Consider the following 141,578-nt stretch of genomic DNA (forward strand, 5'->3'; position numbering starts at 1 on the left):
TGAATAACAGGGGACTGAGTGGAGGCGCATTCAAGGAAATGGAAACTAGCAATGAATCTGTGGGTAGCGAATGTCTAGCAGGAATTCAAGGGAAAGAACTTCCACTGGGAGACAGAAAGCTGGGGCAGGAAACGGCCCTCATTGTTACTCACAGACTCTGTACTGTAACCGCAGCTTAGTAAGCTTCTGCTATCTGTGTAGCCAGAACTATGTGCTGCCCTTTAACGATTGGTACTCATGGGAATTGTAGTCCCCCCTCCAATATAGAAGTTTATTGTAGGCTTCCTGTGAAGGTGTTAAAGTTTTGTGGTCCTCTTCCCCCCTTTGGTACTGTGCCGCAGAAGCAAGGGAGTTGGAGGCAGAGGAGAAAACTCTACAGAGTATTCGCTGTCCCCTAAATTCAGCTTCTATTTATCAATTAGTTATTGGAACAGAGTGCGTGATTCTCGGGTTCGGAATGAGGAGCAATGCCCCCATCCGTGTGCGTGTGCATGTGCGTGCGTGCGTGCGTGTGTGTGTGCGAGAGAGAGAGAGTGCTTCCAGGAACCCCTTCAAGATCCTAGGGGTACCACAAGAATAATGAGGGTGCTAACTGAGGGACTTGCCACAGGGAGGCCCATCAGATAGACCTTAGGGTTTTTCCCCCCTCTCCCTAAATAGTGTTTGGCTGGTGGGCTCTTTACTCAGCGAAGATCCCCACAGGACTGTTGATTTGTGGTTCCTTTCCCTTTGGCTAAAAATCCCTCTCTCTTAAAGCAGCTGCAACATATCAAATGAACTTGATGATAGCTTTAAAGCCTCCCCCCCCCCATGGGAAATGTGGGTTTGTTTCCTTTCTAAGAAAGATTGATGGCTTCTTTGTGAAAAAAGCATTTCCAGTGCAAAGGTGCATTTTGAGAAGGAATGGGAGCGATGAAAGGTGAAACAAGAGTCACGGCTGGTCCCAAGGTGGGACCTCGAGCGCCCCCATCTCTCTTAGACCACCAGCCCTAGAAGTGTCTCCACAAACCTCTCTCGTCTTCCTCCTCCCCGTCCCCCTGCACAGCGCTGTGTGTGGCCTGTTTCCAGTAGGGGTGGTGCATTCAGACAATAGCAAGTTGTCAAAGTTTGACCCCAACAGGTCAGTGGTAAGGTAAAACCAGATAATTTCTGTACATGAGAAAGAACCTTGGATTCAGGACCGAAGATCTCTCAACATCTTTACTTGCATGCAAAAACACGCTTGGCTGCACCTTTCACCTGGTGCAAATTCCCCTCCCAACGGATGTTAGACCAAACTGCGGTGTGGGGGGGGGGGACAAACTCCACCCCTAGGGAAAGCAGGGTGATGGTAGTTGCTGTTGTCCATTTTTAAACAAAGCCCGAAAAAATGCTGCCTGTCGCATATCTCGCTCTGGTTGTGTGAATGTTTTTCTCCCAGCGAGGCTCCAAAGACAGTTGCACTGGGAGAAAAATATCGAAAGAAACAAAATCCAGAAACTTCAGGGGAGAGAAGCCGTTTCATTTCCTTCACTGGCAGGGTCCATTTTTGTTCAAAACTAGACTCATCTCTCCAGGGCGTTTTTTTGGGGTGGGGGGGAAGAGGTGGTGGAACTCAGTGGGTTGCCCTAGGAGAAAATGGTCACATGCCTGATGGCCCCGCCCCTGCTCTCCAGACAGAGGGGAGTTTAGATTGCCCCCTGCCCCACTTGGCGGCATGGAGGGCACTCTCAACTCCCCTCTGTCTGGAGATCAGGGGGCGGAGCCACCAGCCATGTGACCGTTTTCAAGAGGTGCCGGAACTCCGTTCCGCGGCATTCCAGCTGAAAAAAAGCCCTGCATCTCTCCCTCTGGAAGATCTAGGAAAAGGAGAAAAGTTCACAAAGGGCATCACTACATCACTACACCATACTTTCCCCGGGTGTGTCGCGTCACAGACATGTTCTGGGACTCGGAGTTTGCCGGGTAGGTGGGCACCCAACAGCCATGTGGAAATGTGTCTCCCACTGAAACCAGAGGAAGGGATGAAGAATCCAAACAGGGTTAATGATTAGAATAAAGAAAACAAAAACAACACGTTAAGAGGCAGAACAGCCCCAGTGCAGTCTCTGTGCGCATCCCTTGTTCCCGGCTGAATGCCCAACCCGTGAAGATGGCTGGCAGCCCAGGAAAGCCTTTCGGGTGCCAATCCCAGGCCTCGTTGGCCAGGGTCAAACCACTGGGCTTTATGTTTGATTTCCCCCCTGACTTGCCACTACGATGTCCAAGGTAGGTAATAACAAGAAAACACACACAACCAAAGAGAATATAATAAAGAGCATATAAAATCTTAAATAGTAGCAACCGCACGAATGAAGTCTAGAATAATTTAAAAGAGACTGAAGAATAATGAGTAGCACTGCCGTGGAAGACAACAGCTCCTCCGTAAAGCACAAGAAAACACTTCGCACCTCTGGGGGCTGCCTCTCCGAGCAGCAGAGCCTGTCCCAAGGGCTGTCCATCTTCCTTGGGCTTATGACCTACTTATTTACTAAAATATTTATATCCCACCTCCTTTGTGGCACAAGGCGTTGGGTTCCCAAGCTCCAGGTGGGACCTGGAGATCTCCTGGAATTACGGTGTCTCTCCTATGGAGATAGATCAAGGTGGGTAGCTGTGCTAGTCTGTCTGTAGCTGCAGAAAAGAGCAAGAGTCCAGTAGCACCTGTTAGACTAACAACATTGGTGGTAGGGTCGGAGCCTTCATGAGTCACAGCTGAAGAAGTGAGCTGTGACTCATGAAAGCTCCTACCTTACCACAGATTTTGTTAGTCTAACAGGTGCTACTGGACTCTTGCTCTTTCCAGTGTATCGAGACCAGTTTCCCCGGAAAAAATGGCTGCTTCAGAGACTGGACTCTGGCATTTTACTCCACTAAGGTCCCTGCCTCCCCCAGGCTCCTCTCTAGGGTTGCCAACTCCAGGTTGGGAAATACCTGGGGATTGAGAGTAGAGCCCGAGGAGGGCAGGTATTTGGGGAGGGACCTCAGCCATACAGTCCACCCTCCGAAGCAGCTGTTCTTTTCCAGATGAACTGATCTCTCTAGCCTGGAGATCTGTTATAATTCTGGGAGATCTCCAGGCCCTACCTGGAGGCTGGCAAGCCCAGCTTTCTGTGGCTTTGCCTGGAATCTCCCACTGTTGTGTACACTGAGTTTTTCTATTTTTGTGTATGACATTTTCAGTTTGTCTGCATGTCTGAGCTGGTTTTTCTCTGTGGTTGCAGAATCCCAAACCAGTTATGGGGAAATGGGAAGGTGCCCTTTAACTGGGCATGCTGGCAGACTGAAGTCTGGCCCTCAGTACGCTGAAGCAGGCACTCAGGGCCAAGCTACAAGTGACGAATGACACTTGAACAGCAAGTGGTTTGAGTGGAGAGCAAGTGGAGGGCAAGTGAACAGGGAGGAATCCACTTGCCGTTCAAGTGTCATTCGCCACTTGTAGTTTGGCCCTCAGTCTCTGAGGCCCAGTCCCTCCTCTTAGAGGGTCAAACTCTCCGCAGGCATGGGGGGGTTACAGTCAGACCTGTGAGGCCCCGACGAGTCTTTAAATGACAAGAAATGACACTCTTATGTATCATAGATCCAGAGGAGTTAGCCGTGTTAGTCTGTAGTAGCAAAATAGAAAAGAGTCCAGCAGCACCTTTAAGACTAAGCAACTTTACTGTAGCATCAGCTTTTGAGAATCACAGTTCTCTTGGCATCTGATGAAGAGACCTGTGGTTCTCGAAAGCTTATGCTACAGTAAAGTTGCTTAGTCTTAAAGGTGCTGCTGGACTCTTTTCCGTTTTACTCTGATGTCTGCTCGGCTGTGCTGGGCTCCTGCTCTTGACTGTGGAGTGAGATGTCCCATTCCAGGGCTGCCTTTAGAGAGTAAGGAGAGAATCAAATGGCCAAGCAGAATTAGACCTACTTACAAGACAGGCCACCGCAGTTCCCCTGTAGCTCCCAGACGCAGTCTGCCCCTTTTTTGCCGGCCGGACTACCCAGGGCACGAGTCTCTCTTGTATTGCAATCTGAGGCAGAATGAGGCCAGCGTGAGGCCAATGAAACCAGTGGGCTTAGTCTAGACGTACTCCGCATCAGGTTGCAAAGTTGCGGCCCTCTCGACCCGCGTTCCTGGCGTTAGGCTCAGCGTCCGAGCACCACTAGCCACTAACCAGCAGCATTCGGCTGCACTACGCCTAGAGAGACGCCGGTCACGGCTTCCCTTGGCCCAACACGCAAGCATTCTCACATGACCCCCGAGAAGAGTTTCTGAGGCTGGAGGCTCTGGGCCACTGCCTGGGGCCACGTGTGTCCTTCCTTGGCTCAGTGCCTGGACCAGGAGGAGGAGGAGGAGGCGTTTCCTCACCTCTTTCCCGGGCTATGAGAAAGTGAAAATGAGAGCGAGTGAATGGGGTGATAAAAAGGAGCAGGCAGGCACTGGCTGGCTGCTGTCGGGCTCCTGCTGAAGCATCTGAGACACTGCCGGGCTGCTTCCTCTCACCTCTCGGCCCCTCTGGATTTTGACCCATTGGCATCCAGCATGGCACGCCCCGGATTGCTGCTCTGCCTGGTGGCTCTCTCCAGCTGGAGCATCCTGCAGGGTAAGACGCGATGCCCCCTCTGCCCCGGAACTGGGGCTGGCCCCTCTGCCAGGCAGCCCTGCCCCTCAGCAGGCAACCTTCCCGGCTTCCCGGCTGGACCACCGAACCCAGGGCTGCAGCTGGGAGGAAGGGCTGGCCTGCCTCACCCCACAGAAGGAGCAGCCCTGCCCCAGAGACTTGGGACAGAGCGCGCGACTGCACTCCCCTAATCTGGATATTCTTGGTCAGCCCCCCACCCAGTCTTTTTCTTTCTAAAGCTTGGGGTCGACTGTATGTATTGGGGAAGTATTTCCTAGTGGTTAAGCCTCCCCCCTGTTAAACACTGTCTCTTATTTACTAAGATCTGCCTTTTTGATAATGCAAAAGAAGGAGATTGGTGTTCTGGTGCAGAAGTCCCCATTGCTACCCCCCTCCCCGGATTTCAGTAAAAACTGAACAAGAAGAAGAGACATCCCTTCAGAATTTAGTTATTATTCAAATCCAACTCTTAAATGCAGGCAAAGGCAATTAACACATCGATACTCAGTATGGCTTTGAAGTCTGGATGAATGGTAGTTTAAGCCTTTATTGTTCTTTTCAGTGTGCAGATTTTGATCTAGAGATCTTTTGAGTGGCAGAGGAGCTTATGTATTGCCAGGTGTCCTATCAGTCCCTCAAACCCGAGAGTCTCTCTAGGTGATCAAAGTTCATCTTTGCTATCTTGCAGAGGAGCTGAGGTCTTGCAAGGCTTTATCTGACACACACAAGGTTCAGCAAGATAGTTTCAGACGGGTAGCTGTGTTGGTCTGTCATCAAAGAGCAGGATCCGGGTACAACAGCACCTTAAAGATGAACTAGATTTCCAAGATTGGTCTTTAAGGTGCTATTGGACAAGGTTCACTGACTGGCTTTTTTGTGGAGCTTTGTTATAACACGATCATTTGCTTCTGTTCAGTAAGTTCAGCTCTTGGGAAGTTTGCCTGACTTGCCTGCCAGGAACACTTGGGTTAGTCTGAGGCAGACCAGACAAAAAGTGAAGAGAGGCAGGCAGCGGGACCAGTCTGGAATGGGGAGCCCCAAGAGAGGGTTTGCAGGCTGGCACAGGTTCATGCCCAGGTGCTGATCTTTATCCTGCCCCTCCTTGCTCCATTGCACAACTCTGTGCATGACGGAGAGACGCGCTTACTTGCTCAGGACAGCCCTTCAGCTCCAGGGGCTCGTTCTCCTCCTCCAGCCGCCTCACGCCCTGGGGCAGCCCCCTGGGGCATTGCCCACTCCTCCTCCTCCTCGCCAAGATCTGGAGGGTGTTCCTGCCCTGTAGCCAAGGCCGGCCCCCACTTGTGCCACATCTGGGTCACCCCTTCCGCTGTAGCGTGGCGTCTGCTTTCATGACAACGGGTGACAGCCACAGCCAGGGACCGTGTGGTCAATCCCCTTCCGGAAGGGTCTCTCTGGACCAGGCCGGCCAGAGCCACGCAGGCTCCTTGACTCGTCCCTTCTCTGCACATAGCCTGCGACCACCGCGCCCCCCCCAGCCCCCGCAAGAGCTGTCATCGCCCAAGATCTCCCTAGATCCAGAGGAGTTAGCCATGTTAGGCTGTAGCTGCAAAATAGTAAAGAGTCCAGCAGCACCTTTAAAATGAACCAACTCTATTGCAGCATAAGCTTTTGAGAACTACAGCTCTCTTCGTCAAATGCATGCATGCATGCTTTTGAGAACCACAGCTCTCTTCGTCAGGTGCAGGCAAAGGAACCAGTTGCTGAGCAAGGTCTTTGCCAGCTCTGGCTGCTTTGGCCAGACAAACTGAGCCTGCGCGACAGAAAGTCGCTCTTCTCCTCTGTTACCCACATTGCCAAGCAGAGTGGCAGAGGGGGAAGCTAGGTCGGGGGTGGGGGGAGCCCGCTTCCTTCCTTCCTCCCCTCAATACCATCCCCCCCCTTTTTTGCAGTGACCGGCTATTACCAGGTCATGGACTGCTGCCTGAGCACCAGCTCCCAGCGCATCCCGTCCAGACTGGTCCGCGGTTACCGAGAGCAGCAGATCCAGGAGGGCTGCCCAGTCCGGGCTGTGGTGTGAGTCATGACGAACGGGGCACGGGATTGGTGGTGGCTTCCTCAGCTGAGAGCCAAGCTACAAGTGACGCCTGACACAGGTCGGACACTTGTCAGCTTCCCTCAAGTTTTGAAGGGAAATGTCGGCGTCCTGGTCTTGCAGCTTGGCTCTCCATTACAGCTGCAAGACCAGGATGCCTACATTTCCCATCAAAACTTGAGGGAAGCTGACAAGTGTCCAACCTGTGTCAGGCGTCACTTGTAGCTTAGCTCTGAGACAGTGGCAAACGCACAGAAACTGCTATGCCCTGCTCCAGGGAAATGAGGGGGTACTGCAAGCTGAAGGGGGGGGGACAGAGAAGGGGTGAAAGCAAAGCCCGCTTTCCATGGGATTGCTGTGGCAAGGCAGGGGTGTGGAGAGAGGGAATGAGATGCTGGCGATGATCGAGCTGGTGGAGGAACGCAGCAGCAGTCGCTCCGGGCTCTAGGGGTGCCACGGACCAGCCTCCCAGCAGCTCAGAGACCCCCTGCCTGGAGCTGAGTGCTGCACGGGGAAAACACGGCCCCCGCGTAACTGCAGCCCGGCAGAGGAGGTGAGGCCGAGGGCCTGAGCTGCATCCTTCACTTGGCGAAGGAGCAGATCTTATCCCCTCGCTATGAAATAGTTTTAGGTGACTGGCCGTGTCGGCCTGCAGTAGGACAGCCAGATTTGAGGCCAGTGGCACCGTAGACATCGAGAAGGTTTTCCGAATGTGCGTCGTCGAGAGCCGGAGCCCCTCCCTCTTCAGGCGTCTGAGGAAGGGAGCTCTGGCTCTCACGAGCTGAAACTTTCTGAAAATCTTGTTGTTCTCCACGGTGCCACTGGACTCAAATCCTCGCTACAAAATCCAGAGGAGTTAGCCGTGTTAGTCTGTAGTAGCAAAATCAAAAGAGTCCAGTAGCACCTTTAAGACTAACCAATTTTATTGTAGCATAAGCTTTCGAGAATCAAGTTCTCTTCGTCAGATGCATGATCCGAACTGGTCAAATACAGAAGAGGAGGGGAGAGAGGGGAGAAAGAAGGGGACATATATCACAAGGAGACAGAATGCAATTAGCGTGGAGGCAGTCAAAACATTCCTTTGCTTGGAAATGTAAACATCTCCTTTTGGTGTGCAGTCAGTTTGCCGTATTAGTTTGTAGCAGTGAAAGGTTTTTGGAGACCAGTGGGAGAACACTTCAATCTACCAGGACATTCCACCAAAGACTTAAAGGTCGCTGTGGTTCAACAGAAACCCTTCAAAAACAAAATCCAACGGGAGGCTGCTGAATTGGAATTCATATGCAAATTTGACTCTGCCAAGCTGGGACTGAATAGAGACTATGAATGGTTATCACATTATCACAGGTAACAGATTCCCTTTACAGAGGCGTGGTCTGGGGGAGCCCAGTGACGCCTGGTGTGGGCTTTCGGGGACCACAGTTCTCTTTGTCAGATGCAGCTGGCAGGGAGAGCTGTGGTCATCGAAGGCTTATACTACATAGGAATTGGATACTTACAAATGAATACGGCAGACTGACTGCACACCAAAAGGAGATGTTTACATTTCCAAGCAAAGGAATGTTTTGACTGCCTCCACGCTAATTGCATTCTGTCTCCTTGTGATATATGTCCCCTTCTTTCTCCCCTCTCTCCCCTCCTCTTCTGTATTTGACCAGTTCGGATCATGCATCTGACGAAGAGAACTTGATTCTCGGAAGCTTATGCTACAATAAAATTGGTTAGTCTTAAAGGTGCTACTGGACTCTTTCTGATTTCGCTCCGAAATGTGTGCCTCTGATCTCCATCTCGGCAGCCTCTCCTTCCCTTGTGGGCTGATGCGTCACTTGCGGCCCCCCCGCCCCCCCCCCAGCAATCACCAGGCAGCCTCTTCCCATTTCAGGGCGTGAGGCTGGGGGTGAGCTCCAGTTTCTCCTCTGGGCGATCTGAGCAGCTCTTCCTGCTGCTGTGATTTGAAGAGGCCCCCCAGGAGTGGGGGGGGGGTTTCTTTTGTGCAGAAGACTCTTAGCAGTGCAAATAGCCGGGACCCTCCACGCTTCCCTTGGAGCATGACGCAGCTGTCTCGCCCGAGGGCTCGTCTGGGCTTGCCACAGGTGGAAGAGACGGCAGGCTTGTTTAAGGGGTCAAATATTGGTTTTATATTATCTATTTAAAACATTCGCATGCCAGTCCCATCAGTCCAGGGCTGGTACTCCAGCCCAACTGCCCAAAGGACCGTTGGGGGCAGCACACTGAGGGGCCCACCGAGGGACCTGAGGGGCTCGGTTGGTCTCCAGCCCTCTGCGGCTTGGCAGGGGGTGGGCAGTGCCTTTCTCTTGGGCCCCGCCTGATACTTAATGTGAGTCCAGACTGGGATCTAGGCGGTGATGGCAAGGGTCAAGAAGAGTTAGGTAACCCTCGGCGTGTGCCTTGCTTGGGGGCACAAAATAGCTTGAACTGGACCTGCACAAGCCAGTGTTGGCTGGGCATAAATTCTCCAGTCCAGAGTCCCTTTCTCTCAGCATGACAGGAAAGGAGAGTCCTAGGCGGAGCAAAGAGGGAGGAGGCCAGGTGGTGACGGACGGACACTCCCTGCCTCCTCCCTTGGGGCCCAGTGGCAAGACCTCGGGCAGACCAGGCTTCAGCTTCGTGGACTGCCTGCACATCATGTCTTCGTATCCCAGGCCAAGATGCCTTCGGCAGCGTACAGTGGCTTTTGGATGTGATTTTGCCTGTTTGTCTGTATGTTTGTGCTCTAACGTAATAATTCTTTTTAAAAGTGACTTAAAAACACACAAATGAAACGTAACCCTACACTGTGTGTTGTGTTCAACTGCCCCTTGAAAGGAGTAAAAACTTATGCCCGATGAGGGTGGGGAGGGCGTTTCGCTAGCAGCCTCCAGCGGTGCCCAGGGAAGGTCTGAGACGGGCATGTGGGTGAGAGAGGGGGGCTTCCGGGGGGCCGAGGCGGCACCGGGCTCCTGACCAGCCGTTCCGTTCCTGCTTTTTCCAGGTTCATCACCATAAAAGGGAAGCAACTCTGCGCGCCCCCCCATGCTCTGTGGGTGAAGCAGCTGAAACGGCGGCTGGATCACCACCACCCCAAGGTGAGCGAGGGGGGCAAACGCTCCCGTCTGAGTGTTTGGGCCCCTTCCTTGGGGCTGTTGGGCACTGGCCAGGGTGTGCAGGCGTGGCTGCAGTGGGTCCTGTTCTTCCACCCTCTATGAAGCCCAAAGGCAGGACTCTGGAGGGGGGCAGAACAGGGTGGGCTCTGAGACCTCTCAGGAGAGCCCACCCTAGGGTTGCCAACCTCCAGGTGGGGCCTGCAGTTCCCCTGGAATCACAGCTGATCTCCGGAGCACAGAGATTGGCTTGGAAGGGCAGATTCCATGGCATGACACTTGAGTGCTGATGGCTGCCCAGGCTGCCTCCGTTCCTTCAGCTGGGCTTGCAACCGACTCTCCTGCCTCTTGCCGTGTTCTTCAGGCCCACCTGAAGGGGCCTAATATGCCAAGAGGTTGAATGGAGACAACTGTCCTTTCACCAGCCTTTGTGCCTGCAGCCATCTCTGGATGGGGAAGTGCCTGGAGCTTTGGGGGTGGAGTCTGAAGAAGGAGGGGGTTGGGGAGAGAAGGGACCTCAACAGGGATTGGTTGCGGTGGAGTCCATCTGGCAAAGCAGCCATTTCCTCTGGGGCAATTGATCTCTGAAGCCCGGGAATCAGTCATAATTCTGGGAGGTCTCCAGGCTCTACCCGGAGGTTGGCAACCCTAGGTCCCAAGCAGGAATTTGCCTCCCCACCCATCCGGCCCCTGCCTCGGGCCACCCAGCGCCATGCTTTCACTGCCAGGCATTCAATTGGCCCTGCAGGTTGCCGTGGCAGGAGCCTTCCCCACCTCCCTCCCTGTACACAAGAGGGGTTGGCTTCTCTCCTGGCCCCTCCAGCTTTTGGGAGGGGGGATCCTGGAGAAATCATCACTTCCCCAGCTAACCTCATTCATTCAGGACCCCGAATCTTTGGTAGGACAGCATCCAATTGGGTCAGTAGCCTGCTTTCATTTGCGACACTAACGCATTGCCTTTGTTGATTTTTTAGAGTCCGTCTTTGACTTCTTCCTAAAGTGCCTGGAGGAGACACCTCAGATATCTGTTCAGGACAACGACTGGATTCACTGGCCAGTTTGCCCTCTTGGGAAAACACGACTTTGGCCGCTGCTGCTTGAAACTCTTTCCTGTGCTGCGCTGTCTGCCATTAGTTGCAGATGTACCTCTTGTTGGCTGAGGTAAAAGCCACCCTGAGTGGTGTATCTTAGAAGAATGTTGTGATATAAATTTCCTGAATAAATTACAGAAATAAAAGCTCTCTGGCATTTGATCTGCTAAAACGGTTCCAAACCACAGGAAATCCCTCCCAGCTGGGCTCAGGTACTGTTGGCCACTGTTCTGGAATCCCGTATCAGGCATCTGACGAAGAGAGCTGTGGTTCTCGAAAGCTTATGCTACAATAAAATTGGTTAGTCTTAAAGGTGCTACTGGACTCTTTTTGATTTTGCTACCACAGACTAACACGGCCAGCTCCTCTGCATCTATGACCGTTCTGGAAGGGTCCTTTTCACCTTCTGCCACTCTCGCCCTTTTAATGAGGGTATCTGGGCTGACCCTGGGCCCTTTAGCAAGCTTGGCATGCTCTCTGCACTGGCTCTCGGCAGTGACAGGCAGATTCCCTGGCAGGGGGTGTGTCCCAGAAAATGCAAACACAGAGCATCATTTATCTTTCTAGTGACCCAAGAAAGGGGGGGGGGGGGTTACAGAAGAGGAAAATCCCCCATTAGTAATTTCCTCCTGGTTTCTTGATATGTGAACTACGTTTTCCAGGAAGAATCTACATTTCCTGTTGTGAAAACTTCTTGGCTGGGGAGCATGTGGGGAAAGAGGCTGCAAGTCCTGAGAAGAAAAAAGAAGCCGAGTTGGTGCCTAGAAGGCAGCCGCCTCCTTCCTCACGGCTCTGTGTAGCGCGGAAAGGACTTGCCCAGGACCGGCTGCCAGATGTCCTTGCTCTGGATTGGCTCTTGGCACCTTGCGCATGCAAAGCAGGACTCTGCCCCTGTTTCAGGGCTCTTCTTCAACAACCCTGCCCAGGCTCAGCTGCTCTGGGGGTGCTATCTAGGGATACCAGTTTTTATGGATCAGAGCCAAGCCGTTTACATCTGGAGAATATAATCTGAGCCAGCCGAATGGAAGTCTACCTGACTTTCAGGTACACACACACAGTCGGGTGGCATTTACTACTCTTTTGTGGGTCAGCTGGCCAAAGCCAAGAGGTGAATATCACCAGCCGAGGCCCATTGCACCCAAGCAAACTGTGTGTGTGTGTGGGGGGGGGGGTTACCACTGCAACCAAGTGAAAGCCTTCTTTGGGGCAACGGGGTGCCTTGTGCAAACACATCCTGTGAGAACTTGCATGAATCTGGGGGAGGGAGGGGGGGGGAGGGAGGAGGGGGAAAGATGGGTGCCCGGCAGGGCCAAAGACCGCTCCCTCCTGAACGGCACAGAGAATTCACCAACAGAAAAGAGTCCAGTAGCACCTTTAAGACTAACCAAGTTTACTGTAGCATAAGCTTTCGAGAACCACAGTTCTCTTCTTCAGATGCGTCTGAAGAAGAGAGCCTTGATTCTCGAAAGCTTATGCTACAGTAAAGTCGGTTAGTCTTAAAGGTGCTACCGGACTCTTTTCTATTTTTGCTACTACAGACTAACACAGCTAACTCCTCAGAGAATTCACTGCCACATCAACATGGAGCCCAAGTGGGTTTGTTACTCAAAGGGCCCCCTCAGACACATCCTTGGTGTATCTCGATGGCCAACATTCTCCCGATAGTCTCTGAGTGCTCAAATTCCTGATGAATATCCTCCCGATATGTATTAGACAACAGTGACATTCCCTTTCAGCATTTCATACCGGACTGTTAATACTTGACAGCATACGATCAGCGGGCAGTATCAATGGCCGCTATGTGCAGAGCATCGTGGTGGTTTTCAAATAGTTGACCTTCCTCGAACATTCCCCCCCCCCCCCGCAAGATCCCTTGTGCCTTCTCTATAGGACCTGTGTGCATTCCAGAGGGTTCTGGGAAAGGTTCTGGTGTCGAATTATTTCATGTGCTCCCCGTCTAGAGATCTAAACTGAATTCAGCTCTTGGAGAGTTGAAGCCTCATTTGCCGAATACAGTCCAAAGCACTCCAGTTAGATCTCTCTGTCTGAGACAAATTCTCTGGAAGAGCTTGATCTCTTGCAGTGCAACAAAATATTATCTGTCAGACATCAGATCTTAGGCCAGCAGAACAAACAGAGAACTTCTTTGCGTTCATGAGTTCATTTAAAATAAAACATAACTCTTTTTATATATTGTCGAAGGCTTTCTCCGCACATTGACACTGAGAGATCTCTGTCTTTTGGTGCTGCACCTCTGAAGATGCCAGCCACAGCTGCTGGAGAAACGTCAGGAACTACAATGCCAAGACCACGGCCATACACCCCGGAAAATCCACAACAGCTAACAAATAACTCTTTTTATTAGGCAAGAACTTAACAAATACAAGCAGGTGCAAATTTAACCTACAAATCCAGAGAAAATAACTGCAATCAATTTTTTTCCTGTCATTATAAATTTGAGCTAAATACCGAATGAGAACCTCAGAATCATTTTTCTTTCTGTCATTGTAAACTTGAGATAAAAACTGAATTGGAACACCAGAAGAGCTCTGCTGGACCTGACCAGCGGTCCCTCTTGTCTTGCATAGCGGCCAACCAATCACTACGGAGGGTCGACCACAGAGCATAGATGCCGAGAACTTCCCAGAACGTTTTGTGGCAGAGTAATTAAGTGGTTGGGCTGTGCATCAGCATTCTGCTGGTGTGAATCCCACCACTGCCTTGAGCTCAGCAGGTGGCCTTGGGCGAGCTCCTCTTCTCAGCCCCAGCTCCCCAGCTGTAATGTGAGGATAATAATGATACTGACTTGGTTCACCACTCTGAGCGAGCACTAATCTGTCTACAAGAATGATATATAAGTACACTATTGTTATGTTAAGTTCTCTGTTATTCAGAATTTGCAGCCTCTGTCTGTGGGGGCTTCCTTCAGTCACCATGGCTAGCAGCTACTGACGGACCTATGCTCTATAAACCTCTCTGCCCCCCAACCTTTAAAGCCATCTGTGCCTGTGAGCATCGCTACCATCGCCGGCGCCAGGGTTTCTGGCGCCCACGGCCACCCCCATGTGCACGCGCACACAGTGAGTCCATGCACCCCCTGGACAGCGTGATGATGTCACCATGTGATGACATCACCACACAGCAAAGCCTGGCCCATTGGCTGGCGGGTGGCTGGGGTGGCGCACGGAGGCTGCCTGCGCTCCACACGCCGCTCCAGCTGCCTGCCCTGCCTGGCCCATGGCTGCTGCGCCTGGCTAGGGGTGTGTGGTGGTGGCGGCGGTGTGGGGCTGGCCAGCTGCAGCAGCTGCAGGCAAGGCACGCCAGCTCCGTGGCGCACACCTCCGCCCTCGGCACCCCCTCTGGTGCCCCAGCGCCCGCGGCACCTGCCTCACCGCCTCAATGGTGGCGCCGGCCTTGATCGCTATTTCCTCTGGCAGCGAATTCCACCTTTTAATTCCACATTGAGAAAAGAAGTATTTCCTTGGGGGGGGGGCTGAATCTGCTGCCCATCAACTGAAGTGGATGCCCTCAAGTTCTAGTATTTTGGAAGAGGGAGAAAAAGTTCCCTCTGTCCACCCCTTCTACCTGTGCATGATTTTATGAACCTCTATCATGCCCCCCTCCTTAATCATCTCTTTCTCAGCCGAAAAGTCTCTGCACTGCAGCCAACCCTCATAGGAAAAGTGTTCCAAATCATCTTGGGTGCCTTGTCTGTAGTTTCTCCAGCTCTGAAAATGTCCTTTTGGCAATTTGGTGACCAGAACTGCACAGAATTCGAAACGAGGCTGCACCGTAGGTCTACACAGGGGCATTATGATATCGGCCGTTTCCTTTTCGAGTCTTGCCTAATTATCCCCAGCATAGAGTTTGCCTTTTTCATTGCTGCACGTACTGGGTTAAGCTGTCAGCTATTTCTGCGGCTATGCTAGTGAACTATCGTGCTAAGTATCAGTCCGGAACTTTTGGCGAGCAGTTGAACCTTATGTAGGTTATTATGAAACTACAAGGGCATACATACATTGAGGAGCATACAAGTGATTCTCTGCAACAATTCCAGTCATGAACAAGGGACACCAGGGCTTTGTTGGGAACTGACAGCGTGACCCGGAACACTTGCAACATTCCCTTGCAGTTCCACATTGCAGAAACAGATTGGCTTAATGCCCTTGGAGGGTGTACGGTAGGAATGGCTACTGGACAAGGGGCCGATTCAACGTTCAACAGAGATCAGGTAACACTGTAGCTCACGCCCTGACTGGCTGTGGGCTCCCTGGAGGCGTCTCCACGACCACAATGGAAAACAGGACGTAGGGCTGGAAGGAGCCACTTGGGTGGGTCTAGTCCTCTAGGGATTCTCTTATGTTCTTAGTGTGGGTAGGGTTGCCAACCTCCAGGTGGTGGCTGGAGATCTCCTGGAATTACAACTGATCTCCAGACAACAGAGATCAGTTCCCCTGGAGAAAACGGCTGCTTTGGAAGGTAGAGTCTATGGCATCCTAACCTGATGAGATCCCTCCCCAAATACCTGCCCTCTCCAGGTTCTGACCCCCCCTTTAATTAAGCCCCTCTAGAGCTCTTTTCTGTCCCCCCCCCCCGCCACTGTACAGGAAGAGCCTCCCTTAGGTTCTCTTCTGTGTGTGTGTTGGTTGCCGTCTTCCGGGGTGTTTTTGTGTTATCTCCCAGAAATAACGAGGCCCGTCTCTCCTGACTATTGATCAGGATTGAAGAGTAACCTGATAGATAAGCTTACATGGAAATACACGTTACTTAGTACCTAGGGATGCTCAAGTGTACCTTGTTTCATGTGTTCCCCTCCAACCTTCCATACTCTTGCTTGCACTGTCATGCTTCAAGTTGCTACGTGTGAATACATTCACACGGTTCAATATCAATTCTTCCTCAATTGCTAAAAGTATCCCAGTTTCCCCCACATCCATTCATTGAAATGTAGATCTTGACACTTCCTCACACCTTAAAGAAATGAAAATTGGCACATCCAAGGAGCCGACAGTACCTGTTTTCACAGCAAAATTAGGGCTGAATTGGCGTTCTGCCCTCTGGACACACTTGCAGATGCAATTACACAAAGGCAGCTCCCATGAAAGTGGCATTCACGTGTGCCGAGCAAGAACAGCCTGCACATAAATTGAGGAACACACACAAAATCCTGCACTTGAGCAGCCTCAGGTAATTCGCGACGTGTATTTCCGCTCCACGTCTCAGCGGATTCAACAGAGCTAAGTCCCTAAAGCAGGGAAAGGAACAGACTTCCCCTCGTAGGACTGATAAACGGATGTCGTCGTGTGCGTTTCCGTGTTTGCAGGCCGATTTCCATTGCAAATGGCCCATTAGCCTGCTTTGATCGTCCTGCTGTTGGTGAACATAACTGGGAGGGGGAGCACGGCTCTATCCCCCCCCCCCACGCCATTTCCTCTTGCCTTCAAAATAAGAGCAAAGGGCAGATGCTCAGCACAATTAAGACCAAACTTCCTCCCCGGTTTGGGTGGGTCTTGCCCACTTGGAGGCAGACACTGCCAAAGCCCTGGCGGTGGACTTGTCCACCCTTCGGGTACCCACCTGCTTACTCTGCCTGGCTCCACAAGTGGATTGAGGCTGCAGTTGTCAGCCAGGAAAGAATTTCCACCTGGGGGGCTTCCTGTCCTTCATGATGAGGCCCCATCACACACTCTTCATGGGAGGGTGAATTTTCTGAAATGTGAGAATATGAGACCCTCCCCTGCAAATGCCCCCCTGATGCCAAAGCGAACAGGACCGGCCTCTGCTCTGCTGCCTGTGGTGGTTTGTTCCCCTGTCATGTGAAGTCTTTCATGCATTTCCTCTGGCCAAGGTCCCAGACAGGTTTGTGGAGCTGAGAGAGCAGGGTAACAGTAAAATAGTCAAGAGTCTAGAAGCACCTTTAAGACTAACCAACTTTATTGGAGCATAAGCTTTCAAAAGCCACAGCTTTCTTCATCAGATGCAACCATCAACTTGCATCTGACAAAGAGAGCTGTGGTTGGCTGTTGTGGGTTTTCCGGGCTGTATTGCCGTGGTCTTGGCATTGTAGTTCCTGACGTTTCGCCAGCAGCTGTGGCTGGCATCTTCAGAGGTGTAGCACCAAAAGACAGAGATCTCTCAGTGTCGAGCTGTGGTTCTCGAAAGCTTATCCTACTATATAATTCCCATAGCGTCTTTCTGACAATGCACATTTATGCTGGTGCACCTGCGTGGGCGCACCAGCATAAAAGGGCGCCGTGAAGGCTGCCGCCGGCTTCGTAGCCCAGTTGGCGGTGCGCCAGCAAGCCTTGGGGGAGCCGTGGCGGGGGAGAAGCACTCGCAGCCCGCTGCCCTCTGACCCCCGCTGGAGCCGAGCTGCGCCACTTTTGGCAGGGACAGGGTGACGGGGCGAGGCCAAAGTGCTTGCTGCCGCGTCAGCCCCACCGGAGCCAGGCGCTTCGCCCTCTACGGGGACGCAAGTGGAGCGCTGCCACCCTACGAGGCCCCTGGAGCCGCGCCATGCCGCTCTCCACCTGCCCGCCATCCCTGGCTCCACATCCCGCCTGCCACCCTCCCCAGACCCCCCTTGCCTCCCTACCTGCCATCCCTCCCCAGACCCCTCCTGCCTCTCAGCCCTCCCAACCCCCCATTGCCTCCCTACCTGCCATCCCTCCCCAGACCCCTCTTGCCTCTCCACCGTCCCCAAACCCCCATTGCCAACCTGCCATCACTCCCCAGACCCCTCCTGCTTCTCACCGCTCCCCAGACCCCCCTTGCCCCCCACCTGCCAGCCCTTCCTAGCCACCACCCCCAGCCCTCCCCAGCCCCAGCTTTTTAAAGCCTGTTGTATTTATTTGCACAACGGGCTCTGTTTCTAGTTAAGAATAAAGAGAGCCTTACCAAGGTTAAATTATTTTATGTATTTATTTATAACCCCCTTTTGGGGTGTCTTTCCCCCTTTCCTAATCTCCACTTTGCCATGGAAGTTAGCTGGGTGACCTTGGGCCAGACGTACACGCTCAGCCTAACCCACCTTACAGGGTTGTTGTGAGGATAGACTGGAGCAGAGGAAAATGATGTAAGCCACTTAGGCTGATTCCGCACACATTGGATAATGCACTTTCAATGCACTTTATCAATCGTTTGAGGTGGATTTTTTGTTCCGCCCACAAAAAAATCCATTCCAAATGATCTATAAAGAGGATTGGAAGTGCATTATCCAACGTGTGCGGAATCACTCGTAGTGTCCTCGCTGGGGAGAAAGGCAGGTTATAAATAAAGTAAAATGCATTTCAACGAATAAATCAGAAAGGGGAACCAGTTTCAAACAGCTCAACCACTTGGAGGGTGGCAGGTTAAATAAGATTCCAGGTGAATGGGAAAGACACCTCCCTGGCTGCATAGCTGGGAGGTAACCCGAGGCTGTTCTGTGGTCTACTCATTAGTAACCAAGAGGCTGCTGGCACTTGTTTTCTCTCATTCTGGCCTGCATGTGGTACTCCGGCTTCTTTTGATACAGCCGCTCTGGAAATGTTGACCTTCTTCCTTAAGTGTTTCGTTCCTACCCGAAATCAGCTGGGGGCGTGGGCACTCCACATTTGTCAAGTGGAGTCTTGCCCCAAGTTTTTGCTTATCTTTTGTTTGGGGTTCCAGGAATGTTATCACAAGGAAAGAGGGATTTTCTTTATTTTCCCAGCATTGCCCGTGGTAAAATAGAGCCCATGAATTCTTTCTTTGTTAGCAGCAGGACTGCTGAGATTCCCAGAATGGGAGGGGAGAAGCTTGCCACAGACAGCCCACGGAGCAGTGGTGGAGACCGACATGCAGCCCCTGGTGCTGGGCTGAGTTGCAGTGTGTGACCCTAACGCTGTCGAGGAGCTGGTGTGGCGGTGAGCACTCTCTCCAGCGGACTTTGCACTCACAGACCGTCATGCTTGCGCTGGGCTGTCACCTGGGCAGTGCGCCAGTGTGTCATGAAAATGTTCGGCATGGGTCGCAGACCAGCGTAAGCACAGCCCTGCAGGAATGCAAGATTCCAGGGGATCATCCGGTCTAAATCTGGCCTCCACAGCTACTTCCCACTCATCCCCATGGAGAGGAGGACACTGGCAAGGATGGAGACATTTTTCTCTCTCTCAGGCAGGCAAGAAGACGCATCTGGCTGGAAGAAAGGAAATAAATAAATAAATAAATAACTGCTTATATACTGCTCTTCTAGACAGATTAGTGCCACACCCAGAGCAGTGAACATGCTAGTGTTATTATTATCCCCACAATGCAGCTGAGAGGTGGGCTGAGAGGAGGAGCTGACCCAAGGCCACTTGCAGAGCTCGTGGCAGTTGTGGGAGTCGAACCAGCAGAGAGCTGGTTCACAGCCCAACCACTTAGCCACTGCACTGCAGCAGCTCTCTGTGACAGGTGCTTCTTTGCAGTTGGCCTCAGTCCCCTGGCTGGCCCTAACAGACTGGATTGCGTGTTGTCCAGTCTTTTCCAAAGTGGAGGAGTAGACAGTGGCAGCGGCACCGGACTCAGTGGTTGAAAAAAGGTTGCCAACACTTTCCATAGCCCTTCCACTGTAGTTTTAACAGCAGCCTGAAAAGCAGAAGTTTTGGACCCTGCTGGGCTGTGCTCCAAGGGAACCCAACGCGGCCCCCTTGCTGAAGTCCAGCTGGTCCAGGCCTGGGCAGCGCACAGCAGGGAGACCTCCCCGGGAATCTGTATACACTCTGCCCCCGAGAAAGACCAGCTGTGGCACTGCATCCCCGTGAATAAACATTGTTGCAGTGGACGCTTTTGTTAGCATGGATTGATGCTAAGGACTGAGCTGACGTTGGGAAGCAGGGCTTGATTCCTGTGTGAAGGGCAGGCTGCTCTCTGGAGTGCCGCAACAAGGACAGCAAAAGACTCGACAGCCCTAAGCAACCTGCTTCCACCACCGACCCCAGGTTGCACCTCCATGATGCGCCAAATGCCAGACACGGGGCTTCTCTGAGTGGTAGGCAGTTCCAAGGGCTACTGTTCAGCCAGGCTGGTGCCTTTTGGAGGGGAGCGTGCTGGAGGCTGATGGAGAAGGGAGGAGAACTTCCCTGCTGCACTGAGTTCTGAGCGATCAGATCCCATCAGATGCACCCTGAAGAGGCCAGTGATCACCAACAAGGCAGACTGTGGGCATGGCCAGCTGCAGGGGAGCCCGGCTGGCTTGGATCTGGCCTCTGGAAGGCAGTCCTGTGCCTGGAAGGAACCCAGCGAGGCCACAAGGGGCTTCTGCGTGTGTGGGAAGCACATCAGCACTGGGCTCTGCCCCAGGGCCACAGCCGTCATCCCTCTTCAAGCATGCAACCGGCTTCGTCAGTGCATGAACCCTTGGCGGGGCTGCCAACCTCCAGGCTGGAGGTCTCCCACAGTTACCTCTCATCTCCCGGCCACAGAGATCCGTTCCTCTGGAGCAAAGGGCTCCTTGGGACTAAATGGCGCTATACCCTGCGGAGGCCCCTCCCCTCCCCAAACCCTGCCCTCTTCAGGCTCCGCCCCCCAAATCGCATCTGTCTCCCTCTGTTGGTGAAGCAGGATAGTTGTTTTTGTTTGTTTATTTAATATACCCCCAATAAGTACTATTTGTGTTTGTATTGATAGGTATTTATTGAATTATTTATATACTAGAAACAGAGCCCATTGTGCAAATAAATACAACGGGCTCTAGAAAGCTGGGGCTGGGGAGGGCTGGGGGGGGAGTGGTTAGGAAGGGTTGGCAGGTGGGGGGCAAGGGGGGAGTCTGGGGAGAGGTGAGAAGCAGGAGGGGCCTGGGGAGCGATGGCAGGTGGGGAGGCTATGGGGGTCTTGGGAGGGTGAAGCAGGAGGGGTCTGGGGAGGAATGGCAAGTAGGGAGGCAATGGGGGGTGGGGAGGGTGGAGAAGCAGGAGTGGTCTGCGGAGAGCGGCGTGCCATGGCTCCGGTGGGGTTGACACAGCAGCGAGCGCTTTGCCCTCAGCCTGTCGCCCCGTCCCTGCCAAAAGTGGTGTCGCTCGGCGCTGGCAGGGGTCAGAGGGCAGCAGGCCATGGACGCTTCTCCCCCGCTGCAGCTCCCCTGAGGCTTGCCGGCTCACCGCCCTTCCGGCCCACCGCCAACTGGTCTACGAAGCCAGCGGCAGCAGGCTGGGCCTCCTCGCCCGGCCCTTCGCGCCCTCGAAAGCAGCCTTCCATGGCGCCTTTTTATGCTGGTGCGCCCATGCAGGCGCACCAGCATAAATGTGCATTGTCGGGAAGATGTTAAGGGAATTGTATACTAGGATTATTTTAACTGTTGTTTTAATGTTCAAATGTTCACTACCTTGAAGGCAGTGGGTGGGAAAGCAGCATTAAAATATTTCAAACAAAAAAATAAATAGTTAAGACTGTCTCTAAAATGAGAGGTACCAGAAGCTGTTTCTAACTGGGAACCCTGCATACTCTGTACATGCTCAGAGGTACTGCATGAGTATGTTCACCAATTGTATGGCTCAACCTTACATTGAGAATAAATTTGGGGCCGGTCTCTCTGATCATCCTTTTAAGGAGATAACTTTAACCAATTGCAAGCTGATGGGTTTTTTCTAGCATTCTTGAGATTTTCTGAAAAGGACCACCAGCCTTGATTAGGTTAATTCCCTTCTGTCCTGGCTGATTCCCTCAGTTCCACATTTCTGTCTTCAAAGAAACGTTTGTAGCATTATCAGGGACACAAACAGTTGCGGAAGAGCTCCCCCATAAGAAACAGAATAAGGTATTATTAAGGAGCAGCTTTCTGACAAAGCAAATAACAACAGCAAAATTCAGTTTATATACCGTCCTTCAGGACAACTTACCTCCCACTCAGAGTGGCTGTCGGGCTATAGATGGTAGGATATGGATGACAGGTCTCTGTACCATTGCAACAAGAAATCCAAGCTCTTGGTTAAATGGTTTTATTCAGAAATCCAATCATTTCCATACATATATCCATAGAAGCACTCAGAGGCAAAAAGCATCTAAGCAGTACATGCTTCCTTGATAGGAATAGGAACTTGGAGAAAGCACAGCTCTAAATACTCAATCCCCCCTCCCACTTAGACCTCAAGTTTGCGGGAAACAGTCAGGGAACTTCTTCTGGAGTTTATACAACAACCTAGACAGAACAAAGAGGCATAAGAGAAACGGCAACATTTCAGACAGTGCAAGGTCACTTCTGTGCGCTTCAAAGAAAGAAAAAGATAAGACAGCTGCGTTCTCAGGCTGCTAGAGGGAGAAACAAAAGTGATGGTTAGAGCATTTGCAAAATGAAATCAAGGTACAGCATTAGCAATGGTTCAACACATAGAACAATGGCAGGGATGTAGGGATACAGACATGACAGTGGCTTACAAAGTGCATTGCTATTATCCTCACGACAATCACCCTGTGAAGTGGGTGGGGCTGAGAGAGCTCCGAGAAGCTGTGACTGACCCAGGGTCACCCAGCTGGCTTCAAGCGGAGGAGCGGGGAATCAAACCTGGCTCTCCAGATTAGAGTCCTGCTGCTTTTACTCACTAACTCTTAACTAATAACATTTGATTAATATACTGCCCTTCAAGGCAACTTAATGCCCACTCAGAGCGGTTTACAAAATATGTTGTTATTGTCCCCACAACAAAACACCCTGTGAGGTGGGTGGGGCTGAGAGAGCTCTGGAAGAGCTGAGACTGGCCCAAGGTCACTCAGCTGGCTTCAAGCGGAGGAGCAGGGAAGCAAACCTGGCTCTCCAGATTAGAGTCCTGCTTCTCTTAATTGACTGGCCCAAGGTCACCCAGCTGGCTTCAAGTAGAGGAGCGGGGAAGCAAACCTGGCTCTCCAGATTAGAGTCCTGCTTCTCTTAATTGACTGGCCCAAGGTCACCCAGCTGGCTTCAAGCAGAGGAGCGGGGAAGCAAACCCGGCTCTCCAGATTAGAGTCCTGCTGCTCTTAATTGACTGGCCCAAGGTCACCCAGCTGGCTTCAAGCAGAGGAGCAGGGAAGCAAACCTGGCTCTCCAGATTAGAGTCCTGCTTCTCTTAATTGACTGGCCCAAGGTCACCCAGCTGGCTTCAAGCAGAGGAGCGGGGAAGCAAACCTGGCTCTCCAGATTAGAGTCCTGCTTCTCTTAATTGACTGGCCCAAGGTCACCCAGCTGGTTTCAAGCAGAGGAGTGGGGAAGCAAACCTGGCTCTCCAGATTAGAGTCCTGCTGCTCTTAACCACTACAGCAAACTGGCTCACACAAAAAATGTGTGCTGCCTGGTGCAGCAGAGCCCCCGAGACAGCTTGGCATGGCTGTGCTCCTCACAGGCTGCAGCAATGCTGAAATTCATGCCAGTCACAGCTGCAGTGGGCAGGCGCAACAGGGCAACGCGACCTCACTAGCCCCTGGGGGTTGCTGAGTCGCATCTGCTTCTAAGCAAAGCCAGGTGCAAGCTGACGGCACGGCAGACTCACAGCACAAGCCACCCCATCAGGCCTTGGAGCAGAAGTCCTTCCGCCGACCCTGCTGGGACCTGGAAGCAGTGAGCAGCCGAAAAGCTGTGCCAGAGGTCCTGGTGGGAGAGACGGCAGTACTGCAGAGGATGCCCGTGTGCGTGTGTGTGTGTGTGTGTGTAACTCTTAATGTACAACACCAAAATGCTTCAAGGGCTGATTGCAGATTCTGTGGAGCAGCTATTTGGGAAGAAGACATGGGGCAGCCCCCGGCCTGGCCCAAAGAACTCTCTCTCTTTCTTACGATGCAGAGACCCTGTGCTAGCCTGAAAAGGGACCTAAAATTCTCTCTGCCCATTTGCCAAAAGTGAGCTCCTGATTTTGCATGTGTGTAAGAGCGAGAAAGCCCCTTCTCTGTCCTAGGAGGGAGATCAGGGCAAGATCCTGGAGTCCGACGAGTCTTTCTGCCCCTGGCTTTCCAGTCAGGTGACCTAGGCTGCTGGCTGGCTTGTGGGGGCCGCGTAACACACAAAGCATCTCAGAGGCAACACACAATGTTTAAAAGTTTATTCTAAGCAAACTGATAGACAGATGAAGGAACTGGGAAAAGGAAATACAGAACGGAGGAAGCAAAATAAAAATACAGTTTCTCGCTCATTCAAAATGTGCAATGGATCCCTAGTCTTTACACCTTCCTTGTGAGGAAGGCCAACCACTCCATGGCGCATAGCTGAAAGCTAACAAAGGCTCCCTTTTTGCTAGTCCTTGTTTTAGGGGCTTCAGTTCTGGACAGTCTGAAAGTGGGGGCTCATGCCAATGTTCCTTCCCAGAAAGTCCGTCCTAATAAATGATTTCCCCTCGGTCCATGTGGATTTTGCGTTTTGCACTTGAGGCTGGCGAGCAGAGCTAGAAGCAGAGTGGGCAGAGCGAGATGGAGCTGCCACTGAGGGAGGGGCCAGCCCGGTGTCCAGTAGTTGGGAGGTGTTTTCCCTGGAGAGTCCTCCAAAGTACCGGACTGTCTGGGACAAAACTGGACTTCTCACAACCCTACTGGTGGGTCCTGGAAATCTCCCGAAATTACAACTGATCTCCAGGCAACAGGGATCATTTCCCTGGAGAAAATGGCTGCTTTGGGAGGTGGGCTCTGGCATTATAACCTGCTGAGCTCCAGACCCTCCCCAAACCCCGTCCTCCTCAGACTCCACCTCCAAGCCTCTAGGAATATCCCAGCCCAGAACTGACAACTCTTATGTTGGACTCAGGCCAGCACTGACCCCCACCTTCCTCTGGAGCCGGCCTAGTCTGACAGCCCCCCCCCCAAAGTATTGGCCACTTAGCAACTAGGGGACAACAAAGAGGCCATTTCAATGTGGAGAAGCGTCAACTGCTGGGGCGGGGGGGGGGGGCGTCTGTGGGCGGCACAAGCCGTCATCGGACACAGGATGGTTTCCTCTTGTCCTCCCCTGGAGAGGCAAGAGGCTGGCCCTGAGTGTCAGATCCTTGAGGCTGATGTGAAATGAAGCTCTGGCCACCTCAGGTCACCACCGCTGCAGCCTTGCTTACAGCTGAAGAGCCCTTGGCCGTTTCTTCCTGGGGCAGCCCCACACTGAGCGCAGAGTGGAGTGTAAACTGCAGCCTGCTCTCCGGCATGGCTGGGCAAAACTCCTGCGTTTGAAAAGCCCCCCCTCCCCAGTCGAATATGACCAAGACAGAGAATCCAAGAGGAGGGGGGCAGGGCAGGAGGGCGGGCAGGCAGAGGAAGGAGGGGGCCAGGCCCATGAGATCCGGCCAGGCTCGGAATGGGTGAGAACAGAGGGGGGAGGGCAGGGAGCAGATGGATGCCCCTCCCCGCCCCTGTCCCCGGTCTGCCCCTCCTGACTGTCTCCCGTATTAGAAGCACAGGTCTCTGTCTGCGAATCACGCCCTTGCAAGGAGGGCTAAGCCTCCCCTTCAGTGCTGAGGCTGGCCGGCCCAGGCCTCTCTGGCAGAAATACCCTATGGGTGCCACCTGCCTGTGTGTGCCAGCCAAGGCATCCCTCCACACATGCCCCGCCCATCACCACTGCAGGCGCTTTGCTAGCTCTGCACCAACCAGAAAAACAAGGGAAGGGCAGCGCGGGCCAGGGCGCTGCAGGGCCAGGCAAGCAGGGGGTGAGAAGTGCCAATGCACCACTCCTGGCAGTGACCCCGGGGCCAGGCCTGTTTGGGATCGGCTGCCACACCTGCTGGAGAGGATAAGCAGCCCTTGGAGCATGTGGGCTGCCAAGCCAAGCCATTCCCAGAGACGGCCGGTGGGGCTTTCCAGAGGGAAAAGGCCCTAGTCCTCAGTTCAGGGCTGAGAAGCAGCATTTCTCACCCAGGCAGGTACATTCCCAGGGCTCCGTCTGTGTATTCAGGACAAAAGCAATAAAGATTAGTAGGGCCAAACTGTTCATGTCAGCAAATGTGAGACGAGGAAACGAGAGAAAAGGCTGAGTTGGTTGGCAAGCGTCGCCTTGGAGAGTACCTGCTTCTCACCGGGACCCAACCCCCTGCCTTTCCTCATCTCTTGAGGGCGTGAGTGGGGGAGGGGGACGCGGAGCAGACGGCCCCACTCCCGCCAAGGGGGCATCAGCCATTTTGCCAGCATACCGCAAGCAGGCACGCCTCCCCTACGGGCGTTCTCACTCTCGGGCCTGCAAATATCCTACTAGGGGCTTGGAAGCCACACACGGGGGTGGGGAATAGTCAACTAACCCACTTACGGGAAGGCTGATCACGTGGGCACCAGCCACTGAATGGAACCGGCCATCAGCTAAGAGACGAAGGCTTGCTCTAAAGGAGGGATCTGTTCAAAAGTTACCCCAGCCTAAGTCGTGGGAGAGCTCCTCACGCCTGTGCTCCTAATCGCTGCTTCTATGCAGAAAAAGCTAGTCCAAAGCCTTCAAGGCTAAAGCTACACATGAGGGGGCAGTGGTGTGGAGTGGATAGAGTAGCAGACAAGCTCTAGGAAGATCTAATCCTTATTCGACCATGAAGCTTCTCTAGTGACCTTGGGCCACTCTCTCTCCCTCTCCCTCAGCCTCACCCACCTCACAGGGTTGTTGGGAGGACAAAATGGGGAGGAGAAAAACATGCATGCCCCCCTGAGCTCCTTGGATGAAAATGGATAGACTGAATGAATCCTGCAGCACACTAGTCCAAAGGCCCTGGTGAGGGGTGCAGACTAGCACACGACCACTGCTAGGAAGAACGAAGCGACTCAGCCCAAGTGGCAACGGTGTCAGAAGAGAGGATGGCGACACGCTTGTTGTTGGAGGCTCTTAGAGCCAAACTACAAGTGACGTCTTACACAGGTTGGACACTAGTCGGCTTCCCTCAAGTTTTGATGGGAAATGTAGGCATCCTGGTCTTGCAGCTGTAATGGAGAGCCAAGCTGTAAAACCAGGACGCCTACATTTCCCATCAAAACTTGAGGGAAGCTGTCAAGTGTCCAACCTGTGTCAGGCGTCACTTGTAGTTTGGCTCTTAGGTTTGCAGGCTGTTAGCAGGGAGCTCTCCAATCCCAACGTCTCTGGTTTTCCCACCGTGGCTCCCACCCTCGCAGCTTCGCTGAAGGGGATGGGGAGGCTTGCCAACCTCCAGGTGGGCCCTGGAAATCTCCTGGAATTACAACTCATCTTCAAATTACTGAGAGTGCACTCTCAGTAATTCCCTGCATTATTCCCTGATGAGACCCCCGCACCTGCCTCCCCCTGGCTCCACCCCGAAATCTCTGGGAACTCCCCAACACAGAGTTGGCAACTAGAGTTTGCTAGGGATGGGGCACCCTCTCTAGGAGTGTTCAGGAGGCACTACAAGGCCGCTTTGTTTTCCTGAGGGGAAGGCAGCGGAAGGCGGCAGGAAAAGAGGAAGACCTAAAATGAGATGGCTGGACTCAGTAACAGCAGCCACGTCCTCCAGGTTGCAGGCTCTGAGCCAGTCTGTTAATAGGGTTGCCACATCCCTCTGTCCTCACACCAGGAGGGTTGGGACCCGGTGCTTACCCTTTCTTTTTTTTAAAAAAAAATCTCTCTCTCTCTCTCTCTCTTGCGTGCGCTCTGGCACCGGAGTGATGACACCACTTCCGTAAGTGACGTCACCACACCAGCTGTGCAGCAACACGACTTCTGTAAGTGACGTTGTCGGGCCGGCCATGGGAGCGCTCTCGTGCTCAGCATGGAGCTGATTCAGCGCGTTTGGGGCCCAATTCGGCCCCAAACGAAGTGCAGGGATGCTCCTGTGGCCGGCGCGATGACATCACTTATGGAAGCGTCGTCAACACACATGGTGGGAGCGCGCACACGGCGTGCACTCCTGAGGTGCCTGCCAGTGGTGAAATAGTCAAGAGTCCAGACGAACCAACTTTATTGTAGCAGAAGCTTTCGAGAACCACAGCTCTCTTCGTCAGACTCAAGAGTTGTGATCTGTGGACGAGGGCGCAAATCTCTGGGAGTTTGCCCGCCACTGGTGGGCACCTGGGAAGCCCATCTGTTTATGATAGGACATTTTGGAGGTCTTTCATTCATGGGGTCAGCATAGGCTGGAGGTGACTTGACGGCACATAACACACACACAGGCTGCAGGTGTTTGGGAGAGGAGGGGAGTCATTTGAAAGTTTTACTGTATATTTTGAACTTGTAATCTGCTTTGACTCATAGGAAGAGGTGGGATATAAATATTTGAACAATACATATTTACTATAATAATTATAATTATTATGAATTTAATTTCTCAAATTTATTGTATTAAATTTAAATGTCCATTTTCATAATAATGATGATAATAATAAATAATTGTGGAAAGCGGGTATGATGAAGAGGTTAGACTGTTGGCCTGAGATCTGAAAGACTCCAGTTCAGTTCCCTGCTCTGCCACGGAAACTTGCCAAGCGATCTTGGGTCAGTCACATGCTTTCAGGCTAATCTACCTCACAGGGCTGTTGTTGTGAGGATAAACTGGAGGCAGGGAGGACAAACAAAAAAATAAATGTTTACCCCTCCACCAAATCTTTCCCGAGGTGGGCTCCATGCCCGGGAGGTCATGCCCCGCACCTCTTGAGTGACTTTCTCAGTACACCAGATGGAGACTGGCACGATTCCCAGTTCTTATCTTGCCAACTATTTCCAGGCCCAGCCAATGTCCTGCAGCAATCCCACTGGGAGCCAAGCTACAAGTGAGGAATGACACTTGGAATGGCAAGTGAACAGACTCACGTGTATTCCTCCGTGTTCACTTGCGCTCCACTTGTGCTCCACGTGATCAAGTGGACAGGGAGGAATACCCGTGAGTCTGTTCACTTGCCATTCCAAGTGTCATTCCTCACTTGTAGCTTGGCCCTGGTGCTCCACTGGCATTCCAGGCTCTCTGTCACTTGGCCCTCCTCCTTCTCCCTCAGAAGAGGTCTCTGCCCTTTCAGTGCAGGAGAAATTCCCAGAGGACTGCTCTCCAGTGTCTCCCACCCACCAGGGCAACTCACACGGGCTGCCTGACATGGTCAGCCCCCCCTTATCCCCTCTGCAGGGTGGGTTGGTGGGGGCTCAACCCCTCTTTTGTCTGTGCTCAGACATGCTTCTACTTGTGTGTTCTCTGCTTTAGAAAGTGGCTTTCTCTGCTCCTTGCTCTTGCCCTGGGGATACAGCTGAGACTGGCATTTTGTTTCTCAGCCATGACTTTTGTGGCAGAATACCAAATCGCATCATAGCTTTGGCGCGTTCTCAACAGCCAAAAATATGGATGATACAAATTGCATCCTGAGAACTACACAGGGGCCGTCTGGTTTGTTTCATCGAATACTGGTTACACAAGAACGGCTTTTGTCTTCTACGTTCTACTGGAGCCTTGCCTTAAGATACTTTTAAAACTCTTGTTTCGGAGTGTTTCGTCTCAGTTTGTTCTTGTCCGCTTTGTTTTTTTAACACTATAATACTTCTGCAAAATGTTGACTTGTTTAAAATTGGTTTGGACAAGGATGAGACAACGATCATTACAGTACAATAACAACACCTGCGGCTCTCGATGCTGCATGTTCTGCTGTCTGAAGTGCGTATTGTTTGGTATATTTGGATCCAGAATAGCCACCGTCTCCTTTGTAACAAAGGACGTGGTGATGCCTGCTTGGTGATTCTAAGGCATGCTGAACTGGGCGTGGAATCCCCCTCCATCATCAGGCTTGGTGCTTTGAAGAGTAAAGTGTCTGTTCCCAGGCCACTGATGGGAGCTGCAAAATAGCCCCCCCACCAAGGCAGGGGTCTCCCTAAGTACACAGAACGTATCTAAACCAAAGGGAGAAAAAGGAAGGCCGGAAGAGGGTTGCCGCGGTTTCCACAAAGGGAAGATTCTGTGTTGTTTTCATTACTGTTTTGAATGCAGAGGCCTGCGTGTTGGTGAGGAAGCTTCCGCATGAGGGACACTTCACTGCGGATTTTCCTCTGTCTTTGTTTCCGACCGCTCCCTTCCAGGGCAAAGGTGGATCTGCCATGGATACTTGCCAACTTTTTTTTGGTCTTTTCTTTATGCATGCACTATAGTGGTATAATGATTAAAATGTTAGATATATGGCAATAGACTTACAAAGCTACAAATACTAACTGTCCAGTTGTCTTGCCACCTCCCCTTTTCTTCTCTTTTCAGGACATTTAGACAAAACAGCCTGCATCTTTCCCATTGTATCTCCACAACAGAAAAGACTAAAGACTTTTTTTAAAAAATGAAAACTGGGAATTCAGAGAAACTGTAATATAAAACAGAAATAGGCAGGTGATGATGGATTGTTATAGCACCGTAACAATTACTGTTTTGTAAAAATAAGTATACAGAAAACCTTGTGGTTTCATAGGGAATATGTTGTCAGTGTGGGATAGTGTGTACACCATTCCTTCTACATGACACACTAACCCACTTGGACTGTGTTCTTCCCAAATAGATGACAGTAGAGCAGGTTTGGGAAACAGTATATTGAAGATAGAGAAAACCTGGGAAGAGGACAATCAGAGTATGGCATTTTGCGGATGCTTCAAAAAAGAACTCCAGTCTGGAAATTCAAGGAGAGAAAAGCCTCCGTCTGCGGGGAAGCAGGCTGCGTATGTTCCAGGAGCTGCTAAATCCGGAGAGCACTTGAGAGCCAGTTAAAAGCGGGGTTGGCCGGGGAGTGAGGGGGACAGGTTAGCCTGCTCAAGCCCAGAGAGAGCTTACAGTATCCTGAAGGGATACTGTCGCCCCGTGAGCTCTGTAGCGGAGTGAGCATCCAGGTCTCCCTCCATCCCTGAGCAGGGTCCGCCACAGCCAGATGGGAGACCACCAAGGAAAACTGGGGTCGCTACATGGAAGTAGACAATGGCTAACCGCCTCTGCTCATCTCAGGCCTGGAATGCCCCCTCGGAGCGGTTGCTATGAGTTGGCTGTGACTCGGCCGCAAGTTCTTCTTCTCCTTAAGTCCATCCCCACCACACCACACTGCATCTTGCCAGGGAGCGCACAGTCCAGCTGACAATGAGATAAGAGACTCCAAATATTATGCTCCCCTCCCCTCCAATGCTTCCCTCAGGTGGGGAAGGGAACGGCTGCATAGGACCCCTTCCCATGCTCTGCACACACCCCTCTGCTATCCGCTCTGGGGGCTCCTGTGGCCGTCTCCTCTTGCCTTCTTGCTTGGTACAGCCTCTGTCTCCCCCCTTCCAAAGCCCACCTCTCGAGCAAAGCACAAGGCCTGCCCCTGCTTCTTCACAGCCATTTCTCTCCTGCCCTCGTTACGCACGACTCTCAGCTGGGAGAGCAGGGCTGCACCCATGCGTGGAGGGGCCTTAGGGGGGGCCAGACCGTTGGTCTAGCAAGGTCAGCCTTGTCTAATCAGACCGGCACCCACTCTCCAGGGCCTCGGGCAGAGGTCTTCCACATCACCTTCCGCCTGGTGCTTTTAAATGGAGGCTGCTGGGGTTGAATTCAGCATCTTCTGCATCCAAAATGGAACCTCCATGTTCAGCAGCAGTTTACCAACTGCTGGTGGCCAACAACAACAGGGAAAGGCTTTGGCAAGGGCTGGACCTGATGGACCTCTGCTCAGACCTGGCGAGGCTTTGTTGTGCTCTCCTTTGGCAGCCCAAGACCCTTCTCTCCACTCTCTTATTGGTCTCTGGAGGGCAACCAGGGCTTGTTCTCTGGCCATGGCACTCAAGTGACTGCCTGGGGTGGCACAAGGAAGAGGGTGTTGTGGGAGGGGACTGGCATCCCCCCGGGGCCTGCATTACCACCAGCTGGTTGGGAGCCAAGCCCATGTGGAAATGGAGCCAGGCCTTGGTTTTAGTCTGGTGGTGGTGCAGACCCCAGAGGCCACGGGTGCGCCTTGCATTGGGTGCTGCGCCAATGCCTGGTACCAGCCTGGCTTGGCACTGCTCAGTTCTTTATAAAGGCTAGTTGGCAAGTAGGTATTATTTGTACACTAGCAAATGTCATCACAAAAAGCAGTTGCAGAATAATTGCTGCTTTAAAAGGAGAAATAATAATTAATTCAATTACTGATCATAAAAACAAATTGGATGGTCAATAGGGAAGTAACCACAGAAGCTGAAGGTAAATGTCTTCCAACACAACTAGATTTTGCCAAGTAAATTCACTGTTGTTTGCCATCCAGGCCAATACAGTAGCCTTATAAATGAAACGTCATCTTTTGAGAACAAATGACCCTTTTTTGGTCAAATTTGCCCCAAGGAGAGTACTGAGTCAAATTAGCCAAGACTGATCAGTTGCGAGGGCTTGCGTGCCATGAATATTGCAACACATTCTGAACAACGTCCTCTTGAGAGGACTGGCTATAGGTGCATTAATATTCTGCTGCAGATTCTTGCATCTTTGTCATAGATACATGAGGGGGGTGCATTATCTGGAAATGAAAACAGGGAAAAGCTTGGCATGAAGCAGGAAACATTTAATAATACAAACAAACTCTTCAAATGCTACCAGGCTGAGAAATACGTGAGCTAAACATGCAATGCATATGGACCATGTCTCACCCCCTCCCCACCACCGCCCCATATCCTGTACTTAATAGTTTTTCTAGCTAAGCCCACTGGGGCAGCCATCAATTCATCCGCGATCAAACATTTTAATGTGGTGCTTTCACAACACTTGGCTCAGCTGCTCACAGGGTTGCTTGTATTTTCTCCTTGAAGCTGAGCTGCCTGTCATTGCTCAGCCAATGGGAAAGAAGAGATTCCATAGGCTTTGACTGAGCGTAGCCATGTCTCAGAACAGGCCCTCCAAAATGATGCTGCACGGTTTCAAAGTAGCTCAAATGCCGTACACCAGACTGTGGCGCTGTAAACCAGCTGGTTCACAACCCAGCCAATAAAGCCCCATCTGTTACACTGAACACGTGAAGCTGCCTTCCTCCGAGTCAACTGCCTTCTTTACCAGGCAGCCGCCATCTAAGGTGGTCACTAGAAGAAGGCCTTCCCCAGCTCACCTGAGATCCTGCGACCGGAGTCGGGGCTGATGCTGGGACCCTCTGCAAGCGAAGCAGGAGTTCTTTCACGGAGCCACGGCGCCCGTTCCCTTCCATAGAGGGGTGAAAGCGACGGAATGGGGATGCCACAAATGGAAACACAAGTTTAGGAAGAAATACAAAATGGGCATATGATTGTTTTCAAGGACTGAGGGAAACCCTGAGGATCCCATCATCATTTGCCACTTTTACTGGAAACATAAGAAGGGAGGGGGATCCATCCTGGCCTTATTACAGTTTCTTTACATGAGACATCTTATTTGGGAATGCTCAAGTGTAGAGAGATGCAATGTTAGCCGGGAAGCTTAGTTTTAAAAGACAGAGCTGGCAGAGATCAGTTTTCAGAGAGTCTGTTAATTTCATCTTCCCCTCCTCAAAGGCTCTGTCAATTTCACCTCCCCTTGGGGGAGGTGGAGATGAAATTAACAAACCCTCTGAGAAGTGATCTCTGCCAGCTCTGTCTTTTAAAACTATCCTCATGTAGAGAGGTGAAATTTAAACTATGTTTCCTGGCTAACGTTGCGCCTCCCTACTCTTGAGCATCCCCATGTAAGGTATCTCATGTACGAAAACCCTAGCCATAGTTGGAAAGAGACATCTTCTTGGGCAGGGCTTTTTTTCAGCGGGAACGTGGTGGAAGGGAGTTCTGGCAACGCTTAAAAATGGTCACATGGCCGGTGGCCCCGCCCCCTGATCTCCAGACAGAGGGGAGTTTAGATTGCCCTCTGTGGGGGCAGAGCCACCAGCCATGTGACCATTTTTGCCGAGGACGATTTAAACTTTAAAGAACTCCCCCCTTGTTCCAGCTGACCCAAAGTGACGTCATTGTGCGGTTCTGAGTTCCACCACTGAGTTCCACCACCTCTTTCCCCAGAAAAAAACCCTGCTCTTGGGCCTTCCTTTCAGATGGAAAGCAGGCGTCAGATCAATAATGCCACATAACGCATCTGACCACTGAGGGCCACTGTCACACAGGGAAAGCCCCTCCTCAGTTCCTCAATCAGTGTTTAAAGCAAGTAAACGAAGTAAACAAAGAGCACGAAGCCTGCTGAGCGTCTGCAGATGTCCTCAGGCTGCTTGGGCCCGGACTGTGCCAGGAGGGCTGCCTGGAAACTCCCCCCCTGCCTTTGTCTGTTTACCATTTTACCCGTGACCTCTGTACACTCGCTGGCCCCATGTGCGGAGTTTGCCTTCTGGGAAACAGAGAGAAGCGAGAGGCACATGCTGCATGGGCCCTGGTAGAAAGAGATCTGGGAAGGGGAGGGGGCCAGCGTGGGAGGGGGAGGCACGGAAGGTCCCAACCTTTGTGTCGTTCAGCCTTTGGGAGGTGATGAAAAGAGCAGGAAGGTGCAGGGGGAAGCAGGGATGCAGCGGGCCAACGGGGCGGTTTGGCTGGCGCCAGGAAGGGAATTCAGCCTCGACCTGGAGAGATACGGGGAGGAACTTACGCTGAAGGGGTCAGGATACTTACAGCCAGTGGGCGAGAACAAGCGTGGAAGATGTGGCCGAAGAGATGGCTCCACGGAAAAGTCAGTGATGGGAATGGTGGGAAAGCCTCGCTCAGCAAATATTTTCACGCACAAAACAGTTTGATCCAGTGACACGCTTACAAAAGATGGGAGAAAAGGAAGGGGCAGCAGCCAAGCGCGTCTGGGAGCCTCTACAGTGCCTTCTCCAGGGAGCCCTTTGTCTAGGGATGCTCTTCTAGCTCCTTATAGAGTGGCTCTCTTTCTTATTGTACGTGGACAAGAGAGATGGGACAGTTTTAGCAAGGTTGCTCTGCGTTGATCCAGCTGCCCCTTGCACAAGTCCAGTGCGTCTGACACGTAGGCTGCCTTCTGCTCTGGCTGCCGGTGTGCATCCACAGGGAGGATATTCTCTGCTTTGGCCTCCAAGCTGCAGCAGTTCTGGCCATTCTTGGTTTTTAATGCTTCTTTTGCCACTCGGCCAATCCAATTTAGATAAGACGGTGGGCAGAGCAGATGATGACGCGCGCGGTGTGCAAGAGACAGCCTCCCTACTTTGATCACTCACAATCCCATCTCAGAGGCACGGCAGCTATCTGGTCTGGTCTGTGTTGCTGGTAGACCACCCCACAATTTTGCCACAACTTGGGGCAGATTTTTTCAGATGACCTTTTAAAAATGCCCCAGTGAGTCGCCGCCTTCAGGGCGCATCCCTTCCCCTGGCTTAGAAATCTACGTGGCTTGATCCTGACATGGCAAAAGAACTCTCCCTTTGCATTCGCTCCAGGACTTCAACAAGATGCTGTGCCCGTGCAAAGTCACAAAGGGGAGCTCTTTCCCCCCAGCCTGCACTGTGCTTAAATGAGGCCTCCATTAAACCTTGGGGCGAGAGGCACCTCAACTCCTGAAAACAAGGGACCATGCGAGCCACAGCACCAGCTGAACAAGCCCCTCTTTGCTTTTCAGTAAGGGCAGCTCAGGCACACAACTCAGCACCTGGTCAGCAGGTGGAGAAGAACAGACAAGGAGGCGTCTTCGGGCCATTGGCAGTGGAGGAGAGTGCCCTCAGGTCATAGCTGACTTATGGCGCCCCCTGGCAGGGTTTTCATGGCAAGAGGCTCACAGAGGTGGCTTGCCATTGCCCGCCTCTTCCACTCCGCTCTTCCTTGGAGGTCTCCCATCCAATTACTAACCAAGGCCGACCCTGCTTAGCTTCCAAGTTCTGAGGAGATGGAGCTTGCCTGGGCTACCCAGGTCAAGGCTGTTGGAGCTTTAGGGAGGTGCAAAAGCATCCCTCCTCCTTCCTGTGAAATGGGGTCCTCCCCTTCAAATGCCCACCCAATCCTTTGGAAGAGCTGTTTGGGGTAGTGGCCCTCACAATGACTTCTAGAGGCTGATGGCACCGTGACCCTCAAGTGTTGCACGAAAGATGCCAAAGGCAGGCTAAGGGCACCATTTCCCCAGCAGACAGACTGCACAGGGACTTCATGCCAGCACCTCCCCTCAGCCTCTGATTTATGGCAGAGCTGAACATACCCACACCTTCGTTCTCTAGACCACCTCCCCAAACCTTCTGTTTCAAGGGGCTCTCTGAGGTGAGTCCTAGGGGAAGCCTGCCTGCTTCAAGACGGCCACCAGCCGTGGGGCTCAGGCCACGTGCTTGAATGCTCACCGGCGGGAACCAGTTTGTGCCTCTGAAGTGCCTCCCAGACCAGACCAGGGGGCAGCACATGAATACACCAGAGGAGAGGAGAGGTGTTCAGACCAGGACAGAAGCGTGGGGCTGACTTATCTTTCCGGAGAAAGGTGATTTTCCACTCACAAACGTCACCAGAGCAAGAGCGCTGGAGAGACGGGCTCCTTCTGGGTGAAAGAAGGATTCTGGGATTCCCCCCTCGTGGCTTTGGGGAATCTGGCCCTCCTTATCAAGGGAAAGTGGGGAATATTCTCCAGTAAAAGAAGAGTGACAAGTTCAGAAACAAGCTTATTGCTATCATTGAATGTAGTCATGTTGTAATCTCTCCATGATTTTGTTGATCTTGTGGGAAGCTGCTTCAATTTTCTTTACAAAGAATGTTGTTAATCTAAATGCATAAAATAAACACACACACACACACACTTCTAAGTAACCCTGGCAGGGTCTGTAAAGGGGCCGCCTCCATCTGGCCTGGCTGCTTTCCTTTTGGCCTCCAGCCAAGGGACGCCTCTCTGCCGGAAAGTTCTTTCTCTTGGTTTCTGTTCTGGTTTTTGAATATGTGGACCCTGCTGAGACATTTCTCCTGAAAGGAGAAGTCACAAGTGAACTTGGATGAGTTCACCCAGGGACAGTTCCAGACCCGGCTCCCTGCCCGACTGTAGGAAGTATTTATGTTCGAGAGGTAGAATGCGATTTTCCCAGGAAAACTAAGGAGCTACTGGACTTGCATCTTGATTGGGGGAAAAACAAACTACAGTTTATTAACATGCAAGGCAGACTTTGCAGCAGCCGGGGGCGGGGGGATATAGGCTGGGGCTAAAAGGCTACCCATCTGGTGTAGAGACCCCAATCCAAACCAAGCCCCTGGTGTGGCAACTGAACAAGATAAAACACCTTGAAGATCCATTCATAGATCTTCAGCACCTGGTCTTGGGGGCCTAATGCTTTGCCTGGAACAAAAAGGCCGCAGTTGGGCCACACAGTGCTTTGCCCCTCTTTTACAGGCTGGCGGGAGTCGTGATATCCTTACAGGAGATTCTGTAGAGGCCCAAATCTCTTCATTTTGATAGGGAAACACCCCAATCCTGGACACAGAGAGCAGCGCTTGAGTGGCACAGCTGCAGCCTTTTTAAATTGACAAATTGTCTTTAAAAGCTGTGTGGCAGGCATAAATCAACAGGTGCAGCTTTTACTGGTGCTGATGTTCAGTGAAAGGCTGTACTTGGGGAGGGGGGTTGCTTGTCGTATAAGTGCTAAAGCCACAGAGAGGCTGCAAGACCAGGACGCCTACATTTCCCATCAAAACTTGAGGGAAGCTGACAAGTGTCCAACCTGTGTCAGGCCTCACTTGTAGCTTGGCTCTCAGAGGTGCTGCCAGAGAGGAGAGCAGCCCTTCAAGAAGCCTTAGCTCGGAACGGCGGGGCAGAGGGACACATTCAGCAGGCACACTTTCCCAGGTGTGCTGCGCAATGAGCTATGAACTCATAAAGCTGCCTTATACCTTTGGTCTAATTGGCTGCAGCTCTCCAGGGTCTTGGGCTGAGGTCTTTCCCCTCACCTCTTTCCCCTTGCCGGAGAAACACCCCTGTGTGCAGGTGCAGCCTGCCTAGGCAGGTACTGTTAGCAGCCTCCGTCTGTCTTCAACCACCAGATGTTCCAGCTGAGAAAGAGGGAAAAACGGAGTCGCTGAGCCATCCAAAGGGGCAGGCTGGCCTCTCGCGGAGAATCTGAGTACTGCCAGGGAGGGAGGAGGTGGGCTGGAACTGGGGAGTCCATTTGTTCTTCCAGGAGCACGTCCTTGTGGCAGCTTAAAGATTTATTGTGGTTAACCCATTTATTGTTAATCGGAGCCCTGGAAAACCTGTGCCACAATAAACCGGTTAACGTCTGAGGCGGTGCCAGCCCCTCTGTTCTCCCCCAGCCCCACCATGTATTCTAAAACAACACTCAAGTGCTCCATTGGTTTGTAAAGTAGACGGGTCACTCTCCAAGGTCAATACAAGAAGATTGGCTCTCATGGGGAAAAGGGGCAGTTCTTGGGAGCCTCGTTTTAGAGGAGGAGTTGCTACTGAAAGCAAAACTCCGAGTAAATGTGGAGGGTTCTGCTTAAGGCCAAACAACAGGCTATCGTGGCACCTTAGAGGCCAACCAGATTTTCAGAGAGTAAGCGTGTGAGAGTCAGGGCTCCCCTTTTCAGACACCTGTGTGATCCAGGCTCCTGGCATTTCCTTTGAAAGACAAAGAATGCCAGGTGTGAGAGCCGCCGGGATCCTCTCTGGCTTCTCTCTCACACACACAGCCTCACCTCTTCTAAGCTTCCTAACATTAACCCTTACCAGGACTATGTGCCTGCAGGTCAGCATTTATTTATTTATTTGAACATTCCCAATAACTCACCACGTGGTTTACAGGAACCAGTAAAATCAAACTAGCAAAGAGTCCAGTAGCACTTTTAAAACTAACCAACTTTTTTGTAGCATAAGCTTATGAGAACCACAGCTCTCTTCGTCAGACGCATCGTCAGATCTAAAATCAAACTGGCGCAGCAAAAGAGGCAAACAGTCCTGAAGAGCCATAAATAAACGACAAGACAAAATAACCATCCTGCAAAAGATAAACCAGCACACCAGCTTTTTGGCAAAAGGCTCTTTCAAATCATACCAATTTGCACGTGCACCTAAACGCAGGGAGAGAAGAAGGAGACATCTTTGCCTTTCCATGGGATGGGAAGAATAGCAGAGAAGGCATAACAAAAACGTGAGCCAAAAATAGACACAGAACTCACTGGTTCAGCTCATCAAAGTGGCTTCCTGAACTTTGAACCAAATCTAGGAAACAAGGTTGCATCTGACAAAGAGAGCTGTGGTTCTCGAAAGCCTATGCTACAATCAAGTTGGTTAGCCTTAAAGGTGCTACTGGACTCTTTACGATGATGATAATATTGGTGATAGCAGAAGCTGGGAGGGAGGAATTAGGTCTGGGGCTGTGACAAGGGGAAGACCCTCCTCTATCCTGTCTCACAGCATTTTTGCCATCTCTGTCTCCTTACCCCTCACTGCTCCTATTTACTTCTGAGGATGAAAATCATGCCTGTACGTATATGAGGCCCGTCTGTGCCCCTCCTCCTGCCACAGCGGGTTCATTTTTTGTCCAGCCACACCACAACTGCAGGATGGATCTGCCTCGGCTATTTCGTTTTAAAGAGCAAGGGTGTGCTTTAGTCTTAAGGGCGAGTTCAGACATGGCTGCTCATCGTTTGATTCCTGTCCACTTGACGGCCAGCAGCTGAATGTGCGCATTGGCTCAAGGAGAGGCACTGCCTTTGGGGCCCACGGAGGAAGCCCACTGCCACATGCAAGCCCAAGCGAGAGAACAGGCAGGTGTGTGTCAAGCCTCCGGCCAGCGGCACGGGGGGGGGGGAACCCTCTTGAAACTTGGGTGCGGCCTTCACAACCGTGCCCATCAAAGCCCGCTCAAGCAGCCTCCTGGCTGAGCAGGCCCTTCTCCGGCCACCCGAGCCGTCTCCCAGCAGGGCTCCTGACCAGGCCTCTTTCCCGCTGGCGTTGACCTTCGTCCTCCTGCCACAGAACCACGGAACTCCGGCGCGCATTCTGAAGACGGAGAAACGGACGCTCGCTGGGAGCCATCTTGGCCTCTCTCTTCCCAACCGGGCTGCACCGAGTCCTCCCCAGCCACCAGCCGTGGCACTTCAGTGTCGTCTCCCCCTCAGTGGCCTACTTCCAAGGCATTGTTTTTTGACCAGCCCCCCCTCCCCGAATCCTCTCCCCACAAATCTGGGAAAGAAAAAAAAACCCCAGCCCAGCAGGGGCCTCCAGAAAGAGGCTGCAGCCGAGTTTCGCTCCTCAGACCAGTGAACTAGGAAGGTGAGCTGCCCTGGCGGCGGGGCTGGGGCTGAGCTAATTCCTCGTGGGTCGTTTTGGAAAGGAAATGCCTCATACTGGGGTGGTGCTGAGGAACAGCTGGCCAAGCCTGAGTCTGTGCCCTGCAGGGCAGGAAATGGGACTTTGGGAATATTTGGGGAGAGGGGCCTGTAGTTCAGTGGTCGAGGACAAGGCGACACAGTTTTGAGTGTGGGAAGCCAGTGGGCCCAAAGTGGCTCTCCTGGGTGAAATGAGGGTGAACGCTTCATAGGCTCCATCCCAATTGGTGTCTGTTGCCATGGCTACAGATAGAGCCATGCCGCGGTAACACCTGGCCCTGAGCACCAACAAACCTCTGCTATTATCTCATATTTACAACTACAATCCACTGGATGAGATATGGGCCTGATACAGCTGTAGCAGAGGGGTTAAGTGGCTGGGCTGCAAATCAGCTCTCTGCTGGTTCGACTCTCACTACTGCCACGAACTCTGACAGTGCCTTGGCTGAGCCCCTCCTCTCAGCCCAGCTCCCCGGCTGTATTGTGGGGACAGTAATAACATTGACTTTGTTCACTGCTCTATATGGGGCTCTAATCTGTCTAGAAAAGTGGTCTATACACACAGTTATTATGAGAGCTGCTGTAGTATATTGGTTAAGTGTTTGGACTGCAAATCAGCACTCTGCTGGTTCAAATCCCACCACTGCCCTGAGCTCAGCAGGGGGTCTTGGGTGAGCCCCTCTTCTCAGCCCAGCTCCCCAGCTGCATTGTGGGGATAGTAGTCACACTGACTGCCCACTGCTCTGAGTGGGCACTAATCTGTCCAGAAGAGCAGTAAGTAAGAACACGGTTGTTGTTGTTGTTGTTGTTGTTGTTGTTGTTGTTGTTGTTGTTGTATGGCCTTCTAGCCAGAAGGCTCACAATCTGTGGTAGATGAAGACGACAGATGTGGGAGGGAAGTTCAGAAGTTGTCAAGTGGGGTGGGAAGGAGGAGGGGAGAAGAACCAAAACAGAGAAATGGGTCTTTAGGGGTAGATCGCAAGGGAGAGAAGGAAACCACCCGGGGACAGGGCAGGCTGCTCTGTTCTTCTCCACCAGCTCTGCTTGACCACCACCTCCATCCACGGTTCCTCATACTGCAATCCCTTCCTCCGTAGCTCCAACTCACGACCTCCCAGCTCAATTCCTCAACCCCCACCTCCCTCTCATCCCATGACCCTCAGTTAGTAGGTCTTTGTGGCTCAGTCCTCTCTTTGAGCCACTAAATGTGACGGCGTCCTTGTGTCTGGCTTAAGAATGCCACCACCATTTTCAAGTGGTCTTAAAATACCACGAGGGCCGAAACCCACCGCACAGCACTCTTGGTTTCGTCCCTGCACCTTTTCAAGTCTGTGTGTGGCCGTTTCAGCACTTGATAAAGTACCGGGCTGGGGGTGGGGAGAGGATTGGACCCTCATGACTTTTAAAAATCACTTTAAAATGGCAGCAGCATCTCCTTGGAGGTCATGAAGACACCGTCCCGTCTGGTTGGGCCCTTCAGCACCAAGATGCCAACCGAACGGCAAAGACGTGGGGCAGCAGTTCTTAAGCCTGCGAGTCTTTCCTGTGAGCGCAGGGCGAGTGGGTGGGCGTCCCACCCATTGCTGACCTCAGACCTCTTCTCCTCAGGGATTTCCCTCAGCTCCTGTAATCTGCAATGGAGCCTTTCTTGACTGAGCTGTACAACCTCAGTGGCCAAAAGCGGGCTGCAGACCCCTCGGTATTGGGCGGGGCAGAGATGGAGCCGGGACTGGGCTGGGGAAGAAAAGGCCACTGTGGAGCCCTTCTTGAAGACGCCTCTTGCCAGGTCAGTGTCTCTGCGCGTGGGAGTGGAGATGGCAGGGTCTATGTTTAATGGGGAAGGGGTGTCCTGGTGCCAGTACTGGGGCCTCGAGGTGAAGGGGCCTCATGTATCTTTGCACGAGACCAGAGAGGGGCTGTTGGCAAAGAAACGGAGCCCTCTCTTGCGAAGCATACAGTGGTGGAGTCTCAACGTGAAACGCAGCGGCACCCTCTCCCTTTGCTGTCTGCAGCCCTGGTGCCTGCCTGGTGCGGTGTTGAGGGAGATAATCCACCTGTTTTTCTCTCGCTCGTTTTTGCATTCTGCCCCTCCTGTGGCACAGCTTATCCAGGTTTTGACTTGCCCAAGGCCATCCAACCATCTGGTTTTGAAGATCCGGGTCTCTTCACAGGACTACGCTCTTCATATGCTCCACGCTGGCATTCCTGCCCTTCCCGAAGCTCCCCTGGCTTCACCGAGGCCCCTGCCTTGGCCTGTTTCTCCATCCCGCACATCCTCCACATGCGCTCGCTCCCACCTCCGTCAGTCTCTCTCTCCCCCTCCCTGGGCTCTGAGAGGACTGTGCTTGGGGAACTCCATGCATGACCACGCAGGGGCTGGTGTGAGACGGAGGCTGCCCTGCTAAGCCTTTGGCCTCTTCTGTTCTGCTTCCAGAAGAAGGAGCAGCAGCAGCAGCAGCAGCTCCTGGGGGTGGGCTCCTGTGAGGATCAGCCGGCATGCAGAGAGCGACGTGCAGAACAGGTAGGGCCAAGCCCGTCGGGGGGCTCCCTGTCCTCCAGCCCTGGCTTCCCAGGCACTCGGTAACATCCATCATTTGATCCACAGAGAAGCCTGGAGGTGGGAATGGTTCTGCAGCAGGAAGCCAAAGGACAGCCGCCCCCCCTGCAGGCAAGTTGCAAGGAAGAGCTGGCTGGTGGGGGGGGGGGGCTCCGTGGGCTGGCAGTCACTCAGCGGGATGTGCGGGCACGCCGCGGTTCTTTCTCTTGCTTTGCCGCAAATGCCAACAAGGGGGGGGGGGGCGTGCTTTCTGCGAAGTAATGTCCAGTCCTAAATGGTTTGTGCTGGAAGAGAAAAGGCATTTCCTCCCAGAAGTTCTTCTCTGCAAATTCTGATGCTGAATAATCGCTGGATGGTCTCGGAAACATTGCCTGTTTGTCCAATATTCACACAGCAGTGATCTGGAATATTTGACATTTGACACACTTTTTAGATTGGCCAAAATGTTGGTGTTTACTAGCTCGTGAGAAGTGATAATCTGACACTTGCTAAAATCAGATTAAGAGGTTTTTTTAAATAAAAAGTCTAAAGCAACAGAGTTGTGTCAGGTGCTCCCCGGCACGGAGCACCTGAGAAGTGCCTTAAGCAATTGGCACGTGTTGGCGCACTGAAGGATGCCTCGGGAAAGGTTCTGGTTACAGTGAACGCCTGTCCATCCTGCCTGTAATGTGTGCATATCAGTTTGTAAGAAAGCAACAATGCACGTTCACTCGTAAATACATAAAATGCAGGAAACTCTACCTGGATAAATGTGGGGATTTGTCACATGGTCAGTTGTACGTGCATTGTACATGCACACACACAGGAAAATCAGGCATACATTGTACATGTGAACAGGGCTCCTGTAAGGGACGCAGGGAGATGGGATCAAAAAGAGACACACAAGATCCCCAAATAGCAAAGAGTCCAGTAGACTGACCAACTTTATTGTAGCATCAGCTTTCGAGAGCCACAGCTCCCTTCGTCAGATGCATCACTGTGATTCTCGAAAGCTTATGCTACAGTAAAGTTGGTTAGTCTTAAAGGTGCTACTGGACTCTTTGCTATTTTGCTACTGCAGACTTACACGGCTAACTCTACAAGATCCCAAAACTTTGAAGCAGCCGATAGAAAATGGCAATGGGAGGGGCTAAGGGAAGGTTTCCCAGAAGGCTTTGCAGCCCTGGCCATGGTGGGGTTTGCTGACATGTGAGTTGGCCACGGGCTCGGTGGGTGGTGGCTGCACCTTTGGGCCCCCGAGAAAGGGCTGCGCCAGGGTCCCAGCGGAGCAGAAATGCTGACGCTTTGCCGTCCTTCCAGGGCGGGGAGCTGCTGGGGCAGAAAAAGAGGCTGGATTCAGGCCGCTGGCCCCTGAAGCTTGAATCAGAGTCCGACTGCGAGGAGTGAGTAGAACCCCCCGCCCCACACGCAGCCTCTCGCCAGAACTTGCACATCAGCCGCATGAAGGAAGCCACTTGCAGGCAGGGGCAGCACAGGCTGCTGGGGGCTTTGGACCTCCTCCCTCCGATTTTACGCCCAGAATAGCCATAGGATACGGAGGTGGCCACCAGCACACACGGCCTTTAAAAAGCACAAAGGAAACTCCCTCAGCTCTGAGCCACTGGGAAACCTCCATGCTCAGCTGCAGTCTATCCCTGAGTGTTTCCCACATCCTGGGGACCGACAGCGGCTTCTTCCATGTTCTTCCATGCATTCTTCCCAGGGACGTCTGGCTCTGTCTGGGGCCTTAGCTAGGTGTCCAAGCAATCGCTCTGTAATATCCCCAGAAGGGCAGAGGTTTGCGGGCTAGTCCTTTCGGTTCTCTGGCCTTTGACACTGGCGGAATGACCTTGTCCTCTGGCCCCAAAGAATGCTCCCTCCCCAAAGCGTTACAGTTTTGCACAGCATTTCCACAAAGGCTGCAGCCGGAGCGCCTCCGTTTCCCTACCTGACGCTCTCCTTCCTCCCTCTCTTCCCCAGGATTTACTGGGGCTGCTTCTACTTTTTCCCTTGGCTCCGGATGTGGAAGAGAGAGAGAAGAGTACAGCTGTAGCTGTACGTAGCCTTCATTTGGTGGGCCCTCGCTGGGGCTGCGGGGAGCTCATGGGAGGAAGGGAGGTCTTGGGGGGGGGGGGGGTGAGGGCCGCATAAACTCAAGCTGCTTCCCCAGCTCATGTGTCCGTCCGTCCTGGCCCGGGGTTCTGATAGCACACTTGTACTGGGCAAATGCATTCCTTGAGGCAGGCATAGACGGGAGACGCTGGCCAGCGCTACGAAACCGGGAGGTTTCTGTTGCTGAATGTTGGGGGGGCTGCTGCCACCCACAGGGGCACATTTTGGACCAGAGCGCAAATCATCTCAAATAGGGCCTGGTCGGAAGGGGGCCCAGAGCGGACCCACAGGGGCAGCAAAGCAATGGCACTGGTTCCGGAGGCAGGGGATCTGGCTGCAGCCCTCAAGCTGGGGACGGACCCCTCCTAGCACTCCTCCAGGGGAGTCAGACGCCTCCATGAAAGCAGGCCAGCCGCTCCTCTGCTTGCATTGTGCACTAGGATGTGCAGGAGCCAGCAAATGGCATCTTCCAGGGAGGTGCAGGTTCTCGTTTGCCAGCACCTGCAAATCCAAGGGGCTCTTAAAAGGGCAGCGGCAGCGGCCGGGTGAAAAGTTGGGCACCTGTATGATGGATGAGACCTACAAGGCCACAGTAGGGTCTTTCCCCTCCCTACACTAGTGCTGGGTGATGAGTTCACCACCCCTCAGTAGGATCAGAGGGCCCAGTCCCTATGAACTTGCCTGTTGTTGAGTTGATGCTTGGGAAATTTAGTTAGACCTGTCCATTGCTCTAGGGGAATGCAAGCTGAGGAGGGAGACAGCTCAAGGACGCCCCAGAGACATTCTTGTGGGGGGGTGGAGTACATGTGACATGCTGTCACAACAGCTCCCCTTATAACTCCACAATGAAAAAGTCTAAAGATGTTTTAAACATGAAAGCTGGGGACAAGGACATAATTGCAATGGATCGTTATAATACGATAGCCCTATAGTGAAGTTTTTAAAAAAAGCCCTCGTGTGCGTGTGTGTGTGTGTGTGTGTGTGTGTGTGTGTGTGTGTGTGTGTTGGGGTGGTGGTGGTAGGAGAATGGCAGCGGCAGGGGCTGGCGCCAAAGTCAGCAGGACCTGCAAAAGCGTGCCTCTTCCCCAAGCCACAGCACCCAAAGACCGCTTGGCAGCAAAGTTTCCAGAATGATGGAATGAAGCCAGGCAGGGGAAGGCGTGCTCCAAAGCAGGGGGAAATGTGAACGCGAGGCGAAGCGAGGGCGACGCCACGCCTGACCTTCACCCCCAGTAACGTGCAGCCCAGTCCTATGCATGCTTACTTGGAAGTAAGTCCCATGGAGGGCAAATACTCCCAGGGCAGCGTCTATAAGACTGCAGCCTTGCGTAGGAAAGCCAGTGAAGTAGGAACAGGTTGGAAGCAGGGCAAACCCGGGAAGGTCAGGGAAGGTTTCAGAACAGGAAGGGCCTCTAGCAAAGGGCTGCTGGGAGCGGCCAGGTAGCAGGTAAGCATGGGAGTCAGCGGTGGATTGGGCACCTCAAGCTACCCAGAGCCAAGCTCACTGGCGTGGCCGCAGGGCACAGGCTTGCTTGGCACCTCCGCCTCAGTTGCCCCTGGCTGGTTCTCAAGGCCAGCGGTGGCCGCTGCAGCCTCAGGCAGTTCTGAGGGCGGCTCCGCTGGGCTTGCATCTTTCCACCAGCAGCCTCCCCCCCCGCCAACCCAGGAGGGGAATGGTCCCTCGGGAGCTGTCTTGGTCTGTACGCCACCCGAGTCCAAGAGCCACCCTCCCCGTGCCCTGCTTGCAGTCCCCAGGGGGGCATTTCTAGGATGTGGGTTGGCGTTAACAACAGAGGAATGTAACTTGTCGCTTTGTGTAACGTTCGTGTTTTCTGCTTTTCCCTCCCCAGCGTAGCGTACTCAAGGGCCCCTGCTGCCACACTTCATTCGCTGCCAGTGGCACCACACACTCTCTTCGGTTCCTCCCAGCTCCACACAGATTATAAAGGCTCCACCACAGGCAGACCCCTCTGTCGGCCCCCAGAGCGCTCCCTGTGCTGAGCCACTGTGCCCCAGAAGGACTGAGATTTGTGGCATCCTCCGAATAAAATGTCCCGAGATCTTCTCTGGCTGCCCACCTGCTTTTTCTCTGGGTAGAGCCCTGGGTGAGGCTGGCATGTATTTGCACCTTCTGACACCAGGGGGTGCTGCTTCCCTGAGTCCAGTGTTCCATGTGGGCCAGCCAGGCACCAGTTCTTAGGAATGTAGGAAGGAAGACAGATACGTCCTACACAGCAAGACCGCTGGTGTGCCTTGCTCCATCTGGCCATTGCAGAAGAAGGCCTTTCCCGAGGCTCTTCAACTGAAGGTGTCAGAGACAGAAGCTGGGATCGTTTGCATGCAAAGGAGGTGCTCTGAGCCACGTCCCCTCCCCTCTTCTGTTCGGTATGTGGGCTGGTTGCCTCAGTCAGGAAGAATGTGGAGCCCGTTGTGTGTGGTGGGGGAGCCACACCAACTACCACGAACCTCGAAGCGCTGCCTTCTCCCCTCTGCAGGTTGAGATCTTCTTTGTAACAAAAAAAAGAGCCCAGCAAGATCAGACCCAGGGGCCATATAACCCAGCACTTGGATTTGCATAGTTGCTGGCTAGATGCCCCTCGGTGGCCTCCAAGCAAGGCACCAGGGCCAGGGCCTCCCCTGTCCCCCGCCCCCCGGCTGCCCTACCCAGCCTCTGGCATCTGGAGATATACTGCCTCTGAGCATGTAGGAAGTGGCTTTCTGGTGGGTGGGGCTTTCTCAATGGTGGCACCACAACGATAGAACACTGTCGCTTGGGAAGTCTGCCTTGCAGGGCTTAGTTCTCGTGGCCTTCTTACGTGCCCAGGGTAATGACGGAGGCCACCTTGGGGAGCAGTTAGCAGTTTCCCCAGGCCAGTTTGGCCAGGGATCCTGGAGGTGTTTTGCCATCTTCTGGGCATGGAGCTGGGGTCGCTGGGGCAGTTGAAGGGAGGTATTTGTGAATGTCTGTATTGTGCAGGGGGTTGGACTAGATGACCCTAGAGGTCCCTTCCAACCCTATGATTCTATGATTCTTCCTGCTAAATCTGGTAAGATTATTGGAGGGGGGGGGGGCTGTGTGTGTGTGTGGCATGTTTGGCTTTTACTTTTCAGCTGCAGCAGTACTAGGATCTGGGGATCCTTTTCACTGCTCTGCCCATGATCTTGTTGGCTTTTTTTGTGTGTGTGTTGGTAGTTGTTGAATGTTTGCATTTTGTTTCAGTGGATGTAGCTGGAGGTGGGGGCCGTCTTGGGGATTAGGTAAAAGGCTTTTTTATACAACAGTCCTTTTACATCTGGTTGGGCTGCTCTCAAGTTCGTTTCTGCATGTTTATACTGGAGCCACCAGGGAAGGATCCGGAGGGAGATTTTTCCTGTTGAGCGAAATTTGACAGCTCACAACCGTGTCCTGCCCTTCACACCATTTCAAATCTTGTATGGACCACCCTCCCTCCCAAAGCAGGACTCCTTTCCTTTTGTGATGTTTGTGCAATGGTCAGATCAGTGAGGGAGGAATATTGAGCCTGGAGAAGGGAAGGCTGAAGGGCTCATGTAATTCTGCTGCCCAAATTCCTGAAAGGCCTGTCCCAAGGAGGAAGGTTGAGGCTGCTCCAGCAGGCAGGACGAGATCTAAGGGCACATTTCATTTGAACAGGTGGAGAAATTCCCTAATGGTTACAGCAGTTTGGCCAGGGCAGCAAAAGAGTGGGTGGGCTCTCCCTCACCCCAGGCTTTCAAGGTCGAGCTGGGCACAGAATCGTAGAACCCTCGAGTCGGAAGGGGCCTTACAGACCAGCCGCCTGCCCAGTGCAGGAGCAGCCTCAAGCATCCCCGACAAGGATTCCTCCAGCTGCTCCCTGAAGACTGCCAGTGGGGGGGGGGGGCGACCCACCACACCCCTAAGCAGCCAATTCCACTCTTCAAGCAGCCACCTGCCAGGGAGCTCTGGCACGCCACCAGCAGCCCTGGCTGCGCACAACCCTGTGGTCAGGGGGGGGCAGAGGGAGGTCCCCACTAGAGTTGCCATGTTTTGCTGCCGGTCCTTGCCCCCCCACCCCCCCCCCCCGTGCCTCATCCCCCGAGAGCCAGCGGCAGCCCTCCGCCTCTCCACTGCCCTGCTCTCACAAGAAAGGGTGGGGCGATCCACGCACGTCCCAGGGAGCTTCCTGCACTTCTGCAGTATTAGCGGTTCCCTTTCTCCAGTGTCTGGCTAGCGTTTGGGTCGCCCTGGCAACAGCCAGAGGAGGAGGCAAAACTCTCCCCAGAAGGAATCTCCCCAGAGTTCAGCACACGGCTTGCCCTAAAGCAGTCTGGGAGAGCCGGGTCAAGCGGATCCTCTCCTCTGGCTCCTGGGCAAGGTGACAGGTGGGTGGGAGACGACGGCCTCTTCCCAAATCGGCTGCTTGTAGCAACTGCCTCTGGCCACCCCATTATAAAACTGGCTCAGGCGATCATCACCTGCCTCCCTTCCTTATGGGAAAAAGAAGATAATTAAGAATTTAGACTTTGCCGCACATACATGCATGCAAGAGGATGTATACGGATCGCCTGGGAGCTGACAGGCCTGAAGCAGGGCTTGGAATAAGGTTTGCTCCAAGTTTTGCATGTCAGGAAATGGGGGGAGAAGTGTTTTCCAGTCGGGGAAATTCTTTCTTCCTTGGATTTTACTCACACAGCCTGTGCAATGGGAGGCTGATCGCTCTCAAAGGGGTTCACTTATGCAGTGAAATCCCACAGGCTGCTGTTCCGTCTTTTTAAACTACCCCTCTCGGCTAACGTTGCATCTCCCTTCACTTGAGCAGCCTCGTGTAAGAAGTATCGTGTAGAGAGACTCTGTGTAGCCTGAGATCAAAGGCTTGGATCCAGCCAAGCATTTCCAGGGACTGAATTTCCTTCCACAGCTCATGCCTTTTTTGCGTTCCCCCCTCATCATGCAGTGCACAGCGGCTGCAACAGGAGGGGATGTTCGGCTCCAGTGGTGGCAATCTGTCTGTCTGCAAAAAGGCTCATCTGGATCGAACCCAAAGAGAACGTTTTCATGTGAAACCTGTTTAACCTCTTTGACTAAGCAAACCTTGGCTGGTCTGTGGGATGGTGAATTTCAACTCACATCTTCAAATTCTAAAAAGTGTCAGTATTTGCAGGCTGATTCTGCACACGTTGGATAACGCACTTTATCAATTGTTTGAGGTGGATTTTTTGTTCCGCACACAAAAAAATCTGTTCCAAATGATCTATAAAGAGGATTGGAAGTGCATTATCCAACGTGTGCGGAATCAGCCACAATTTGGCTCTGATGAACACTTTCAGCTCTGGCAGATGAATCTGAGGTGCTGATTCTAACTGCTTGCCCTTGTTAATGTTTTTCCTTTCCCCTTTATATTTACTAGCATATTCAAGACAAAAGTCACACCTAACCAGCATGATACAGCTGGGAAAGAACAAAAATTAAAGTATATTTGTGGCAATTTTAACGGCTTTTAGATTATGGCTGCAAGCGTGAGTCAGCATGCCTCTGACTAGGCAGGCAGCCACTCTCCTCCTAGGAGAAGAGACGGTGGGGCGTTTGCAGGGACCCCTTTATGAATAGCCCCGAGGGTATGCGAGGGATAACCAGGTGTTTACTGTCCCGGTTACCACATTTGCCCTTATTTTCCTGGCAGCCAGGGTGTTGAGGGCCATCCTGTTCGAAATAAAAGGGTCTGTTTCTGAAAGGATAACGTTTAGTTTATCACTAGGGATAACCAGCACAGAACCATTTAGAGACGCAGCACAACCCAGCCGTGCAGGAGGGGCCACAGTCCCGTTTCCATGCCGCACGCCCTCCTCGAGGCGTGGCAAGGAGGGGGTGGTACTGGGGTGAGCTTGGCATCAGTCAGGATGGGTCGGAACGCTCTTCTTGTCCTCTGCAGTCTTCGTCAAAGAGCCACCCTCGAAACAAGTGTCACGGCCACGTGGGGACCCACAAGTCCTGCTTCATCAGCCTGCTGGAACCCACAATATGCCCCAGTGGGGAACTCAGAATATGCCCCGTGGTCGTGCTTTGTGCCCACAGACTTTCTGCAACATTTGAAAGCGTCGGGCGCAGGGCGTTCCAGCCTGTGTATGCTCACATGCCCCCTCCTGCAACAGGGAGGCCATTTAAGCAAAATCAGAAAAAAGCATCCCAGCCAAGCCTCAGGGCATTCATGGAGGAGGACAGGAGCATTTCCTGGCCTGAGGGCCACGTCTGGGCCCCTGCCCACTTTCGGGGCAGGCTTGCTAGCGCAGCCATCCCACTCTTGATAGGGCTGCGTGGGAATCTTTCAGGAGCCTCGGGCCCGCTGGCCAGCACTGCAGCCTGGCACTCCCTACAACTTCAGCCAGAGGCGCTCCTGGGCCATCATTTGCCCACCTCTGCTCTGGCCTCTCATGCCCGGGAAGGGGGAAGAGGCAGCATGGCTGTTGCCCTAGACTGCTTGCTGAGACTAAGGAGGCCTGTGCTTGGCTGGCACACTTTGTGGGACCCTCCTTACGCTGCCTTGGAGTTCTGGCGTGGAAGAAAGGTCAGGCAGAAACGTAGAGGAATGAAATCCAGCCAGCCGTCATTTGGGCTCCGCCTCTGCTCATTGTGAGGGTGGCTGTCCAGGATGCTTCCACGGGAAGGAACCTCCTCTGGGGGGGGGGGGCGTGTTAGGTGAGCAGTCGAGCCAGGGGAGGGTTTGGGGGGTTAATTTCCACCCAGAAAGGAGCAAAGACCACTTTCTGGCCTGAAGAGAGGGGCCGGCTGCCCACTCAGGGCTACTCCAACTGGACAGGTATACCAAGGTGTGACTAGAGGCGGTGCCTGTGCCACAGCTTGTGAGCTGAAAGGAGTCCAACCATCCTGAAGGGCTGAGTTGTGCCACATCTGCTGGGGTTGCCCACCCACAGCCCTGTGGCCTCCCTCCGCCCTGCTCCCTTTCTCCCTCTAATCCTTGTATGGATTAGAGGACTGTTTGATGTTTATGAAATTGAGCACTCTCTGCTCTTTGTAAACAGCTCTGATTGTATACTGCAGGAAAGGTGGTTCTTTGCTAGTATTCCTTAGTTCCTGGAGGAGCCCCTGTTGGTCTTTGGTCCCTTTCTCCCTCGAGGCAAGCCCCTTCCTCAATCTGACTGCAGCCCCCCTTCCTTTAGGAAGATTCTGAGAGGGGTGGGGGAGAGAGAGGAGATGGCATTTGCGTGAGATGTCCACACACCCCCCCCCCCGCATCTGGAAATGGCAGGAACGGGAGCACGGCCTTGCTCAGAAGGAACTTCTGGCCTTCCAGAGGTCATCTTGGTTCCAGCCCACCATCCCATCAACAAATACCATCTCACCTTCCTTCGTCTTTATTTATATACGTGAGCCTGACAAACACAGTCTGGCATAGCTTATGGTCACAGGGTCAAAGGAGTCCAAAGGCTCCCAAAACAGAACGCAGGATGGAGCTGAGCCTGGAGGAGCCAACGGCCAGGAGCAGCAGCCGGAACCTCTCCTCTCCTCCTGGACAGTTGACCTCTTTGGAAATGGGAAGCCCAGTGCACTGTGGGGGGGGGGATGCCAGCAGGGGAGGGCGGAGTCCCCCGGCTGGGTGCCAGGGCAAACAGGTCCCCTCCTCCGCCCACGGAAGTACGCTCCCTTGCACACGCATTCGTCTGAAAGTCACACTTATTCACACACCATACGCTGCAGATATTGGTACCTGTCCAACCACCCTACACACACCTCTGCCACTCCCCGCCCCAGATTTCGAAGCAGAACAAATCGTGCACATGAAGAAGGTTTGCATATATTTGCATAAGTGTGTGCTTTGAATGTTTATTAATTTTCCTTGCATAATGTGGCTTCTGGGCACAATTTATTCTGCTTCCGAGTGGGAATGGACGGAGGTGGCGGAATGCAGAAGTCCCCCCTCCCACCCACTGGGACCCTGCTCAGGCCCCGCTTAGCTTCTGAGAATCCCACATTCATGCATTGCTCACATAAGTTTCAGGCCCCTTCCTATGTTTATAAGAGCTAGAAAGACACTTTTTAAAAAAAATAAGGAAGAAGGGAAGCCTCGACACTGAATTTGGGCACCTATTAATCACCCTGAATAACCCAACATGCCAAGCATTTCACAAGCACCCATTTCAGCCATTAGACAACCCTCTTTTGTAACAACCCTTCTGTTCTGTGATGGGGTGTGTGTGTGTGTGTGTGTCTCGCCTTGCTGCAGTGAGATAACTGTGCCGCGACATCCCTCTCACCTGTCCCAGAATAGCAGCAGCTGGACAAGGTGCTGCAGCCTAAAGGGAAGGGCTAACAGCCCCCTCCCCAAGGACACGCACACAAACTGCACCACCTCGTCTGCTGGCCTCCCCTCCCCCTCTCCAGGCAGCTTCCAAGTCGCAGCCTCACCCCTCCTTCCAGATGAAGTGCTGGATCCAACCAGTTTTTCCACTGATGAAAAAGGGATGGGGTTCTCTTGACGACCCAAAATGTTGGGGAGCTGCACAAACATAAACCATGGGAGATGGAGGCAGACTGGCTGGAGATTGAGATTGACTGGATCCAGCTTCAGGAAAACAGTAGAGTCCAGTAGCACCTTTACGACTAACCAACTTTATTGTAGCATAAGTTTTCTAGAACCACAGCTCTCTTCATCAGATGCATCATCAGGTGATGAAGAGAGCTGTGGTTCTCGAAAACTTATGCTACAATAAAGTTGGTTAGTCTTAAAGGTGCTACTGGACTCTGCTATTTTGCAACTACCGACTAACACGGCTGACTCTTTTGGAGCCTCAGGAAAGGTGGCTTTGACCCCCGTGTTTGGTTCAGCAGTGGCGGCCTCTGGCAGGAGAAAGTGTTCCTGGTTATTTTTAGTCTCCCTCTCCTTGCCTGCCATCTGGCGCCTGCCTTCATCCCGGGAAGTTTCCGTCAAGCTGCCTCTGGGGCTTGGCAGAAGCCAGAGACGCCACACCGCAGATCATGGCCCCGCCCCACTTGCTCGCAGGCCCAGCAGCACTTTGGCACGGCTGGCACGCCTGAGCAATTTCCTGGTGGGGTCCAGAAGGCAGGGGGGGGGGGCGGCAGCACCACACCAGAAGGCCACGGTCCAATGCTTGTGGGAGAGCACACAGGCCAAGCACATACCCCACCCATGAGGGGAGACCCCCTAAGCTCACATCCCCTTTTGGAGCCACAGGTCCACATGAGTCACCCAGAAACTGCTCACGTGGGCTCTGCAACAGCGTAATAGCAGCCCTGCCGGAGCTGGAGGAGGCCCATCTAGACCCATATCCGGTTTCTAACCCTGGTCAGCTATGGTGCCCCTCCACTCAAGACCGAATAATTTTGCACAGACTTTTTTCTCTCTTCCCTCCTTACAATAGGCTTTTGTGTGAAAGATGCTGGAGGCTGAATACCAGAGAGAGAGAGAGGGGGGGGGGAGAGAGAGAGAGGGGGGGGGAGTCTGTGTGTGTGTGTGCATGAGAGAGGGGGGCGGCCTTCAACTGCTTCCAGTTTCCCACCCAGCTGATTTGATCTGGTCGGTCTCTCGGGTGCCACTGGACTCACATCCGGCTGTTCCACTCCAGACCAACGTGGCTACCCACCTAGAATCGCCTCCAGCAGGCCAAGTGCTGTGCAAGGCAGAAGCCCAATGAAACTGTGAATTGGGGAGGATCGCAAATAGGCTGGTGGGGATTTGACGCTTTGAAACGATCGCAATGAAAAGTGTGCCTTCAAGGAGGGCCCACCCTGCAGCTTGTTGGCATCCTGGCACTAGCCAAAGCTCGTTTCTGTGCCAGGCCACCCGCTCAGCTTTCCACCCCCAACCTCCTCGGAAGCCTGCAGAGCACCCCGCCCCCCCTGAGTCTCCACTTCTGAAATCTCACCAGCCCCCAGCCCCCCCCCACACACACTTGCAAACTGCCCCTTGCTCTCTGAAGGGCTGGAAATGTGCTCTTGTGAATAAAACGTTGAGATGCTAATTTGCCCAACAGCTTTTGCAGCAGGCCTGGGGGACTGCTGACTCCTGCCCACGACCCTTGGCTTGCTCGGGGTGGGGGGCCCAAACAGTCTCCCAGGGGACGGACTGGCAGCCTGCCCTCCCCAGCACGAGCCTCCCCCCGCTGGCTCTCGCCCACTGCCTGACCCCACGTTAAGTCACCACGCTCAGCATATCTGGCATCCCGAAGTGGAAGGTCTCCTCCAGCACGCCCCCCCCCCCCATTTTCAAAGCTCTCCCCCTGCTGGGCTCCCAGGTTGCAGCTGTGACTTCACTTCGAGGTGAACTCAAGCCAGCTCCATCTGGTGCCGCTAAGTAATGCTGCTGCTGCTGTCTTGACTGAGACCTGGACAAGGAAGACTGCCGAACACACACAAACCAGGGATTCCATTTCCAAGCTGGAAAAGACCCATCCCAACCAGGTGCGCGCGCACACACACACACACAGAAACACGACACCCTGGTTCTCTCTTTGGCTGACACCTCCCGCCCCGCCAGGCAGAGGCAGGATTCCCACAATGCACTGGGCTCCAGCAAAGGTTGCTTATGAAATGATGCTGCCCTGGACGAGGCCTTCGGGAGCGTCGACAAACCTTTCCACAGCCCCAAGTGTCACGCTGCAGCTGAGGAAGGGGCTGCGGCTGGGCACAGGCCTTGGCAGGCAGGGGCAGCGGCGACCGTCCTTTGGCCCCTGCCTGGGCCAGCTCCTACTGGCACTGGTGCCTTTCGCCAGGCTCAACGGAGACTGAGGCCTCAGCTCTCCCTGCCCCGTGCTGGACAGAGACTGCTGACGAGTCCAAAGGCAGCCCTCTTCCAGAGTTCAGTCTGCTTTGGGGTCCAAAGCAGAAAAGCAGGGCTGGCTCCGGAGCAAGAGTGACGCCCCGGAGGCCGGGCAGTCTTCCCTGCAGCCCCTGTCCTGCCGAGGAGCTCCTTTCCCAATGGGATCCTTCGGCACCGGTGCATGCAGGGGGCTCCAGTCGTGCATCACTCTGGGGGTCCAAAGGCAGCGGCAGATGGCGAGTCAGTGACGGCATGCCCCTCTTGTGGGTGGGGGCTGCCCTGCCAGAGGAGGACCGACTCTGGCTACAAGATCTGGGCTTCTGCACGGAGAGAAAGAGAAGGTCAAGGAACTGGCTCAAGCTTGTCTCTTCCTCACGACTAGGAAACCCCCAAGAGTTCTTCCGGAGGCCAACCCAAGGCAAATCCTTCTATGTGGGGCTGGTGTTTGGCAACCAGGGTTAAAGCCCAGGTTCACTGCAGCTAAAGTTATCTGGAGCAGAAGGCCAAAAGAGCACGGGATGGAGCTGGGGGTTGGCTCAGGCGGGCGGGAACAACTCCCCCTCCCCGGAGTCCTCGTTACAAAGGGCTCGTAACGCAGCAGTTCTGGAACTTGGCAAAGTGGGAGCTACTGATAAACTTGCTCTTCTATTTGGGACCCACAAGCTGCAGCTCCTGTGCCTGCCAGCTGGTCCATTCTGCTTTGCCCTCTGCTGGGACAATAACAACAATAACAACATTCGATTTATATACCACCTTTCAGGACAACTTAACGCCCACCCAGAGTGGTTTATAAAGTGTGTTGTTATTATCCCCACAACAAAACACCCTGTGAGGTGCGTGGGGCTGAGAGAGCTCTGAGAAACTGTGAGTTACTCCAGGTCACCCAGCTGGCTTCAAACGGAAGAGTGGGGAATCAAACCTGGCTCTCCAGATTAGAGTCCTGCCGCTCTTAACCACGACACCAAACAAAGCAGCCAGCTGTCCCTGCTCAGAAGTGTGAACCTCACAAGCCACCTGTGAGACAGACACAACCAGCTTTGGGGCCATGGCTTACAGTCTGGAATCTGAACCGTGTCTCTTCCGTTCTCCTTCCTGGGCAGCAGTTAAAGGCTACATCTTTCACCTTTCACTGCCTGCAAGTCAGGCACGGGCAGCCCACCCACCCCCTGCCCACCCACTCTCCACCCAGCGCCAGGGCGCCACACTCACTGGGCAAGGCCTTCATGTGGATGGTGGCTGAGAGCAGGTCGTGGTTTTTTGTGGCCTCTTTGCTGTGTTTCTTCATCCGGATCCTGGAAACAAAAAGGAGAGAGAATAAGTGATGTTCTCCAGAAGGTCACGGAGCTCTTTGTACCTGACTCGTGAAAGTTTCCCTGCTCCCCGGCCCCCACTCCTACTCTCACAGCTTTTAACACCGGGGGGGGGGGGAGCAGATTAAGAAGCCATCAGCCCACCCTGGTTCTCAACTGGCTTGGGCAAGGGGTTGCATCCCTCTGCTGCTTTGACTGAAGGCCGGACCCTCCAGATGCAGCCGAGTTCATCCCCCACCTTCAGGAATAACTCCCTAGAAGTGGGAAAGCAGAGCACAGCCTGCAAAGGGCCTCACGGGAACTCCTTTCCCCTCCCAAAGTCCTGATTTCCTTTCGATTTTCAGGGAGTTTCTCCAAGGTGACCCGCCCAGCACTCGGAAGCAGCACATGGATTCTGGCCTCTCCTTCCGCTGCCTGTCCAGAAAGAGCGCTCATCGGTCACGAAACGGCGTTTGAGGCTTCTGCGTGAAGGAGTTTTGAAACTGCCTCAAGCACGTTTCTGGAGAGGTGGCATATGCATTTTATAACTCAAGAAACAAACAGGAGGCAAGAGGGGCACAAAGGGAAGGCCCGACGGAGGCCTGGGCAATCACGCCTGGGGTGGAGAAAGAGAGGCACTTCCTTTCTTCTCTCAAAGAGTGCTAGGGCTTGGGACCCTCCGCTGAATTGGATGGGACGGAAGATTCAGGACAGACTTCTTCAGATGACACAGAAGTCGTGAATGGAGTTTGCTCCCACTTGGTGTAAAGACGGCCACTAACTGACTTTAAAAAGAGAACGAGTCTCTCAATGGAGATCAGCCCCGATGGCTAAATGGAACCTCCCCTTTCAAAGGCAGTGTATCTCTGAAGGACAGCTGCTGTTGCCTGCACGCCCTGCTTGCAGGCTTCTCAAAGACATCTTCCTGGCCAGTGCTGGAAATGGGAGACTGGCCTCGCTGCTCCCAGGGCTCGTCCAGACGGCCCCCCCAGCCCGGCTAGGCCAGAAGAGGCCAGGCCCACCTCTCCCGACTTTCCTCCTCCGGAACTGGAAAGCTGCTACTTTTTGTTTCTTTGCTCCAGCACTGGCGACATGACCAATTTCTGTCTTGTTTTCAGTGGACAGTCTCCAGAATCAGGGTGGACCTCAGCCAACAACACGTCACCGGCTGGGCTGGCACTTGGCTGTGGGCAGAGTGAGCGCAGTGGAGGAGAACGGGCTGCGGCGGCAGAGGCGTTTGCCCGGCTTTGAGGCCAGACTTCCTTCCGGCCCTTGCCTGTTCGGCACCGGAGCTCTAAGGCCTTCCAAACGCAACATTTCAGCAAACGCTGCCGAGAGAAAAGGGCAGCTCTTCTCCCAAAGCCGTGTGGCCTTGGAAGGGCAAGGACACCTACCACATCAGAAAGGCAAACACGAGGATCACAGCCAGGACAAAGAAGGCGAAGACGCCAAGCGACACCAGAACTGCCACCTTCTCCAGGGGGTCGCTGTGGCCTGCTAAAGATAGAAACAGACCGCGGTGATTCTGTGCAGACCAACCACCAACCGCTCTGGCACTTGCCTGGAGGGAGAAGCTGGCCCTGACCACCCCAACCACCAAGACATCTTCCCACCCCCGCCCTGATGGCCCGGAGGAGGGCAGGCCAGAGAGAGGACTCCACTGAGGCCGTCCCTTCAGCAGCCGAGGCAAGCAAATGGCCAGCAGTCCTAGGAGGTCTGTTAACTTCTGTGGCACCTAGAAGGGCCAAAGTCTTGAACAGAATCTCCTCGTCTAAAAAATCCCACCACCACAGTCAGAGCGGTCCCTCAGTGGAACGGGCTTCCTCGGGAGGTGGTGGGCTCTCCTTCTCTGGAGGTTTTAAAGCAGAGGCCAGAGGGCCATCTGACAGCAGTGCTGATTCTGTGAACCTGGGCAGATCACGAGGGGGAGGGCAGGAAGGGTTGCATCAGTGCTTTGTTCTTGTGGCCCCTTCTTACGTGCCCAGGGTAATGCCAATCACCACCTTGGGGTCAGGTAGCAATTTCCCCCCGCCCAGTTTGGCCAGGGATCCTGATGGTGATTTGCCACCTTCTGGGCATGGAGAAAGGGCCACTGTGTGTGTGGGGTGGGGTGGGGGTGGGGGTGGGGATTTGGGAATTTCCTGCATTGTGCAGGGGGTTGGACTAGATGACCCTGGAGGTACCTTCCAACCCTCTGATTTTATGATTTTAAGCTCTCTCTCCAGCCTTTTTCCTCGGAAGCTGTTTCAGTCTCCAAATGGCCCTAATAGAAAACAGAAATCTGCAATTTCTCCTTGGGGAGGGGGACCAAGTGTCCTTTCAGCATACACAACACACCTCAAATTTCTCCTCACCAAACCAAGGGCACCCTGTTCAGGCGCCCCTCTCCATATGGATTGCACAGCTTTATTTAACTGGGGCACGCACACGTGTGTCTTCCCTCTCAGTGGAAGCCCTGAGAAAGTTTCTCTTCGAGATACCCCTCATTCACAAACATTCCAACTTCTCGTGGGTAAAGCACCAGCACAAAGTTCCTTGGCCAGGGGACCTCTACCTTGTTGAGCCTGAAATTATGAGAGCATGTGGTGGGTGCCCCCAGCAACTGGGCCCTGCCGCCCAGCTGATTGGCAACAGGCTTAGATGGGAGGAACTTTTCCCTGGCGGAGCCGGCTAGGAAAAGCCCCGCCCCTTCCTGTAGCACATGGGCGGGTGTCAGAAAACCTCTTGCGGTCTCATTTGTGCCCAGGGGCACAGTGTTGGGGATCAATGGCCTAGGGACAGGAAGACCACCAAGAGGCTATGTGGGCAGCGTCAACGGAGCAGGCGCCTTCTCATCCCCACAAGAGGCCTTCTTGGTGGGGGGGGGGGCTCGTCCTCGAGTACTTACCAACAGGTTCGTTGTTGGGGGCCAGAGAGGGCTCCTCGGCTGGACTCTCTGGCTCAATGGCTGCGGTGGCTACTTCGCTGGGTGCCATGGTTTGCCCTGAAAAGAGACAAAGGAGCAAACGAGGCCTGGAATTGTAGGAGAGAATGGAATGTTCCCTGAGGAGGCAGCATTCCCCACTGGATGCTGCCACCGGTCCCGGGCTGTGCCCCTCGAGGCATTTCCTGTGTGCCTCAACTCCCTGCCCCCCCCGACCGCCCCCCTTACCGAGAGTGGGCATGCCCCACGCCTCGTGGCTCCACTCGCTCCAGCTCCCCGCGTCCAGAAAGTCCCTCGCGCTGACCTGGACCACGTGCTCCAGGCCCATGAAGGCGTCTGTTATCAGCTCGGAGACGTTGGCTGTCTCCACCTGCCAATTCAGGACATGCAGTTATCTGTGGCCCGGGAATGCCTTTTTCGGCAAGCAATACGGCAGGGCATGTTCCAGGGCATATTGCCAGTTCAGAGCAGGTGATGGGAGAGCTCTCACCCTACACCAATGCTGCATACTCTCAAAAGCCAGTTTGGTGTAGTGGTTAAGAGCACCGGAGTCTAATCTGGAGAGCCGGGTTTGATTCCCCACGCCTCCACGAAGCCAGCTGGGTGACCTTGGGCGAGTCACAGTTCTCTTGAGCTCTCTCAGCCGCACCCACCTCACAGGGTGATTGTTGTGGGGATAATAATAACATACTTTGTAAACCACTCTGTGTTAAGTCATCCCGAGGGGGGTTTATAAATTGAATGTTGTTGTTGTTATTATTATTATTATTATTAAAAGAGCCCCAAAGTCAGCGGCAGTTGTTTGCTTCCTTGCTACAAAAACACACACGGGGCAGGTTTGTTCACCAATCTTCTTGGAGAGAACGCTGGAAACATTTGTGAGCAAAAATATTTTTGAAGTTCCATTAAACCTGGAAGAGGAGGAGGAGGACGTGTGACAGGATGTCGCCAGAAGCTGCTGTTTGGCCTTTGATCGGACCAGAGGACGTCTAATTCACACGTGCATCTTTTGTATTGGTGAGATATGAATGGCTGCAGTGAAACCTATCAAGGACAGGCCGCAGTATTAAGTGCCCTGAGAAGCACCTGGGAACTGGTACTTGGACTTTCAGTTTCAGAAGAAAGAGGGCATACAGCGTTTAAAATAAATAAACAAGCCAACAACCCAAGTGTGGGCGCAGAGGAGGACAAAATAAACAGTAAGCATTTGAAGAGTACTTTTAGTCTTGAAAGGACTTCCCGCACATTATCTCAATAACCCGTACAGTTGCCCTTTAAGGTAGGGCAGAATCACTATATTGGTATTACAAAGGAGAGGAGGCTGGAACCAAGGGCTCAAACAGACACACTGAAGAATCACACCTCTCCATCAGTCTGTAAAATTCAAACTGTATTTGTGCAGCCTAAATGTGGTGGAGCTGTTTTTGACTCACAAGACCAAAGGATCAAACCTCCTCTTTCTTTCTTACACGTCCCCAGTGCAAACTGAGGCTGCCGGAGACCGCAGTTGAGAGGTGCAATCTCTGTTCTGTCTGTTTGAGCTCTGAGAAAGAGTGACTTGGAAATGTCTTCATACTGAAGTAGGTAAAAGGTAAAGGTAGCCCCCTGTGCAAGCACCGAGTCATTGCTGACCCATGGGGGACGTCGCATCATGACGTTTTCTTGGCAGAGTTTTTACAGGGTGGCTTGCCATTGCCTTCCCCAGTCATCTACACTTTACTCCCAGGAAACTGGGTACTCATTTACCGACCTTGGAAGGATGGAAGGCTGAGTCAACCTTGAGCCGGAAGTACATATACCGAAGTATATATCTCTTTTGTTTTCTGAGAGTAACATTTCAGATTTTCCCATCTGCAGCTGGTTTCTCTTATCTATTCTCTCTTCTGTATACTTATTCTACAGCTACATCCGGCATAATCAGTTCAGAAGGAGCTTTCTCTTATCAGCCTGTAAGTGTGGTATATTGCATAATGATTGCAGGTGCCTCTTACTAGCAGCAAGCTTGCTTGGTTTGCATGTATAGTAACCAGGGTTATCCTTTTTACCCTAAGTACAAACAGCAGGCACTTCACAATGATTGGCCTCAGCATTCACATGTCTTCTGCTCGACTATTTTGCTCCCGTGTATATCCTTTGCATGGTACAATAATAAAAATACTATAATGGCACCTGAGAATAAAGTTGCATAGAGATAGAAAAGGCACATAAAATATTCTAGTCCATTAAATTCACTTCCATCAGAAGGAATGGAGTTTTCTTCCAGCGCACAAATAAGAGTGAGCTGGTTTAAAATGGTACACCAGTGGCACCAAACCCTGAACAGATTATTTAAACTTCTTCTCTCAGCTAGTAATAATAACTTCTCCAAAATAACTCCCAAAGCAAATTACATCCATATGTGGTGGTTACACCCCAGGGGAAACACTACAGAAGACGAGTTTTGAGATATGGGGCTTGGCCTTTAATTTGAAACCTGAAATTGAGCTTAAAGTGTGTCAATATCATAACTGATTCCAGAGACAGACGCGATATGCGTTAACCTCTGCAAGAACGCTATTTGCATCATACTGAACATCATACTGTTGTCTGGCAAATTAGAAGGGTTCTTAAAGATCTGGGAATAACAATCAATAGTCAATCTAACAACAATTAGATGATAAAAATTGGCCATAATTGGCTGCATTTAAAAAAGAACCCTTAAGCCATCAGAGAGGAACAAATCTAACCGTAAATTCTTTTCCTTCACTTGTTTTTAAATTAGTGAATCCGAAGTGCGGTTTGTGCTGAATACTGGTTTTGATTATGAGGTGTTGCATTTTTTTTAAAAAAGAGGAAGAGCAGCTTGCACAAAACGAGATTTAAACCAGCGGCCCTGTGTGTCAAAGCTCCGTTTCTTGACCTCAGTGCTACACCCGTTTCAGACCAGGGTGACACGGACTTGTATATTGTCCCTGAAGTCTTGCCACCTGCCAGAGCTCCCACCTGGCTCCCACCTACTCATCCGGCACTTACCATGGACCACGAGCTGTGCATGACGGGGCGATACTGGAGCCGGAACTTGAGCTGAAAGTGGGGCTCGTTGGGCCACGTGGAGGGGTACTCCCAGCTCACACGCAGCCGCCGGGGGGCTGACGGCACTGGCTCAACCCGCAGGCCTTCTGGGGGATCTGGCTTGACTAGGGAGAACGAGGCAGAGGGAAGACATGAGAGGCATGGAGAAGGGAGACGGAAGGCCTGCTTGTTCCTCCCTCCAGCTGACCCCTCTCTGGGAACGGGTGCTCTTTGAGTGGGGACGCCGGGCGTGTCAAAGGGGGGATGTGTGTGTGTCTGCGGGGAGGGGGGACAGTTTGCAAAATGCTTGACAAACCTCGTTGCGTTTGCCTTCGTAAGTGCCCAGCAAAACGGGAGCAGCAGAGACCTGCTTCCTCACAAGGGGAACAGAGGCCAAGACAGAAGGTGCTGGCTGAGGGGGCGCAGGGAATTTGTGGCACTGCCAGAAGCGGGACTTGAATCCAGACCCCCCCCCCCATTCAGCCCTTCCTGCCTCACTGCCCCCTACTGCTTGGCACACCCTCTGCCTCTGGCTCGGCCAGGACACTTCCCTCCTTCAGCAAGTCTTCCCTAAGCATTTGTCAATGTCTCCCTCCCTCCCTCCCACACACAAAACCAACCATCGGCCAGTGTTTTGCAATTCCCCCTCCCAAACAATTTAATGCAGACTCAAAGGCCTCTGGGGCAGCTCCTCTGCTCTGTACAGCACCTGGCACACGGCTGGCACTCTTAAGCAGCAGTAATGGGGAGGGAGGCTGGCACTTGTCTGATGCACCAGGACAGGACTGTGGCACCATTGGCCTTGCAGCCCCCCCTCCCCCTGCCCAGAGGCAAAGCCTTCCAGGCCCAGTTTAAGATGTTTCTCTTCTAAAATCCAGCCTGGAGCCAGGATGTCGACTATTCTGTACATTTCTCTCTGCTTTTCTCCCATATTGGGTGCCTTCTCCAGTTCAGACTGGCTTCCCCCTCTGTGGGTGCAAGTGACCGCCCAGCCTCCTTGCCTGGAGAGCTAGCCTGGTTACGACCCTCTCTTCCAATGGAGAGTCACCCGGTTCGGAGCCTAACTAGCTTCAGACCTGGCCACAAAATTCCTTCCCACCCAGACGTGAAGCTGGTGGTTCTCAGCCTGCTTTTAGAGTGGCACTTTCAGATCTGTGCTTGTGAGCCTCTTTGTTGTATTCCCCGCCCCCCCCCCCCTCATACGACGGGGAGCCTAGCAGGGTTAACAGTGCAAGGTATCAGTTTTTATGATAAACTGAATAAAGCCTCGGCTCATCCGCTACCAGGTTGAGAAATTAAGCCAGTTCAGGGTTGCCTCTGTTGTGCCCCCTCCCCATCCGGGCCCGACTGTTGGGCTTTCCGGAGGAAGGGAAGGGTCACTCATCTGCCAGCAGGTTCTCAACTGGTGCATTAGTATGTCATAGTTGCCCTTAGGCATTCGGCACAGCGCCTGTTGTGTACCCTATTCATTCAACAGTTTCACGTGTTTTATAACTCTTTTTTGCACAGGGTATAATTCACAGAATTATAGAGCTGGAAGTATCCCCAAAGATCATCTAGTCCAACTCTCTGCAGAAGGAAGCAAATTCACAGCTCTCCCCTCCCCCGCTGTGACCCCTGCTCTGCAGCAGGAAGAGAAAAAGCAGGCGCTGGCCTGTGGCTGCTTGCACGGTAGCCGCTGGGCCTGGAACGACCAGCATTTGCTCACTCCACTTTAGCAGAGAATCCACAGATTGCCTCCCGGTAGGGGCCCCAATGCCCCCCTGCCCAACCTGCCTTCAGACCTGATTGGCAGCTGTGCCTTGTGAACCTAGGCAGGGCCCCCACAAGCTGGACCTTCACCTCCACACGACTTACGGATGGCTTGCACGGTGAAGTCGAGCAGGCGGCAGCTGGAGCCCAGGGGATTCATCTCCGTCACGTTCATGCGGTAGGAGCTCCAGAACTGGGCCTTGCTGACGGTGCAGGAGTGGGGGTGGGCGGGGTCCAGGAGGCAGAGTCCCTCGTCGCTGCTCTGCGACCTGCGGGCACACAAGCAGGGGGGCCTTTCAGCTGCCACCCACTCCCCAGCCCTGCATCCCACCCCTGGGCTGCCCGAGAAATCTGCTGCATCCTGGGACTGGCCTATTCTTGGAAGTTCGTGGGGACTTGGGGGTGCTGCTTGGGGAGGGTGGAGACTGAGGAGGGGAAGAGAAGGTGCTCCCCAGGACGCCCGAGAGTCTGCCCCCCCCCAAGGCTGCCACTCCCTAAAGGAGATCTGATCTCCGTTGTTGGGAGATCGGCTGCAATTCTGGGAGAACGCCAGTCCCACCTGGAGGCTGGCAACCAAATCTACGCAGCCAGACTGCTTAACACCTAGAGCACTTTTCAGGCTGCAGCGCTACGGGCAGGGATGGAGATCTGCAAGCTGCCTTAAGAAAGTGCCGTTCTCTCTTTCAAAGAAGCAAACAGTTACGCTGGACGCAAGAAGACAGGCGGATGCTGAACCTGACAATCGGTCCGTCAAGGCCTCAGACTGGCGGGGGCACCCCAGGGCCTCAGGCAGGGTCTTTCCCACCTCCTGCTGCCTGGTCCTTTTAGCAGGGCCGGCTGGGGACTGGATCGGGGACCTTCCGCATGCACAACAGAGGCTCCGCCACTGAGCCACGGCCCCTCCCCTTTTCTGAGCGGCAAATGCAGAAAGACGGAAATGCAGTTTAGGGCAAACACTGATAAATGGGAGGGCGGCAGGAAAGCACCTGGGAGCAGGAAACGCCGATGGTAAATCCGGGAGTCAAAGTGGGTACCACCCACGTCCACTCGTTTCCACACACACACTCCCCCAAATCATGGCCAAGATCAGAACCCCACAGGGCCTGGAATTCTGCCATAAACAGAAGGCCACGAACACCTACGGTCGGTGGGTGCAGCGTGGCATTCGCCTGTCCTCTGGCATCTCTATAGTGAAAGTTGGAGTGGGGACCCTGTCCGCTTTCAGACGGGAAGCACCAACAAAGAACATGGTGGTGGAGGGGTGATGCTCGCCCTTCTCTGTCATGAAGAAGCCAGAAGGCAGAGGCGGCTTTAATTTCCCCTCCTTCCCTCTGGCCCGAAGCTACATCACTGCTCAGGAATATCATGTCCTCTGCCAGGACCTGCTGCACATGCCACTTGCTGACAGATGAAGCCCCCCCAGAGCTTTCCTGCTCCTGGCTTGGCGCCAGGCTCTTATATTCCTGGAAGGTCGGAGGCAGGCTGCAAATCCCTCTCTCTCACACACACACGCACGCTCCCCTGCTTGTTGTGTGTGAGCGAGGAGAAGAGCTGAGCCAAGGCAGGCAAGCCCCAGGAAGCAGGCCCTCCGCTCCTTTCCTTCCCGGCTGCCCCAGTGAAGCCCCCTTGGCAGTTTCCTGTGAGCAAAGGCTAAAGGGTCTGGCCAGCCCACAGAAGAGGAGCATAAGGTGGGGGAGAGGGCCGCTCTTACTGGCGGGACTGGGCAAATCGGATATGAGCAGAGGCCCACCGCCAAACCTCCCACAGCTCAGGGGCACAGAGGCTTTCAAGGCCGTCTTCCGAGTCTTGATGGAAAGGCAATGAGAGCCAGTTTGGTGAGCCGGGTTTGATTCCGCCCTCCTCCGCTTGAAGCCAGCTGGGGGACCTTGGGTCAGTCACAGCTCTCTCAGAGCTCTCTCAGCCCCACCCACCTCACAGGATGATTGTCATGAGGATAATAATAACACACTTTGTAAAACGCCCTGAGGGTGGTTGTCCTGAAGGGTAGTATATAAATCAAATGGTGTTGTTGTTGTTGTTGTTGTTGTTGTTGTTATTAACTAACATCCACACGAACAGCGTGCAGAGGTTTCCAAGGGGGCCAGAAAGCACAAGCAGGAAACGTCTGTTAAGCTTCTTCTGAACCAAGGGAAGGTTGATTTAGGGTCCGCAGTGGGAGGGGTCCCGGAAGCACAGCAGCAGGTCGGCCAACGGGGAAAGGTGGAGAACGTCCCCTCCCTCCACTGGGGATCTCACAGAAGTTAGACCACCCATCTGCTGGGGACAACGCTGCCAGGACCACGGACTGGGCTACCAGACCTTCCCAAATGCAACAGTCTGTCCTCCCTGCCCCCCCAAGTATACTCCCCACCCCCACAGGACCCCAGGAGCAGAGACCCAACCTCCTTACCTTCGCCGCTCATCGCCTGGCCGGAATTTCTTCCTGGAAAGGGGGAGAGAGAAAGAGAGCGATCAGGAGAGAAGGGGCAGAAGCTCTGGCCGGAGTCTGTCTGGCCGTCCGTCTCAGGAGGGGCAGCAGAAGTCACCCCCTGAACCTTCACTGTGTTGGGTGACGTACAACAGACCGAACGATCGTACCGAGCAACTGCAACGCTGGAAGGGCTGCGCGTACCTCCTCTTTGGAACCACTGCAGCCCCCCTCTAAGACGAGTCACGGCAACTCGCTTTTGTTAAGGTTATGACAAGAAGATCTGCCGTACTTCCCACAAAGGACTGGGAGGTGATTTGCACGGGACTCCCTCCTGTGCCTTGGCCAGAATCAGACCTGCGTAGCTTCGGCAAAGCTTCTCCATCTTGCAAACTCCCTGGGACCCCCTGCCGCAGGGCTCTTTATTATCCTGACCATGAGGCTGGGGAGGGGTGGCTGACTGGTGTGCCTAGAGACACCTGGCGACTCTCTGGTGCTCAGCTCATGTAACCCCTCTGAGGTGATTGGTTTAGCCCAGTAGGGTGGAGTCAGTAGCTAGAAGCTGGCTGCTGAGGAGGAGGCTGGTTGCTGGGAAGATTAATAATAATTAATATGCTCTTATCACCTTGATTAAGGCAATCAAGTGTTGTATGTAAACAATATGACTTACAAGTGGTGTTTGTATATTGTGTTCGGTTGGTGTCACTGGGACTGTATTATTTTTGCAGAGCTGTAATTCCCCAACAAGAAGACAGAAGCCGGGGCTCCAGTGGCTCCGAATTAGTGAAAAAGGACTCACCACTTCATGGAATGTTGAACTGTTTTACCTTTCCAAAGACACAGTTGATTTAAAGTTCCTGTATGGTTGCACTTAGGAGTTTAGTTTAAAAAACAGTTGTATTTTATTAATGGTTAAAAAGTTTAAAAAAGAAAAAAATCTTTCTTAACTTAAACCTGTGTGAGAGTTTGCTTCCTAAGCCCCAGAGAGCCCATAAAAAGAGAAGTTCCACTCACACTTACCCGGCGATGTTCTAGCCTACTGGGGACGCTGGGCACCTGGTGCTCAGAGCCGTGGGGTTAAACTTCCCCCGTTTCCCAAATACTGCACTGTTGCTGCAACAGAATGCCACCCAAAGGGCATCTCCACAACACCCAAGACTCAAGAGCAGCACTAGGGCTGCCGTGGCTGCCACGCCAGGGATATGCCTACGGAGATGGCTTGGCGCAGGATGCCAGCGGCAGCCATGCTCTACACTACAGCCTGCATTGATTGGAGGGTGCAAAGCCCAAGGGAAGTCAGGAGGGCCTCCGCTCCAGGTCTGGGGCACCCTGAGGTGTGGAAAGAGCTGGGAGGGCCACCTGGCCATCTTGAGGGGGGCCCCTGCCGGGGTGGGGTGTGATCCTTCGGTGCTCTCATGCAGGCCCAGGAGGAAGGCCCAGCCAGAAGGGCACTCCCTGCAGTGGGGACTCTCCCTGGAGGGGGCAGCTTAGAAGCCAGGACGGGGCAGCAACCCTGCCCCAGGTGGCCTGCATGCTAAAGCCGCCTGGCCTTGGCACGGGGCCAACGGCAGAGGATGGATGCGTGCCGAGAGGCCAGAGGAGCTCAACCAATCTTCAGCTGTGGAAAGGAAGGAGGGCGGAGCACGCAGGAAGGACGCAGCGCGAGCCAACGTCCTGCACCCTCTGTGTCTGGAACGTTGCCAGGCAAGATCCCGGACTGGGCTTCCTAGTGAGAGGAGCACACGGTGTGCATGCAAAGAAGTCCCAGTGCCAACCCTCAGCATCTCCAGGCCCAGGAACTGCGAATCTGTCTGGGAAGCAGGGAAAGCCACTCCCTGTCCGAAGGAAGAGTGCTAGGCGGGAGGAACGGAGACCTTGACGAGCCCCGCCCCCACTCCCCCCCCCCCCCGGCCGGACACAGCAGCTCTGAAGCTGAGCCCCTCCGAAGCAGGCCTGGGGCTAAGGAGCCAGCGGGCTCGAGTGAGTCAGTCCCCAGGTCCAGCATGCCATCCACGGAAGTGCCGCGGGAAGGCCAAATCAAAGCCGGAGGGCTCAGCGTGGCCCAAGATTCTTCATCTTGGAAAAAAACCACTCCTTCCCTTTCCTCTGAAGCTCACTGATTCATACAACTTGACCAGCAGAAAATACTTTTTGGGATGCAAGGGCTAAAAGGACTGAGACATATTTTGCAATTGCTAAGGTAAATTTAGGATACTTATCACTATGTAAAAGAGCCAGGGTTTCTGGAGTATAAGGGGATGGTTGGTTAAGTAAGGGCTTAATATAGTAAATCCCTTATATTTTCGAAGAACCTACATTCGAGCAGGGCATGAAAGGATTTATCAGCCCTATTAAGGCCACAAGGGCAAATTCTGTTGGAATAAAAATCTCCCCTGTAAAACCATTGTGGGTATAATATTCAGTTTTGCACACAAGAAAGCGCTGCAGTATGATGGGATGGTAAGAGAGTACATATAGGGGGGTATTGATTTTGGGAAAGAAAGATGAAAAGACAGGGGTGAACAAACTCTGTGGGCTCCTGAAATCCAGCTTCTAGGGTCAATTTCTAAGACATGGTTTTCAATCAGAGAAAATGCTTTGGATTTGCCCATCCAAAAATATCATCAACCGACATTCCAACTATCATCATAGCAAAGAGTCCAGTAGCACCTTTAAGACTAACCAACTTTATTGTAGTGTAAGCTTTCGAGAGCCACAGCTCTCTTCGTCAGATACATCTGACAAAGAGAGCTGTGGCTCTCGAAAGCTTACACTACAATAAAGTTGGTTAGTCTTAAAGGTGCTACTGGGCTCTGCTATTTTGCTACTGAAGACTAACACGGCTAACATTCATGGCTTCCCTCCAAGTCGATTGGTCGGTATCTCGATTTAGAGCATCTAACAAACCATCTTCAGCACAGAGCTGTTTTAATCTCAGTCTTAAAAAGCCACACCTTCACCGAAGCACATGATGCAACTCCTGAGGGCGGCCTACTCATGTGAGCTGTGTATCTACTGAGGACATGGGCAGGGATTCCCAGCATGCCCTGTCTCACAGGTGCAGCTGCCGTGTGGTGCTGAGCAGCTCCCCCCGCCTGGCCTTACACCTGACCCCCCCCCCTCCCCGATAACCGTCCTCTTGCAAAGAGGACGGGGCCCTTCGGCTGCATGCTCTCCAGCTCCCCAAGCTGAGCAGTTTGCTCAGGGCTTCTGCAATGGGCGGGTGTGTGATTCAGTATGGGGTGCTCATGGCAGGCAGCATAAGCCGGAGCCTGGGTCAGTCCTCCCTTTGTGTCTGCACCAGAAAGGGCATGGGTCACCGGTGAGTAAATTGCAGGCCGGTAGTGCCTGTCCAGGACTTGCAAGCTCTGGCCCCGTAGAGAAGGCTGCTGGCTCAGGAAGGAAAAAGCGGCCTCTGCCCCACGACCCACAGCGTCCATCGTGCCAAAGGAACCTCCTGACCCAGAGCAGAGGCAGTAGAGAGGAGAAGGGGAGGGGAGGGGACGGCTTGGGACAAGGAAGATGGTCCAAGAGGGGCAGAGAGAGCGGGACCAGGCCAGGAAGCAGCGGGGAGTCCACTCGTCCTCAGAGTTTCTTTTCCCGTGGCAGGGATTTGGTTTTTCAGGGCCTCCCTAACAGCACGGGAGCCTCCCCAGCAGGAAAGAGAGCCTAACTGAGAAGCCACAGAACGGGACATCCTTCTAGTGGTGCATCTGGATCACTAGGCCAAGATGCACAAATGCAGCACTGCAGACCAAGCAGAGTTTTAGCCGCTGCAGGAAGACCGGCTGCAAGAAGACCGGCACACACCCGTACCGGTAAGTGGTGATGTATCTGGTGGGCAGGAAGGTGTCGGTGCTGGGAGTCCAGAAGCAGGAGAAGTTCTCGTAGTTGGAAGCTCTGCAGGAGACGGAGGGGACCCCCGGGAGCCCTGCAGGACAGAAACAGACCGGTTGGGGAAAGACTCCAGGAACAGACCGAAAACGTCAAGGCCACCCTGGCTCACAGCAGGCACGGCTGGAGAAGCTCCTGCCTGGGGGCCCAGCAAAGGGGCGGCTCCAGAAGCCACGCACTTTCTCTTACTTACACACACACACACACACAGTCACAGCAGCAGCAGCAGCAGCAGCACAGAGGCCCTTCAGCAAACCCAACACTTACGGCCCAGGCGCAAAGTGACGGAGCTGAGCAGGAGCCCACGGGCGTCGTGGCAGCTGTAGATGCCTTCAGAGGAGAGCTCGGCCCGGGGCAGGAGGAGCTGGCCTTGCTGGACTGCGGCGTCCTCTGGCAGCACCGGGGCTCCATTCCGCCGCCATTCCAACACTGAGCTGCAAGCCAGAGAGCGGGGTGAGGCGGAGGCAGGGGGATAACATCCCATAGTGCCCCCCCCGCACAACTCTGCTCAGTCCCAAACCCAGTGTAATGTGAGAGGCCCACGAGCTTTGGGGGAGGAATACGAAGGGGTGGGGTGGGGAGAGCAGGGGCTTCAGTGAGAGGGTAATGCAGGCTGCAAAATGCCTGCAAGCAAAGATGGGGGAGACGTACAGTTTTAAAAATTGCAAAATTTGGTTTCGAAACACTCTTTAATTTTTAGAGTTATTGACGCATTTTAATGATATGAAGCATTAACATTTTCATCACATTTCACAGAATCATAGAATCCTAGGGTTGGAAGGGACCTCTAGGGTCATCTAGTCCAACCCCCTGCACAATGCAGGAAATTCACAACTACCTCCCCTTTCCAGGCCTGCAGGTGGGCTTATGGGCAGCAGTAGGGGCATATGGGGGGGGGGAGGGGTGCTCCACTTTCAACCCCAACTGCCCGTGGGACTCCCTGGAATGGTGGTTTCAAAGGCTTAGCACGAGTTTGGTAAGTGTGGCTCCCCCCTCCCACCCACCCCCGGGAGAATGCACGGCCCCTTCCGCTGTCTCACAGCCCCCCCCCCCCCGGCTCGGGCTTTGCTTGCACTTCGGGAAGTGACCAGAGCCATCTGCAGAGACCTACCCGGGGCTCCCTCCAGCACACTGCAGCGTCACATCTTTTCCCAGCTGGCCATACATCACCCCTGGAAGAGAGAGCCAGTGGTATGAGGGCCAGGCAGTTTTCACATTGCGCTTACCTGCCTTGGCTCCAGCAATGCCCAAAAGAAAGGCAGGCATATTTTGAATACATAAAAACTACAATAAATCCTTTGCCCCCAACTTATTTTAATGGCAAGATGTATTTAGTGCCTTGAGCAAAGTCAGGCGGGTTTCACTGTCAGCCGAATAAACTGGGGCACAATGTCCAGATGGATTCAGAAATCCCAGTCTGCTGCACCAGGCTGGGATGCATTTGGGTGGGTGGAAAAGGGGGCAGGAAGATCCTGCTGGCAGGCTGGGCACGAGGTGCCTGCTGCCAGCCCGCTGAAGCTGCCCAAGGCCCTGAGCAGGCAGAGTCTGCGGATCTCTCTAGCCAAGATCCAGGCTCAGGCACCTGCTTGTTGGGCAGCAGGGCAAGGAAGCGCCTCTTGCTTACCGTTAGCCTGGAGAGAATGAAGCTGCCGGTCAGAGCAGACCACCCCGAGGGACCAAGGGTCTCACTCCTGAATCTCCTCACTGCTCTCTCTGGGAACTTCCCCCTCTTCTGTGCACCAGACTCGCCCCCCCTCGATGCCCTCCTCTTTGCCTGGCATTCAGAATAACTGGCCCCTGGCAATGCCTTGGGCCCCCCCCCTGGCCAAGACCTGCAGTGCACAGCCTTACTTCCGGGGCCCCAGTTCTGCAAAGATCCCTTCACACCCCTGCGCTGCAACTGCCCACTGACCTTCCTCTCCCCATTCTCCCGACATGGTGATGGATGTTGTCACCAAGACGGCTGCCGAGAGGACCACCACTCTGCCGATACATGAGACAAGGCTCAGCATCTGGAAGCCAAGGGAAGCAGGGGAGAGAACGGGGAGGATTAGGCAGATTGTCAAAAAGCGGAATACGGTTTTCAAGCCAGTTAACTGGTAAGATGGAAGGACAAAACTCAACCAGGAAGGTTTGGACTGTAGGGCAAACCGTGCTAGGGGACCCTTCGCAGCAGGGAAATTTGCAAAATCCATGCAGACTCCTGCCAAACATGAAACGTTGAGGGGGTCAGGGTAAAAACTGGGAAGGACAAAGCAGATTGTCTGGCCAAGGAGGTGACATGCACAGCTGGCGGCAGAGGTAAAGCCTCGCCGCGGCCCCAATTTATTCGAGACCCGCCTTTCCCCTGAAAAGGAGGGTCAGGATTGTGCTCTGAGGCCTCGGCTCAGCCCAGGGGCCTCCGTATTGCCACTCTACCAGTTTACCATAAGATACGTAAAGGGTGACAACAACATCCTTTCCCTGGCAAGGAGCACATCTAACCCCTTGACGGAAAATCAAACTAATCTCCGCAGGCAAATATTGGCACAGGCAGAAATCAGAGGCAGGAAACAAAGGCTCCATCCGCAGGCCAGGCAGTTCACACATTCCATATGGTGGCCCTTTCAGAAGCGGGGGTCCGTGTCACCGCAAGGGCACGGGTAAAGAGCTCAAAAGGCACGCATCGCCTCCCTGAAGGACCAGACCAGGTGCAGCGCCCGAGTTCTGGGAATGGAACTCCCCGATCCCAGCAGGCTTGTTCTTTTAAAGATTTATCAAACCTGCTGGGAACTCCATTTGCAGAAACCCGGGTACGGCATCTGGTTCGGCCCCACCCCATCCATGGGCCACACTCACATGAGAACACCAAACCTCAGTAAAAAGCGCATTTTGAGAGCTGTTGTCACTCTCATTTCAAGTCTCCGGCCCCTAGCAAACCTCCTTTAAAAGACCTGCCACTTCTGCGATTGGAGCAGTACCAGAAATTCCTCTCCCGCCCCCTCCCCGGCTTTCCCCATGACTCGTACAGACCTTGGAGGAAAATTACTCTCCAGGTCAGAGAGTTCGTTCCAGAGTGCTTAGTGTGTGACTGTACAGTGACAGACAGACTCCTCCCAGAATCTGGTTTTAATAAAGGACCCTTCAGCAAGAGTGATTTCCCGGGACAGAGTCCAACGCCTTCCCCCCCCCCCCACCATCACACACAACCAGGAGGGTGACTAAACTCCGGGGCAGGCTGCCTTTTCAGTGGGTGGCTGTCTTTCTGCCTGGATGCTTCCCTGCCCGAGAGATGGCCTGCCAAAGGAATGGACTCGATGCGAAGTTGGCCACGGGGAATTCCCTGCATGAGGCTAGACCGCGAAGGCAGGCTGGACGACCTCCATGGAACCTTTTGGCCTTATCACCAGCAGGCAACGGGAAGAAGAAGCAGCACACATGACAGGCAACTGCTGCTGCCAAGCGGGCCCTATGGATGCCTTAGCAGTGAGATGATTGTCTGGGAGCGGGTAAACCTGGAATGCATTTCATTTTAGTTTTTAAATTCTGGAGCCACCTTTCCAGCGAAAGCCTTTGAATGTACTTGTGCACAAGTCACACTCACCAGGCACTGGCAGAAGAGGACCTCTCCAAATTGGGTGAGTGGGGTAACCAGGTACCAAACTAAGTTCAGTGTTGGCAAGCATGAGATGAAGCCCACTGGGGCAAGAAATCCTAACTTTTGAAATATACACAGATGGGGTCTCAACTGGCTGAGACTGGCAGGGAAAGAGATCTTGGGGTCAGAGTGGACAGCTCAATGAAAATGCCAACTCAAGGTGTGGCAGAGTGAAAAAGGCACAGTCCCGTGCTGGGCATAACGAGGGAAGCAACTGAGAATAAAATGGCCAGTATTGTAACACACCTGTATAGGTAGGTGTGGGCTCAACTGGAGTACTTACTGTGTGCAGAGCTAGGGAAAGCAGAGAAGAGGGCAACCGAGATTATTATGGGGCTGGACCGCCTTTCCTCTGAGGAAAAGCTGAAGAGTCAGGGACTTTCTAGGTTAAAAACAGATGACTGGCTGGGGACATGATGAACTCATACATTTTTCATGGGGCGGTGAAAGTGGATAGAGGGCGTTTTTCTCCCTCTCTTCTTATACTAGAACTCAGGGCCATCCAATGAAGTTGATGGGCACTAGATTAAGGATAGATAAAAGGAAGTACTTCGTAAATCAACAAGGAATTAAATTGTGGCATTCACTGCCAAACAGCACTGAGCACATATGGGTATAAAAGGGGGTTGGACAGACCCCTGGAGGAGAGACCCAGCCACGGCGACAAAACGGAGCCTCCACACTCAGAGGCATCGGACGTCTGAATACTAGTGGGAGGAAGGCCTGGGCCTCTGTGTGCCCTCCACACAGCCATTGTGTGAAAGAGGACGCTGGACGAGAGGAACGCTCACTGATCCGATCCTGCAGGCTTCCCATGGAGGCGCCAAGGCATGTATCGATATCCTTCTCTGCAATGGAGACAGATCAAGACGGGCAGCCGTGTTCGTCTTTCTGTAACAGTAGAAAAGAGCAAGAGTCCAGCAGCACCTATAAGCCTAACAAAATTTGTGGCAGGGTGTGAGCTTTCATGAGCCACAGCTCCCTTCTTCTGAACATGCTGAAGAACATGCTGAAGAAGTGAGCTGTGACTCAAGAAAGCTCACACCCTACCACAAATAGGTGCTGCTGGACTCTTCTCTGCCGTGAATGGTGCAGCTCCTACTTTCAACCACACGAGGGACCAGCGGCAGTCGAGGGTGCACCAACGGATGCAGGTTTCCTCTGCAAAAGCCATTTCCCCAGCGCAAATTGAATGAAGCAGAAACGGACAAAGTCCAGACCCGTATTTACAATGAACTGAAGCGGCAGCTTTCGGCTTGAAGTTAACTGATGTTCTGTGCAATCCCATGCAGATTTACTCCCATGTAAGCTCACTGAAAGTTATGGGAAATGGGCATATCAGTTTCTTTTTAAGTAAGCATGGGACAAGTCCCTCCTGTTTTATTTATTTATTTATTTACTGTGACTCGAGGTGGATTACATCTTTTAAGTCGATATGATCAACGGCTGGGACATGCAATAAACCATACAATGCGGTGTGGATTGCAGAAATCTGAATATAGAGGTGAAACAATTCTGAAACAAAGCATCAGCAATTTGAGAAGACATAATAAACAGTGTGGAAACTACCCAGTACAAGCAAACTTACAGTAATCGACAGTATGCAGTAGTATAGTCTACAGTCTTTATCCTGAGATATATCCCTGCCAAAGAATTTTGGAATATTCACTTCAAAGTTTTCAGCCCTCTACAGTTAAAAAAAAATCTCTTTTACAACTAGATAACACACATTTTGTAGCAATAGAACAATATTCCGAGTGTCAAAATCCAGAACCCATTGCCAAAGGAGCACAATGGAAACGAAGAGCGGCTCCTGCCAGGAAAGAGCCGGACGTGGACATGACCACAGCACACGCCAGCCACCGGTACATCGGAGGCAGCTCATCCACTAAACAGGATCCAGTGGGGGAATTCAAAGCATACTGAGCAACAGCAGAGATGAGACAGATCTGGAGCTCTCTGGAAATATTTAATTTGTTGATAAGATGAGCTGGAACAGAAGGCACTATTGCTCAGAGCGTGAATTGTGGTACCTTGCAAAGCAGAGCTAATGAATAAGCACTGCTGTGTGCTGCTCTCTGAACCCCCCACCACAAACCACAGCCAGATCGGCCTGTGTGTACTACACGGGGCCCTCCAGTGATCGGACAGTGAGGTTATATCCTTGCTAAGCCACCGCTGCATGCCGGCCGGCCCCTGAAGAGGTGAACCAAGATGCCTGGAATAGTTTCACATGGAAAAAACAATCTCTCTCCAACCTATAATGGAGTGGCATGCTTGTTTATACACGGCAGAGTCGTCCAGGAGAGGAGGGGCTGCAAACAGAGCCGAAACCCCAAACAGGCCCACTGGTGGCTCGGCTTGCTCTTTATTAAGGGCAGGGGGGAGAAGGCCCTGAAACAGCCATGGGATTTGACTGGGCACTCCTTTTCCCGTGTCCAGACAGACCCCTAGGAGACGCTCTGGGCTCACAGGCATCAGAGGCAGAGAACTGGGTTTTAGTCGGCTTATGACCCAAGACAGCATGTTGGACAGCATGTTTTCAAACCCACCTCTGAGACAGCCTCAGCACACACACACACACACACACATGCCCAGGCTGGCTGCCAAAAGACTGCAAGCTGTCTGAAGAAGAGGCCGGGGTGTCAGTTCACAACAGGTCCCTCCTGCCTACAAGCGCATGGGTGCTGCAGCTCAAACGTCTGTTTCTAGACCTTTACACAGTGGTGTGTGTGTGTGTGTGCCAGGGGCCCCTGCAGCAGCCCACAGGCCGCAGCGCTTGGCCTGTGCCTGCCATTGTGCCACAGAGCATTCCCCGTAGCCTGCAGAGCTCAAGGGAGGGGTGATACCTTATGCCCCCCCCTTCTGCTCTTTGATTTGCTTGCCTGGAGGCAAATCGCCACTCCTGGGCAGTCACAAGGAAAGCTGGCCTGTGTTTGTGGGTTGTTGCAGCCACATCTATGCAGATCAATCAAAGTGGAGGTGTTTTTGGAATGAGGGTCACGCAACCACAAGACGGAAGTCGCCCCGAGATCCTGAGGCACAAAGTGGAGTCTACACAGACAAGGCGGCAGGGGCATCGCTCCATGCTCTTAAATTATGCCGATACCTCCACAGCGGCATTTGGTACGGAGGGGGGGGGGTCTCACTGCTCATACTGCCCTCTGTACTGCAAGTTGCTTGAAAGTATCGGGCCAAAACCTCGCCACAAAACCCAGACCTTATAGGGGAGAAGAGCCCATTGGAATGAGGGCACAATGTGGTTTCTATTTGGGTAGCTTTTAAACCTTTCAGGCAACATAAATCATAGGACAGGCTTGTCCGGTTGTTCTCTTATATGTCTAATGCTTGGCAGCTGACAGCGTGTGGGGCTTAGTGCCACATGGTGCAGCTGGGCCGGGGCCAACAGACTGGCAATTTTCCCTGAAGAATTGACATTGTGGTCGACAGGCAAGCTTTTATGGGTTCTGTGCTGAGGACAGTTAATCTTCTTCGGTCTGAACTTAAACCTGCCACCTAAAAGACAAGAAGCGCCCAGGACTTATCTGTATTATAAATTCACGCTGCTTTGAAACTGATTTAAAGATGGCTGGGAAGTGTGGCTTTGTGAAGTCTGTTGAGTAGACTTGAAACTAATTGCAAGGTATTGAGGCAGAAGACAGGGGCCGATCCCAGCAGAGGCTGACTTGCGCTTTCCTTCAAGCACTCTCCCGAGGAACCGGCTAGAGATGTGGAGGCCTCGAGCGGGTGTGTGTGTGTGTGTGTGGTGTGGGATCCAGAAAGCTTGGGGAATTCTGGGGGAACACTGGGGGGAAAGCTATGAAATATTTTAGAGTGAGTTTAATGTATCTCAAGGCAAGGTTTTTCTCACTCAAAATGTATGTCATGATAGTAGAGTCCAGTAGCATCTTTAAGACTAACCAACTTTATTGTAGCATACTGTAAGCTTTTGAGAACCACAGCTCTCTTCGTCAGATGCAACCGTCAGCTTATGCTACAATAAAGTTGCATCTGACGAAGAGAGCTGTGGTTCTCGAAAGCTTATGCTATAATAAAGTTGGTTAGTCTTAAAGGTGCTACTGGACTCTTTACTATTTTGCAACTACAGACTAACTTCTCTGAATGTATGGTATGAAAAATGTCTGAGGACTCTTTCAAATGGGGGGGGACACTGAAAAATCTATTTCCCCCCTGTTTGGAATGAGTGAAATGAAAAAAGTTATACTCGCATTACATAATGCTAATCCCTGATAATTCCTATTCATATTATAGACATATACAACATTTGCCAGAATATATTTCTTTAAATGTAAATAATTTTGGCAACAATTAAAATGCTATAATGTGCTTAATGATAATATATTATCAAATAGTTCAGTGTTTTAAATGTTATAAAATTTAACTCGATACCCAAATATGCTGGTAGTCCTACCAACTGTGATTCTATGTGAGAGTTTCTATCCAAAATAATACATTTTATTTTGCTTACTAAAGAATTTGGTTTCTACTTTTCACTTTTGTTTTTTCTACCTCTCAAAGGGCAAAAATTAAGATACACGTGCTATAGTAGCATACGATACAGCAATTTGCAACTCTTAAGTATTGTATATATTTGTAATTTTTCTTATAATTTCAAATTCCATACTTTATACTTTCAAATTCCATAAAAATGCCAAACAGTACAATTTTGGGTGCTAACAAATTTATAAATGATGCATTTTATGTTGTTCAATCAGTGAAAGCAATTTAGGTTTGATAGGAAAGTAAGTATTGCATATATTTCAATTTTTCCTAACATTTCCGTTTTTTACCCAGTGGCTTCAGCGTTTTTGGAAATGCCACACTTCCAGAGCCGGCTTCTCCCGTGAACCTGCCTTTCTACAATCACCTAATCCTATTCTGCTGCTGTTTCAAACACACTGCTGGCGCTACCCCTCTACAGTCTTGGTGCTTTTTTACATGACAGAACCAGCCAAACCCTTTAATCAGAAGAAATGGCGCAAATTATACCATTTTGTGCCTATTTCCGTCTCTCTGAAACACTGACTCTAGTTGCAAGTGGATTTTCAAAGAACTGGGAGTTTATGTCAGAGTGGGTGGATTAGCCGGGTGGGGAACAGTCAGGACTGGCAAGGCTGGCTGTACCTCCTGCCGCCTTAACCCTTTGCATTTCTGTCTGCAGCCATGAGGTCTAGAACCTTGCAAAAGAAAAAGAAAGCCGGCACCAATTGCACCTGGGAAGAATGTGCTTCATCCAAATGGGGGCAGGAGGGTCAGATTAGGACAGGGAAGCCTGGGATCCGTGCTCTGCCACAAAGCACACTGGGTAGTCTTGGGCCTCTCTCTCGCTCTCTCTCTCTCTGCCTGACCTACCTCAGAGGGTTATTGTGTGGATAAATTCAGGGAGGGGAGAAATGTCTGTAACGTGAGCTAGGGGAACGACAAGCCGATAGGCCCAAAGGGCGATGGAGATACCAAAGGGCAGGAATGAAGACGCGCTGGGGCTGGCAGGAGGGAAGGGCCCTTTGGGGTTGGGGCTTCTGGGCCCTCTGGCTTCCAGGAAATGAAAGGGCGAGACTGGCCAAACACACTGACACACCCACCACCACGCCATGGCATCCAGAACCAGCTGGCAACAAAGCGAGGCGCCACACTTGCCGGCCATTGTTCGGGCGCGCCTGTCTGCTTTGCCGCCTGCTCCCCTCCGGCACATCTGTTGTTCAGGCTCCCCATGAAAGTAAGGGGGCTATAAATCCTCTGCCTGCCACATGCTTTCCCCATTAAAACACATGAAAAAGCCATTATTCTCCAGCACTCGTCCCATAAATGAAAAATTACCTCGTCAGCGGCCACGTTAACTGGCCATATTTTTCTTTTAACTATAACACTGGAAGGAAAATATTTGAATTCTCTAAATCACAACATGGTATCTGTTTTTCAAATCCAAAACAATTATGAGAATCAACGCAGGCAAAGAGCACAACAGGCCCTGGCTGGGCCCCCCTCCAGTGACCCTGGGTCTTGAGCAACAATCCCAATTCTGGCGAGGAACTCCATTGCCTTTCAAATGCTCACGGGAAGGCAAACCAAGCATGGTCTTCAGGGCTGACAGAAAGAGAAAGGATCTTGTGCTTGCCCCCAGAGAACAATCCTGCAAGCTCCCCCCCCCCCCCCGCCCATCTGGATGCTGAACGAGAATGCCAAGGAGACCCCTTCACACCAGAGAGCGAGAGCGAGAGGGGGGGGGGGGCTCTCCAGTCTCAGGGCAAGGAGTGGGGAAAGAGGTCTCCTGTTCATAGAAGAAGGCAACAGAGTCCCTCCTTTGCAGCAGCCACAGGTGTGCTCATCAGGGGAAAGGCCTATCAACCAAAAGGGGGGCGTTTGGCCTAACTGAAAGCTTTTCAATTATTCTGTATTTTAAACGAGGACAGGAATCAAGAGTGGCTTGGGGAGGTCTTGGTAGTAGCCTGGGAGGAAAACCCCCTCTCCAAAGCAAAGATGGGGATGTGGGGAGGAGCCAGGGAATGACGTGCCAGGCCTGGAGGAGGGCAGCGAGGGAACGTGAGCAAGGAGCAGGGCGCTTTGCAGAAGAGGAGACGAGGGAGGGAGGCAGGAAGGTGGTGCCTGGAGATTTCCCATTTTCCTTCCTCAGCCCTGAGGACTAGAAGCATAGCATAAGGGTTAAGTGGCTGGACTACACATCAGCATTCTGCTGGTTTGAATCCCACTACTGCCATGAGCTCAGTAGATGGCCTTGGGGAGCCCCTCCTCTCAGCCCAGCTCCCCAGCTGGATTGTGGGGATAATAACAACAATGACTTTGTTCACCACTCTGAGTGGGCATTTATCAGTTCAGAAGGGCGGTATATAAGCACACTGTTGTTGTTATTGTTATTATTAATAAAGTAAACCAAAGAGCTGAGATTCTCAGAATTCTTCTCTTTAAAAAAACAAAACAAGAGCAACCAACTAGAAGTTATGTGGCCAACAACCTGGGCACTACAAAGCTGATCTGTTTTCACTGCACTGCACAGCACAGCGCTACAGACACACACAACTCCTGTCCTACTGTCACAGAAATATGGAAACATTACACTTAGCAACACGTGTGTATTCTAGTAAACTCTGGAAGAACTTTACTGTGATTCTTTCTAGTATGCTGTATAACTACACAGGTGCTCTTTCATCTTTGACAGCCAATTAAAAATAGTGGACAGTAGCAGATAAATGTTCTTTAATTGTTAGAATGGACCAATGATGATCTGCCCACTTAACTTTTTCTGTCATCTTTACTGATTTATATCTCTTATTTTGCAGCTGGACATAGTGTCAATTTTTGGCTAGGCAGAATGTCACATGATCGTCACTCCCATCCTACAGTTGCTCCACTGGCTACCCATCAATTATCATGCTCAGATCAAGGTATTAGTGATTACATACAAAGCTCTTCACAGCTTTGGTCTGGCATACCTACGGGACCGCCTCCCTCCCTATGTTCCTCCACGGCAGCTTCTCTCATCTCAACAGGGTCTCTTGCAGGTGCCAGGCTGCACATGGGTTAAGTCAACAGCAGCCAGTACACGGGCTTCCTCTGTGGTGGCCCCTATCCTGTGGAGTGACCTGCCTGAGGCAGTCAGAAGAGCCCCCACTCTCCTGGCTTTCCGTAAACGATGCAAAACCAAACTATTCAAAAAGGCTTTTTACTCGAATGGGAGGGCTGTTTTGTAGAGAGAGGGTCTCAGATGCTTCGCTAATGAGTTAGTGACCATAGACTTCATCACGATATTGCCTTACATATTATCTGCTGCTTTAAATATGTACTCCTATGTACCACCAGTGCTCCATGTTGTCTAATGTTAGTCCTAGAATTGATTATGTTCTGCTTCAGTATTTTTTCTACTCTGTAATGGATTCTCGCTAATACTATGTCTTTTAACCTATATCTATTTATCCTATGGCATTGTTTATGGAAATGTCCTCGATACTGTATTGAAATGCACTTGATACGGATTGTACCAACCTCATATTATGTAATCCGCCTGGAGTCTCAGTCAGAAAGGTGGACTACAAATAAATAAATAAATAAATAAATAAATAAATAAATAAATAAATAAATAAATAAATAAATAAATAAATAAATAAATAAATAAATAAATAAATAAAATGATTGAAAATATGAAGAATTAAATCTCAAACCAGCTATAGTTTATCTACGTTACCGCATAAAAAAGATCTTAGATTTCTGCTTAAGATATCATATGAAAGTCCTAACCCAGATAGCAGATCAGGGTTTTGGCTGAAAGAAATCTCACGAAGATCTAGGTGAGAAACTAACTTTTGTAATGTGTGTTATGGGAACTTCAATGCATTTCATAGCAAATCTGATTGATTTAAACTTAGATTTAATTGAGAAATGTTAGGAGACGAACAGTGCAATCCTAAACAGAGTTACCCTGGTCTAAGCCCATTGACTTTTATCTTGCTTTATTAAAAAGACTAGAGTTTATTTTAATAAAAGAAATCATTAAACCCTTAAGGGAAGTCTTTGTGTTTTGGTGGGGAGAGTACTACAAGAAGAACCATTTTGTACTGACAAACAATCTCTTTAAAAGGCACAAAAGCTGTTTGCAAGTCTCACTTCAAGGTCTGAACACTGCTCAGAATAAAAGATAAAACCTTCACGCTGAATGGTTGGAAACCTTAATGAGACGTGGACAGGGCTTTTTTTACCCTGGGAAAAGAGGTGGTGGAACTCAGGACCACACAATGACGTCACTTTGGGTCAGCTGGAACAAGGGGGGAGTTTTTTAAAGTTTAAACTGCCCTCGGCGAAAATGGTCACATGGCCGGTGGCCCCGCCCCCTGATCTCCAGACAGAGGGGAGTTTAGATTGCCCTCCGCATGGTGCATGGTGCGGAGGGCGATCTAAACTCCCCTCTGTCTGGAGATCAGGGGGCGGGGCCACCGGCCATGTGACCATTTTCAAGAGGTGCCAGAACTCCGTTCCACCGCGTTCCCGCTGAAAAAAAGCCCTGGACGTGGATAAGCACTCCGTTACACTACCCCCGTTCCTGTTCTCTGATCATCCTATTCAGTGCTATTCAGAGGAAGCTTTATGCAGACACAGCGAGGAGGGGTTAGTGGGGGGGGGGGCTGGCTCTGTCTCTCCACCGCACAGCAGTGTCTGCAATGGCAAGGGGGGGGTGTCAATTGAAGCAAGCCACCATCTGCCAAATTGCTGTGCACCCCTGACTTCCCCTGGGGTGCGTGGCAGAGTATAGAAGGGCTAAGCCCTCGACTGCCCAGTCCATTTGGAAAGTCATTTCAAGGGGGCATTTGCGGGATCGGAGCCTCTGAAATCATTACTGCATTTCAACACCTCTTGCTAGGTACAAGTTTGGGGTGGGAGAGGCTGCCTGCTGCTCGGAGGAATGTCACATTTCCCCCAACTCTTAACTAATTGATGGTTTCTCTGCCTGCAAGCAGGCAAAGGCGCAGTCTGGCTTTAGTTGGGCTGAGAGTCTGGAATTTGCTCCGTCAGCAAAGAATCCACATTTGGCAACTCTGAACTTGCTTCTCATTTGGGAACATCCGACATGTTTTGGACAGTTTGGAATTCGCAAGAGGGATATTTTAAGCCTCTCGAGATTTCACCCATGTGCTCGGCGCAAGCAGATCAGAGGCCAGCCAAGCAAGCGGTGAAGTTACAAGCAGCAATTTATGAATGGAACAAACATCAAATAATTGTGGGCTATGGATGACAAGGGGAAGACCTCGTCTGAAAATCTATTCACACTCAAAGCCTTTTAAGTCACTGGATGTTCAACGGATGTAAGGATGTTTACAAACAGAGCTAGACTGAAAGGCTGAGAGATTAAGCGGACACATTCCTTTAAAAAACGAAGAAAGGGATTTTAGAGTTCCTTGCCGGGCGGGAAGGCTGAAATTTTTTTGCTTCTGGACTCTACTGGAGGAGGCGCTGCTCAGGGCTGGTTCTGTGCGCCTTGGTGGGCATGCTGACCAGAGATGGCACATCAGGGGCAGCCAGAGGTGCCCGTAAGGACAGGCACATGAATCCATGGAGCTCCCTCATACTGAATCAGACCCTTGGTCCAGCAAGGTCAGTATTGTCTAGTCAGACTGGCTGTGGGTCTCCAGGGTCCCAGGCAAAGAAAGGTCTTTCACATCACCTGCTGCCTGATCTTTTAACTGGAGATGCGGGGATTGAACCGGGGACTTTCTCATGCCAAGCACATGGTTCATCACTGAGCCACGGCCCCTCCCCAGCAGTCGTCTGTGAAACTGCCACACAATGGCTGATGGGGGACCAGACAAGACAAGCCGCCCTCCTAACCCTGAACAGAACGTCTGCGCGGAGCTGGGCATCGTTTACACTCAGAGGCCGCTCACTCAGAGGTGGCACAGAAGGATCATTTCCTCAAAAGTGTCGTTGCCATGGGAACCACACACTCACCTAGGCCTCTGCATGCAGCCAAATCTGGGCCAGGCCCGGCTGCCAATTTGGGGCCTTTTAGGAGGGAAAGAGATTTTCACTCCCTGGATGAGAGGAGGACTGGAAAAGAGGAAATGCCCGGGCTGACTTCTGTCTAAAAGGGAACCCAGCCCATTTCACCTCTGATTTCTCACCTGCCCCATCTCAAGGGTAGGAAACATCCACCCCAAAACCCTCTTTAGATAAAACATCCGGTAAATATAAAGCAGCATGAATTGAAATGAATTAAGGGTGTAGAAAGCTGACCGAAACAAGACAAACCTCTGAGAAAAACTCAGGCTCAGCCGTCACAGGACAGGGCCAGCCCCAGCAGCGCGGTCATCACCCGGGCCAAAGGGGTGCTGAAGGGAGGAGCCAGGCCATCGGGCACGCTGGGGCTGAGCTGCCAGCCCACTGCAATGTGACTGGAAGGCACCAAGAATGACGGTAGGGGGTCTCACGCCCCCTCCTTTCCACCTCCACCAAGTTTGTCACACAATCCCACATTTGATCAGGGGGAAAGTCAAGTACCGCTTTACTCTGCTTTGGTTAGACCTCGTTTGGAGCAGAGTTCAGTTTTGGGCACCATCATTTAAAGAAGGATGTTGACATGCTGGATCTAGGGGTCTTAGTAGACCATACACTGAACATGAGTCAGCTGTGTGATGTGGTAGCTAAAAAGGCAAATGCGGTTTGGGGCTGTATCAACAGAAGCATGGTGTCCAGATCACGAGAAGTGATGGTATCACTCTACTTTGCTCTGGTTAGACCTCAGCTAGAGTATTCACTTTTGGGCACCACAATTTAAGAAGGATGCCGACAAGCTGGAACATGTCCAGAGGAGGGCAATGAAGGTGATGAGGGGTCTGGAGACCAAGTCCTGTGAGGAAAGGCTGAAGGAGCTCGGAATGTTTAGCCTGGAGAGGAGACGACCGAGAGGGGATATGATAACCATCTTCAAGTACTTGAAGGGCCGTCATACAGAGGATGGCGCAGAGTCGTTTTCCACTGCCCCAGAAGGTCGGACCAGAACCAACGGTTTGAAATTAAATCAAAAGAGCTTTCGGCTAAACATTAGGAAGAACTTCCTGACAGTTAGAGCGGTCCCTCAGTGGAACAGGCTTCCTCGGGAGGTGGTGGGCTCTCCTTCTTTGGAGGTATTTAAGCAGAGGCTAGATGGCCACCTGACAGCAATGCTGATTCTGTGACTCAGTATGACCTTAGGCAGATCATGAGAGGGAGGGAGGGCAGGAAGGGATGAGCCCGTGCTGGGCTCCTGTGGGCCTTTCTTATATGCCCAGGGCCAATCGCCTCTTTGGGGTTAAGAAGAAATGTACCTCCAGGCCAGACTGGCCACAGATACTGAAGCTTTTTTGCCTTCCACTGGGCACTGAGTGGAGGTCACTGGGTGAAGGAGGGGGGATGGAAGATAGCTGTGAATTTCCTGCATTGCGCAAGAGGTTGGGCTAGATGACCCTTAGAGTCCCTTCAGCTCTATGATTATGGGAAAGAAAATCCAAGGCATGAGAAGGTGTCAGGGAAAGGAGGGCATGGAAAAAGCAGCCCTATTGCAAACCCAGTTGTTGTTGCTGCTAGCAGAAGCCAAGTTGGCAGGGCTGGAGAGGCACACTCGGGCTCAGGCTGGCACTGGCTGGGTGAAACAGAAACTACCTGGCAACAGAGAGGAAAGCAGAGAAACGCTGGAAAAAATCTCCTCTTTCCTGCCCGCTCAACACCCCAAAGCATCCTCTTTGCTGTGAAACTTGCCAGGCTGTGTTCCCGCTCAGTTTAATCCCTCCATTACAGCCAAAAAAGAGGCCGAGGTGACTAGCAGAGGTGCCCTGGGATCAAGCAACGGTGCCAATGATGGCTTAGCGAGGGCGGCCGAGTTATGAACGCTCGAGGTTCCTGGACGCTTCGCCAAGACGTCTCAGGGCAGCCACCTCCCCTTGGCCCTGCTGCTCCCTCAGCCCCCGTTTAAAACGGCAGCCCTTGGCTAGCAACGAGAGGGCAGCCCCGCACTGGAGGGCACTGCCTCTTTGGACTGGGACGTCCCCAGAGGTCAAAGCCAGGGCTGCAGTGCTTTGGTCACACTGTCAGTCCTCCTGGGCTAGAACCCAATCCCAAGGGCGCTGTGTGGAGGCGATGCTTTTCTCACTTTGCAGATTATGTTGCGCTTTACCTATCTGCGAGATACTGGGTCCCATTTTAGGTTTAAGACAGAAAGAACACGAAAAAGCCAAAGAGGAGTTGGAAGAGAAATGCCAGCCACAAATGCCAGCCACGAAGGTGCTGATGGGACAGAATGGAGCTTCTCAGCAGTGACTGGTGCTTCTGCTGCAACGGGCTACAGGCTCTTGGCATGGAGCGCCACCGGCTCTGCTCCCCTCGGAGCTCAGAATGTTTAGCCTGGAGAGGAGATGACTAAGAGGGGATATGATAACCATCTTCAAGTACTTGAAGGGCCGTCATACAGAGGATGGCGCAGAGTCATTTTCTGCTGCCCCAGAAGGTCGGACCAGAACCAAATGGCTTGGAATTAAATCAAAAGAGTTTTCGGCTAAACATTAGGAAGGACTTCCTGACAGTTAGAGCGGTCCCTCAGTGGAACAGGCTTCCTCGGGAGGTGGTGGGCTCTCCTCCTTTGGAGGTTTTTCAGCAGAGGCTGGATGGCCGTCTGACAGCAGTGCTGATTCTGTGAACCTAAGAGGAACAGTGGGTCCCTCCTTTTTGCGCCTGCCGATTCTGTGAACCTGGGCAGATCATGAGAGGGAGGGCAGGAAGGGTTCCCTCAGGGCTTTGTTCTTATGGCCCCTTCTTATATGCTCAGGGTAATGCCAATCGCCACCTTGGGGTCAGGAAGCTATTTTCCCTAGGCCAGTTCGGCTAGGGATTCTGACAGTGTTTTGCCATCTTCTGGGCATGGAGTAGGGGTCACTCACTGGGTCTGTGTGGGGGAAGGGGAGGTAGTTGTGAATTTCCTGCACTGTGCTGGGGGTTGGACTAGATGACCCTCGAGGTTCCTTTCAGCCCTAGGATTCTATGACCAGGAATACCTGGTTGGCCCAGGCTAGCCTGATTTTATCAGATCTCGGAAGCTAAGCAGGGTCAGCCCCAGTTAGGTCTTGGATGGGAGATCACAAAGAAAGTCCAGGGTCATTACACGGAGTCAGGCAATGGCAAATCAGCTGTTTGTTGCTTGCCTTTAACACCCTGTGTGTGTGTGGGGGGGGCGGGTTTCCACCATAAGTTGGCTGTGACTTGACGGAACTTTACTCACACACAGAGGGAGAAGCTGCAGCAGAAGTTCCAGGGTGGCTGATGGGCTTGCACAAGTGGTGTTTGCCTCAGTTCCCCATCTGTAAAATGGGAGCAAACTCACTGGGTTCTTCTTAGTAAGTAGAATGTGGGCTCGTACCTAATTTCACTCGGAATGACCACCTGGCTGGGTTTTGCTCACAGTCGGTGTAATGTGAATTGACAGCTATATAAGTTCAGAGAAAAATGTCCAAAGGTGAGACTGTCTGATGAGACTGGGCATTTTCCTATTCTCTTTCTTAAGAAGCTTGGCTCACTCACCCGAGCCATCTGGAGCAATTATGGTCTGCAGGCACCTTCATGCAGAGTATATGCTTTGGGGAGCATCCCCTAGTGGAGGCTGCATAGGCTGATCTTGGACTGGGTGGACACTTTTGCCTTTGGCGGAGGGGCTGTAGAACCTTTCTGTTTCCTCCCAGTTTTGTTCTTTATTCATCTTTCGTTCTTTATTCATCTTTCTTGCTAACTAGGGATGTGAAGGCCTGGAAAAACGCTGGGAAAATTCAGATTCCCCCCCCCCCCCGACTTTTTTTCAATTTTTCTCACAGAAAAAATGGAAAGTTTTAAGGAGCGCTGAAAAAAAAAACCCTCCTATGAAACATATTCTTTTTTTGAGTAAGAAAAGTCAAGGTTTTTCTCAATTAAAATGTGTAGCATGAAAAACTCGGAGGACTTTTTTCAATTTTTCTGATGGAAAAATTAGTATATTTTGGAGAATACTGAAAAAAAAAACCTTCAATTTTTATAAAGTTTTGCTCAGAATAGTAGCACGAACATTTTTATGTAAGACATTCTGCAGCATTAGGTAATGACTGTATATTATAGACATACATAATGGTTTCAACTTTTAAAATTTTAAATGCAAATAATTTTGGCAGCAATTAATATGTTATAATGTATTTAATAATACATTATGAAAGAGTTTAGTGTTTTTCAATGTTATAAAATTTAAATATGCTGACTGTATGAGAATGCTTCTGTTCAAATAACACCCTTTCTTTCGTTTACTACAGAATTTATTTTCTTTCAAATTTCATTTTTTTCCCTACCTCTCCCATGGCAAAAATTTAAAGATATATATGCTATGGAAACATAGGATGTAGGGGTTTGCAACTCTTTCTCAAGTACTGGGTATACTTGCCCTTTTCCTCACAGAAAATGAAGACATTTGTACTTTAAATTCCATAAATAGGCCAAATAGTGCGTTTTCATATGCTATATTAGCCATTTTATGTTAAATCAGTAAAATAAGTTTAGGTTTGATAGGAAAGTATTACATATATTTCTATCCCTCTTTCAAATTTTTTTCCAAAAAAAAAATGTTCCCTGTTGGGATTTAGCAAGTGTTTACGTTTCAGTCATGAAAGAGTCAAACTGTTTGCGTTACTTAGTTAGTGAAACTTATTTACATGTAACCACTTAGGCCTCTCCCGCCAGGGAAAGGGGAGTCTCTAAACTTATGAACTAGAATTAGGATTTTCTATTGGGCAACCTGTTTTATTGGGGGGGGGCGCAATTAAGTGAAGCTATATACTGAAATTTAATTGCTCTTTGTTCAGTTTTTCTTAGTCCTCACTCTGGAGTTATTTTTTACTGGCAAGATGTAGTCAGTTCGCAATTTGTTATTTTCTACCAATGTAACCCTATTTTTATCCTTCATGTAGTATTCTTGCAGACCTATACTGGAGTGTGTGTGTCCATTCTCATTAATTCCAATGTACAATTTCTGCTAAACTCTGCTAATTAATTAAGTATTAATCTTCCTACAATCCCTCTCCCAATTTTTTTCCAAATTTCTGGAACTTGAACATCTCTAGACTGATCCTGTGAATTTGAGCCCCTGTAATTTCTAGCCCCCCCCCCCCGAGCAGCCTCTCCTCAAAGCCTGCATCCCCCCGGCCCTTAATGAAGGACCCACAAGTATCTTTAGCCATCAAGAGGCTGAAAGGAAAGAGCAAAGAAGGCCCTTCTTCAGTGTTACCAAGAAGGCCTGATCCTGAGTGGCGAGGGGAGAGCAGAGCCCGGGTGCTGTGCCAGGCGTCAGGAGGCGCCTGTGCCTTTAAAGCAGCCAGAAGCCGTGTTTGTTTGCCGAAGGTGGAGAGGATGGCACAACGGCCCAAGCCGATAGCAACAGGTGTGTGTTTGGCAAAGGCCGTCTATGCAGATGCCAGCTGGAAGCAGCTACGTGAAGCTGGGCACGGCCACACCAAGGAGGATTCAAGGGTGCGGGGAAGGTCTTTAGAAGGGAGAGCTGGATCACCAGGTGAGGAACAGAGACAGCATATCCAAAGAGTCACGTGCTGACAGTCCCGGCTTACACGGTCCTTGAAAGAGCTGGACTTGAGGACCCTTGAGGACGCTCGCACGGACTGCTGAGACACAGCGCCTCGTGTCCAGGCAGGAGCTCCTAAAGGTGACATGGCCAAGTGGCTAAAAAAATGAGCGCGGGGCAGAAGATCCCGAGGGATCCAGGTCCGTATCCGTGAGCAGGGAGAAAGGCCCTGGGTGGCCTTGGCCAAGACGCTGGCGTGTGGCCATAGCCAAATGGGATCAAAGCCATACAAAGAATAAAAAATCATTTGAGGAGCAATGAATTCAGAAGCATTTGAGGGAAGCATTTGACTGCTGACCTTATGGTAACATTCTCGCGTGCCCCTCCTGGCTTGGAAGTAGGCTTGCCAGCCTCCAGGTGACAGCTGGAGATTTCCCAGAATTGCAGCTGATCTCCAGGCAACTGAGATTAGTTCCCCGGGAGAAAATGGCTGCTTTGAAGGGAGAACTCTGTGGAATTATACCCCACTGAGGCCCCTCCACTCCCCAAACCCCACCCTCTTCAGGCTCCATCCCCAAAATCTCCAGGAATTTCCCAACCTGGACCTGGCAACCCTACTTGGGGGTCAGGAGAGGGTGAACAAGGTGTTTGGGGTGCACAAAACCACCCGCCCCCCATCTTAGAAAAGCTCCTCCGCAATTACTTTGGCAGAGTTCAAGCACATCACTGCAACCTCAAGATGGCTGCAGGCATTCCTTCAGAGGGACAGGTGTCAATCATAACTCCCCCACGTCCAAGCCATTCTGCCTGTCCTCTTGATTCTAGACAGAAGGGGCCAGCCCATAAACAGGCCACCCACCCACCCACTTCAAGCAGCAAAGAGGGAGGGCGCTTAGGTCACATTTGTCGCACAACACGCAAGCCCCAGCTTTCCGTTAAATAAAGTAAACTAACACACACACCTCAGGCAAATTAAAACAAACCCATTAAAACACCAGTAAAAAATCTACAAAACCATAAAATCAAATTTCCCAGCAGTCAGAAATAAGACAGTCACATGTTTTATGCACCAGACCCCTAAGCACAAATCCTAAACACACAGAATTCAACGGTACACTTCAGTCACCAACCATGTTTATGCAAAACACATTAGAGTTGCCCCCAGGAGAAGGGCTGTGGGGGGAAGGAATCCCGAAGCTGCAGCGCCACAGCAGAAAAGGTGCCCCCTGCGCTAGACGTGCATGTTAAGGAGTTCTCCCCCCCCCCCCCCCCAGTTTCTCTGGCAAACTCTCCTAGGAGTCCCTGGAGACACAGCATAGGGGACAAAGTGGAACCAAGGTGGGAGACTCCAGAGACCAACAGGCCTCTCTTTGAGCAGCAATTCCTCAGCACCACCTTCTGGTACCAGTCAGCCAGACGGAGCATACGCTCGTCACAAACCATGCCTCTGAGCTACAGACATCTTCTCTTTAATATTTCCTTCTGTGCTTCTGGGGTTCAGATTGGTTCTCTGACTCCAACCAGATGTTTTTCATTGAATGTCCCGACAGCTGATCATCTTGCACGTTTGCTCAATGAACTGTCCTAGCTATTGATTATATTGCATTCACTTGCAGTGTGTCATCTGCCTTGGATCTCAGTGCGAAAGGTGGACTATTAAATAAAATAGAATAAATATCAAAGAATAGCCTGGGAGAAAAGGCAACATGGTATTGCCTGATCTCGTCAGGTCTCGGAAGCTAAGCAGGGCCAGTAATTGGTTGGGGGAAATGCTCCTCACTTGCCTAGAAAGCCACGTCCTGAGATCGCCATAAGTCAGTTGTGGCACACACACACGTGCGCATACACACACACAACCCACACAGAGGAATGACTAGGCCATAAGCCCTCAAGATTCTTAATTTTGCTTGTATTAGGCGAGTGGGCTTGTGAGTCTGCAGAACAAAAGTCCAGTATCACTTTAAAAACCAACCAAATTTCCCAGTGTTTCCAACAAAATGAACTTTGACTCACAAAAGCTTATACCCTAGAAATTTTAGTTCATCATGAAGGTGATACTGGGCTCGAATTTTAGGCTCTCTCCTTCAGTACTAGAGGAATTGGGAGACCTCTTCCTCCAGGGGTGGTGGCTATCCTCTTTACTGCTTGGACCTGAAGAAACTCGGGGCCATCTCCTCCCCTTTCAGAATTTGATGCCTTCCCAGTTGCCCTGATATGTATACAAGGTAAGAGGATAAACCAATGAATGTCGGGGCGGGGGGGGGGGAGGGCTGTAAACCAGAGGTGGTCTCAATTTTCAAAAAATCTACCAGATGTGAGTCCAGCTGCTCCTCACCTGACCAGGGGAAAATTTCCCCATTGGGTCATCCCAACCAAGGAGGGGACTTTCCCTTCACCTTCCAGAGCCCAAGCAATGGCCCCCATGGCCCCATCTAGAATTCAAAAAACAGTCTTTGCCCCCCAAGATCTCAGCTCTCTCGAGCCAGAGAACTTTCCTCTTCACATAGATTTGTGGGTAAGCACTTGAAGTTACAGGGCCAACTGATTTTAAGTGTTTAGACAGTGAGTCACGCAAACTTTTGATTTTCTTTAGCATTTGCCTGTTTTGGAATTCTCCTCTCTCTTAGCTCTGTGCTTTAGAAACTCTCACTATGACGGGCAAACCTGAAAGCAGAAGAAAACTTTTAAATTTAATTTATCGGATTTGTTGCCCGCCCTCAGGACGAGTCACAAGAATAAGACAATAAGTTCAAACAACAATACACAATAAGATAAAATAACAATTTCAACACAAATTTAAAACCACATATCTAAAACACATCATATGGTATTTACGACAGTGCAGCTCCCACTCTGGCAACACTTTCCCGACGCATTCTGAGCTGCACGGGTGTCCCTTCCCGTCTCTTTGTCCTCCACTCACTCCTCCTGGACCTAAATGCAACCAGCGAACCCCCACCCTCCCGCCCCCATCCAGCAACAACCCACTTGCTCTTTCTGCAGAGCACAGAACTGCACACTTGGACGCCTTTTCATGCCTTTTCATGCTGCCACCACAATACAGAAAACGCCCCACCCCCATAAAGAAACTGGACACCCAACAGCCGAACAATTCTGCGCTTCTAATCTAGGAAACAAGCAGCTTTTAAACTTAGAGCAGATCCCGTTAAAGATCAAATGAAAGCATGCTGAATATTTTAAGTTTTGCCAAAGTTTGATCTGCTTTGGGATGAATTTGAAAGGGTGCTGTATCGGAGGGGGGGTGGCTGCCCGTGGGCCAGCAGCGAAATGAAATATCGTTGCAGAGAGACGTCTGATTGCTCAACATTTCAGTATCTTCCATTTTTTCACAAGTTCATTTTCACTTAAAACCTCTCAACCTTTCCCTCTATTTACCCCTTTGGGAAGTCTCAACCTTTTGTTCCGCTTTTGAAATGAGCACTAGCAAAAAGAGAAATTCCAATAAACTGACATGCCGTTTTTCATTAAAAAAATTATTTGCAAACCCGAACATGATTAACCCAGCATGATTAACATGATGCCACGTGATGGTTAATCAAGGACTTCGATCCATCCTTCTCTCTCATTTCAGAAGTTTAAGTTACTGCAACTAACTCTAGCGGGAGCTGCTAGTCAGCCGTCTGTCGTACAACAGCTGCCCAGAGAAAAGGAAGAAAAGAGTATGTGCCTCTTAGCAAACTATGCTAGGGACACCATCCCAGTACACAACACCCATCTCACAAGCAACCTGAAAGAGGAGTTCCTTGCTTCTAGTTAGCGGGACAAGTAAAGGGGGGGGGCCCTCTCTTACCAGCCCCATCTTGAGCAATCCTGTCGTTAAATCCTACCCTGAGCCCTTGCGGCAAGATCTTTGCAAGAGGGGCCACGGAGCAGTGCTGAAGCCTGATCTCTCAGCCTGGCCCGGAAGCACCATCACACGGCTTTGGAGATGGGCACGATCCAAGTATCCTTTTAGTTTCTCATTTGGTTAAGGCAGGCAGGAGCAACGCCAAGTCACGGGGCACAGCCAAGTGCGCTCCTGCCGGACTGCTCTGCAGTGGCTACAGCCGGGAGCTGAACTGAAAGGGTGTGTGTGTGTGTGCTTTGCGCTGCAGCTTTTATCAGCTGTGAAAACAGGGGCAAGATGTTTCAGAGGGGAGGCGGGGAGCGTGGCCCACCTGTGTGCTGGTACTGTGGCCCTGTCACGATCATCCTGTGACCCCTGATCAGCTGCAAGGTGAAAAGGGAGTGCAAAATGGCAGAAGCAGCACCAAAAACACTCTGAAATGTTTCCTTTCTTCTTTTAGACATTTCAGCACACCCCACCCCACTTTTGCCCTGCAAATGCACAGAGGAGACAACTCGGTGCAGCCTTGCTGCGGCCCAAGACTGGCCCCTTGACAGCCCACCAAGCCTGGCATGGGCAGAGAGCGCCTCTTGCCCTGACGGCTCTGTCAATGAACCCTGCCAAGCACAACAAACAGCCTGTTCTTCAGCTTGCTGGCTGTTTCCGTGCTGATGTTTTATAGGGAGTTTTAATTGCACTGACTTATAATTGTGCAGCAGCCGCAGGGCCTGAGCAGCCTTGAAACAGCAAAGCAGAGAAAGTGAGCGGGAAAGAAAAAGAAACCTGCAGCCACAATTCCCAGCAAGCCGTCCCAGGAACCTGCCAAGGGAGACGGGCAGCACTGGATTGCTAAACCCGGGAGGTGCCTGGCACCAGACTGACTCGCGCTATTCTGCCATTACCTTCAACATGGGTAGGAGCTAGCTGTGGATGGAAAATGGGGCAGAAGATGCACTTTGCACATGCTCAGGGGTTCTCTGTTGTGTCTTCTACTTTTTCCAAAAGCCAGCAAGAGTGGGGAAATGGAGGTCATGAGTTCCTGGCCGGAGGCTTCAGACTTGTTCATTCCCAAGTACGGCTGGGTCAGAAGAAGGCCACTAAACCGGGCTGAAAGGAAGTTTTGCATTAACTGGAAACTCAGCCTCATCTCTGAAGGTAGAATCCAGCTCTCCAGTCCAGAGTCGGATGTTTTAATTTTACAAACTGATTTCCACGAGCTCCTTCCCCATGGAACCACATTCCCCGGAAGCTTGGACCGTCTGTTGCCATTTTGCCCTCTGGGATACCTTTGCAATCTCCGTTATGCGCAAGGTGATACACATGCACAGAGAAGCCGGTAGACAGTTGAGTCCTGGCCGTGCCCCCGGACATCTCTGCAACTCACCAAGGCTGTTCCTTGACACCCGGCTCCAGAAATCCAAGGAGGTTCTCCTTTGCCCCAAACGAAGCACCGCTTCTTTCCCGCTGCTCTTAGCACGGATTCCACCCCTCTAGCACGGCACTGGCCTGGCCTGCAGCCCTCCCTGGCCCTGATGACCCATTAATTGGCATTCATCTTTAGCTCAAGCCCGGTTCTCCCGGAGGGCCTCTTTCGCCTCTCTTCTGTCCCTTCCGTGGCTCACAAACAGGTGTGTCTGGGGGAGTGGGTTAAGCTCCCTACGGCTGGAATTCCTCCTTGGGTCCCCCTCAGAAGCAGGTCAGCCTGGCCCAGGTAACCATTTCCTTAAGGAGTTTGGAGCTCAAGGGCTCTGCCTCCCACCCGAGTGCTGCCACGTGTCCAAGAAATCCTGCTTCCCGCTCGCTGCAGCTCGGCTTGCAGGCGGCGCTTGGCTGGCTCCCTCAGCCAGCCCGTGGGAAGGCTCTGGCCCCTCGCGGGTCCCTGCACGGCACAGCGCAGACTCCGGCGTTTGCTTCGGCAGGGGGGCTTGGGGCCGCCGTAGGCCAGGCTGTTCACGACTCCGGCTGCCTCATCCCGCCATGTGCCAACCTGCCCCGGAGCCCCCGCCTTAATTACACGATTAATCTTTCCAACTGCACAATGATTTATATTCCTTCATCTCCCTCCGAACAAGAATGGGAAGGCGGAGGAGGAGGCGGAGGAGGAGGAGTCTGTAAGTGTGGCCTCTGGGGGGTAACTGGAGCCACCAGACAGAGCCGATTTGCAGGCGGTCCAGGACACGCAAAAGCAGGTCTCATTGATAACTTGTGGAACTCACTGCGACAAGGTGCGGTAGCAGTCACTAGCCTGAATAGCTCTTCACAGAGGAAGGACTTTAGGCGGATTCATGGTGGAAAGATTCTGCCCAGTGGGAACTGACTGCCAGTCGCAGAAGACATCAGCTGCCCTCATCCCTTGCGCCGGGACACCCAGTGCTCAGCCAGACGACCCTCTAGTCCAATCCAGGAGGGCGGTTCTTATGCTCCGGGACCTGCAACAAACCTCTCACACCCACACCTCCCCTACATCCTCCTTAGGAGCTAGGAATGAATGGTGGGGCTCGTCATGAACCCCAAGTCTTTCACGCAGGATCAATTCCCTATATTTTCAGTCACTTCCACGTGGCAAACTGGGGACCCAGCTGTATGACAAAAGGCATTTTTTGTCCTTTGCACCTGCCTGCTCCACCCCGTTTCCTGCACAGGGCCATCTTCGGCACGGCAAATCCCCCCTCTGTGAACAGCTCCCTATGGAGCCAGGATGCCAAGGGCTCCGTATCCGTTCAGGGATCACACCTCCGCTCATTAACGAGGTGTGAATGGCTGAGGATTAAGCCCCCCCCCTTACCCCTGAGCAGCTGGGCTCACACTGGCTGCACGGCCAGCGATCTGCTGATGGGGATGCTGGTTCCAAGACGGGAAATTCCTGGGGATTTGGAGGCTGAAGCCTGGAGAAAGAGGGGTTTGGGGAGGCAAAGGACCTTGGCATGGCATAATTCCATAGAGGCCTCCCTCCAAAGCAGCCATTTTCTCTGATCTATGTGGCCTGGAGAGCAGTTGTAACTGCAGGAGATCTCCAGCCACCACCTGGAGGATGGCAACTGCAGGGCCCCTCCCTTACCCTCAGGCCTCTAAGAGTTCAGCCCTCCTGAGACAGAAGCGCCTATGCCGGACACCAAGAACTGGGTTTAAACTGTAGGAGGGAAGGTCCCAGCTGGTACCTTCCCGCCACGGCTTTGAAACTTCTGAAGACCTTCCATCTCTGCCCCCTCCCCCACCTCTGCACAGTATTTATTTATGTATTTTCTTCATTTATAGCCTGCACTGAGAGTCTCTCTACACAAGACATCTACATGAGACACCTCAGTGTGTGTTCGTCAAGTGTAGGGAGGCACAATGTTAGCCGGGAAGCGTAGTTTTAAAAGACAGAGCCGGTGAAGATTGTTCCTCAAAGGGTTTGTTAATTTTATAGAATCATAGAGTTGGAAGGGGCCGTACAGACCATCTAGTCCAACCCCCTGCCCAATGCAGGATGAGCCTAAAGCATCTCTGACAAATATTCATCCAGCCTCTTCTTGAAAACTGCCAGTGAGGGGGAGTTTTCATCTTTGCCTCCCTGAAGGCTCGGTCAATTTAATCTCTCTAGTCTAAAACTGTCTGAGATGGCAACCAGAGGGCAGCGAGGAATGGAAGTGGGCTGGAGCTGCCTTCCAGAGCCGGGCTTGGACCTGGAGAGGTTATCACGGGCTGGAGTTTCCCTTCTGGCATTCACAGCCCCTTCACACAGCTCCAGGGTCTAGCAAAGCCTTTGCCCTGCCACCAGCTCTGTCTTTTTAAACTACCCTCCCCGTGTGTTCTTCATGTGTCAGATGTCTTGTGCAGAGAGACTCTCACACAGGGCTGATCATACAGAATAAAACAACGTAATTAAACAGCATGCTAGATCTAATTAGTTATGCAATAGGGCTAGGATTACAAGAATTAGAAATAGTGCAAAAAAGGATCAGATGTGCTATGCCATGGAGAAAGCCTCCCCCCTCCCCCAAAATGCTAGTGTGCATGATGTGGAAACCCTGCCCCCCTACAGGCTGAAATGATATGGTCTACTCATGGGTTTATCATCTCATCAGCTGTTGGTCTCAGGGAACTATGGAAATGTAGGAGGCGAAAAATAATATCCACTGTGTTGCTGTAGGAAAGCTGCACTGAAATATCTGGAGCCAGAAGCATTCCCGGGGAGCTAGCCAGACCTGTCAGAACTGAGAGGCCGGCACCTGTGCCCATTAACTCCAAATCCTAGATCCACACTTCAGAGCTGCCAACACAACTTTATTGCAAGTTGCACAACGGTGCTTGCTTCAGGAGTGCAGGGCCTTCCAAAAACTAGCCATCAAACCTTGCGCTCCCATGGAGGGACTGTTGGGCACCAGTCCCCATCGCTGGCAAAGTCATTCAGGTTAACTTGTGACCGGGAGACTTCGCTTCTGATATGGAGCAGCCATTTAAACACAGGATGTGAACTGGTCCCAAAGAACACATTCGCCTCCTGAAGCAGCAAAACTCAAAACCACTTGAATGGTGCATGCAATTCCTCACAATGAAGAGGCATATTAAATAACTCATGAACTTGGATTACGGCCATCTGGATTCTGGAGGCCTGGATGGCAAGGCCTGCCCTCGGGGCATGTCCCACTAAAAAAGACTGCTGTGGAGTTGCCAGTCCTTTGAATGAATTCATGGAGTTCAATTCAGGCCACAGTCCATCCAGCCGGCCATCCGGTCACCATTCCTAGCCAAGCACCAGGCCCTCGGCCGGCTCTGCATGGAGTCGAGCTGCACAAAGAAGTGGCCAGCTATAACAGAAGTGCTCCCAAGGCATAAAGCTGGCTGCACCTAGGCTGAGCAGGCACCTCTCTTTCTGCACCATGGGAGTGGTTTCCCTGAGCATAAGGAGGCAGATCACACACACGGGCTGAGATCGTCAAGCAAAGCAGTATTCTGAAGGACATGAGTGCACGTGCACGCACATTTTGTATTGTGAAAAGGAGGGAAGCCCCCCCCCCCACACATCAGCCCCTTTTTAATCCTATAAACGCAGCGGCCTGGGACACCGACCGTCAATTCCAAGCTCGTCATCTTGGCCGTGACCCAAAGTGAACAACTATGGAAGCCACTTTGGATTACCAAATGACTGACTCCATGTCAGCTGCTCTGCTTCTACTCTCTCCTTTCCTTCTTCAAAGGGCCTCCCTGAATTTACTACAGCTGCCTCCCCCCCCCCCCCAACAAGGTCAGTTGTCTGAATTGCAACCACAGGGGGGAAGGGCTGGTGCCAGAGAGCTGAGCAAGCAAAATCACGCTGCTTGCCACTCAGTTGTGGCGCTCAACACACACGTGCCGGTTGCTAAACGTGCCCTGATTCCACGCAGACAGAAACGAAACCCACAGCTTCATTTGCAGCTTCCAAGCCTCTTGCTCTCAGGCCTGCTCGTGTTTCTTATTAAACGGTCTGGCTTCCTTGCAAACACGTTCAGTTTTTTGTTCCTGTCAGATTTTATAAAGGCAAAGGAGCATTTTTTAAAAAAATCCTCCCCAAAATTGGAACAAGATCTCTTCATTCCAGCCTCTGTGCCTTTTTCCAGCACTTTTCAAACTTTGTGGCTTCAGAGAATCCTTTTCCATGCCAATCTCTCTGCCAAGGAACACCTCCTGTACTGCTGCAATGGGAATTCTGCATCGCAAGGGATTCTGGGGTGCATTCTGGCTTCACACACAATACGGGCCAAGCTTATTGGGTCCAATCTCCACTGCACGAGTGTGCATGTAGAAACATACCCACAGTCCCCCTGCAGCGGCGCACTGCCCAAGAGGCTGCATTGCTTTGCCGTAAAATGTTGATTCTGCCGCCCCCGTGGCTTACCTTTTGGTGTTGCTGATTTACCGAACAGTTTTGCAGTTTTATTAGTATTTATATATTGTTTTATTGCTTTTTCTAAATATTGATTTGGGTTTATTATGTAAGCCACACCGAAAGCCATTTGGCTGAGGAATGAATTAGAAATATCTCAGATGAATACATAAAAGCAAGCTTGTCCTCGGTTGCCGACTCTCTCAATGACAAACCAAAGAGCTCCCTCAGCGCAGCTTGGAACACACAACCTACGTCCGTTCTTGCAAGTGATACTTTGTGAGCCCCTGTGTCTTATCTCCCAGGTCCACGATTCAAATGAAAAAACTCTCACCAATGAGAGTGTCCATTCCCTATTTTGAAAACGGCATCATCCACTACCCGTACCTCCTTTGGTCTTTGCAGGCAGAAAAGAATTTGTAGCATCACTTCCAAAAATGTTGCTTGATGCTCATTTAGAAAACAACAGCACACATGTACAAAATAGTCATGCGTCCTTCAAGGCAACGTCTGCTCCACAAGCCTTCACCCTGCTTTACACCTTCAAGGAGCCCTGTTCACTTTACACTAGATGCACGCACGCACACGCATGCATCTCTTTGAAAGAAAGAGCCAACACATGTTCACAAATGAAAACAGGGACCAGTGCCTGCATAAATGCGGAATTTAAATCAACACATTCAGCTGTGCTGTGCATGTGTTGAATGTAACATGAGAATTACTCGATAAAAAAAATATCAAATGTACACTGTACATGGATTGCACAGGCATTCAGTGTAACTTATGGATAGGACTAGAATGGTGAGAACCTCCGATTTCCATGTCCAGAATCCTGAGCCCCTGGAGGGAGTAACTATCAAACTACCCTGTACTGGAGAGGAGCCCTTGAGTTTCAGGTTTGTTTCAGCTGTTTCAAATTTCTGTACTCCACACACCCTGTTGCAATGTTTATTCGACGTCCCATCCTGTTGACTGCATTTGACTTGCACTATGTAATCTGCCTTCGGTCTCAGAGAGAAAGACAAACTAGAAATAACATAAATAAGAGTGGACAGACAGTCTTTGATGAGAATTTCTGTATCTCTGAAGAGTGTGTGTGCGTGTGCGGGGGGGGGAGATCAGCATATAACTGCCCTGAATTCAAGAGGACAGGCCAGAAAATCTCCACCGTATCCTGAACTCAACATCCCCTCTTATGCAATTACGAAACCCCCTAAACCCTGAGTTCAATGCCTGTAAAGAAATATGCACAGGGAGGAGGATCCCTTCTGAAATGCAGAGAAGACATGGGGGGGGGGCACTCTGCAATTGTTAGGTGCTATAAAGAGGTCAGTAGTCAGTCTGGTTAAGTTGGCCAACTAGGCCAACTGTGTTACGGCAGGGCCTTTGCCTCAGAGCATCTTGAAAGCATTCTTTGGCTCTGTGTCACCAACACTACACTGACACATCTCCCCTCACTTAGCTCCACAGCAAAATTTTGTGAATGGCCCAAGTCAGCAGATGGTGGGCAATAATAGGACCCCCCCTTCTCCACACTGCCAACCTTTCCCAGGCATCATCTCATAGGTTCATGTCTCGGAAGCTTGCCTTGAACTGTGTGGCCACCTAAGGTATTATCGGCCTCCTACCACGGTGGGGGGAGTATACCCCCTTGGGTTCTGTAAACATCTATGACTGGCCACCCCTGCTCTGTAGGTTATTTAGTCTGATGTGGTTGGGCAAAATGAGCAAGGCTGTTTTTAACTGATGCACTATTTATTAATGTTTATATTGCTGCAAATTTTATTCTATTTATTGTATATTTTAAAATGTTGTGATCCACTCTGGGCCCACTTGTGGGCACAGCAGAATAGAAATCAAATCAAATAATAAAGAAATTGGGGAGAATGCCCTCAAGTCACAGCTGACGTATGGCGACCCTGGTGGGGTTTTCATGGCAAGAGACTAACAGAGGTGGTTTGCCATTGCCTGCCTCTACAACCCCGGTCTTCTTGGAGGTTTCCCATCCAGTTGCTAACCAAGGTCGACCCTGCTTAGCTTCTGGGATCTGATGAGATCGGGCTCACCTGGGCTATCCAGTCAGGGTGTCTTGCAAAATTACCTATCCTGAGTTGGGCCATTGGTCCATTGAGCCCAGTTCTGAGCACTCCAAGTCTGGCAACTCTCCAAGGTCATGAGCCTTTGCCCAAATCCTTTGCAGCTGAGGACTGAAGCTAGGACCCTCTGCGTGAGAGGCGAGTGCTCCGCCACTCCGCTTTGAGTACCGAGAACTTTGGAAATGTTTTCGCAGTCTTCAAAGCAAACCACCGAGCCATCTACTCTAGCTGGAATGTCTCTTCAAGATTTTAGGCAAGTGCCATTCCCTGCCCGGGTCCCTGTCTTCCTCTTACATCGGGAGATACCAAAGATCCATCCTGAGACCTTCTGCATGCAAACTCCGCCCAAACCTCAGCGCTGGGCATTCGGGCTGGCATCACAGTGGCCCTCACTGCATACTGTCTCTTGTCACTCCCTACCAAAGAAACCCTCCAGGAGACACCAGCCAGTGCAGGTCACTTAGAACACCTCTGAAGAGTTGGCCAAACTGTTTACCGTCTGCCCCATTGCAAGGGCTCAGTGGAGACAACGAATGAAAAGACACCTACTCCGCCCTTAAAACTGGATTAGGTTGAGAACGGGCATCCATTCTTTCAAGGATTCTGGCCTTTCTCACGCCAAGGGCCACAGATGCTCAGCAGGAGGGAACCTATTTTGAATGCAAGGACTCAACCCGAAAACAAGAGTTAAGAAAGAACACCACTGAGCATGTGCAGAATGCCGTTCCTTCCACACCGTGCAGGCACCACTAGCACGGCAAGCACTTCAGGTCAGAGGGTTTTCTTGCCAGGCAGTTCTCTTTCAGAGCACCCCTTTATGGGAGGACGCAAGGAGAGCAGCAGCTCCTCAAGCGATGGAGTGCGGCAGGAAGGCGGAGGGAGACTCCCGCCTGCCTGGCCTCTCTCATTGGGCTGGGCAAATACGGCTGCCTCCACATCCAGCCCAGGAAGCAGCTCTTTTCTACTCTCCCTGCGGAGGCGAGCGTGGGCCTGGAAGCAGCTCCTCGGACTTTTACTTGGGCCCCTGGGCAGTGGGGCATCCTGACAGGGGACTGTCTAGGAAGATCCTCTTCTCTGGGGCTATTCCAGGCGCTCTCAGCAGTTTCTTTATCGGGCCAGCCGTGTGTCGACGAGGCCTCTCTGCGTTTCAGCCACAGGAGTGGGCGGGAGACGCGGCTCCCTCTGACTTCTGGTGTCCAGGACTGTGGTGCCCCCAAGAGGGCCGACACCCCCATTCCCCCTCCCTCCGCCCAGCTTTTTGCAAGAGTCTGGAGGGCCAGGGTGGTGGCTGTCACTTGCTAGGGCTGGGAGTGATTTTGATTCCTCCTTCACGCTGCTAGCTTTTAGCTCAACTTTTAGCTTGCTGATTTTTGCTCAGCAGTTGAACTTTTAGACTCTTGCTTGACATTAGTTTTTTTATGGTTTATTGGAAACGGCTTGAGACATTTTTTATTGATAGAAATATTTCAAATAGACTTTCCTGGAAGGGCAAGAGAGTCCCTGTTCTCTCAGGGCGGGACCAAGTTGATGTGTCTGCCCGTCCCAGTTACCGCGGCTTTCCTTCCTGTCCTGTCCACTCCACAGAGGTGGAAGAAGGGCCGCAGCCACCACCTGCTCCCTGCCTCTCCATCCAGGGAGCATTTCCTGCGATTGGGCCAGAAGGGGAAATGCACAGGAGAAGGCGTGGCTATTCTCACCAGGCCAAGGGCCACCTGCAGCTCCTCCTCCTCAAATCGCCTCAGGCCGAAGGGATTATTCTCTTGGCCCTGAGGGACCCCAAAGCCACGGGGTACGCTGAGCCCGTCCCCATCAGCCCAGCCTGTTTGGTGCCACGGACTCTGAAGCATATTAACCCCACCGGTCCAGACAGCCACAGGCAGCTTTGGACCCCAGACTGGACTGTGATCTAGCTTTGCTTTAGGTATCTTGAGACCCCAAAGAATCCCCTCAAATTCAGCCCAGTTTTAGCATTCTAGTGAATTCCGAATGCCACAGCTCAGCCAGCCCGTGATGCTGCATTTCAAAGGGGCTGGGCTGGATTAGTACCACTAAATGCAAAGTAAACGTGGAGCTCAGGAGGTCCCCCAGCAAGAGTCACACCAGGAAGCGGAGAACAAGAGCTGGGCCTTCCATCTCACTGACGGCAGACCTCAGCCAAAGGCAACCTATTTGGTTAACCAGCGGCTAACAAAATGAGCAGCCATTTAATTTTGGGAGCAGAGGGCTCCATCCGCCCTGAAAACGGGGCAGCTGACAGGTTCAACAAGCAAGGTGGAGAACTCAAGATCCAGCTGACTGGCAAACGCTGAACGAGTCCTACCCCCCCCAGCCCCTCTCCCTGCTTATCTACAGCCCCCGAAGCCCAGCGCAAACAGACCTTCCCTTGCTCCCACAAGGCGACAAAGGCAGGGCTTGGACCCAGCTGCAGGGAGAAGCGGCCACAGATGCAGGGGGGGGGGGCTTTGAAGTTCTCCCCCAGACGCCCTCGCGGCTTCAGCGCAGCTCGTGGCTAACAGTGCCCTGAAAAGGGTTGTTGGGGACGACCCTGGCCATTTGGACCTCGAGCAGGGCTGCTGCTGCTGCTGCCGCGGCAGAAACGCCTCTCTGGGTTGGGCCAGAGCAGATCTAGAGGACCCCTCCGGCCCCCCCATCTCTCTCCTCCCCTCCTCTTCTATATTTGACCAGTCTCTGTACCATGCATCTGACGAAGAGAACTTGATTCTCGAAAGCTTATGCTACAATAAAATTGGTTAGTCTTAAAGGTGCTACTGGACTCTTGTTGATTTTGCTACTACAGACTAACACGGCTAACTCCTCTGGATTCACAGTGAACTCCTAAACAAAGTAACGCTGCTTAGGGGTTCACTTTGAGAGTAACTCCTCTGAGCAGCACAGGGGCAGCGGCGAAGCAATGTACCCACCCCTTGGCTGGAGCACGCAGCTTTGCCAGAAGTAGACAACAGTGCAGCTCCTCAGCGAGTAACCCCTCTCAGCGCAACGGGGCTCGGACTGGCTCCCGTCAGGAAGGAGCGAGGGTTGCCCCGGGCGGCTGCTCTCGTCGTGACACCGAGTCTCTGCATGAATGACAAACTGCGGTCTCGAACGCAGGGCCACCAGGTCCGCCACCGCGACGGCAAACCCTCCGAGCTCTGCCCGGAGGCTCCGTTTACTAACAGCCTGACTCAGAGCCACATGTGCCGCCGCGACCCCGTCGACTCAGGGCCCGGGCAGCGGCCGCCTGACTCCGCGCCCGTGACTCAGGCAGGCCGGGGGGCCTCTGGGACCGCCCACCCCATTTCGGGATGCGCGGAGGAACCTGCGGAACGGCCCGCCACTGCCCCGAAAGAGCGGCGCGGGCCCCTTCCCCGCGGGGACAGGCGAGCCAGCCACGTGGGGGGGGCGGGGGGGCCCACACCGGCGCCCCTTCTGCGTATGCCCCCCCCCCCGGGCCGGGGCGCGCCGCGGCCAGCGCCTTCCCCGCCGGGCCCCTGCCCGCCCGCAGCCTACCTTCAAGTCCTGCTGCTGCCGCCGCCGCCGCGCCGTCTGCCTTCCCCCATGGCCTTCCAGCGGCCGGGCCCGCAGAGCGTGGGGGGAAGGAGGGGAGGGGAGGGGAGGGGGCGGCTCTCGGCGCTGCCCGGGGCTCCCAGGCCCGCCCCCGCGCGAGCCCCCCGCGCCCCCGCCGCCCGAGGAGCCCTGGCAGCCGCGGACAGCCCCGGCTCTGTTAACGAGCGCCGCCGCGGCTCCTGCCGGCCGGGGAGGGAAGCCGCCCGCCCGCCCCTCCCCCGGCCCCGCCGGAGAAATTCCTACAACTAAGGTCCCAGCGAAGGGCTCGTAAAAACGCCGCCGCCGGGGAAGGGGAAGGGGAAGGGGCCGCTTCGGTGCCAGGCGGGAGAGGTCGAGCGCGGCGGCAGCAGCAGCAGCAGCAGCGGCAGCCTCGGCGCAGCCGGCCGCCCGGAGAGGGAGCCGAGGCGGGCTCGCGGCGGGAGCTGGGCTGGGCGGCCTGGCCGGGGGCACCCGGCGGGCGGCCCGCCAGCCCCGGAGAGAGAGGAGCCGAGGCCTCTCCAGGAGCAAACAGTAACGCGCCTCAGGGTTGAGCTTCCGCCCTTCTGCAGAAAATCTATGTTATGTATTTATTTTGCTGGGCAGAAATTAGAGGCTGCTTTTCAGCACATTCCGAAGTGGCGCACAGAATCAGAAACCCGCTAAATCAGTGAACACAACGCAACCCGGCACGGCGGCAAATTCAACAAGGGAACGCAGGAGCAGCAGCCGTTAAGGAAGGCCGGCCGGCAGGCAGGCGGGCTGGCCAAAAGGGCACCAATGAGAAGAAGAATGTTTCCAGAATTGCAAGAAATGCCAGAACTGGTGGCGGCAGTCACAGCTCTGGGGCCACCACAATAAGGGCCCTGCTACATGCAGCAGCCCATCAGGCCGCTGGGCAAGATGAGAATTGAAGCAGAGCCTCAAATCTTGGGGCAGGGCACGTGGTAGTGTGGGTGCTTCCCTCTCCTCGTGCCTGAAGTTGGACAGCCAACAAAGGAAAGGGCAGAAGCCCAAGTGGCGCAGCTGCAAGCACCTTGAGAAAGCACCTATTATAAGCAGTGGTACACCATTCTTTTTTTAAAAAGATTTTATAGATCCAGGAGTTAGCGGTGTTAGTCTGTAGTCGCAAAATAGTAGAGTCCAGTAGCACCCTTAAGACTGACCAATTTTATTGCTGCATAAGCTTTTGAGAACCACTGCTCTCTTCATCAGATGCATTGTCAGACAATTCATCTGACGAAGAGAGCAGTGGTTCTCGAAAGCTTATGTTACAATAAAGTTGCATCTGACGAAGAGAGCAGTGGTTCTCGAAAGCTTATGCTACAATAAAGTTGCATCTGACGAAGAGAGCTGTGGTTCTCGAAAGCTTGTGCTACAATAAAGTTGCATCTGATGAAGAGAGCTGTGGTTTTCGAAAGCTTGTGCTACAATAAAGTTGCATCTGATGAAGAGAGCTGTGGTTCATGAAAGCTTGTTACACCATTCTGAGTCCATTAAAGGTGATGGAAGATGGACTTGAGATGGCACTGCTGGGCCCCTTGCCCTCTACAGGTGGCCTCAGAGCCCCCTCAGGCTATCCGATCTTCACCAGCTGCTTGCTACTTCCCTGACCCCTCCCTTGCTCCTGCACCCCTCTGTGAACTCACCCACCCCACCTCCTTCCTTACCACACATGCATACAGAGGCATCATGTGACTATAGATTTTAGCAGCAGAAGGTGACACTTGATGGACTCAACGTGGCAGAGCAGGAGGGGGCACGCAAGGCCTATCTGACAAACAACTGACAGCCATTGCAGGGCCGCTGCAGATAAAGCTCACAGGAGCCAGCAGTGCGAGGCGTTAGTACTTGTTTTGCCAACCTGCCGAACCACAAAGAGTCCCGGGCCGGCCAGGATGGACAAAGTGGATCCTTTTCAGGGTGAACAGCTGGACTCCACGCAGTCTTTCCAACATGCCATGGAAGCGGCATAGAACTGCGAATGTGGGAACCTGGCGGAAGACATGTTTGTGGACTGCCCAGTTCAATTATGCAGCCCTGTGGAGATGGTCCTACTTTACAGGGGAAAGGGAAGGTGCTAGGAGAACAGTAGACATTATTGTCACTGGAAAAGACCTGGAGGGAAACGACAAACCTGAGACAAGGTGAACTGTCTTCAGGCTGCTGCGCCCGTGCCAGGGGAGTGCGGCACCTCTGCTGACCAAGAAAGAGGTAGGATTTTTGGTCCTTCCCCCTTCCTGCTTTGTTCTTTTCCCCGGGTTCTGCTGGAATGGCTCTTTGGACCCATCTTCCAACAGGCAGCCATAAAAGCAGCTTTTGGAACCGAAGAGTACTTCGTTTTTTAGTTTTTACTTGGGGCGGTGAAGGCCATCCGGAGGCTGCCAGGGTAAAGCTGGATTGCATTGCTATGTACCCATTTGTAATTGGCCCTGCTCTGCTTCCAAGATGCATTTTAGACTTCTCCTTCCACAGTCCGTGTTCTTGCTCTCCATTCCGAGTCTTCGGGGCTCTATTTTCTTCCCTGCTTGGGTAATACTGGTTATTGTGCTTCAGTCAAAAGTGTAATTCATTCCAGATTCAACCCTGTGTTGCTTGCTGGTTCAGCATGGCCTGGTAGAGCACATTAGAGCCTAGATTATATTGGCTGGGACCGCTAGATAAAAGAACTTGCTCTTGGGCACTAGAAGCCCCCCGCCCAGCATCAAAGCCTAGACTGGCCTTGATTTCCAAATTCTCTTTTCCTCTTTCATTATTCTGAAGTTTGTCTCCAAAATTGGGGCTTGTATTTGGCTTGATTTTTAAATCTCTTCTCTCTATCTGGGTAGGATAAACATTCATTCTAAAATTTTCTTCCATCATAGGTCATTTGGGCAAGCATTCAGATGACCACTGGCCACGACACTTGTCATCTTTTTACAAGTACAGTCTGGGGAGGAGGGGATGAGCAGGGAGCAAGAAGCAAGGCGGGTTTCTTGCCTATCCACCCATTCCCTTCCCTTCCCCATTGCAAGCATTTGTGGAGAATGTCTTAGGGGCTTGCTGGCACAATGCCCAGTATTTCACCGTGGGAAGGAAGAGCTCACTTGTCAAGAACCAAGTCTAACATTCAAAATAAAGGACTAAAAGAGAATTGTTGCCACATCAGGAAGACCAGAAGGGGAAGCCTGGCTCGGCTTATTCCGGCCATCACCAGGTCAGGTCCTCTTTTGATAGACTGACCCCTTCCAGAAGATACTTCCATTTGGAAACAGGACGAGATGCTCTTTGAAGCAAAATCCTTTTTGATTTAATCTGGTATACCTGTAGGTAAATTTAAAAAACCTGGTTCCTAAGGATGGATATTAGGTGAAATATATTTGAAAAAGTGGAAAGTAACATTGGAAGGAGGACAGGAGAAAACAGGAATAACATTTCGGAAGCTAAAACAGGGATTCCCTCTTCCCCTATCCTTAACCCTAAATCTGAGATAGTCACTGCTACCGAGAAAATTTAACAGACTTCGTGCGCATGCAAACATCAGAGCCAAGAAAAGGAGATTTCTGCAGCCTCCTTCATTGCACACACACAGGGAGATGAGAGTAGAAGAACAGTTATCTGGCTAAGGTATCTGACGAAGGGAGCTTTGTCTCTCGGAAGCTTATACCTTGGAAATCTTGTTGGTCTCTAAAGTGCCACTGGATTTGAATCTTAGGTATGCTCCACCATGGCAGCTTTGCTTATCTGAACAAGACCTTCTGCAGATAACACTCTGCAACTAGGCAAAATTGGTTGCTGCCCAAACACGCACATTCTCTGTGGTGGCCTCTACCTTGTGGGATGGCTTACTTGAAGAGGCCAGAAGAGCTCCCGCTCTCAGCTTTCCACAAATTTTCCAAAACTGAACTATTCATGAGGGCTTTTTCACTCAGATAACAAGACTGTGCTGTAAAAAATGTCTCAAAGAGATCCTTTGGTAAAGGGACAGGGAATGTAGACTATACTACTGGATACTGTCTGTTGATGTAGACAGGCTCCCACTGGGTAGTTTCCACCTTGTTTAATATGTCATGACAAATTACTTATGTTTTGGTTCAGCAATGTTTCATCTCTGTATCCAGAATTATCCTTTTTTTGAGATTTCTGCCATCCATAGCCTATTGTATTGTTTACTGAATGGTCCAGCCATTGATCGTATTGATTAACACTGAGTAATCCGCCTTGAGTCTCAGTGAGAAAGGCGGGTTACAAATAACATAAATAAATAAAGGTGGGTTTTGTAATGTTTGGGATGCATTTCTTCTGTTTGGGGAAAGTTGCAGAATCCAATGCAGAGGAGAACCAAAATAAAAAAGTTTAGGCAGAGGTCTTAAGAAGGGCATTTGGTTGTCAGAGACCGTCCCCTTCAAGGGTAGCCAAAGACAGACATAAACACAGGGGAAATTTGTATACATGTAATGGGGGCTTCAGGGTTTAGGTTTACAGGAATTTTGATTGCAGCTAAGCGGATACAGCAAAGGGGAGGCCCAACAGGTGTCTCCTTGGCCCTCGCAAAAAGACAGGTATTTTTGGACAAGGGATGAGACTAGATGACCCTTGGGGACCCTGCCAAAAACCTGCCCGACTTTGGAGGAGCTCCGAACCTGCTGCTACACCTTGCCTTGCCTTCTAGGGCACCGCAGGCCCACTTCACCGTCCCTGATGACTACTGCAGCAGAAGGTGCCTCTCCGCTCTCTGTGGCTTCTCCGCCCCCTTCAAAACCACAGCCTCACAGCCTCCTTCCTGCTGGATGAAGCAAAGGAGCTGTGCCTTGGATCCCAAGCCTTCTGGCCCAGGGAAGGGCATAGCCCCAACTCTCCTTCCAAGCACGGAGGCGCTTGGGTCAGCCAGCGGGCCAGCTCCAAAATAAACAGCCCACCGTTCCTGTGTTCCCTGGGAAGGGAACGTTGCATTCCAGCAGCGCAAAATAGCCCTCACTTCCCAAACAAAGGCGCCTTTTGGTCTTGCAGCAACTCCAGGTGCATCTGAAACTTGGCGTGAAAACAGCCCCCAAAGGACAGGGCTGTGGGTTCGGCCGGCCACCTGGGAGGAACCCATTAACCTCTTCGCTCCTGGAGGAGGGTCCAACTTCTGCCACACACCGACTCAGGTCAGGGAGTTGGAAAGGCACAAGGAACGTGGTAAGGCGCAAATCCATCCATTGCCAGCAGTGAATCATTTTCTGCTAAGGTCTGGGCCTGCCAAGCCATGTGGTGTCCATCCCCACAGCAACCCATGTCAGAAACAAACCACAGTAAAGGTCCGCATCTCCTTCTGTAGCATAACAAATACTCCAGCTCCTGAATTGGATTTTGATTGCCTGAGGTTCAGAAGACAACAGCCTTCATTGTCAGATGCAAGATACAGGCAGTGAAAGGAGTGGGTTGGAAACCAAGCCCACAGCCAGAGCATCAAACACACACATAGCACACTCAGGAGACAAGCCGCTTTTGACAGTGGGGGAAAGAACCACACACAGACCCTGGGAAACGTGGCCCAACTTGATCACTCCTATTTTGAGATCAAGACCAGAATTGATGCTGAACATATCTCTGGCATGTATATGTATGTGTGTGTGGAATAAATCTACAGAGTTTGCTTGGGGCTCTCTGAAGAGTGGGCTTAGACCTGCAGATAGATTCACAGCACTGCTCTGGCAAATCTTCCCATTTAGCCTGGGTGTCACAGTCCACAGAACAGAGAGAGCCACACAGCCACATGCAACATACGTGCTGAGAGATCTCTGTCTTTTGGTGCCACACCTCAGAAGATGCCAGCCACAGCTGCTGGCGAAACGTCAGGAACTACAATGCCAAGACCACGGCAATACAGCCCGGAAAACCCACAACAACCAACATACGTGCTATTACTCCCCTAATTCTGCTTCCTACACTTCCAGTATTTTGCTACAGTGCCTCACCAGGAGAAAAGAAGTTCCAGTGTGGCCTCCACAGACACCAGGAAGCAACACCTCTCCCTGGGTGTGGGATGGTCAACTAGCCACAAGCCCCCCTGGTGCAAGCGCCAGCATGCTCCTGCGACAGCAGCCCAAGGCAGTCTCAGCGGTACCAGGCTTCAAGCAGCAGCCCAATATTCTCCCCACGGGACCAAGTAAGTTACGCACAGAGGTCAGAAGTAAAGAACGGGCTCCGGATCTGCAGCCTGTGAGGGTGTCTGAGGGGGAAAGTCCAGCTCAAAAGGCCGGACGGGACTTGGGCAAACCAAGCTCCACAGCTGCCTGGTGAGCATTCTTCTATTCATCACAGAAACCCATTCGAACCGGCAAATACACATTTTTGGAACCAGCGTAGGGGCCGTGCAGTGATACAACTCGCTCCGAGACTGATTCAGCCCCGCGAAGTCCAGGCTGCCAGGAACCAAGACCGGCCCAGGACAGGCCCAGTCCCCTTGGGGCTGTCTTGGGAGAAGCGACACCCTCCTTCCCTTGGCTGACTCGCGACGGTCCCAACCGAACACTCGTCCCAGATCAGGAATGCAGGGACAGGCTGCGGCCTGGGTGAGCCCGAAGATGGACTGCAGACATTTGGGGAATCCAGAAAACGTGAGCCTCCTTTCAAAGGGTCCTCAAGCCATATGGAGAAGCACGAGGATCCACAGAAACTGTGCTCAGAACCAAATGGCCATCTGGCCCAGGCTTCCAGAAGCAGAGATCCCCCCACCCACCCGCCATTTATCTACCGGCCTTCAAACCCCCATCCTTTGGTCTCTAGCTGGATGGGTTATCCATTGAACCCGCAAGGTGGTCATCAACGGCTCACCAAAACCTGTGCTTGAGCACCTTTGGAAGCAGGGTGAGACTGCCCAGTTGGGGCAGGTTTTGAGGCACAGGGGAAGTGGCAGGGTGAGCTCCCCCCCCCCCACTTTTTAGCTGTTTCCACTTGCCATGTTATACTCTGCTGCCCTGCACAATGGAATGGAATTCGCGTGGCACCTCAGTATGTCCCAACCGGATCTGCTTTGTGAATATGAGTCAGAAGGAGGTGAGTCACAACTTGGATATGCAGAGAATTGTTTCGAAGACCGGAGGAACCGCCTCCCCACACCCCAGCCCAGGTTAACATGAACGTGTTAAAGGGTTGTGTGAATTTGGATGAAAAAAAAGCACGATAGAGATAGTTCAAGGTGGGTAGCCGTGTTAGTGTATCTGTAGCAGCAGAAAACAGCAAGAGTCCAGTAGCACCTATAAGACTAACAAAATTAGTGGTAGAGTATGAGCTTTCGTGAGCCACAGCTCACTTCTTCAGTTAGTCTACCTGTAGCAGCAGAAAAGCACAAGAGTCCAGAAGCACCTATAAGACTAACAAAATTAGAGGTAGAGTATGAGCTTTCGTGAGCCACAGCTCACTTCTTCAGATACAGCTAGAATATGAGCCCATCTGTCCTTATATCTTGGAGAGTGGCATGCTTTCAGATGCCAAATGACAATAGCTGGTGAATGATAATGGCAGGCGTGATTAGATAGGGTGGGATATGCAGAGGGGTGATGGGTGTGGAGAAATCAGCATTGGTAATGAGACAGGAAGCCTAGGTCTTGATTCAGTCCAGGTGGAGGCATTGTCTTGAGCTTCGTTATCAGCTGCAATTCAGCAGGCACGACAGAGATGCTGCTGGAAACCAAGAAACACAGAACGGGGTGGGGGTGGGGGTGGGGTGGCAGGCTGCCGGAGGTCAAGCTGACCTTTAAGAAATCAAGAATGTGGGTGACGACCCCGTCCTTGTGGGGCAACACGCATGCCACGTGGATGGCACCTTCCCTGGGACCTAAGTGCCTGCAAGCCACACCCTGTTCCTGGAAGCGGCTTGCAGGAGGCTGAAGACCTGATCAGGAAGAACAACCCCCCCCAAACCCCCCCCCAAGGCCTTGCTTCTGGCTCTAAGACAGAAAGGCCTTCATGGGGCACAGCTGGCGATGTGGCAGTGCTCACTGCGGACATACATGCGCTGTGCACACATTACCGCCCCCCCCCCCCCAGATTGCACAACAAGAGGCAAAATCTGGGTTCCCCCAGCAGCCCCAACTGCAAAAGAGGCCATGTTCCTTGCTGGCCTCTGCAAGGGGGGCTGTAAACCAAGACTCCCTCGGGTGGATTTGCCTTGGCCAGGGTTCAAGTCCAGCCAATTAGAGCTACAGAAAACATATATTTTAAAACCAATGGAGGAAAATAATCCTTGCCGGGTAGAATTGTGAGCGTGCATTCTATCAAACCCAGATGGTGAAGGTGTAGGAGGGAGGGAGGGAGGGAGGGTGCAAAAGGCAGGCCTTAAACATAATAAAAGGGGAGCCTTGTTTGAGGCAGGGCTCTGGTGGTGGTGGTGGGGGGGTTGCTGGCTTCTCCCGCTCCAGGAGTGGAGAGGGGGGCCCCCATGCAGGTTTCGGGAAAGAACCAGATGGCAAAGGGAAGTAGCTTTTGCTTCGGAAGCTGCAGGCCGGAGCGCAGATGGCCGGAGCGCTGGAAGCCTCCTGGAAAAGCAGGTATCGCGCGCACACACACACCCCAGCAGGGAGTCCACAAATCCAGTTATGGGGGGCTACTGTTGGCCCCTGTTGGCTCATGTGAGCCAAGAAAAAAGAAAACGGTGAAGGTTGCCCCTCGAGAACAGAGACACACCTCTGAAGTTAAAAGAGAGCCTAAGTATCTGAGCTGGTACACACTGAGAACCGTCAAATTTGCATCATGCAGGATGGCTAAGGAGGACTGCAGTGCACACCACGGGGAAAGAAGATTAATTTGATTCCTTACACACACAGAGAGAGAGAGAGAGAGAGAGAGAGAGAGAGAGCTAGAAGCCCACAAAATTCAATTAAGACCAAACTCATTGACGGCCGGCTGGCCGCCAGACCCACTGCCACAAAATCTTAATCAGCAGCCAGTTAAAAGTGAACTTCTCCAGGCCGTTTCAGGCTCCCGCAGAGAGCCTCATCAATGAATGTATCGTACAAAGCGGTTTCATCCTAGCGGAGGAACATACGACGTCTGCACAGCACAGCAGATCACGAGCATTCTATGTTATGACAACATCTGGGTTTTTATGTTGATTCTGAACTTCTCTGCGCAGAAGCTGTGTTGATTCCTTGACTGCTTCCACACGGACGCTTTGCTCTGCCTTGGATTCCCTGCCGCACTATTGTTTGTGGGGAGCACCAACACATCGGTGGAGCCAGGGCTCCCACCCTTTCACCACCAGAGGAAAGTTTAAACTATTCCCCCAAACGTGCCTGGCAAGGGGGTGAGGCAAGGGAAGTGCAGGGGAACGTGCCACGCGGCTGCTCTGCTGCCCCAGTGAATGCGCCTGCACCAGCAGGCGCATCGACAGAGCCCCAAAACTGCTTTCCTAGCAGGGCTTGTTCTTCTGTGTGCTTATCAACCACAAGTTCAAGAATGCCTTCTAGCAAATCACCTGGGACAGAAGTTAAGAAGTCTACAATTTTCCAGACCTCCCCCCTCCCCCTGGATCCCTCTTAAAATGGGTATTATGCTGGCTTTCCTCCCACCCTACGTTCAAGAGGCTAATTTGTTGCATATTTTAAAATTATAGTATCAGCAACTCCACAACTGAGTTCTTGAACGAGTGCCATGTGGCCCCAGGGATTTGTCAACAAGCTCTTCATTCCTTATCACCTCGTTGGACATAATTCCTTCGGGGGCACTTGTGAGTGTGTGTGCGCACATCTCTCTCTGCCCTCCCCGCTCCACGTTCTGCAGAGACGGATCCTGCATGAACAAGCTCTTCTGCATGGCAAAATGAGAGGCAGGTTTGTGCTAAAGAGGGTCAGATGGGGGAATGCTCAGGCTAAAAGCTCAGCCACATGGCTTGGTCATGCGCTGGGCCTCTCTTCGGGCACTTTGTCCTCACCCAGTGCTCCCTTCATATTTTTGCTGTCCGATGGTCCAATAGCACCCTGGCTGATTTCCGGCTCCTGACGTGCTTCAAGAAACGTTGGCTGCTTCTCTTTGTACCTCTAGCATCACATTCCTTTCTTGGTCCTCCACCTAGATTTGTCTTGCCAGCACTAAGCCTTTCATGCACTTCTGAGGAACTCTTCCCTCCTTCTACGCCTCCCTGACACTGCTCTTAAGTCTTGCTGGCATCCTCTTTGCCCCTTCCGACCACTGGCAGACATTTTGTATAAACCTCTGTCATAATATTCTGCTGTTCAAGATTCACGATAGCATTTGAATATCCCTTCTACTTCATTTTAACTAATCTCCTCAATTTGAGAAATTCCTTCTGTGTAATTAAATGCAGTTGAAAGAAAGAAAGAAAGAAAGAAAGAAAGAATGAAAATGAATGAATGAATGAATGAATGAATGAATGAATGAATGTGGAGGAAATTTACTACTCGGAAAGGATGAATTTGATAGTTCTAGGGACAGGTCCCCATGTCATTTGGCAACAATCCGCACTCCACAATGCCCAGAGGGGCATTGGTGCCCCCTTCCTCCCGCCAGCCTACCCCACGGCTGCTCTCAAAGAGAACTGTTTGGTGTCTCTAGAAATGTCTCCCTGCCATGACACGGATACCCCACTGATATGAGGAGGGTGCAGAGCAGGTATGAATGAACTGGAGGCCAACTCCATGTGTCTGAACTGGCCTGTATTTTAACATTTAAAAAATGATGCACAGACACAGAGTCACTTCTATTCACCTCCCCTGGAAATGTGGCAACTTTGCCTCTGACTGAACTGGGAAGGGGAGAAGCAACTGGCTACATAGAGATGTGGTGGGATAATAACAATAATAATAATATTTGATTTATATACTGCCCTTCAGGACATCTTAATGCCCACTCAGAGCAGTTTACAAAATGTGTTGTTATTGTCCCCACAACAAAACACCCTGTGAGGTGGGTGGGGCTGAGAGAGCTCTGGAAAAACTGAGACTGGCCCAAGGTCACCCAGCTGGCTTCAAGCGGAGGAGCAGGGAAGCAAACCTGGCTCTCCAGATTAGAGTCCTGCTTCTCTTAATTGACTGGCCCAAGGTCACCCAGCTGGCTTCAAGCAGAGGAGCGGGGAAGCAAACCTGGCTCTCCAGATTAGAGTCCTGCTTCTCTTAATTGACTGGCCCAAGGTCACCCAGCTGGCTTCAAGCAGAGGAGCGAGGAAGCAAACCCGGCTCTCCAGATTAGAGTCCTGCTGCTCTTAATTGACTGGCCCAAGGTCACCTAGCTGGCTTCAAGCGGAGGAGCGAGGAAGCAAACCCGGCTCTCCAGATTAGAGTCCTACTGCTCTTAATTGACTGGCCCAAGGTCACCCAGCTGGCTTCAAGCGGAGGAGCAGGGAAGCAAACCCGGCTCTCCAGATTAGAGTCCTGCTGCTCTTAATTGACTGGCCCAAGGTCACCTAGCTGGCTTCAAGCGGAGGAGCGAGGAAGCAAACCTGGCTCTCCAGATTAGAGTCCTGCTGCTCTTAATTGACTGGCCCAAGGCCACCTAGCTGGCTTCAAGCGGAGGAGCGAGGAAGCAAACCCGGCTCTCCAGATTAGAGTCCTACTGCTCTTAATTGACTGGCCCAAGGTCACCCAGCTGGCTTCAAGCGGAGGAGCAGGGAAGCAAACCCGGCTCTCCAGATTAGAGTCCTGCTGCTCTTAATTGACTGGCCCAAGGTCACCTAGCTGGCTTCAAGCGGAGGAGCGAGGAAGCAAACCTGGCTCTCCAGATTAGAGTCCTGCTGCTCTTAATTGACTGGCCCAAGGCCACCTAGCTGGCTTCAAGCGGAGGAACAGGGAAGCAAACCCGGCTCTCCAGATTAGAGTCCTGCTGCTCTTAATTGACTGGCCCAAGGTCACCCAGCTGGCTTCAAGTGGAGGAGCGGGGAAGCAAACCCGGCTCTCCAGATTAGAGTCCTGCTGCTCTTAATTGACTGGCCCAAGGTCACCTAGCTGGCTTCAAGCGGAGGAGCGAGGAAGCAAACCCGGCTCTCCAGATTAGAGTCCTGCTGCTCTTAATTGACTGGCCCAAGGTCATCCAGCTGGCTTCAAGCGGAGGAGCAGGGAAGCAAACCCGGCTCTCCAGATTAGAGTCCTGCTGCTCTTAATTGACTGGCCCAAGGTCACCTAGCTGGCTTCAAGCGGAGGAGCGAGGAAGCAAACCTGGCTCTCCAGATTAGAGTCCTGCTGCTCTTAATTGACTGGCCCAAGGTCACCCAGCTGGCTTCAAGTGGAGGAGCGGGGAAGCAAACCCGGCTCTCCAGATTAGAGTCCTGCTGCTCTTAATTGACTGGCCCAAGGTCACCTAGCTGGCTTCAAGCGGAGGAGCGAGGAAGCAAACCCGGCTCTCCAGATTAGAGTCCTGCTGCTCTTAATTGACTGGCCCAAGGTCATCCAGCTGGCTTCAAGCGGAGGAGCGGGGAAGCAAACCCGGCTCTCCAGATTAGAGTCCTGCTGCTCTTAATTGACTGGCCCAAGGTCACCCAGCTGGCTTCAAGCGGAGGAGCAGGGAAGCAAACCCGGCTCTCCAGATTAGAGTCCTGCTGCTCTTAATTGACTGGCCCAAGGTCACCCAGCTGGCTTCAAGCGGAGGAGCGGGGAAGCAAACCTGGCTTTCCAGATTAGAGTCCTGCTGCTCTTAATTGACTGGCCCAAGGTCACCCAGCTGGCTTCAAGTGGAGGAGCGGGGAAGCAAACCTGGCTCTCCAGATTAGAGTCCTACTGCGCTTAATTGACTGGCCCAAGGTCACCTAGCTGGCTTCAAGCGGAGGAGCGGGGAAGCAAACCCGGCTCTCCAGATTAGAGTCCTGCTGCTCTTAATTGACTGGCCCAAGGTCATCCAGCTGGCTTCAAGCGGAGGAGCGGGGAAGCAAACCTGGCTTTCCAGATTAGAGTCCTGCTGCTCTTAATTGACTGGCCCAAGGTCACCCAGCTGGCTTCAAGCGGAGGAGCGGGGAAGCAAACCTGGCTCTCCAGATTAGAGTCCTGCTGCTCTTAATTGACTGGCCCAAGGTCACCCAGCTGGCTTCAAGCGGAGGAGCGGGGAAGCAAACCCGGCTCTCCAGATTAGTGACCTGCTGCTCTTAATTGACTGGCCCAAGGTCACCCAGCTGGCTTCAAGCGGAGGAGCGGGGAAGCAAACCCGGCTCTCCAGATTAGAGTCCTGCTGCTCTTAATTGACTGGCCCAAGGTCACCCAGCTGGCTTCAAGTGGAGGAGCGGGGAAGCAAACCTGGCTCTCCAGATTAGAGTCCTGCTGCTCTTAATTGACTGGCCCAAGGTCACCCAGCTGGCTTCAAGCGGAGGAGCAGGCAAGCAAACCCGGCTCTCCAGATTAGAGTCCTGCTGCTCTTAATTGACTGGCCCAAGGTCACCCAGCTGGCTTCAAGCGGAGGAGCGGGGAAGCAAACCTGGCTCTCCAGATTAGAGTCCTGCTGCTCTTAATTGACTGGCCCAAGGTCACCCAGCTGGCTTCAAGCGGAGGAGCGGGGAAGCAAACCCGGCTCTCCAGATTAGAGTCCTGCTGCTCTTAATTGACTGGCCCAAGGTCACCCAGCTGGCTTCAAGCGGAGGAGCGGGGAAGCAAACCCGGCTCTCCAGATTAGAGTCCTGCTGCTCTTAATTGACTGGCCCAAGGTCACCCAGCTGGCTTCAAGCGGAGGAGCGGGGAAGCAAACCCGGCTCTCCAGATTAGTGACCTGCTGCTCTTAATTGACTGGCCCAAGGTCACCCAGCTGGCTTCAAGCGGAGGAGCGGGAAGCAAACCCGGCTCTCCAGATTAGAGTCCTGCTGCTCTTAATTGACTGGCCCAAGGTCACCCAGCTGGCTTCAAGCGGAGGAGCGGGGAAGCAAACCCGGCTCTCCAGATTAGAGTCCTGCTGCTCTTAATTGACTGGCCCAAGGTCACCCAGCTGGCTTCAAGCGGAGGAGCGGGGAAGCAAACCTGGCTCTCCAGATTAGAGTCCTGCTGCTCTTAATTGACTGGCCCAAGGTCACCCAGCTGGCTTCAAGCGGAGGAGCGGGGAAGCAAACCCGGCTCTCCAGATTAGAGTCCTGCTGCTCTTAATTGACTGGCCCAAGGTCACCCAGCTGGCTTCAAGCGGAGGAGCGGGGAAGCAAACCCGGCTCTCCAGATTAGAGTCTTCAAGGAGCAGCTGGATGAGTCCGTGTTGGGGATGCTTGAGGCTGTTCCCGCATTGAGCAGGGGGGTGGACTAGACGGTCCGTGAGGCCCCTTCCAACTCAAGGATTCTGGGATTCTGTGACCAGACAGTACCAGATTTCGGGGACTAGACTAGCTGTCTCCCTCCCACCAGTCCAGTTCTGGTCGCAAGAACCAGGCTTTGGGAAGGGCACCTCCCTCTCTTGTGGCCATCCCTCCAGGCCTCCAGCCCCACGGCCTAGGAAGAGGCCGGCCCTTGGAAACAGGCCACAGGCAGGCGCGAGGCTTGGCAGTTCCTGGAAGCGGTCCAGCCCTTCCAGCCAAGGACAGCAGCGGATGCAAACAGAGCGAGGCCTCTGCAGCTCTCTTGCCTCAGCACCGGCAGCATCTCTCCACAGACTAGTTCATCTGCAGCCCTTCCCCTCATGCAAGCCAGGCCTATGACAGCATCACACAGGACCAGAACAGAGAGAGGAGGAGAGCGAGGACGGTGGGATGAGGGCTACAGAGACAAGGTCACCAAAAGACACGCGCCGGAGAAGGCAGGCAGACCCCCCACCAGCCACAGTCAGGGTAATGCTCCAGCCTGGTCTTTGTCATTCATGCCCCACAGGGGGTCCTAAATGACAGTCATCAGCCCCCCCCCCCATGAAAGCCCCCCAGTCTGGCTTGAAAGATCCAGAAAGTGAGCGCACACCCAGCTGGAAGTGTGACGGCCTTGGGGGAAGCTGGCATGCACCTCTTCTGCCGCGGCCTTGTCATGTGGCCACACCACAGAGTGCTCTCTCCCTGACTCAGTTTCCCCATCTGTAAAATGAGAAAGAGAACACACACAGGGGTGGGAAACGGGAGGGCAGAGGCCCTGCAAGTCCCCAAACCGCACCACAGCAGCAGCCATTCTGGAGCCATGAACATCCCAGCCCAGTGTGGGCCACAGCTCTTCTGAAAGGGCCGGCGTTTCCTGGCCGGATGCTTCCCCTTCGGCCAACTCCTTTCCCCTCCTTCCCAGGGACTTGTTTATAAGCGTTCCTGCTGGAGGATGCAGGGTGTCACCAGCTCGTATTTTCACACTTGCTGCTTTTGTTTGCCTGACAGGCAGGCTTCCTTCTCTCCCAAAATAATATTAGCAAAACAGCTGGGATGTGGACAGCTTGGCAGAAGGACGGAAGAGGCAGCTCGGGCCCTGGCTGCTGCAGTGCCCTTCCGCTGCTGGATGGGAGTGGGATCGTAAACTGTGGTTCCAGGCAGCACTTAACAGGCCGCTACTCCCATAAAATAATAATCTGTGTATTCCTACAACGATTCTGCCCTACCTGCTCCCACAGCTATGGAAAATCTGTTTGGTGTGTTGCTGACCTCTCTAGAATTGCTGTGGGAGAGCCCAACCCCCAAACGCCTGCTCCGGTGCCTCTACCCTGCTGGCTCCCAGCTCTCAGCAGCCCTCAGCCCAACCCTCCAGATCCGAAGACGGCAACAGCTTCACCCCTTCAAGCATCTTCACCCAGCCCTGCCTGCTTCTGGGGTGTTCTGGGGAATTCGAGGCGGCTTCAGCCCATCCTTCGTTGCTTTGAAACTCAACTTCAGATGCACAGCAATGGAACTGAAGATCAATGGAAGGAGGTCCCTGGCTTGCAAGAAGGAAGATCCACCATCTTTACAGCCATCAGACCTTTTAAAACATTCCTGATCCCATTTCGTCTTTGTAACCTCAGCTGCTTATAGACAACACACAGGGATAGGGTTGCCAGCTCCGGGTTGGGAAATTCCTGGAAATCTGGGGGGGGGGGGGGTGGAGCATGGAGTGGGTGGGGTTGGGGGAGGGGAGGGGCCTCAGCAGGTTATAATGCTACAGACTCCACCTCCCAAAGCAGCTATTTTCTCCAGGGGAACTGATCTCTGTTGGCTGGAAATCAGTTGCAATTCCAGGAGATCTCCAGCCAACACCTGGAGGCTGGCAACCCTCTAGAGGGAGCATCTCATTTCCTCCATATCCCCTCCCCACACTATTTCCTCTTTCCCGGCAACCCCCGCAGCCCCTTGCTTTTCCTTGCTCCGCTCTCTCCCACCCACCCACCCACCCACCCACATATCTTTATCTGCCCACCCATTCCCTTCAGCTTTCCCTCCCACTGGTGTAACAAAGCATTTATCTTTACTGCGGGGGAGCATTACTTTTAAAATAGACACCTGGAAACCAAAGAGTCTCTTTGTCTACTTCGAAACAAAGCTCTAACCACTAGACCATAGAGCTTTATTTAAGATATCTGTTCTCTCCCACAGATTATTTTTTACAGCCTTCTGACAAGGACTGGTAAAAGCCATTGTTTCCAGCCAATAATCACTCAGTATTGTCTTTTTTAAAATCAAAACTCAATCTAATCAATCTTGAAACAACCAAATAAACAAAGATCACAAAGAGGTCTATTACAGTTCCATATATAAAAGAAATGGGAAGCAGAGAAGCACACACGTCATAATTCCTTGTCCTATATATCTTCGGTCTAAGAAATAAAAACAGAAATTTAAGAATCTCTCCAAAGCACTTTCTGAGAGATTAAACAGTCTCCTGCAACTCAAGTCTGAGAGATTCAGGGGTCTTTTGGGTCTGCCTATCTAATATAGGTTCAATGACATGAAATTATTACGACCTCTGATTGGTTACTTCCAATGGTCTGAGATTAGTTTCTTTCAGAGTTTAAGAATTCTCTCATGGAATAAATGTTACAAATGAGGGATTAATTTGCTCTTCATATTGTAAAATTTTATTCTGGGCAACAATCCCACCACAGAAACGTATCTGTTCAAGAATGTATAGCAAGAACTTTAACTCAATAAATGACCCGCCTTGCAAACATGAAAATGAAGCGATTGTCAAACCCACTTCCCTTTTTGTTCTACCAATAATTTCATTGTTAAACAAGAGTTTAGAATACTGGCAGCCTCTCCCCTTTTTCTCCTCTCCCATCCATCTCACTTTTTCTGTTCTCCACCCCTTCAACTTCACCTTCTTTCATCTCCCTTTCCCTGCTTCCTTCTCTCCCTTCCATCTTTACCTTTTCATTCAGCTCACCCACTGCTGACTGACAGAAACCATGGCTTGGAAGGCGCCGCAATATTGTTGTGATTGCCTAGCAACCCCCAACCAAAATAGCCATCAAGAACATAGTCTTGGAAGATTTTGGTGGGCGCTCATCTCTTAAAGGTACAGACGCCATTTCTATTATTTGGTGGTTGATTTACCACCACCTCCCATGTATTTTATTTTCAGATTTCATTTTTTTCCTGCAAACCTGGAGCTTCCCTCTAGTTTGTAATAAAATCCCCCCAGCTGTCCCTGGCCTTGTTGTATGAATTTTTTGATTCACACTCGAGAGCCCAGTTCAGAATTAGATACAATGACAGGCAGGGCTTTTTTTCTGGGAAAAGAGGTGGTGGAACTCAGTGGGTTGCCCTCGGAGAAAATCATCACATGGCTGGTGGCCCCGCCCCCTGATCTCCAGACAGAGGGGAGCGTAGGTTGCCCTCCAGGAGGGCCATCTAAGCTCCCCTCTGGAGATCAAGGGGCGGGGCCACCAGCCATGTGACCATTTTCAAGAGGTGCCGGAACTCCATTCCGCGGCGTTCCTGCTGAAAAAAAGCCCTGATGATAGGAGACATATTTTCAAATGGTGATGCAACCTGGAAGTGACGAAGCATCACCATCCCGTCCTCCTGCCAGGTACATCACTAGAGCTTGGCTAGTTTGCACTAGACAGGCTAGCAGTACAGTTCTGAGCAAGGTGAAAAATACTGGCACAAACCAGTTCTGGGGAAAAAATAGGAGTAGAATTCAGAATATACTGAATTGCAAATGTCTGGCAGTGTCTGAGTTCTCCCTAAAAATCTGCAAAAGCTAGCACAGAAGCAGCCAATTTGCCCACCCCAATGAGGGGTCGTCACATGCCTGATGCTTGGCCTGCTGGTTTCACGAAACAGAGAGTCACCCGCTGCTCTGGGTGAATAACAGGGCACAGTCTGTTCCAGCTCTTGCCACCTTATTTTCCTTGATGGACTGGAGAATAAACGGAGGAAAACTAAATTAGCTGTAGCCGTGGAAACCCAGGAAGAAAGGAGGAGAGGATGAAAGGAAGGAAGGAAGGAAGGAAGGAAGAACAGAGGAGTATGCAATTTATTGTCATGACCTTGGGTAATAACAAAATATGCCACTCAGCTACTGAAAAGAAAACAACCCAGAATGTAAGATAACCCCCCTTAAAAGTGTTACATACACACTCACACAAAATAAAATTATTACTGGACATAACTGTAACGTGTATGCGTGTGTAAAACGACCTTCCTCTTTTTTACAGCTGGGGAGATAAGATCCTACTGGGCAGTTCTAGGTTGTTAATATGTTAGTCTTAGATTGCTTACGATCGATTTCAGCATTTCTTCTACTTTGTATTGGATTTTTGCTGATGTCATATCTGCACATTCGCATTCATACACCCTACTGTATTGTTTAGTGAAATGTCCTTGGTATTGACTGTACTAATCCCACACTATGTAATCTGCCTTGAGTTTCAGTGAGAAAGGCGGAGTATAAATGACATAAATAAAATAGACAAAATAAAACAAGTCTTGCATTTGAATAAATATTGTAACTACGAGTGATTCCACACACGTTGGATAATGCACTTCCAATCCTCTTTATAGATCATTTGGAATGGATTTTTTTGTGTGCGGAACAAATAATCCACCTCAAACGATTGATAAAGTGCATTGAAAGTGCATTATCCAACGTGTGCGGAATTAGACTACGTCTCTCTAACAGGTTTCATCTAACAGTCTCTGCAGCATCAGTTAAAAAGAAAGTTCTCAGCAATCTTCAAGAAAATTCTCAATGCCCTGTTACTTCGGTCTCTAGATAAGATTTGTGTAGTTTTGTCCCCGCTAAAGAAAAAACACGCAACTTAGTTTGCTATTATTGCCACTAGAGAACCCTACTGGGGAGAAAGTCGGGGTATAAATGAAGTAAAAAAACAGAAAAAGGAGAATGGAGAAAGAGGGCGAAAATCCCTCCAGGGCAAAGATCCATTTGAGGAGCAGAAAGCAGTTGAGCAAATGTCTGCGCTAGCAGTTTAGTAGAAAGACATAAGAAGCATGGCCGGATTCACACGGGGCCATCGAGAGCCTGGTGTTTCATAACTACTGAAGACCATTCAATCGGGGAAGTGGCTGGAAAGAGACTGCACGGGTGTCCGAAAGGGGTGAGTGAATTCCTTCCTCGCTCCGAGGGATGCAAGAAATGGGCACAGCATTCCTTTTAGACAACAACAACATTTGATTTATATACTGCCCTTCAGGGCAACTTAACACCCACTCAGAGTGGTATACAAAGTATGTTGTTATTATCCCCACAAAAAGCACCATGTGAGGTGGTTGGGGCTGAGAGAGCTCTGAGAGAGCTGTGACTGACCCAAGGTCCCCCAGCTCGCTTCAAGTGGAGGAGTGGGGAATCAAACCCGGCTCTCCAGATTAGAGTCCCGGCTCTCTTAACCACTACACCAAACTGGCTCTCGATGCAAAGGACTATAGGATAGCCACTATTTCTTTTCACTAAACCCAACGCCACCCACCAAAACAGCAAAGTAAAGACTGGTTAGCAGTGCAGGTGCCCAAGCTAGAAATTCACTCACAGCACCCTTGGGAAGAGGGGGATGAAGGGTTCCCTTTGCAGGCATCAAATAACTCCTGCCCTCCTCAGCTCTGAGTGCATTGCAGGGGGCGGGGGGGGGGGCATGTACTAGGCTCAGGCGTCCGCAACAGCATTCCCTTCCACAGCCTTGGCAAAGAGTGTGTCCTCCTCTTCACCCTCACACATTCAACTCCAACTTTCAGGCCCCCTCTGGAGAGCAGCCCCAAAGCTATCTCCTCCCCCTGCTTCCAGGCCCCGCACCGCCCAGAAGAGGGAGAACAGACCTGGCAGTGTTCAACAAGCGTGTAAAGTTACTGCTGGGAACTCAACACCTGCCCCCGAGCAGGCGGCAGCTTCCAGGACTCTTCCGTCCCCACCCCTCCACGACTCTTCAGCAGCTGCTCAGTCACACACACACCCTTCGGCACTGCAGGCCTCCTGCTAGACACCAAGTCAGAATACCAGCTCTGAAAGGGGTACAAAACTGGAAGCCCAAATGCCAGCTGCAGGAACACAGAATCACAGAGTTGGAAGGGGCCATACAGACCATCTAGTCCAACCCCCTGCCCAGTGCAGGATCAGCCTAAAGCATGGCATGCCAGGCAGGCACAAGATTTCGAGGATCTTCCAGAATTAGGGGCTAGAAGAGATGCACGCAGTTTGGGAGGGTAGCTGCTGAGGTCCACTTGAATTTTGCAAACAGATAATTTGTAAAGAGACAGTTCAGGCGTGAGAACGTTAGAAGAACCCTGCCGGATCAGACCATCTAATCCAGTGTCTTGCGCCCTTCAGTGGCCAAGAGGATTTTCCTGGAATGGCCGCAAGCAAGGCATGGGGGCCACGGACTCCTGCCCTCCCCAGCCCTGGCAGTCAGAGGTATATTCTCTCTAAACCTGGAAGCTCCATTTAGCCCTTCTGGCTCACAGCCAAGGTTGGTCCTCTCCATGAATGTGAATGATCCGCTTTAAAGCCATCCAAGCTACTCGCCAGGAATCCAATTCCCCACCTTTTTATGGGCATCAGCAGAAAGATCCATCCATCAATTTGCTTATCAGCTGAGCCAATTAGCACTATTATGCCACGACACCAGGAATTGTTACGTGCAAACGCCAACTTTAAAAAATCCACAACAACACAGCGATTGCGGCATGAAGTTCAGAGCCAACAGCTGGAACTGTCCATGGAAATGTACGCCATCTAAGCATGGCCTTGGTTCGGCGTGCCTACGGGACCGCCCCCCTCCCTATGCGCCTCCACGACAGCTTGGAGAGCCCCCACTCTCCTGGCTTTTCGCAAATGATGCAAACCCGAATTATTCAAAAAGGCTTTTTACTCAGATTGGAGGGCGGTATTGTGGGGAGGGGCTCTCATACGATCCGCTAATGAGTTAGGAACCAGAGACCTCACCACGGTGTTGCACTGGAGACCTGCTAGTGCTCTGTCTTTGTGAACTGGTATCTATTTATTCTATGGCGTTTACGGAAATGTTCCTGATGTGGACTGCCCTAATCGCACACTGTGTAATCCGCCTTGAGTCTCAGTGAGAAAGGCGGACGATCAATGGCATTAAATAAATAAATAAATAAGACCTTGAAGACCATCACAACACCATAGAGGCAGCACTGCTGTTCCTCACAAAAGCAAAGGGCAGTCTCTCAAGCAGGCAGCTCCTAGGCAAAAATGGGACCAAAGCGAGAAGAGTGGGTTAAGGGCCACTAACTGCAGGCACCAACGTTGGTAACAGAGACATTTGCCTAGAGCGGAGCCCTGACGACCAGGGTGGTGTTCCCTTTAAGGGGGGGAAAGCGGGGCAAACAACCGTAAGCCCCCCTCCCCTGTTTTGGCGCCGCGTGTTCCCTTCCCACTTTTTCCTTCTGGGCTCCTGGGGCAGACGCTTGACCAGCAGCCAGCCCCCCCCAACCGGGCTTCTCTTTCATCGGAGCCTTTTTACAAGCTGCGAGGGAGGAGGGGGTTGGGCTGGAGGGGAGGGGAGCAACCAGCCCCGTAATTTGCAGACAGCAGGCGGTGTTCTCCCCCCAAAGACTGGCCTAATGGCCCAGGCCTGTTTTCTGGACCAGCTTTAAGTGAAGGCTGAGCGCCAATATCGCTTCGGATATCTTTATTCATTGACTTCATTTAAACCCCACCTTTCTCCACGATGGAAGCCCAAAGCAGCTGACACCACTCGCCTCTCCTTCATTTTATCCCCACAACTACCCAGGCTAGGCTGAGAGTGTTTGGCCCAAGTTCACTCAGCAAACTGTCATGGCAAAGTGGGGATTCGAACCTGTATCTCCCAGATTCTAATCTGACATTCATACCACTGCAGGACTCTGGCTCTCAGGAACGGGTCTCCAGGCACTGGACCAGAGGGGTTAATGAAAGCCAGTTTGGTGTAGTGGTTAAGACCGCGGGACTCTAATCTGGAGAACCGGGTTTGCTTCCCCACTCCTCTGCTTGAAGCCAGCTGGGTGACCTTAGGCCAGTCACAGCTCTCTCAGAGCCCTCTCAGGCCCACCCACCTCACAGGGTGTTTGTTGTTGTGGGGATAATAATGACATACTTTGTAAACCACTCTTAGTGGGTGTTAAGTCCTCCTGAAGGGTGGTACATAAACTGAATGTTATTATTATGTTATTTCCCCACAACCGAGCTGCTCCCCCAAAGAAACCAACTCCCGTTTCATGCTCCCTTTAGTCCCAGTGAGGGGAAAAACAGCCGCCTGCCCGAGTCTGGTCTTTTCCCCATGCCCGGTCTAATGTCAGCACAGACACCCAGCCAACCTTTGAGCAAAAAATTACACACTGAGAGATCCCCAACGTCGCACGGAACAGCTTCTCTAGAAAATCTGGGAGAGATCTTTGAGCGAACGCCCAGAACTCTTTTCTTCTACGTTCCCCTCATTAGCAGAACACATTTTATCTCATCTGAAACTCTTTTTTCCTGCCTGGCGGATGATCAAGCTTTTGACGAGATGAAGTCTTGCATATTAAATGACTTACGTTTTAAAAGTTAACATGTGGGGAAGAAAAACTGTGTGGAACATTAGAGAACAGCCAAGAAAGGAATTCCTCTGTGGGAAGGGGAGAAATTCCCTCTTTCGCCACTGCCTGATTTAACGCTTTCATTCCCACAAGCACTTCAGCAGCAAAGACAGGATGGAGCGGTCTGTAGTTTATTGCAATCTCTGGGCAACAAACGTGGTTCCCTCTTTCCCAATTTTATCCTCACAACAACCCTGAAAGGAAGGTCAGGCTGAGTGGAGATCTCAGCCAGGTCTCTTGGTTTCTTGTCCCACATCCTAAAGACTGCTACTCCGTAAGCCAAGCCGTAAGACGAGCTGCCCCAGGGCCACTCAAGGCCTTGGTAAGGACTGGCAGCGCGAGCCACAAGACCACTCTGGGGAAAGGTAAGACATGGGGAAGAGGCGTTTCAGAGGGAGGGGGAAAGGGCAAGAAAGGGTAAGGGATTTGGGGAGGGAGGGGGGGAAAGGGTTATGGGTCTTTGGGAGGCAGGGAGTAATAACATAACATGCGATTTATATACCGCCCTTCAGGAGAAGGATTAAGGGTCTTTGGCAGGCAGGGGGTAAAGGGTTAAGGGTCTTTGGGAGGTCACTAAAGTAACAGGAAAAAGTGTTGACTGTGTTAATAAAACAGATCATCTATTGCATATTTAAGTCATTACAACATATTTTCAAAATTACTATATCTTCCATTAAATATTACCTATTTTTTCAACCATTTAAAATTTATTTTTGTTAATATCTTTATTCATTGGGGTTTAAAAGAACTAAAATAATATTTTTCTTGGATCGTAAATGCAGATTTATCATTTCATACTATCTGCACAGACACAGGGCCCTTCTCTCAATCTTCAGTGTATATAAATGGGAACATCTCCACGAGTACATTGGACTTGGTATGCGCACGCTCTCATTCCGATTAGTGCAGTGACGAATGTTAATTTTTCTGATCGGATGAGCTATGTGCTTATGCAGATAGGAGAATAATAAGGTGCAAATATGGTACCAGTTCCTGGCATATTTGGGGGGGGGGGAATTGCCACTCCGCCACATCAGATTGTTTGAGGCGCTGTGTTGCCCTTGCTCTCAATGTGCTCCTGCATCATTTCCAACAACAAAGCAAATGTTATGGATGCAAACAACCCACTCATTACAGGCTGAAATGGTTGGCAACCAAACTGGGCCAGGCTGCCCTGCCCCGCCCCCAACTGCCCCGTCCTTGGGTGCCCATGAGAACAAGCCCCAAGCCAAAAGGTAAAACTCTGCCTCCGATCTGTGTGAAGAGCCAGGCAAGGGTTCTTGGCAAGGAATTGCTTCTTCTGCTTCCCTGATGTAAAGAAAAGAGCTGATTTGCCTCAACCACCATTTCATTATTGAGTTAAAGAAAAACGAAATTAAGTCGGGCCATCCAAGATGCGTCTTCTTAATTCCTAAAGAGCCTAACGTCAGCAAAAAGCTGGTTGTTGGACTATGTAACAGCACATTGATTTCTCAGGATGGAGCTGCGGGAAGAAACACTCCTCTTCATCAGGGGTTTTTCTTGGGGAAAAGAGGGGGCGGAACTCAGTGGGTTGCCCTCGGAGAAAATGGCCACATGGCTGATGGCCCCGCCCCCTGATCTCCAGACAGAGGGGAGTTGAAATTGCCCCCTGCCCCACTCGGCGGCACGGAGGGCCATCTCTGTCTGGAGATCAGGGGGCGGGGCCACCAGCCATGTGGCCATTTTCAAGAGGTTCCGGAACTCCGTTCCACCGCGTTCCCGCTGAAAAAAGCCCTGCTCTTCACCGAGGTTTCCCCCTGCACAATTCCAAGTGGTGCTTCTTCCCTTCCTCCTGAGGGTGTCTTTTGCAGGATTCCACCAGCCCAGACTGAAAGGACCAACCTGCCCTACAAGAGACCCTGACAGGGGTAGGAGGGCTGACGCCGGACCAAGCTACGGGGCTACTCGGTTCTGCAGTCTGCCTCGGACACTGTGAACATACGAAGCGGCCCTATCTGGAGCCAGACCTCGAACCATGAAGGTTGCCAAGCCACCTCCCCATCCACCCCCCCACACACCCCTACTTTAACGGGAGGCGCCAGGGAGTGAACCACCTGGGCCCTCTTTCCTAGTGAAATCTCTGGCGTTCTGCACGGCTACCGGCTGAGAGACAGGAAAACACTTTGCTCATTCTCAAGAAAACTGAGGTGTGCCATCATTTCAGCAGTAGCTGAGCCCCTTCCTCTATCTGAGCCACGGGGACCCACGCTCCATCTCGCTCCCAGCAGGCTTCACGTGCTCAACCCCTTTGTCTCCCAAAAAACCAGCCACAGCATCCGAGTCATGGTACGGTATGTACAGCGAGGCACCGCGCACGTCAGTTCCCAGTGAAGCGAAGCCAGCAAAGCCGCATCAGCCACCCAACTAGGGTAGGGTTGATCGGGCTGGATTTTAAAAATAGTGCCCCTTGGGAAAGTAAGGAACCAGGGAGAAGACTAGAAGAATCCTGTGATAACTCCAGAGGGGTAGCTTTGCTATTCGAGTGTAGCAGAATAAAACAGAAAGCCAGTGGCATTTTAAAGATTAAAAATATTTATTCCAGCATGAGCTTTCGTGAGACAGAGCGCGCCTTCTCAGACGCTTCAGAGCTCTGACTCACAAAAGGTCAGGCTGGGTTAAGTGGTGTTAGCCTTTAAGGTGCCACCGGATGCCTGTTCTAGAATCCAGCGGGTCACGGTTGGAGCCAGCGGAACCTGGAGTTTGCTAGTCCTTCACGTTGTTTGCTGATCAGCCCGTCTCGAGAGTTCATTTAGGTCAAACAGAATCTCTCTCTTCCTAAGCCAAGATCAGCTGTGAAGGGCAGATAAGGGGCTGACGGCATGCTTGGGAAGTTTTTCCTGGGGCAGGAAATGAACCTTCGCTGCCCCTTCACCCTTTCCAAACTGGGCAAGGCAGATGGGCCGTTACTGATGGTTCTTCAACCTGAATGCAGAAGGCCCACCAATCCACACTCTGGGGTTTCAGGGGGACGAAAGGAAGGCAGCCAAAACGAGGAGCCGGGATCCTGGGGTGTTTTGCTAACCTTCTTTGCAGTTCCTCTAGCAGGTCATGAACCCATTACATGCCTTGTTGAAAATGCATATAACTCCCCCCCCTCCATCCCTGGTAAAGCAAGGGGCAAGAGGGCCACTAACAACCCGGGGTAATTATAGTTTTATTACTGCTGCGAGAAAGGAAGTTGCCCTGTCTTGATGACCTTCTCTGTCCCCCCCCCCCCCCGCCCCCGGTTATCCTAAATGAGACATGGCAACGGGTCAAAAAGACATGGGGAACAGACATTGGGAATTTCTGCACTGACCAACTTCCAGGCAAGCTGCAGAGCGCCTCTGGTGGGCAGCCGTGTGTCTCGCCAGCTATCAACGTCTGTAGTCACCACCAGTCTTACGATCTAGCTAAACCCCTTGCATTTTTATCCCACCCTTCCCACAAGGAAGGTAACGGGGCTATACTGCAAACGAATGGCTCAGAAAGGAGCTTTAAAGAAGAGAAAGGGATTGTGGTTTACTCCACTGGGCACAGGATGTGTTATCTGTTGCTGTATGTATGCTCCTACTGTGTAATTTCTGTGTCATTTAATACTTAGGCTTTGTTTCAACCGTCTCAGATTTCTGCTTGACTTCAGATTTCTGCAGTTTGAATCCAATTACACGGCTTATTGGGTGTCCTATCCTATTGACTATTGACTTACACGGAGCAATCTGCCTTGAATCTCTCAGTGAGAAAGGCGGACTTTAAACGTGTGCCAATACAGCTTACAACGTTCTCCTGCCCTTGATTTTATCTTCACAACACACTGTGAGGCAGGAGTGGCTGACAGGGTGTGATTTTGCCCCAGGTTACCAAGCGAGTATCTTGAGGCAGGATTTGAACCCAGAACCCAGTCCTAGTCCATTGCAGCATACCAGCCTTCCTTCCATTCATTCCCTTTCCCAAGGAAGGGCAGAGGACAGTGTGAGAAGAAGAAGCCCAATCCTAAATCCCTGATTGGGGCAAACATCTACAAGGTGTATGTACAGACCCAAAGAAAGCTAGAGGAGCAAGCCAGGCAGGCTCTCTGGATATAAGAAGGTATCTTGGTATCACTCCTCCCATCACATTCCGCATTGCATTTCCTCGACACGGCCGAGCTGGCCCCCTGGATCCATGCTGTGGTAACATCAAGACTTGACTATTGTAATGCACTATACCTTGGTCTCCCGTCTAAGTTAACTAGGAAGCTCCAATTCGTGCAAAATGCTGCACCTCGACTGTTAGCAGGAGCATGAACATCACTCCCATCGTGCAGTCGCTCCATTGGCTACTCATCAGTTACCGTGTTCAGTTCAAGGTATCGGTTATCACATACAAAGCTCTTCACGGCCTTGGTCCAGCATACCTACGGGGCTGCCTCCCTCCCTAAACTCCTCCACGGCAGCTTCGCTCATCTGAACAGGGTCTCCTGCAGGTGCCAGCCTGCACATGGGCAAAATCAACAGCAGCCCATACACGGACTTTCTTTGTGGTGGCCCCTACCCTGTGGAACAGCCTGCCTGAGGAGGTCAGGAGAGACCCCACCCTCCTGGCTTTCCTCAAATGATGCAAAACTGAATTATTCAAAAAGGCGTTTTACTCAGATAGGAGGGAAGTATTGTAGGGAGGGAATCTCAAATGCTCCACTGATGAGTTAGGAACCAGAGACCTCACCCCTATGTTGTATTGGATTCCTGCTAATGCTATGTCTTTGTGAACTGGTATCCAGGGTTTTTTCTGGGGGAAAGAGGTGGTGGAACTCAGTGGGTTGCCCTCGGAGAAAATGGTCACATGGCTGGTGGCCCCGCCCCCTGATCTCCAGACAGAGGGGGGTTGAGATTGCCCTCCACGCCGCCTAGGGGTGCGGAGGGCAGGGGGCGGGGCCACCAGCCATGTGATCATTTTCAAGAGGTTCCGGAACTCCGTTCCACCGCGTTCCCGCTGAAAAAAGCCCTGCTTGTATCTATTTACCTTATGGCATTGTTTATGGAAATGTCCTTGATATTGACTGTACTCATCTCACACTGTGTAATCCGCCTTGAGTGTCAGTGAGAAAGGCAGACTCTAAATGGCACAAATAAATAAATTTCCAGCTTCTAGTCCAGCGGCTCTCAACCTTCTGAACTTTAGGGAACTCTTCCCACACTGCTGCCTCTGCTAAGGACCCCCCACCACACACACCCCTCTATCATGCCGCGGCACCTGAGCCTAGAGACGCCCTCGGAGGCTGCACCCGGGGCTGCACGGTAGGCGCTCTTCCACTCTAAGGCAGGGCCCATGGCTCAGGGGCCGAGCGACTGTTTGGCATGCAGAAGGTCCCAGCAGTTCAAGGTGAAAGGAGATCAGGCCGCAGGTGATGTGAAAGAGCCTTTACCACCTGAGACCCTGGAGATCAGCCGCCTGTCAGAGGAGATAAGATGGCTGGGGAGCAGGTAGCTTCATGAGTATGTTCACTGAGCTACGTCGCTCTGCATTCACTAGGTGTCCCCCACCCTTCTGTTTCTTCAACAAAGGCTTCCCCTGGACCCCCCAGCCTCACGATGGAGGCCTCCCCTTCAAGCGATACCCCTTCGCTGCCAGAAACATCCCCCCCCTGACCCAACTCACCTTCCGAGCACATGTGGGAAGCCCCCTGGCCAAGGACCAAGTCAAATCGACACCCCGGACAACTGTTGGCGCCTACGGACCGGTAAGGGGAAATTACAGCCGTTTCATACAGCCTGAAAGCCATGTGCGAACAAGGAACAAGATCCGCTTACTCCAGAGGAACCCCATGGCCTTCATTACGGAGCAGGCGCCTGCACCCAGCCGCCCAGGATGACTCATCCCCGTGCCTCATCTGCTCCTGAGGTCACGGGGTGCGGATTTCCACACTCAAGCCCACCAAATTCTGCAATCAGAATAAAGTTGGGAAAATTACTTAATTCCCCCCTCCCCCCAATTGTTTCCAGATGTCACATCTGGGTTTCTGCAAAATTTGAAATTTTTGTTGGCAGCGGCTGAAGTTATGAAGGGGGAATCGTTACATGGAGGATGGGGTGGGAGGGGGAGAAGAGGGAGGCAAAGTCTGGGGCCAAGGGAGGGTTGACAGCAGGCGCCGAGAGACGGAGCAGCACCCAAGAAGTTCCTGACTGGACCCTCACCTCTGCCCTCAACTCCCTCGGGCTGGCCTTGGGCAAGTCCCACTCGCTCTCCCCCACCAATATCTGCAATAGGGGTATTACAGTAATACCCACCTACCTTTCAGGGTTGTTGTTATGTTAAAGTACATAAAGCACTTGTACTTTGGAAAGCATGATATAAATGTTAAGTAACACCACAGATCACCAGAAGAAGCCCTCGACAGCCGTTAGTTTATGCTAACGTTTTTGCTAGCACAGTCCAGCCACGCTGACCTCAAACTGGATGCAAAATCTGGCTTTTGCACAGGACGCATTGCAACAAGATGGTTCCCCCCCCCCTTCATTTTGTCAGGTATGTTGCCCACAGTCCCTCCATATTGCCATCCTGCCCTGTGTATGTTGCAATAGCCTGTTCCCTTCTTCCCGTCCAGTTCCCGGGACGGCCGAACTCTTATCTTGGATGGCTCACGGCAGCGGCCCTGAGACACCTCCTTCTCCTCCCTCGGGGATTGACTGCACCCAGCTGGATTGGCATGGAAGGCAGAGCGGGGTGGGGGTGGGGATCGTGTAGCGGGGTTGATATAATGTATCCTGTACTCAATGCGTCATTCTTAACAAGGGACCTGTGTACAGCCAGATGCCTTTACTTGCTTCTGTGTAACCTATGGACGTAGATATGGTGAAGCTACGATACCTCATTAAAACCCTTTTACTCAAGAGAGCTTGGATTTCTTGCTGCAAGGGGTGGGCGTCATCTTCAACATATCCTGTCTTCCACAGACTGACACATTTGCTTATATATAAACCTAAAAACCTTAGATTTTGCTTTTTTTTCTAATGTCACCAACTTCAACCCCACATTGCACTAACAAAGTATGGGTAGAGTTCACGAGTCCCTCACTGGTTGCCGATCAGTCCTCCTCTGAAGTGCATTTAGGTTAAAGAATGCACCTCCCTTCCTAAGCCAAGGTAGGCTGTGGAGCTGTGCAGAAAAAGCGCCCCCCCCCACCAAACAACCCCAGCAGCCACGAGGACCAAGGCCTTCTCAGCAGTGGGCTGTCGAACACCCTCCACAGCTGGCTTGGCTGAGGCCTTCTTCTTCTCCGCAAATTGGGAGACAGACTGGGGAGGGGCGGCTTTCTGGTCCAGCCAGCTTTGCTTTCTCCTGCTCTTTTAGCACACGACCCTCTTGGTGGCATCTTGTTTTTACTGCTGCCTGCTTTTAGTGCAGTTGGGTTTTTGTATTGCTCTTGGTATGCACTTTATGGGTCTCTGGGTTTTCTCTCGCATGCAAACTGTCTGGAGAGCTTTGGCTCTGAGGCAGCCTGCGAATATTTTTAAACAGACAGACAAACTTCCGCTTTTTGTCCTGCTGTCCTGACGATGCCCACCCGAGTGAGGCAGCAGTCAGGCTAAACTCCTTCCCTAAGGCAGGAGGTGTGTTTCCTTCCCTTTGCTCAAGCCACACCAATCCAAATGCACGGATCCAACCCTGGATCATCCAGCAGAGCTTGCAAGAGAATGAACTAACTGCCCAAGCAGCTCCCTGGCCGGCTGTAACGGAGATCGCTCAGTCCTGCACCGTTGCTTAGCAACATTTCCAATGCTGCCCAACACTGCGAGAGAGCCCCAGCAGCCCTTCCCCTTTGAAGCAAAACAGGATGCCACCAGACCCAGACACTGGGGTAGAAGCCCAGGACCCCGGCGCACGGGTACAACGGAGAGGCCCCCAAACCATGCTGTAACTTTGCATGCAAAGTATATCTGGCCTTCTCAAGCAGGGGGGGGGCATAATTTCATCCCGAGTCTAAAATAATCTAACAGCACCTCCTGAGGCCAAGTGAAAGCTCCCTAGGAGTGCCCGATACCAGCTGTGCCTGCTGCCTTGGGGCCCTTCTGCACACCTGATAAGCCGTGGCCCCCATCTCCCTCAGGCCCTGGGACCACCCAGCTGATCCAACAGACACATGCTCTGAGTTGCCCCCTGGCTTTGCAGGAGAAAAGACTAGGAACGGGGCACACCCCCTCTGGGGATCCAGTCCCAGTCCCCATGTCCTATTAGTGCCGGACTCTCCTCTGCCAGTGAGGCTGCCTTGGCAGGCAACTTGTTCCAAACCTTTGGCCTGGCGCAGCCAAAGCAGGAGCAGGGGGCACGGAAGGTCAACGGAAGCTGCCATTTTGCAGCAAGTTTGCCCTTCTTGAACCAGCTGAAGAAGAGCTCGCCTTGCCAAACACCCTCTCTTTATTGCATGTGTTCTTGGAAGACTTTCCGGGATGGGTTGATCCCAAAGTCGTCTGGCTTCGAAACTGGTGATCCGCTCGTCCCCCCCTACCTGGAGAGACAAATTTGGATACAGTAAATAAAACACCATTTTGGCACAGCACGAAGCTCTCTCCGTCTTGCTCTATGCCAGGGCTTAGTGCCTTTTCCTGCCACATCTAAGCCTCTTCCTTCTTTTGCCTTGGGAAGGAAGGCCCTTGCTTTGAGCAAAATCAAAAAGAGTCCAGTAGCACCTTTAAGACTAACCAATTTTTGCTACTGGACTCTTTGATTTTGCTACCACAGACTAACACGGCTAACTCCTTTGCTTTGAGCACGTAGCATCACTCTGGAGATTAAGGAGGAGGGCGGCCTGCTTGCCTCCAGCTTCACGTGCAAGGCTGAGAGAGATTTACGATACAGACAGGATAAGCAAGGTCCAGGCTATTGTCTTGTAGAAAGGAGCAGCAGGTTTAGAACAGACAGGGGCTCCCTTGAAAAAAACATCCCTGCATTCAGAGACGCTGCTCCCCTCCCCAGACCCTGCTGACACAAAACCTAACCGCTAATCAAACGGGAAGCATATCATCTCCCTGTTCACCTCCTATTCTCCCCCATCTGCTGCCTCTCCTGTGTTAATTTTTAGCTTGCAGACTTTGGAAAGGGACCACTTTTTGTGCTGCACGTTCCTGGTCCAATAGAAATTTCATTGGGGTGATGGCCGCCGATAGAGTCAGAGTCCTTTAAAGGTCAGATACATTCTATGGGGACAACAGTTACTAACCGGAGTTGTGATGAAAATGGGAATGTCCATCTCTGTCCCACCCCATTTGTGCACCTGGAGGGCTTCCACGGTTGAGCGAGGGATTCAAACCTGGTCAACTCAAGTTCTAGTCTAACACTCTAAGCACTAAGCTATACCAGCCCTGAGGAAAGCCAGAGGAGAGAAACAATACTTAGGAGGAAGAGTCCAAGTCTAGGTTCTGCAGTCCTTCCGCACGATCTTCTGGTGCAAATGCTTCCAGCATGGGAGGAGCGTGGGAGCGCATAATTGGCATCGCGTGCAGAATTTTGGACTCCATGTTGACAAGAAAATCTTCCCTCACCCACAAGACCTTGACTGCCCTCCTGGCAGAGGTGTCCGCCATCATCAAAGCCAGGCCTTTGGTTCCAGTGTCCTCGGATCCTGAGAACCCAACCATCCTGACACCAGCCACTGTTTGCAGAGGCTAGGAGATTTAAAGTGGCCCCAGAATTGTTCAACTTCTTCGAAGAACAACTCCACTGAGAAAGGAGGGCAATCTTTCCGGCATGAAGATCAGAACAATAAGCAAAAATATTCAATGCCTTAACTCTGAATTTTGCGAAGAAAAAATCCCCTGTGAATTATGAAGAACCCCATTTTTTTTAAAATGCTGGTCTTCGTGACGGTGAGCATGACCCCGACAGACCAAAGAGCCCCAGATTCAACTTGCGCCTCAGTGCTGAGCTGTACAAGACCATTTGGGGCACTGTCTGCAGCCGCTTGAACAAATTATTTCAAATTCCTTTGGAATTTCAAGGCCGGATCAAAAAATCTAAATGTTCACAGTTTCCAAGGTTTGGGTTCCAGAAAACAGAAATGGTTTTGGAGTAGGTAGTGGAAAGAGTGGAGGTTTCTCCGCCTCCCAAAAAAGTCGATTCTCTTTTGCCAAATGCTGTTAGACACCCAGCAGACCTTTGAATAAGCCAGATAAACACACAGGAACACACACGGAGCACACCATCCGCTCGCCGTCAGCCCTGAGCGGCCTGTCGAGCAGAACCAAGCTCCTCTGTTCCAGCCTGGCGGACACTCTATTATCAAGAAAGGACGTGGTCCTTGGGGGAGGACAAGGCCAGTAATTAAGTTCTTGCTGGCATCATAAACTATCCGGACAGGCAGCAAGGACAGCAGGTTGAACAGGCAGCCAAGAATTGATGGCAGGACAACAGCCAGATGGTGCCTCTCACAGCAGCACAACGCTCCCCGAGCGGGATCAGTCAGGAAGAGCCCCACCAGGGCAAGCCAGGAGGCAGGCACAGGATGGCAGGGGTTGGGGGGGGGGGAGGTCCAAGACCCATCTGTGCTCCCAGAGGGGTGGCAAACATAAAAAATAGAGGTCTTGGGGTCCCTGAAAGACTAACAAAATTATAATTCATCCAGTAGCACCTTCAAGACTAACCAACTTTATTGTAGCATAAGCTTTCGAGAACCACAGCTCCCCTTGTCAGATGTAACCGTTGCATCTGATGAAGAGAGCTGTGGTTCTCGAAAGCTTATGCTACAATAAAGTTGGTTAGTCTTGAAGGTGCTACTGGACTCTTTACTATTGTACAACTACGAACTAACATGGCAAACTCCTCTGAAATTATAACTGGTTACCTCTGCTGTGTCATCCCACCTCGTTAATTGGTTTAGACCCCACTGCACGCAGACTGACAAACATGTGCTCTGGAGGGATGACTTAGCCAGCTGGGGGCACAGAACACTCGAAAAGGGACACCAGGCCAGGAAGCAAAGCCTGGGAAGCCACTTGTCTAGCGGGGGGTATGATCTACCCAAGCAACAACATTTGAGTACCCTCCCTGCTTTTGCAAGGATAGATGAAGAAGAGGTTTGTATTTGGGGGAACAGTCTATGGCCACAGAGTGGGAAATGGAAGACATGGAGAAAGAGAGGAAGGAAAAAGAATTCTAGGATATGGGACTGCCTGAAAAAGGTGAGTGGCAGTTGGCTGAGAAAGGGCAAAAGGATTTCACTCCAGGCAGGAGATGTGGTAATGGCCAGTAGACAGCATGGCTGTAAGGGGGGCTGGGAATTGTCTCAAGTTGTGACGATTAGCGATGACGTCTGAACTGAATCTCCATGAACAAGAACAGAGAGAGCAGAATGAGTTGCATCAGTGCTTGGTTTTCGTGGCCCTTCTTACATGCCCAGGGTGGTGCCAATCGCCACCTTGGGGATGGGTCACGGTTTTGCACAGGCTGGTTTGGCTAGGGATCCCGGAAGTGTTTTGCCATCTTCTGGGCACAGAGCAGGGGTCACTGGGGCAGTCAGGGGGGTCTTTGTGAATTTCCTGCTCTGAGCAGGGGGTCGGACTAGATGACCGTAGAGGTACCTTCCAACCCTATGATTCTATGATCTCCCAACACCAGATGCAGGGAACATTTAATTACAGATTAGTGGGCCTTAATATCCCGACAGCTATGGTGGCTGAAGAAGTTGTAGGAAAAAAGGAGTACAAAAGTACCATAAATATAAGTAAGGAAAAAGACAAGGAGTACATAATACAATCACAAATAGAATCTATCCATCCATCCATCCATCCGTCTATCTATTTCAGATTTCTATTCCGCCCTTCCTGCGAGCGGGCTCAGGGCAGATAACAACATATTAAAAATACAATTAAAAATTCATGTACGTTAAAAACAACACATTTAAAACAGGATGGTGGACAGCCTTCACAGGGAGAGTTAAGATTTTATACACCCCTTTTTTCCAGGCCGGCGGAGGCCCAGCCTCAGCCATATGCCTGGCGGAACAACTCTGTCTTGCAGGCCTGGCGAAAAGATAGTAGGTCCTGCTGGACCCTAATTTCAGCAGACAGAGCGTTCCACCAGGTGGGAGCCAGGACCGAAAAGGCCCTGGCTCTAGTTGAGGCTAGGCGGGCCTCCTTGGGGCCAGGGACCACCAACAGCTGTTTGTCCCCTGATCGGAGTGTCCTCCGGGGAATATATGGGGAGAGACGATCCCGTAGATATGTAAGGAAAAATACAAGGAGTGCATAATACAATCACAAATAGAAATATCTATCTATCATCATAAAATTGCAAAAAAACTCAGGAAACATCATTGTGCAATTAAACATATGCGATAGAGAAATGACAACCTGCAGACAATCCGCAACAACAAAGACCGGATGCCGGATAAATTCCTGTTTAGATATATAAATCTTCTTCAGTCCTGAGCGACCTCGTGCACATCAGTGTGAAGATAAGGACTCAAGCTAATTTGTGACGTGTAGACACTATTCACCCAAGCTGGCTTTGGGACCTGAGCTGACTACACGTTATGAATTTCTTTGGAGTCTCTGGCCAGTAAATTTACAAGAGCAAGGTTGTACATGACTGACGAAGACTGAAGCCAGTGATATTTACTCTTTGAAGTTGTATTATATACACCACCAATTAGCTTGACTCCTTATCTTCACAATGATGTGCACAAGGCCGCTCACGACTGATGAAGATTTATTTACCTAAACAGGAATTTAGCCGGCATCCTGTCTTTGTTGTTGCCAGTCGTCTGCAGCTTGTCATTTCTCTATAGCATATGTTTAATTGCACTATGTTGTTTCAGGATGTTTTCTGCAATTTTGTTTGTGATTGTGTTGCACAGTATTATATGCGCCTTGTATTTCCCTTTACATATATTTATTATAGACCTCTGGGACCTTTGTATCCCGTTTTTCCTGTCGTTCCTGGGGCGTCCACCTCTTTGTTTTTGGTAAAAGGAGTTGATCAGAGACGAAGGTGCCAGGGGAGCCAGGGATCCAAGCGGGAACAGCGGGAG

At 51.8% G+C, this 141,578-nt stretch overlaps 2 protein-coding genes across 3 annotated transcripts; one reads left to right on the top strand and one right to left on the bottom strand.

Moving 5' to 3' along the window:
- The first annotated feature begins 4,420 nt into the window (after positions 1-4,420).
- LOC129334916 (C-C motif chemokine 19-like) lies at positions 4,421-11,183 on the top strand. The gene is made up of 4 exons (XM_054987294.1): positions 4,421-4,604; positions 6,533-6,656; positions 9,668-9,761; positions 10,751-11,183. The coding sequence occupies exons 1-4, from the start codon at positions 4,544-4,546 to the stop codon at positions 10,772-10,774; spliced, it is 303 nt and encodes a 100-aa protein (XP_054843269.1). The 5' UTR covers positions 4,421-4,543; the 3' UTR covers positions 10,775-11,183.
- Positions 11,184-54,486: 43,303 nt separating this feature from the next.
- Positions 54,487-105,776, bottom strand: IL11RA (interleukin 11 receptor subunit alpha). 2 transcript variants are annotated; one of them, XM_054986963.1, is made up of 14 exons: positions 105,694-105,766; positions 105,108-105,260; positions 72,593-72,692; positions 71,792-71,852; positions 70,948-71,114; positions 70,603-70,717; positions 66,769-66,801; positions 64,464-64,627; positions 62,568-62,731; positions 59,784-59,925; positions 59,520-59,615; positions 58,027-58,129; positions 56,553-56,635; positions 54,487-55,663 (listed from the first exon to the last, which is right to left on the bottom strand). In XM_054986963.1, the coding sequence occupies exons 3-14, from the start codon at positions 72,690-72,692 to the stop codon at positions 55,647-55,649; spliced, it is 1,245 nt and encodes a 414-aa protein (XP_054842938.1). In that variant the 5' UTR covers positions 105,108-105,260; positions 105,694-105,766; the 3' UTR covers positions 54,487-55,646. The 2 variants fall into 2 exon arrangements, with proteins under 2 accessions (XP_054842938.1, XP_054842939.1); XM_054986964.1 differs by lacking the exon at positions 105,108-105,260 and having other exon boundaries at positions 105,694-105,776.
- Between the last annotated feature and the right edge of the window lie 35,802 nt (positions 105,777-141,578).

This window comes from Eublepharis macularius, chromosome 8 (assembly GCF_028583425.1).
Source record: "Eublepharis macularius isolate TG4126 chromosome 8, MPM_Emac_v1.0, whole genome shotgun sequence".
Taxonomy (NCBI): domain Eukaryota; kingdom Metazoa; phylum Chordata; class Lepidosauria; order Squamata; family Eublepharidae; genus Eublepharis; species Eublepharis macularius.

Coding starts and splice junctions, on each gene's coding strand:
- IL11RA (XM_054986964.1), bottom strand. CDS start 72,692: ATGCTGAGCCTTGTCTCATGTATCGGCAGAGTGGTGGTCCTCTCGGCA. Junction 71,853..72,592: donor GGGAGAATGGGGAGAGGAAG/GTCAGTGGGCAG, acceptor TCTCTCTTCCAG/GGGTGATGTATGGCCAGCTG. Junction 66,802..70,602: donor AGATACATCACCACTTACCG/GTACGGGTGTGT, acceptor CCCCCTTTCCAG/GAAGAAATTCCGGCCAGGCG.
- LOC129334916 (XM_054987294.1), top strand. CDS start 4,544: ATGGCACGCCCCGGATTGCTGCTCTGCCTGGTGGCTCTCTCCAGCTGG. Junction 4,605..6,532: donor CAGCTGGAGCATCCTGCAGG/GTAAGACGCGAT, acceptor CCTTTTTTGCAG/TGACCGGCTATTACCAGGTC. Junction 6,657..9,667: donor TGCCCAGTCCGGGCTGTGGT/GTGAGTCATGAC, acceptor TGCTTTTTCCAG/GTTCATCACCATAAAAGGGA.